The 101,864-nt window shown below is 42.0% G+C and overlaps 2 protein-coding genes across 2 annotated transcripts; both read right to left on the reverse strand.

Annotated features, from left to right (window-relative positions):
* Positions 1 to 1,062: 1,062 nt before the first annotated feature.
* Positions 1,063 to 85,148, reverse strand: rims1b (regulating synaptic membrane exocytosis 1b). Its single transcript, XM_085767306.1, has 35 exons — positions 84,815 to 85,148; positions 59,838 to 60,051; positions 53,209 to 53,229; positions 42,881 to 43,179; positions 40,627 to 41,549; positions 33,771 to 33,811; positions 33,460 to 33,573; positions 32,936 to 33,035; positions 30,780 to 30,903; positions 30,617 to 30,673; positions 30,237 to 30,283; positions 30,010 to 30,125; positions 29,793 to 29,923; positions 28,366 to 28,537; positions 27,522 to 27,675; positions 27,220 to 27,276; positions 25,116 to 25,269; positions 23,214 to 23,330; positions 22,688 to 22,750; positions 22,129 to 22,206; positions 19,969 to 20,088; positions 18,242 to 18,328; positions 16,744 to 16,821; positions 16,124 to 16,189; positions 15,076 to 15,189; positions 14,105 to 14,211; positions 13,447 to 13,550; positions 13,179 to 13,336; positions 12,715 to 12,867; positions 6,984 to 7,201; positions 4,606 to 4,750; positions 4,011 to 4,123; positions 2,851 to 2,952; positions 2,480 to 2,619; positions 1,063 to 2,370 (listed from the first exon to the last, which is right to left on the reverse strand). Exons 1-35 carry the CDS (start codon positions 84,979 to 84,981, stop codon positions 2,152 to 2,154), a joined length of 5,073 nt encoding a protein of 1,690 aa, XP_085623432.1. The 5' UTR covers positions 84,982 to 85,148; the 3' UTR covers positions 1,063 to 2,151.
* A 5,748-nt stretch (positions 85,149 to 90,896) lies between these two features.
* krt97 (keratin 97) lies at positions 90,897 to 95,868 on the reverse strand. Its single transcript, XM_085768509.1, has 8 exons — positions 95,436 to 95,868; positions 94,496 to 94,578; positions 94,091 to 94,247; positions 93,200 to 93,364; positions 92,903 to 93,028; positions 91,570 to 91,790; positions 91,128 to 91,162; positions 90,897 to 91,034 (listed from the first exon to the last, which is right to left on the reverse strand). Exons 1-8 carry the CDS (start codon positions 95,847 to 95,849, stop codon positions 90,931 to 90,933), a joined length of 1,305 nt encoding a protein of 434 aa, XP_085624635.1. The 5' UTR covers positions 95,850 to 95,868; the 3' UTR covers positions 90,897 to 90,930.
* Between the last annotated feature and the right edge of the window lie 5,996 nt (positions 95,869 to 101,864).

Consider the following 101,864-nt stretch of genomic DNA (forward strand, 5'->3'; position numbering starts at 1 on the left):
CCCCGATGACGAATGAATCGCTCCTCATTATATGACTTGGCCCCTTTGCATTTATCACTCAACCCAATGAAAACCCTGTGAGTGGCTGTTGAGTATTTACATTATATGACTCTGCGTCTGCATTTATTCTCTATATCATTTAATGTTGTTAGCATATCTGAAATCATCATGTTGAAACATATTTCATATTTCCATATAAGTGGATCTGATTTGTACATATTTATTCATACATCATCTCAGCCCCTTGGAGGTATACTATGATGTGGAATAACACAAACAGGGGCTGCGAGGTCTGCTCAGTACTACTGGACAGTACAGTACATCTTCCAGAGGCTGGAGGAAAGACATCAATGTAATTGTGGGGTTTAGTTTGAAAGACATTCAGCACCGGACTGAGGAACGTGGAACAGACTGCAGTTGAGTTCAAATGTCATCGCGTAATGGGAATGGCTTCGGTTTCTTGGTTTTATCTCTTTAATATTCAAGTACGAGCAAACTGTACAACTGCATGCAACATACAAGTGGCCCTACAGTATGTGGAACTAACACACGTATCTAGTTCAGTATCTTTTTTTCTGTATCTGTTTCGTTTTACAAAAATATGCATGCAGCTTGGAACAGGTTCCAAAGTCATGCTGGCCCCGCCTCTTTTCCTGGTGGGAGGGGTTTGCGGGCCAAACGGAGGATGAGCATTGGTGTTTGGTGTCCTGACTGATCAGTCTGATTGGTTACTTTGACATTCACAGAGATGCACAAGAGAAAACTGTGAGCGATTCTTCTCTTCTGTTTGTGCGTTTCCTAATATCTAGACAAAGAAATGAACCGAACCAGTGACGGGAACATTAACTTTTTTTCCTTTTTTTTAACTATATGTTTTTTTTCTCAAAAAGTTAGACTTTTTGTTGTAAAAAAATCAAGCTCTTGTGCTTGTGTTTAAATTTTAAAAGAATGTAAACTAAGGGTTGGTAAAAACCTTAAACGTGCTGGGGTGAGGGACTGCACTCCCCAAAAAATGTGAAAAATTAGACGGTCCTATCTTTCTCTTGCGTAGGTGAACAAAGATTTCTCTTTTCCTTTTTTTTTTTTTACAGTGATGTTTTACCCTTGTGATATTTCAAAGTGACATAAATTTTATTTATTGGTCAACCTCTTGAGAGGCCTAATATACATCTATACAAAGACGACTGGCCTGGACGTTTGCCAGAGGTGGAACAAGGAAAACAACTCTGCACGCTAATCGCACTGTCAAGTGTAAAAATCTAAGCTGTGTTATCACCACCAGCGACACCCCCTGCATAACACTTGCAGACATTTAATAGTTTTTATATCCTTTTTTTTTTTTAAATCTCTTTTATCTCGTGTTTTGTTTTTTCTCTCCATGCACACACCGGACTGACAACATTATCATGAGCATTTTACGCACTGTAAAAACATTTTGTGCCAGTTAGTAACAAAGGGAAATAAATGAACGACAAAGCAAACACGGTAAAACAGTGTGGCTTTCGGAGCAGCCATGGTAAACATATTGAAAAGAGGATCTTTCGACAGAGAGAGGGACCAGTAATGTGGCTCCAAGGTCGAGGCACCAGAAGAAGGCCCTGTGCTTCCAGACTCAAATAACCAACGTGCGAGCGCCCAGGGGTGCAGGCAGTCTGTTGGGGTCCTGGAGGAGGCCTCTGCACCCCCCCCCCCTTCCCCTTCCCCTTCAGGTGTGGAGGGTGATTACCTCTGTCTCGAGTCCATACATTCTGATGCTTACATACATTTCTTTGCTATTGTTGATTCGGTTAAAAACCACCCTGCTTCATCTTGATTCTCTGACACTTCTCCACCTCCCGTCTCAAGAGCTACTGCTTTGTTGTCTGTCGACGGCCCCGCTTCTTCAGCATACACAGAGAAAAACTAGAAGATTCTTCATTGAATGGATATGAAACACTGAAATGTGGCACTTTCTACAACAGACAAAATTAACCGCAACAGGAGTGATTGTCAGATCTCAACAAAGCTTTCTCGTTTTGACTGTTTCTGATTGTTGTTGTTCTACATTTCCGCTATATATATATATTTGTTTTTTGTTTTTTTTCTCTTTCTCTACTGTATGTTTGGTGAGTTAGTTTGTTACTCTCAGAGCGGTGTAGAGCTGTTGGTCCACTAAGTCCGGACCCCCGCCGGTCCAGAGGAGCTGTCGAGTGACGACTGGGAAGCTCGCCGCGTTAGGGAGGCAAGTGTCGGGTCCACCAAGGAGGACGGTGGGAACAACTTGTACCAACCAATGACTGTGCTTGATAAGTCCAGTTCCTCCAATAGGATTTGTGCAACTCCCATGAAGCTTTTGTGATCCATGCGGCCGTAGTCTCCCCATACAATCACCTGAAAGAAAACCAGTTGTCTGAAATTACACGGCTCCACTTCCACCTGCTCAAACTTATTTTTATCGACTTTGGAAATACTGTAATGAAGAAACTGTGTGGATGCTCACCTGTAAGACTTTACCCTGTGGGCTTTCCTCAAATAGCAGTGCTTGCTGGTACAGTGGGTCAAGTGTTTTCCGTGCAATCTTGGTTTTCTTTTTGGCTACGTACGCTCCATTATTCAGCAGATAGACCTTGACATATGGAGCTGAAGGCAAAGACAGAATACAGAAGCCATTAGTGGAGAACACAGGGCCTCCATGGTAGAACTTTACAGCTGGACATTGGAAGGAAAAACACAGAACAAGCTCGGGCTGAGCAGATACACTGAAATCCAGTGCCTATAAGGTGTATATCATATCCAATGTAAAAAAAAACAGGGGGTGGGGGTGGGGGGGTTAGCTCCTCTTCAGTATCTGAACAGAGGTCAGGTGATTACCAGGGAGAGATTTGGATCCAGGCTTTTGTACGAGCCCCCGAGCTCTGATGACTTCCACCTCCAGCTGACCCTTTTTCTCCATCATACCAATCTGGATGTCACCTAGGAGACAGAGGAAGAGGACGGTCAGTTTACAGAGATCAATGGCAGCATGTGCTGCAGGGCTAAAGGTGTCAGGAATGATGAACCTCATGGTGGCCTCAAAAAAACAACTGATCAAAGGTCGCTTCACATTTCAGTCAGCAGAGACAACAAAAATAACACACTGATTAGTGAATATGTATTGCAGTATTTTTATCATACAGTAATGGACTGTGTTATATTATTTCAGCATATAATACTGTATGATTACTATTTCAATGATAGATGTTATATATATTTCAGCCTTTATTGGCAGTGACGGTGTAGAGACAGGAGAAGCAAAAGAGAGAGGGGATGACATGTTGCAAATGGCTCTGACCAGATTTACACAGGAAGAACTCAGCTTCGATTGCACACTTAACCACTTAACCAGGTGAGTCACCAGTCAGTGTAGACTTATCTTATCATTTATCATATTAGATTCTATTACAGTACTATGCTGGTGTAGTATTTTGTATCATTATATTGCTGTTATGAATACAAATAGATACAGGAGAGAGGACCATGTCTGTTCTTGCAGAGCAGGGTTTGGTGTGGTTATGTGGTACCTAAGTTGTACACTGTAAGTGAATATGTTTATCTATTGGCCATAGAAAAAGGATATAGGAGAGATGAGAGGAGAGGAAGAAGAGGAAAGGGAAGAGGAGGACAGGAGAGGAGAGGAGGAAGAGAAAGAAAAGGAAGAGGATAAGGAAGAAAGGAGAGGAGAGGAGAGGAGGAGGAAGAAGAGGAGTACAGGAGAGGAGGAAGAGAAGGAAAAGGAAGAGGATGAGGAAGACAGGAGAGGAGGAAGAAGAGGAGTACAGGGGAGGAGGAAGAAGAGGAAAAGGAAGAGGAGGACAGGAGAGGAGGGGAGAGGAGAGGAGGAAGAGAAGGAAAGGGAAGAGGAGGACAGGAGAGGAGGGGAGAGGAGAGGAGGAAGAGAAGGAAAAGGAAGAGGATGAGGAAGAGAGGAGAGGAGAAAGAAGAGGAAGAAGAGGAAAAGGAGGAGAGGAGAGGAGAGATCACCAATATCTTACCAATAGCAGGAGTAGCCAGTGTTTGCCTGCCCACTAACTGAGCAGGTCCCAGACCATCCAGGAAATCACTGAACTGACTGCTGGCACCCAGGTTCACTCCAGAGAAGATCAAACTGACACACAAAACAAAGAAATATTAAGAACATTTAAATATGATCAAAAAACAATACTATTTAGATTCTTTTATCTGTGCTTCTGTCTTCTATCATCACATGTGTTGGTTTCTGTACAGACGTGGTGCCTGGTAGGTGTTATTTACAGCAGAACCGCCCAAGTGAGATGATTCATCACAGAGAACAACTTCATTCAGACTGACTTTGTGTTTTATCACCTCACTGTCCTCAGTTGAGCTTGTTTTTAACGGCATGTTCATTAAATTACTCAGTCACTTGCACATGGAAGTCTCTCTGTTAAACATGTTGGTTTATAACGTTCACTTCCAAATTATGTTCTAGGTTTCATAGTTGGCTGGGGCGGCAGTTCATTTCAAGCTGCAGTAGCTTTAAGTGTAGAACATGAAACCAAAGCAGATGCAGAAAGTCTGTAGATGGTGATGGCTGATTATGATCAAACAAGGAGAGCAGGGTTTACTGACTTCCCCTCGGAGTTGTAGCTGTTCATGCTGCCGTTGTTGGACTCTCTGCTGGGCTGGCGGCTCATGTTCCTGGTCAGCTCCACTGCCATGCCGGTCTCTGTGCTCCTCTGGATGGGTGCACCCTTCTCCTTTTTACTCTTCCCCTCTGGGTGAAACAGGAAACACAGGGGGGGGAATTACAGTGATGTTGCAGAGATGAGATTCTAGTGATTTTTCATCTTTATTTACCCAGAAATAAAAATAAAAAGTGTAGAACTCTTCTTTTTTCTCCCTGTTGCATGCTGACTCAGTTTCAAGGAGGAACGTGTGAGTACAAAGGTCGTAAAAAAGAGGAATGGCGCAAGAATTTCTCTCTGAATTTATACAGTTCTTATCTTTCATGCTGGAAACACATCATGACCTGACGAAAAAAATTCTGGAATTTAAAGGGAATACTTTATACACACAAAGGAGTGGTATTAATCTCCAGATTAAATTATTGGCAGGAGAGTCAGCATATTTCCCAAATGTCAAATTTTTGTTTTCTTTGAATCATTTGACTGTTGGTGTTGCTCTAAATGTTCCAATTGGAAAAGAAAAAAATGAGGAAGGATTAAAAGGGCAATTTCATTTTAACTCTCCATGATAGTGAACTCACAACTGGGTCAAAATGAACATCTTACATTTCCTGTAATGCATCTAAACAGCATCTTTTCCCAGCATCAGACCCATTGAACCTGCAAATTAAACTTCAAATGCCTCCAGTCTGTCACACAAACACTCTCCAGATCCCAGAGTTATGTTTTCAAAGAACTGCAGAGGATATCATCCAAGATTGAAGCTTCACATGAACGGTCATTATGCAACACACTGTGTAAACAAACTTTATATAACTGAATGAATGAATAACCAGTTTTTTCACGGAAGAGTGTGGAAGGTGAATACAGAGTGTTAGGGTGCAGCAGATACCAGTGGTCACACAGCAACAGGGCACATCTCAGTCTGTGGTGTTTTCTGGTTGTTCCTCATAAAAGGTAAAGGGGTAGTACAACATTTTGGCAAATTGGCCCATTGGCATAATCGCTATAGTCATAGCAGTAGGTTCGTTACCTTTAATTGTCGGTGCAAGCTATTTTTAGGACGGCGGAGCAGAGTCGCGAGCTGCTCAGAGCTACACTACGGAGGCTAATGGGATTTCTTGGTTTCCCTGATCAAACTCATCAAATACACAATCCAAAAACTCCAAATCGCTCTGGTGGACAAGTTGTGACCTGCACATTCACCACGCTATGAGATAATAACTGAACTTTATTACGACAGAGTTGTTTTAGAGGTAAATTTATGCAAAACCGCTGTTGCAGGGTTTTCAGCAAGCAGTCTCTGTATTTACCTTGAAAACAACTCTGTCTCGTAACGTGACGTACTTGTGCAATTGGCAATAAAATCTATTCTATTCTGATTGGCAATCAACTGAAGTCCACTGCAGAGTGTGGTAGTCAAGCCCAGAGTGCTGACATTGATGGTGGCAGTCTTGAAGCAGGTGGAAACACTCCCCTGTCACACTGATAAATTGGAGATGTCAGTCGGTCTGATATAATCAGCCGCCTGATTGGCACATCTTTGGTACAGGTCTTCAGTGTCAGGTTCAGCAGCTTCACACATATCCAGTCTACTGTGCTAATGTCTCCATGCTGGCTCTCTATGTTCGTCTTGCGCTGGTGCTCTTGTATGTTTCCTTTTGCTGATGTGTGATGTCACTGATGATGTATATTGCTCAATGCTGATGTGGTTTGTCTGGATGGTAGCATTTCTGATAATCTACTTGTCTGTACACTTAAAGGAGACATATTATGGAAATATCACTTTTTGAAGGCTCTTTAAAGGGACCCTGAGGAGTTTGCTTTTGGTTATAAAAGAGTCTCATATTAATGTGGATGAATCTACGTTACCAACACTTGTTAATGGGTTCATTTTCGATAAATATATCGTTTTGTCTTTATAGTTATTTTGATATTATTATTTAGTGTTCTGCTCGCCCAGCATTTCCTAGTTTCGGTTTCCCGCACGCTGCCGGTCACGAGTTGGCATCGTTTATGGTCGGAACTACAACGGTATGATCGTCTTTGAACCTCCGACTTTCATTCTTGATTTCTTGGCAAATGTGGCTCATGGGAAATGTAGTGTGAAAACAATTTGCTTTCCAAAACCCCTCGTAGTCCCTTTAAAGTGGTTGATTTATCATCATCATCATCAGCCGCCATCAACAACCAGCGACAGGCAAGACAATCAAAAATATATCCCCATATTTTTAGTAGAAAATTAGCCACATTTTTTAATACACACAACCGTTGGGTTGTACAAACACTGGTGAACGCTTAAGGGTTGCCATGGCAACTCACCTGGGCCACTGATCTGCGAAGTGCTGCGGCTGCGGCGGTTGCCAACGATGGCCACCACCCGCGCACTGAGGCTGGAGCGTCTCTTCTTGCTGCCGCCGCCCACCATGCCCAACGCCGTGTCTGATTGGCTGCCGTCGGTGCGCTCCTGGGTGTAGATCTCTCCGCTCACGCTGGAGCTCTTCAGCATGCTGCGGCCCATCGACGATCGCATCTGCCGACTGGAGGCAGAAAACAGTCAGTGATGATGTGTCTGGTGTGATGAAGAGGGGACGTAACCAAGGTGACTCTAACTTACATGTTTACATGTTTCTGGCTGATAAAAAGTGGTGGGAGATGATGACATCAGTGTGGTTAAATGATGTTTAACCTTCCTCTTGTGTTAGGATCGCCACTGACCCGTTTTTAAGTTTTTAATGCATAAATTTGTTTATTTCATCAAGGCTTTTTTACTTTGTCAGGAAACTTTATTTAAACAAAATAAAACCTTTTTTAATGAGAGTTAAAACTGAAATCATAAGTGCAAAACCAACCTTTTCATGGATAAGGAAGACTAATAATGTAACCAAGAGTTGAGAAACAATGGGATGATAAATAATTGTTTTTACTGTGTAATTTAAAGTGATAGTTCAACATTTTTGGCCCATTGCCATAACCCCTATAGTCTTAGGAGTTTGTTAAATTTAATTGTTGGTGCAGGCTATTTTTAGAATGGCAAAGCTGCTCAGAGCTACACAACTGAGGCTTGTGGAATTTCTCAGTTTCCCTCATCAAACTTGATAAATCACTTCAAGTTGTGACCTGCACATTCACCACGCTATGAAATAATATACATATACTGCTACGAGACAGAGTTGTTTTTGAGGTAAATTCATGCTAAACTATGATGCGTGTTCCCTGGGGCAGTTTTTCAGCAAGCAGTCTCTGTATTTGCCTCGAAAACAACTCTGCCTCATAATGTTCCGTTATTATCTCATAGTGTGGTGAATGTGCAGGTCACAACTTGTCCACCAGAGCGTTTTGGAGTAGTTGGATTGCGTATTTGATGAGTTTGATGAGGGAAACCAAGAAATTCCATTAGCCTCCGTAACGTAGCTCTGAGCAGCTCACGGCTCTGCTCTGCCGTTCTAAAAAAAGCTTGCACTGACACTTACAGGTAACGAACCTACTCCCAAAACAATAGGTATTATGGCAATGGGTCAATTTGCCAAAATGTTGAACTACCCCTTTAATACTCGGTTCAAAACCGACCCCAACACAAGAGATGGTAGCAGAAAGCTAACAAGAGGATGGTTAAATTGAAGTCAAGGGGTATCCTGACAAAAAAAAGGCCCAGGGACCCATACCAAAAATATGAAAACTAACATTTTGGATAAGGAAGCCAAACAAGAGAAGAAAAACAAATTGGATGAAAAAAAAAAGTTTGAGTATTGTATGAGTGAATTTTACAGCTGAGCCTAAGACATGAGTCAAAACTGCCCCTAACACAAGAGATGGTAGCAGAAAGTTAATACAAGACGAAGGTTAATAAAACAGCAAGGCAATCGGACAAAAGATCATGATGGGTCTAACATAGCTGTGTTATGTCTTTTGAACCAAACCTCAGTAGAAAACAGAATGAGAACTAAAGAAACCATCCTGGTTAAAATCAACAACTCTACGAGGCATTACAGTTCAGTCTTCTAAAACGAGCCACGACACGCGAGCACAGGCCGCCCAGCGCTCCGTTCTGCCCCCTAGGGCCTCGCAGGAGCCACCGCCTGTCCGTTCCCTCAGAGGTGGTCAAGGTGCTGCAGGAGAGCCCGGCCACGCTGCCCCCATCACCCACGCTGTCCACCCCCTGGGGGCTCCTGACAGCTACGGACCAGTGGCCCAGGGAAGTCAGGGAAGCAGTGGGGAGGGGGAGGGTGGTCTGAGGCCTCTCCACCGGCCTCTGCGGGGCTGACGGGGAGGCAGCGGAGGGGGAGGTGGGGAGGGGAGGATCCGGGTCTGGAGGACGGAGGGGGTCCGGGCAGTCACAGCACAGGATGCATGCAAGGAGGGATCTGAGACATGCAGTGGAGGGATGCACAAACACAACACACACACACAGAGGAAACAAGGGCCAAATAAAACAGACATGACAAACACTGTTTCTGCTTCTTTTTTTTCTTTTTGGGGACGATGTTTTAACTTGGACAGCAACTACTAGTGAAAATACTGTTTCACTAAAATTATATGATATCAGAAATATTTGGACATCAGCAGGTTTATCCCTTTGTGTGCTTCTACTCTGAAAAGTCAACATACTTCCATCCAATATGTGACACTAAATCACTGCAGACAATCAGTAAGGCACTAAATATGATTTCTCCCAATAATGCAAAAAAAAGAAAAAAGAAAAAAAAAGATTGACATGTGTGGCATCTGATAAATTATTTGAAATTGATTAGAAAAATCAAGCAGGGTGAAAGGTTAGAGTGTGAAGGATTTGATGTGTGTGTGTGACCTCACACCGCCTCTGTATGTTCTCCGTCACTTCCCCAACCAATCAACTGGCCTGAAGCAGATGAGGGAGTATCCAATGAATACAGATATTAATACCCAGCTCTAAGTGAGAGCTGACCTGATACCCAGGGGGCAAAATCCCAGTTTTTTGAAAAACGGACACGGAGCGTTGTAAAAGGTTTGACACCAGAAATGATATCTAGGAACTTCAAGGATTAAAACCTGGGTGGACAACCCGGTCAACTAGCTGCTGGAAAGCTACAGGGGGCCAAAACCCCTTTCTGGGGTCATTTTGCTGGCGAAATGATGTAAATGCAAATATTTAGGTACTACAATGGCATAAATAGTCATACAACTATAAAATTTGGCAGAGAGTATCTTGACACATAGGGGGAGGCATGAAAAAAACATTCTGGGGTTTGTTGCAACTCAATTTTAAGATATCACCCTCAACATCCCAAAAAAGACCAAAAAAAGTACTGTTCGCCTGACAAATTCTCATGAAAATTATTATTTTTCAGCACTTTATGGAGAATATCTATGCTTAGCATGTATATAGAAAAATTCCTTAATTCATAAGCTTCCATTTGAGTCCAAGATAGCCTTTCTACTAGCTACTGGAAAGCTACAGGCTGTCTCCAAACAATGCAACACCTATTGTGAAAAACTCCATGTTAACTGGCCTGATCAGAAACCATTCTATTTCTGGTCTCCCCAAAGTGAACAGATAGATAGAGAAGACGGTTGGCCACAGCAAGTGGAGCTTTTGAGATAGAAAGGCTATCTTGGACTCAAATGGAAGCTTATGAATTAAGGAATTTTTCTATATACATGTTAAGCATAGATATTCTCCATAAAGTGCTGAAAAATAATAATTTTCATGAGAATTTGTCAGGCGAACAGTACTTTTTTTGGTCTTTTTTGGGATGTTGAGGGTGATATCTTAAAATTGAGTTGCAACAAACCCCAGAATGTTTTTTTCATGCCTCCCCCTATGTGTCAAGATACTCTCTGCCAAATTTTATAGTTGTATGACTATTTATGCCATTGTAGTACCTAAATATTTGCATTTACATCATTTCGCCAGCAAAATGACCCCAGAAAGGGGTTTTGGCCCCCTGTAGCTTTCCAGCAGCTAGTTGACCGGGTTGTCCACCCAGGTTTTAATCCTTGAAGTTCCTAGATATCATTTCTGGTGTCAAAGCTTTTACAACGCTCCGTGTCCGTTTTTTTGCTTTGCCCAGTCATCCATCAGTGGATTACTAATTCATACCCCACTGTCTCTCTAAAAACTGACCATCCGTCTGAATTATAGATAAGTTATATTACAGGTCTTCTAAAACCAGTTTCAAATCAGAGAAAACACACACACACACACACACCTCACCTAACAGCTGAACTATATAGTATATCTTAAAAATGTGTTAGATTACCATGTTATTCCAAACAAATGGGGGAGTCTCAGTCATTTATGTCTAAGAGATGTGTGCCTTTAATATTTGTTTTATATACCGGTAGGCTACAAATAGCCATCCAAAGTATGAAGGTATCCTGGTGTATCTGACTGTGTTTTCCCTGTTTGGTATCTTCTGGCTCTCACCTCAACACCAACAAACACCTTTAGGAGGAAAGTGTGTCAGAGGCCTTAGGGCTGTGCTTTTAATATGCTCTATTTGGATTGATCTATGGCAAGGCCATAAAGAACAGAGCGGCCCTCTTCCCCGCTCTCAGACCTCAGCACATTAGCTGGCTAATAAGCTGCACTACATCACCACCTGGCCCACTGGGATAGGCTCATTTGTCCCTGTCAGCACACGGCTACTGGTCAGCCAGGGAGGTGTGTGAGCTGTGTGTGTGTGTGTGTCGTTTGTGTGCATGAAAAAAACATGGATATTCTATTTTTATCATTGTTGTAATTACAGTAATTCTAGATTTTAGCAATTTGCTTTTTGTATGTTAGGTCAACATACATTTACATTCATGGAAAGTCAGAACCATACTTTAGATATGTTTGTTGAAAACAGTTAGAGCTGATTTTCTTTCCTTTTGAGTAATTTCTTCTTTTTTTTGTTTTGAAAATGTAATTATAGATTAACTTTATTTTTGTCTTGCTGACAACAATCCTCTTTAACACCTATCTTCCGTAGGAGGCTCTACAGGGATTTACAGTGGCAGGAATAGTGTGATAAAGATTTTAAAAGGATGGTCAAAAAATCAATACAGCAGAGAGCTGTATTCATTTCCATCCTTTTATTGTTCAAGCTTCAAAAACTCTCCCGCTCTCTTATCTTTTTTAAAAATTATTTATATTCCCCATAATGTAACATACAGCTTTCAAATTCCATGAACTCCATTTTGAGATGTTTTATGCTAAAATGTGTAGTAAGCACAACATCTTATTCTTTGTATTGGGACATAATCAGATTAGTCTTATCAGACATAAGAAAAGCTCCTTAAAAGCCACAGAAATTACTGTTCATGACAAATAAACACAACTCCATGTGTAACTTCAGTGCATGGAGCGTCAAACAAATGAATCAAATGATTAATCACAGCCAGATGTTTCCTCATGACTCAAGTGCTCAACAAAAAGCAGAGATGAGCAGGAACACCAATCTTCAGCCAGAAGAGTTTAACCTATCCCCCCTTGTGTCAGTGGGCATTCATCCCTTTTAGTCTAGTGAGACCCTGAAACAGTGTTTTTCAACCTTGGGGTTGGGACCCCATGTGGGGTCGCCTGGAATTCAAACGGGGTCGCCTGAAATGTCTAGTAATTGATAAAAAATAAAAAAAAACTTTTAAAACTGATTATTATTCTTTTTAAAATTATGATTAAAAACACCACACACAATCCTAAACAACTGTATTATATACTTTAACTTTCTCGAATTTAAATTGAGTCCAAATAAAATGCAGCATATAAAAATATCTGAGCTGGTGCATCTTGATTGACGGGGTCGCCAGAAATTTGTGATGTCATAATGAGGTCATGAGCCAGAAAAGGTTGGGAACCACTACCCTGAACCCTCCTACAACTTCAAGCACAATGCTTTATATGAGTGTGAACATAAAGAAAGAGCAAAACAGAGGGAACTGACTATTATGGCTACCATTAAACATTTCTGCTGTTGTTTAGGAGGTTTAATGATTCTAACCTGGAGATCCAGACGTAGTCGTACAGAGAGAAGATGGAATAAATAACTGCCATCGTCAGTGAATTCAACATGGGAGATCTAATGATCTTTACCTGGACTCCCTTGTGTCCCCTGCTACAGTGTGCCTCCTGCGCTTTAACTCCTCAGAGAATCGTCTTTTTCCTGCTGCCTTCCTCCTCTCCTCCTCCCCGTTCACCCCCCAAGAGATCCTCCTGTCCTTCTTCTCCTCCTCTAATGATTTGGACCTGAGTTTGTCAGTTTGTTTTGGATTTCCACCGTTTTTTTTGTTTTGTTTTGTTTTTTTTAAAGGTGTCCGTGTGTTGTGGTGTGGACAGAGGAGACGGGGGCGTGCACAAGGACAGAAACATGCAAGCATGCATAAAGAAAATCAGAAAGAGACACAGTGGTTAGCGTGCATGAAATAAACATTCTCTCAATCAACCCAAAGATTTAGTCTCATTTAAAAAAAAAAAAATAGAATAATAAACTGACGACATCCACTTCACCCATAACCTCTAACATGAATACACAGTCGGACTAGCCAATGAGGACTGACCTGAGCCGCCCCCCAGGTCGTTCTGATTGGATAGACATGTAGCTGGTGCTACTGAGGCGGGAGGCACTGCTGGCACGGGAGAGGGCTGACACATCGCTCATGTCGCTGTCTGATGATCTGGCTGACATGTCGCTGCTACGCCTCTGTTCTGCGTACATCTATAGACGGACAAGAGGAGAGAGGAGGATGGTAAAGAACTGACGCAATAAGCATTTATAAAAACAAACGTGTCATTTATCAAATGCAGGAGGAGGAGGAGGACGCTGACCTCCCGTTTGGTCTTGAGGTCCGTCTCAGGTTCGTGGGAGGCTGAAGGCCGATAGGGATGTACTTTCAGCGGCAGCTGTCGGGCTCGCTCCTCTACTGCGAGGGCTGTGGCAGAACGGACACAAAGAGAGAAAGAGAAAGGCAGAAAAATAAAATTAAAAAAAGAACAAGAAATCAGAAACACTGGTGTGCTCATGAGACTATAGGAAGCGGATGCAGGATCAGGTTTTGGACACTAGATGGAGCATGTTGTGTACTGATACATCAGCTGATCACATGATGGAGGCCTGAAGGGTCTGGGACAAGAATTCTCACAGCCAACCTTGGAAAAAAAATCTTATTTGCTTCTGGGTTGGACTCAATGAATCTTTAAACAGTGCCTTCTTTGCAGCTTTAATGATCCAGAGGAGCACAGTTTAAAAAAAATGTTGATGCACTACATAAGGTGGCCTGATGATGATTTTAGAGGAAGTAGAATCAATTCTGTTTCTTATACTTTAGTAAAAAAAAGAAACAACGCTCTGGAAAGAACTGATTTGCCTGCTGTATCCTGATCTCAGTCTAAACTCTGTCACTCTGGATCATAATATGTTTTTAGGGAAGTAATGTAGATATAAAGACATTGTAAGACTTCACTGGTCGCACACAACACACTGTACCTTTCTCTATGCTGCTGCTCTTTGCAGGGAGCTGTGGCAGCTGCCTGCCCCTGCGACCTGATGAGGGAGTCCCCGTTGGAGGAGAGGGGCTGCCATGAGGGTGTGCTCTGACATTCAGCAATATAAAGACACAAGAAGACAGGAAAGACCACAGAACAGTGCACTGTTATAAATGTATAACAACCATATTATTATTATCACTGCATTCATCAACTGAAGTGAAACTAAAATCACAGACGCAACAAACTGAGGGTGTTAAAGGTCAAATTGGGAGAGAAGTGAATTGAAGTCATTGGTATGTGGAGAAGTACAGAAGTTGCCCCAGAATGTGTTGTATACTGTATAGTAGTATGCACAGTTTGTGTACATTTTGCAGTAACTCTATCATAATGTCCTCAGTATCAACAAAACTTTGTGCCACAAATTTACAAAAATTATTTCTCAGAGTTCATTCCCTTTGAGATACAATATGCAGAAGCTTCACTCAGAACGTGTCCAGACCTGAAGATTTTTCAAATCATTACTTTGCAAACTTATGCTAAAATCATTTCCCTGGGTCACAATGACAAAGCAAAACAAGGTTGTTGATTTTTTTCTTCAGATGTACTGAAAAGGAAAAACTTGTGTGCATTTCCAAATAACACACCACTTGTGCGCTCACATCAAGGTGTAGAATGAAGTGTCTGAATATTTATGTCAATGTGATATTTCACTTTCCTCTTTAACAAATGCAATATGTTTCTAAAATTCAGTTTTCACTGTGATGGAGTACTGTGTTGGATGTGTAGGTTATTGTTGAGGGGAAAAAAATAATATAAATGGTTTTAGCATAAGGCTGCAACATAACAAAATGTAAAAAAAAAAAAAAAAAAAGAAAGTAAGGGGGTCTCAGGACCTTGTACTGTGGTCTGTACATACAGTGAAAAGAGAAGGGGAGCAGGGGTGGAGCTGTAACTGACAGTAGCATGCACCTGTCTAGCCAAGGTGAGTTTGGGCAGGACCCAGCCAGGGCCGTCTGGCCAAAGGGCCTCAGCGGGCCCCCTCTCCCCCTACTGCCCCTCAGGATAGAGGTGGGCTGGATACGACTGCCATCAGTCGGGAGGCATCAGGAAATAAAAAGAAATGAAAACATAAAACCAACATAAAATACAGTGAAATGAAATCAAATGAAACAAATACTGAAATAGACTTGTTCCTGGGCTCTGTGCATGAAAACAGTTTCAGGTATGCAGAGGTCCATGATGAAAAACACAGTTTTCCTTTAACATAGAAAAAATGTAATCATGGATACCTCATCGTGAGCTGTTTATAGCTGACGTGTGTGTGTGTGTTTTTTCCCCATAACGTTCTGTGGAAAATGTTTAATTTTCAGAGGGTGTTCAGACCTACAGCCTGCATAGGTCCAAGTCAATATTCCAGATTAGACAACCACATGGGCGGACATCACCCCATGTCAGAGCAAGGCCGTAATTACCATATACACTGGGGGGGGGCACATCCCCCCCAATATTCACATATGCTAATCCCCCATATATAGCTAGCTGATTGAAAAATTTAAATTAAAAAATTAAAAAGTATCCCATGTGTTAGCGAATTTACCGTACTTTCCGGACTATAGAGCGCACCTGAGTGTAAGCCGCAACAGCTAAATTTTAAAAGAAAATACATATAAAGGCCGCACTTGAATATAAGCCTCAGGCAAGTCCGCTCGCTTTTCCGCTGTTCTGGTTACGCTCCTCTCGCCCATGTGCATTTGTTTACAACGAAGCCGGCGAAAAATCACTAAATGGAGCGACCGGATAACGTTACATGACATATACAATGTTACGGTGTGTGTGTTTGTGTAGTCTTAAGTATATATAGAAAGAGAGAGATTTGGTCCCCCCCAATGTTGACTCCATGGTTACGGCCTTGCCCCAGAGAGAGAGAGAGAGAGAGGGAGAGAGGGAGAGAGAGGGCTGACAATAATGAGAGGAGATGAGAGAGTGAGTGGATGAATAAATGAATGAATGATCTTACCTGTCCCCCTCCAGGCTTTTTTTGCTGCCCCTGTGACAGTTGGGACTTGATGAATTGCTACACTGCCTGTTTCGGCACACGGCAACCACAGAGAGAGAGAGGAAGAAAGACAAACACCACATGGAGAATGATGCACCACACAATGGTAAAACTGAATATTGGTTTACAATGTATGTTGGCCCAGAAGGTGAAAACCTCACTTAATGGTTCGGTTTTTGTTTTTGTTTTTTTGGTTTATAAGAGCAAGCTGTGGACTGCACATTCAGTACTATTTTTTTTAACTGCAAAAAAAATAATGTTACAGCAAAAGGGAAGTGCTTTCAAGCCAGAGAAGTGGGAGTGGGGGTCGGGGGGCGGGGATTCAGAACAGGTGCTCAGCAGAAAAGAGCAGGTGCAGCAGAATAAAAGAGGGATTACACAGTCTTAGACCACAAATATTTACAGGAAAAGGGAAAAAAGAAACAGAGCTGATTGCGAGGTCTGCGCAACGCTGTCATCTACAGGATGAGTCCTCAGCTACTACAGGATAAGCTTCGAGATCAGGGGCCGGGGGGTGGGGGGGGCAGACAAGCAGGGCTGCAGCAGTGTTTGCACAGCAGAGGGGAGCAGGCTTGGTATACCTGTCTTCCTCAGGGGCCACATGTTCTACTAAGATCCTGGGACTCGGGGGAGTCTTGCGGGGCAAAGAGTTGGAGCACCTAGAAGGGGGGGAGGGGGGAGGAGGAGCATTTTTGAGGTGGGAACATCAGAAGCTGTATTTTGATTTTCCAACCCAGTTTAGATGAAACCACAGCGAAGCCATTTGTGAGGCTAACTGATATAGAGGTGGATGTGTTTTAACCTAAACTGGCTTGGAAAAGATACAACCCAGCGGGTTAAAGAGATATTTCAAAATTTTGGCAAATTCGCCTATTGCCATAATCCCTACAGTTTTAGCAATACGTTCATTAGCTTTAATTGTCAGTGCAAGCTGTTTTTAGATTGGCGGGGCAGAGACGCAAGCTGCATGGCATTTCCACGTTTCCCTCATCAAACTCATCAAATACACAATCCAACAACTCCAAAACACTCTTATACGACACATGAAGTAAATACTCAGAGCTACTTGTTTTTGAAGTCACTCCCCCCAGCAGCCGTGTCTGAAATGTAGTTTCGGTTACATGTTTACCTCGAAAACAACTCCGGCTTGTAACGTTCCGTTATTATCTCATAGCGTGGTGAATGTGCAGGTCACAACGGAAATACCATGTGCCTAGTGTTAGCTGAGAAGCCTGTATCTCGGCTCCGCCTATCAAGAGACAGCTTGCACCGACAATTAAAGGTAACAAACCCGCTGCTATGACAATAGGGAATTTGCCAAAATGTTGAAATATCCCTTTAACTTGTTAATGAGCTAAATAAATCTGACCAATACTTGGCCCAGTTTTACAGCAGGAATCTGACTCAGATGCAGATGTTGAAGTATATGAGCCAGACTTGGGCAGAGGACACAAGCAATATGTTGGGCCTGAAGTTTTAACTTGCTTTCTGCAGAAACTGTGAGCTCTCTTCAAGATTTCATGGCATAATATCGAGTCAAAAGATTTACCTTGATTTGACTTATCAAACATTTAATGTCATGTCAGAGATCTGAGCATTAAGCACTTCTGAATGAGTTAGCTCAAAAGGTGTTTTAGATTATATTGGGACTTTCCCACTCATTCCAGTCTCTGCTGAGCTGAGCTGACCGGTAGCTGTAGCTTCATGCTTCATTCATATAAACATGAGTTAGCTCTTTGATAAAAAATCAATAAAACCTTATCCAAAGAAATTAAATCCTGGGGTCAATGTACAGTACATCTCTTAAGTCTTAAGGTTCTATGGCCTTTTCTGTAAATATTCTTCTCTGGCTAGTGAAATCTACAGAACCATTTTTTTTAACCAAAATATGCAATGGCAAATTCAATAATGTATGAATGGGACAAATGACATGAACTGGAGTGAAGACATGCAGCATCTTAAACCCAAAATGTTCACTGATTCAACCACGTAGTCGAGAAGTCTTCGGTTATTGAATGTGTGTTCATTTTTAGAACAAAATCTCGAGTGCAGACTGTGTGTTCACTTTCTTTCTTATACCTGTCTCTGTCAGGGGAGTGAAAATTGTCTGGTCTCAGACAAGTTGTGCTGGCACTCCTCACTCTGTCCAACGACGGCTGCAGGTCACTGCACCAGCACAACCCAGCAGAGAGAGAGACAGAGAGACAGAGAGACAGAGAGACAGAGAGACAGAGAGAGGAAATATATAGATGGAGACAGAATGTAAAAGGACAGAGGATGTGAGGAGGGACACAAAGAAGGCGAGAATTAGAATAACATAAGAGAACAAAAGGGTGATAAATAGAGGTAGAAAAAAAGAAAACACAGTCAGAAAAATGAGGATAATGAATGAAAGATAATGTAAAAAAAAAGGAGGAGGGAGGAGACAAAGAGAGAAAAGACCATCAGACAGTGCAGTAACATGTAATGGCTCTGATACTGTATCTCCATTTATCACAGCCAGTCATTCCTCACGGCCATACACTGCGAGACCACTCAGATGGAAGGTTGGTGAGTTGTCATGGGAACCAGGTGTAAGTGGGAGAGAGGACTGCTTGTAAATGTGTGTGTGTGTGTGAGGGACTGAATGAGTGAAGAGGAGAGGAGTGAAGCCAGCGTCGACGTCTACTCTCTGTTTGTCACGTCATGCAGCTCTGTGACAACAGGTGCTCTCAACAGATGGCTGGCTCCGCGCCATCGCATGACACTGCACATGATGTGTTCAGGACTAAAGCATTACAAGGGCGGCTTAGGAGGCGACTGTGTCTTTAATGCTCTGCATAAAAAAAAATGCTTAAAGGGATACGCCAACATTTTTTTTTGTGTGTGTCTTGCCTCACTCCCGAGTCCATGACAAGCAGATAGACACCATCCTTTCGACTGTGCATGCAGTAACAAGGGAGAGCCCGTAATTAGCTTAGCTCAAACACTGGAAGTGCATAGGTAGTGTTAGCCTGCCTCCACCTAAAGTCATCAGAGACACTCTTCAGCAACTCTAAACGGAAACCGGCGGGCCGATCTTCTTCTCAGAGCTGGCAAAACTCTCCGGTAAGGCATCTTGAGTGGTCAAATGCCGGTAACGGGACGAGATCGGTCTAAACGGAGGGTTCAAGCAAAGACGGTTTATTTTGGTTCAAGCTAGCTACATCGAGGGTAGGTTAGCTTCCTATTTCAAAGTAAAAGCACAAATTCTATCGTCATGGTTTTCTGTATGTAAATGGTAACAGGTGTTTTACAGTATTTTGTGAAAGTAACCGGAAGTGCGTTGGTCACAACGGCTAGCTTGAGTAGCGCCGAATTCATCCGAACAAAATTGTAAACAGCTGGTATTTAGACAAATTAACGACACACTGCTGATCTAAACGGCTACTTTCTCGCCTAAAAATGTTTGAAATGTCGATAAAGTGGTATATTTACAGAGTTTAGTGTTAAAATAAAATCAGCTTCTGACTGCTGATTTCGGCTCGGGTAGCAGGCAGGCTAACACTACCGATACACTTCCAGCGTTTGAGCTAAGCTAATTACGGGCGATACCGGCTCTATCTCCCTTGTTACTGCACACACAGTTGAAAGGATGGTGTCTATCTGCTTGTCATGGACTCGGGAGTGAGGCAAGACACAAAAATGTTTTTCTGGCGTAACCCTTTAAGCCCATACTAGGTCTCGACAAACGAAAAAGAAAAAAGTAAGAGAAGCTTCTGGGAGGTGAGAGGACAAATGGGAGGATGGTGTGTGTGCGTATGTGTGTGAGGTGGGTGTGTGCTTACCTAACCGTGACCTCATCAGTGAACCTGAGCACGCGGTGTGTGAGGATGCTACGAGGCATGGTGCTAACCCCCTCTTGTCTGTGGAGCGGCTTGCTCTTTAGGCATGCAGGGAGGGTGGAGCTGTGTGCCAAAGAGCCACGTGCAAAGTGGGGGCAAAGGAAAAAAAAAAATGACACATGCAACTGACAGAAATAAGCAGAATAAATAAAGTACATGAAGAGGGGGGGAGACATGCAGGAAACTGAGAGGCAATTATGCTATTGTTATTCTCATCAAATCTAAGGTATCACTTGACAGTTGAAATGTACCTGCTGAATGATGCTGGTGATGAGCGGAAACAGAAAATCACTAAATGAGCACATACTCCACACTCTTACGTAATTCATTATGCAAGAGTATAGAGATAGTTCCTTTTACCCTCCCTGTGGATTGACCCCAAACACATATATTGGGAGATTACATGTAGGCCTAATGCTGATTACATAACACAATCTACAGATCTAATGCTGTTGAGGCGGCACGTGGGGAGGAAAGAACCAGCTAGAGTAGATCTATAAAATGTATAGGGGGGCCATACAAAGGATTAGAGAAGAACAGAGGGAAATGCAGGAAAGGGAGGTAAGTCTGTGCGGTGGTTAGCCGGGGATGAAGCGTCACAGTAAATCTGATACATGGTCATGTGTTTTGGTATAGTTGGTCCAGAGGTAGAAAAGAGTCTACAATGTTCTGATGTGATCTGGTGCAAATGATGACAGAATCAACATCTGATTCATATGTTGAATGACAATATTGTTGGCTTTGCTTTAACCCATTAACTATTGCATTACTGTTGCTGAGCCCTTGGTTGCACTATAAGATGATTTTCCAGTTGTAGTTGCTACAGGAACTTAGTATAGCAAGCTCTAAAGTAGTCCCAAGCTTTCCATAAAGCACTAATTTTGGACTGGTAGTATAGTAATTTGATGTATTTGTGAGTTTAGGATGATGTAGAGTTGCACTACAAAGCACAGCCAAAGCAGACAGGATTATATCTACTGAGATCTTTGAGAATAATAAAGAATTAGATGACACGAAAGCTCAGGGAATCACCAAAAGCTAGAACACTATAACAGTTTGCACTTTGTGGAAAATCATTGCATTGTTGCTCAGATATCTCAGTCTGGATCAAAGTGGTGAACCAGCTTCACATGACTAGAAACTGCAGTTTGTCTTTTAAATGTTTTCCTGTTGTATACTTAAAGGTCCAGTGTGTAATAATTGTCAAGGTTTATTGGCAAAATCTGAACATTAATATATTTGTAAAAGTGTATAATCGCTATAAAATAAAATTTGTTTGGTTTTCGTAGCCTTATAATTATTATTTTATATATACATATAGCAAGGGTCTTGCTTTAGAGCAGTGTTTTTCAACCTTGGGGTCGGGACCCCACATGGGGTCACCTGGAATTCAAATGGGGTCGCCTGAAATGTCTAGTATTTGATAAAAAATAAAATTACTGATAAAAATATTTTTTTAACTAATTATTATTCTTTTAAAAGTATGATTAAAAACACCACACACAATCTTAAACAACAGTATTCTATACTTTCACTTTCTCAAATACAAACTGATTTCAAATAAAATGCAGCATATAGAAATATCTAAGCTGGCGCATCTTGATTGAGGGCGTGGGGTCGCCAGAAATTTGTGATGTCAAAATGGGGTCACGAGCCAAAAAAGGTTGGTAACCACTGCTTTAGAGAGTGTCGCCATCTTGCGCTGCCATGTTTGTACGGCAGCCCGAACGGAAAATCCAGCCAACCAGAGAGCACGCTTCGCGAGTGTCGCGTTCATAAATAAACCAACGAAAAAGAATGCGGAAGGAATAGGAAACAGCAGACATGGGGCTTGGGGCTCTTCAGAGGATGCTCAATACAGAGGAAAAAGCAGCACATAACCTTTAGCCAGATACAATAGCACCACGACAAAGCACCTTGGTACACACAATGACCAAAAGGAAGCACAAGCAGCACAGCAGTCTGGGAGACTTATGGGCATTTGTTGCGTTAAGAGAAACACCGCCGCAACTAAATGGCCCACCAACTCCACAAATGTGTCTGGGAAAGTTGGAGAGGCACAGAGACGAATACGCAAGAAGAACTTTCACACTAAACACTTACCTGTAAATGTCTTTATGGATACCATTTACTAACAGGGGCATTTTGGGGGGGAGTGTGTTGCTGTATCTACCTACACCCCTGGTTGTATGAGTGAAGATCATGCACATAAAGCAAGACAAGAAAAAATACAACACACTGTCGTGAGTGAGCACATCCAATGCAAAACAAAACTAAAAAAAAAAAGATAGAAATTAATCAAGAGAGCTTTGCCTTCTTTAAGGTCAACCACTGAGCAGGTCTCTAATCCCCTCACACACTGATCAGTTTGTTGTGTGTGTTTATATGAGAGCACTGTAGTGATAAACAGTAGCTGGACATGAATGTATGAGTGTGCTACAGTACAACGTCTTGATGCTAATGTGATGTACTGAGTTTGGGCTCATGCAGTTTCACAAAAGCAGACATACACTCAAGATCCATTCAAGATAATCAACACACAGAACATATCAACATTGTGTATTAAGATGAAGTTGTTAAAGTATAGTGAGGATGGAAATGATGGTAAAATTGTGCATTATATGAAAATAAACCTGAATGGCGACTGTCCTGTTTGTTTTACCTGTTTGTGTGCAGGCACTCAGCACTCCCGCCCCGGATAGACCTGTGCATCTCCAGGACCTCACTGTCATTGCGATGACGATGGGTGAACAAATGAAAAACAACCCGAGAAAACACAAAAGAAGAGGATGGCAACTCAGACAGGCAAAGTGAACTTATGAATGACAGAAACCAGGAAATCATAATTCTGAGTTTTCACTCAAAGTCTGGATTCAACAATACAGAATGATACAACAAACACGTTGCAATGGCTAGTTTCAAACTGTTAGTAGTATTAGTAGAAATCAGTCTGGTAAATATCACATTACACACAGTGATTATCCAAAACAATACACAACTTTTATAATACGTATAGAGCCTGTGCATAGCTTACTACAACTACTGAATGGCCTACTGGTAGGACTGACCCAATGAGTGTGTGCATCCTGTTCTTCAATATTACTACAATTAAAATTCAACTGAACCACACAGTCATAAGACTAACTCTCAGCCCCTGTGGTTCCCCACAGACCCTTCAAACAGGTTACCTGTCCTCAGAGTACTCATAGTCCGAATCGCCGGAGCGTTGGCGCTCCAAGTGGGAGTCGTGGTAGCAGGATGGGGAGTGGGAGTGGTGGCGGTTCTGGTGGATCTCATCCAGACTCCTGATGGAATTAAAAAATGTCTGGTTTTTAGTTTGTCCATAGTAAAACAATTTAGTCCATCCTTACTGTAAATCTAATCTGGGGGTGTCAAACTCATTTTAGTTCAGGGGCCACATACAGCGCAATTGGAGGTCAAGTGGGCCAGAACAGTAAAATAATAACATAAAAAAACCTATAAATAATGAGAACACGAATTTTCACTTTATACATTATAAGTAGAACGACATTTCAACAACATTATGTCGCTTCTGTCTTGCACTTGGCAAATTCTTCCTATGGGCCAGATTGAACCCTCTGGCTGGCTGGTTTTGGACCACGGGCCGTACATTTGACACCCCTTGTCTAATCTGACACAATATAAATGAAGAACAATAGAAATGTACATTAGTAAAGGAAGCATTTTGCTCTCAACACCTCCAGCCTGTTAAAGACAACACAAGATGAAACGTCTGATGTGAGGAAGTGCAGTAAATCATCAATTCACCAATGGATAAAACGATTTAGCACAAGTTATGCTTTTAAATACTAGTTAATGATTTTACAGTGTGACAACAAACAGAACAATTGGTAGCACTTTATGTGAATGGGTGTTCATAAGACTGACATAACATTGTTCAGTTATGTCACTTTTGATGCAAAGTTGACATTGTTTGTTGTTACAGTATGACTTGACATAAACCAAGACAACATAACCTATTATAAACATGTCATAGTGTGGTGAATGTGCAGGTCACAACTTGTCCACCAGAGCGTTTTGGAGTTGTTAGATTGTGTATTTGATGAGTTTGATGAGGGAAACCAAGACATCAGCTTGCGGCTCTGCTCCGCCGTTCTAAAAACAGCTTGCACCCACAATTAAAGGTAACAAACCTACTCCTAAAACTATAGGAATTATGGCAATGGGCCAATTTGCCAAAATGTTGAACTATCCCTTTAACATGACATCAAACTACATGTTTTGACACTGACTGTCACAAGATCATTACAATTGTGTCATAAATATTTTCATTAAGATGTCATTAACTGTAACTAGGCCTACACCGCCAAATTAGTTTATAACTGTCACATTTCCCTCCTACAGTGACTTAATAATGATTTAAAATTTTCATTAATATGTCATTAAGTGTAATTACATAGTCAAATCAGTTTATAACAGTGTCAAAACCATCCATATATGACAGTTTGATGTCACGTTAAAGGGACGTTGTGTAACTTCTCCTGTTATCTATTCAGGAAAATTGATTATTTTGTTCAAAAGTATAGGAATGGAGCGTTACACTGATGCTGCATTCACGTGTAGTCGGGCAGACGGCCGTCGGTAACAAACCAGATGTCATTTTAGTCACAGAAGTCGAGAGAAAGCCGGTAAAACGTGGGTCAGGTAAACAATACGACATCGCCATGACAACATATTGTCACGTGTATTGTTTTGTCTCGTGCTGACAGACCACCACTTGTTTACATAGAGGCTTGTTTATGCCATTACGTGCAGCGGCTGTCGTCCGTCTGCCGTCTGCCCAATTTCATGTGAATGCAGCATGAAAAATACGATTGAGTTGCTTGCGATATACAACCGCAAAGCTAGATGGGAGTAATTCCTCCACAATGTACCTTTAAGATATCAAGCTAAATGTTTTTTTGTTTTTTTTTAAGTTTGACAATTAGGTCCAGTATGACATGTTTATGACAGGTTATGTTGTCTTGTCAGGTGTCATGTCATGGTTATGTCAGTCTTATGAACACCTATTCAAATAAAGTGTTACCGAGCCGGTGTGTATTCCTAACCTTTGCATGGGAACGTGTGCTGGCCGTGAGCGGGCCCTGCACGAGTCCTCTCTGTGAGGAGACACCGAGCGGGAGCGGTGCTGGACGGGCCGCTCCTGGTCGGGCACAGCCAGCGTACTGCCACGCTCTCTCTCCCTGGAGTTACGCTCTGCATCTACACACACACACAACACACACCACACACATACATACATACATACAGCGGTCCAGCATGGATGCATACACACGAGCACAAAACAGCCAAATCCACACACATTCATCCCGACACATTTGTTGATTCATGGATTTGTATGGATACAACACACACAAACATGAATACACACACAGAACACATCCAGGAATTAGTTGTGTGTCCTTTGATTAGAGTGCAGAAGTTGTGAGCATACAGGTGCCATTCTCTGACGGACTGTAGAACATCACAGCAGGATGTTTTACAGGCAGATGACCAGCTAGCGACAGGTGAGCTAGCCCGGGTGGCTCACTGTTTCTGCAGTGTCTCCATCAGACCTGACAGTGGTTACAGTTCTATGTGTAAATCTTATGAAGGGATGGAAGCAAAGTCTAGGACCATAGGCAATATATTTTAAATATGTCTATAAATACATACTATGTTATGTTATGATGTATAGATCAAGTTTAACTTTGACTTTTTGTTATTAGTATGGCTTTTATTTGTATTTTACCTTTAGGAATGGTGTTTTATTTGCTGATTTATTTTTTTGTAATTTATGTTGTTTATCGTACTGTAATTTATATTGCTGGCACTTGATTCGAGTCATGTTGGAGGACTTGTGCAGCACTTTGGCTGTTTTCAATATGCTATACAAATAAAACATGAGTTTGAGTTGTAACCCTAACCCTAACACAAGAAAACCGGTAGAATTGAGACCAACATCTACTACTTCTTTTGCTATTGGTAAGAACAAAAATAGTTTAATGATATAGATATTAAAAACACAGTTAAGCCTTCAGATTACAAGCTGTAACAAATAGATGTGACATTAAATTGGGAAAAGAGAAAATGTATTTTTGGAAGTCTAAGATAATTTCTGTTTTATGCATAGATAAAGTTATGCGACCTTCAAGTGTTGGATGGACAAGAAACTTTTCTATTTGAATCAGTGTAAAGTACGAGTTTTTATAGCTTCTAAAAAAAGAGTACAACCCTGAGTATATAAAAATCCTATTAGACAAGTTAGCTATGAAACATCAGATACACAGGGTTTTAGTTCAGGTTGACACAGCACTTGAATATTCCACTTGTCTGACAGCTAACAGTTACCTCTCATACAGTAACACATGTGAGAGGAAAAGCTTCTTCTGAAGAGTGACAGTCAGAAGATAAACCTACTGTCTCTGTGTTGAGGAGCATTTACTGTAAGGTATCATTAAATAGAACAAAGGAAACAATGTGGAGAACACAAAAATGTGTCCAGTGAATTTTACAGACATGCCCACAGTCACAATTTGAGCTCAATGTTCAGAATAGTAGCAGATTAATCATTAAACTTTTCATATGAAGTGTAAATGTTGTAAAGCGCAGCAGTGAGTCACAGCAGAAACAGTCCAACAACAAAGCAGTTCTAGTGAATCGACTGTGCAAAATAAGACAAACTAAGCTTCTACGTGTCCTCTGATGAAGGAAGCAACTTCTAGGCAGAAGCATGCAGGAGAATGACAGGAGACTCGGTGGAATGGCAGAGAACTAACTGTAGCTCTACAGTCCAACATGCACTCGGTGCTTCAGTGTTTCTACAGCCCAGCAGAAGAGGAGAAGCTGTTCACTGCAGCCTCACTGAAGTACAGTGCACTGCTACGCCTCAGCAGTGTCAAGGCTGTACGCCACAATACTGGGATTCGGAAGCTGCAGTCAAGTAGCACTACTGTATGATTAATTGCAAAAGTCTTTTGAATGTTGCCTTTTGCTGATACGGCAGAAAGTTATTTAATTTGGGGAACAATTTGTTCAGAAACATCCGGTGGAGCCGGGAGGAAGCTTGAAGGGAGATGGAGCGAGGATGCAAGAAGATGCTCTCTCACCCAGTGCTGGACGCCTACAGGCTACTACTAGGAAAAATACTCAGTAACCATGCCCCCCACCCACCTTTAGTCACTACCATCAAACCATCATCAAACTCTGTATCAATGATACGGTGAGATCCTGCACACGCGCACATACATACACAAAGGACACATACGAGACAGGGTAAGGTTGAGAAGGTTTTGTCTCTCGTCTCCCACACGAACAGACAGAAAATAGAGAGCTGAGTAAAGGAGAGGTTAGCAGCCACACGCTCACATACTGTAGGTTCACTTAGCACATGTTAAATCGTATGCACACACACACACACATATATATATATATATATATACACATGTACATGTACTGTGTATAACCAAACATACTCTGTAGTTTCTTGCTGGGGCTGTCTCCGTGGACGTGTCTGCGTGGGAGGTATGGAGAGGGCTGGGGCAGAGGGATGGAAGACACGTCATGTGTCTGAAGTTTATACCAGTGAGGAATGTCGTCCAGCAGAGCTGTTTCCAACTCAATCAGGATCTGAGATAGGAGAAAGAGAAAGAGAGAGAGAGAGGTGGAAGATGAGTGAGAAGAAGAGAAAATGTCAGATGTGTTGAGACTGAACCATTTCAGCCCTGAGGATCTTAATTACTGCTATTTGTTTCCAACCTTTTTGACATGTTGCCTATTAACATTAACCCTGTCCTTACAGATGTCCTTTAGTTACAACAAGTTCAACCTGGTATTCATTTCCCTTTTCCGAGATTTCAATTTGAATCATCTTGGAATCCTGAGGAGTTAATATTTCAATATTTCAAAAGTTCAAATCACCTATCATAGGACAAACTGAATGTTTGTACAATATGTTATGATTTTGTTTAGCAGAAAGATGTTTTTTCTCCTTCATATATTAATCAAATCATTGCACCTTTGATTTATTCTTATGTTGTTGAAATGCACCATGCAATTAATTTCTAGTCAAGGTATCCATCTACTTTAACTGCAACTGGAAAGGTATGTGGGAAGTTATGTGATAAGATGATTTGTATTTGATGTAAAGCTGTATTCTTGTAATTATCTAATTATAATCAAATAATTGAATCAATTAAATTGTTACACATTTTGCAGGAACCCATGCTACAACAAAAACAAAGGTAGAAAGCAAGCAAACACTTGAACAGCAAAGTAACCGTGCATAAAAAAAAGTGTATAGAGACGTGTCTGACCCACCTCGCCCAGGAACTCACTCTCCTCCTCCTGCGCTCTGGGCTGATCCCACACCGTGATCTCTAACATGCGTTCTCTGAAGTCCCGCCGGTGAACATGGGAATATAAGAAGGTCTGGTTCCACTTAGGCTCAGCACTCTTCTTCACCGTTTTAGTCCGCCGTTTACTCTTATCACTGAAACAAATGTGTGAACACACAGAGAAGGACCGTCTTGAACATCACTTTAAAGACAGTAATACTTAATCCTTCATAACAGAATAAAAGGCCCAGGCGAGGGTTCATTTATAGTAGGGATCGACCGATATGTTTTTTTCAGGGCCGATACCGATACTGCTGATTATTAAGGAAACTGATAACCGATATTTAGAACCGATATTCGTTTGCAATAAAAATTTTAATTTTGATGTCAAAATTTAAAAGAACACACCTGGGATTAAACTTAAAGGGATAGCAGCATATTTTTTAAGTGGGGTTGTATGATCTACAAATAGCCCCTAAGTACTTATATTGCAGTAGCAGACTCTCTGCACTCCTCCCGTTAGCAACACCAGGCCATAGCCCTGCCCAGAAATTTACAACATACATTGTTGTGAATGGACCCAAAGAAACGGCCTATTTTCGCAGCCTAAAAGAGGTTTTACCTGAAAAAAAAATACACAGTTCCATTGTTCGCTATAATATAATTTTTTCCAGCCACTCAAAGTGCAGGAAAAACACAGTTTTTATTAGGACCTAACCACCTGCTGATTGGCGGGTGCTAACCCTGGCCGGAGGGATACGTGAGTTGGTTAAGTCCAAATAAAAACAGCGTTTTTCCTGCACTTTGAAGGGCTGGAAAAAATTATATTATAGCGAACAATGGAACTGTGTATTTTTTTTCACGTAAAACCTCTTTTAGGCCGCGAAAATAGGCCGTTTCTTTGGGTCCATTCACAACACTGTATGTTGTAAATCTCTGGGCAGGGCTATGGGCTGGCGTTGCTAACGGGAGGAGTGCAGAGAGTCTTCTACTGCAGTTGAAGTACGTAGGGGCTATTTGTAGATCATACAACCACACTTTAAAAAAATGCTACTATCCCTTTAAATACAGTGTACTGTTTGTTTGTTTTTTGTATACTGTGAATATCTGTGATTAAAAGACCTTCAATTTTTATAGAATAACAAAGTCCAACACAAATCTTGGTTCAGTGGGGGCTGTGGGCAGGACATTGTCAGGCAGAAGGAGGGGGAGCACAAAGGAGCGCGTTTTGAAATACATTTATTTCATTGATTATCGGTGAAAAAAACGGCAGATACCGATCATCATTAAACTGCTGAAGATCGGCCGATATTATGAGTCATGCCGATAACTGGTCTATCCCTAATTTATAGTAAGAAATACTTGTGAGAAGGAGCTGCACTGTAACACAGGATGGATGCTTGTCTTTACCTTCTATCAGGCAGAAAGTACATTTTGACATAGGGGTTCCGAGGTCGTCCGTCTGGTCGGGTTGGCAGGTCTATGGCTTGAAGAACATTGACGATCAACTGATGGCCCACTTTGTCGTACCACAGCTTCACCTGAAATGATGTGTGGAGGCAGTTAACCTCTATCCATAATCCATCTATCAACATGAGCTGCTGTCCAGCCACCTCCATATACTCACAGAGAGCTGTCCAGGCAGCACCAGGGGAAGATCTCGGAGGGTGCCGGGACTGGTAGGGGACATCACTGATATAGATGGACGGTCCATCTTCTGTGACTCAAAGGAGCTGGAGCCTGCTGAAGGATGAGGACAACAACAGCCCCCTGTCACAAATCCTTGGGAAAACTTCAAACATAAGATGTAAACAACTGGATTAACACATAAGCTGCCCATAAAAAAACACTTACTAGATTCTAGAGGAGGGTGGGAGGACTCTGGGATCCTTGGGGTGTCTCTGTACAAACGATCAATAAACAGTCAGTTTACAACAGTAAGCAAACCAAATGTAGAGATTATGCATCAAGACACAATGCAAAGGTAAAGACACATTCAAGACATTCGTGTCGATTCATCTTTTAAAAAATGAATGAGTAACAGACTCATGTCAACCAACAGTTGCACAGGAGAAGAGCAAGCACTCAGTCCAATACACACTTAACATATTAAACATGGTGCATAGTAGAAAACAGAGGAAGAGCTGGTAAAAGGGGTTTTTCTTTTGGATCTGAGGGATGTCAGGGGAGGCATGAGGGTAAGGAGCGTGGCCCATTCAATCAACTCTACTTACTGATAGGCTCTATACACTTTTCGCAAGAAGTTTTTGGACATAATTCGATGGATAGAGCTTTTAGATAAAGGGAGGAGAAATATCAAAAGTGTCTGTCAGAATAAAATCAATGGCATCACTCAGGTAATAGATAATCATTACTCATTACTGACACTGATCTTACCCAATAGGTCTAGAAACGACTATTTCCACTTGGGGTTCAGCTTTCGATTCAAGGATGATGTTGTACACTTCTTTCTTCGTCGCTCCTGGCAACGATTTGCCATTCCACTGCAGCACCTCGTCACCTAGAACAAGGCCGACCAACACACGTGATGGTGATACATCCTGTATGTCTGTTTATGAAGAGCCAGCTGATAAAAAGGAATTAGATTCACTAAAGTCAAACTAAATTTCTAAAACGGGCCTCTCCTTGGCGTTTCACAAGCAACTGAGAATGGGAGTCAGGGTTGCAGGGAGGTCTGGTGACTATAGGACTAGACCACATAATATTCCTTGTAGGGTTTACAACGGCCCGGGCCTGTCCGACATGCTGGTTCAGGCCGAAAATATATACAAATGATTCAGCAGAAGAATACAGAAGTTAGTTCATTTATAATATAGGATGGCTTCTACACAGTTCTCATGCCTGCCTGTATGTCCAGTCCCATTTGGTATTTAATTTAAAGCAGAAGTAAGTGGTCCGGTCGTTTTCGCTAATGCTGCGTTCCAGGCAGGCTTTTGAAATCGTAAATTACAGCTTCAAGTCACAACTTACGACTTTGTAGCGTTTCAGGCAACCCACTCGTGTTTTTCCGACCTGTTTTACCGGTGAAAGTCACTATAACGGCCACTCGTAACTTCCGACCGGTGAACTCGTACCAGATCGACCTGGTACCACTTCACGGTCGGAAAAATACGAGTTTCCTTGAACGCACCATAACAGTCCTCGTCCCTCCGTCACCACATTCACGGCGTCCCTTGGCTGCACACACAGCCCTGCATGCCGTTCTCTCTCCTCATTGGATAAAAACTGTAGGATACGATAAATGTTTTCTCTTCGGCTCAGAGCAGAGCAGAGGGACTGACAGACCCGTGTTTCAGTCCAAACACTCTATGTAAGTGATTGCTGTCGGAAGATATAACTATTTAAGACTTACATTAACACAAATATATCACTTACTTCTGCTTTAAGTTATAAGGTCATTAGAGTAGAAGATTCATTTTACAATCATGTCATCATCAATATTAGCATCAAGTGTGGCTGTAGCACTTTTTTTGTTTTCTTCTTGCGGCTGGTTCGGGCCGAGACTTAAAGGGATATTTCAACATTTTGGCAAACTGACCCATTGCCATAATCCCTTTAGTCATAGCAGTAGGTTCATTACCTTTAATTGTCGGCGCAAGCTTCTCAGCTAACGCTACAGGGGCATATGGTATCCAACTCATCAGATACACAATCCAACAACTCTAACGCTCTCATGGACAAGTTGTGACCTGCACATTCACCACGTTATGAAATAGTAATGTATACTTTTGTAACATTACAACACATGAAGCAAATAGTCAGAACTACTTTTACTTTTGAAATCACTCCGACCAGCAGCCGTGTCTGGAATGTAGTTCTGGCTACACATTTGCCTCGAAAACAACTCTGTCTCGTAATGTTCCGTTATTATCTCATAGCGTGGTGAATGTGCAGGATGAGTTTGATGAGGGAAAGTCATATGTCTCCGTAGCGTTAGCTTAGCAGCTTGTATCTCTGCCCCGCCGATTGAAAAATAGCTTGCACCCACAATTAAAGGTAACAAACCTACTGCTATGACTATAGGGATTATGGCAATGGGCTAATTTGCCAAAATGTTGAAATATCCCTTTAATGCTAGTGAGTCGGGCCAGGTCAGCTTTTAATTTTCTGGCCAGTTGAGAACTCTAATTCCTTGTGTGGTGGGCACTACACTAGATAACATCATATTGTATTGTATATCCTATGGCTGTTGATAAAAGCCATTTTTACTGGTAATCTAGGTTAAATAACCAGTTTCCACTCTGAAAGCAGACACTCTACTCACACTGTGGCTGCTAATTCACCTAGCTTCTTCACGTTAGCACAGATTCCCACTTTAGAGTTTAACTTGCTGGATACTGTGATATTGGAATTTTGTCAGTATTTTCTATCACCACATCTAGGAAGCAAACTAAATTTCACTTCAGTTTGACCTTTTCAAAAGCTCCTGGATGCTTTTACAACCATTACTGATGATGACACAATGTACAACAGGCTCCAACAAAGGTGCAAATGCACTGAACATGTTGCTTATAGGTTCAATGGATTCACACCTGCTCTTAAGTGTCCCACAATGTCTGCCAGGCTGCCTTTCTTGACTTTGGTGATGAAGGCCCCAAGTCTTCCTGTCTCTGTCATCTTCCCTCCTACCACCTGCACACAAAGAAGAAAAACAGGAACACTGGTGCGTGATGGCAGCAGAACTGCTCGACAGGCACTATTATACTGACTTCTGCAGCTGTCAAATACTTTCAGCATTTTCTACTCACTACACCCCAGCTCCCACAGACATCACAAAACATTATTATTTCTGGACTTTAAAAAAACAGTCCTTTCTTTACTCACTTTTTGTTCTCTCTCCTCATCTGTACTCAAAAACTAATCTGCCAGGGTTTCCCAGGCTATAATGAGTTATTATCAGTAATGTAGCAGCTTGTCAAACAGACAAGATAGAGACAATAGTTGAAGAAGTTTGATGCTAAAATCACAACATTTTTTTCACTCTGTCGTAATAGTAAGACTTACAAAAAGCTCCTTCAAACAAAGACCACAAATCAATGAGGAATGATTTCCTTACTTTTAGGCCGAGGAGGGAACCAGCCTCGCGCGGCATGGCCGATCGCTTGCTCAGAGTGATGCGTCCAATCATGTGGTCCCCTTCTTTAGATGGCTGCCATGATGTTACTGGATGCTACATGGACAAGAGGGCGGTGAGGAAAGAAGAAAAAGGATATATATTTTTGAGGTATTGACAGGAGGAAGCACAGGGGTGATAAAAAAAGATCAGTGCAGAACCTGTATGGACTAAACCATGGATGTGTACAAACATGTTCCTGTCCCTAATTTGCACTGATGCACCTGCATGTGTCGGTCTGACTGTTAACTCACATGCCATACTGCAGGATCAAGAGGATGACAGTCCCAGTCACCTGCAGGCAGAGAGAGAAAGAGGAGGGTGGTCAGTCACTCAGACACAGGAGAGTTTCTATCCTACAATCCCAAGACAGAAGAGACTCAGATGTCTCAGACTAAATGACTGACTGAATGGCCTCACACACATAACACCAATTATCCATTTAATCATCTTATGTCCTATCACTTGACCCCTGTAAAGGTTGTAGTGTAGCGGATTTATCGTCCCATCCTTATACACTACACTAGGCTTTCATAAACACACTGTGAGATTGTCCCAAAGAACACACATGTTGGTGGAGACCGTGTGTGACCAACCCACAGTGACAAACAGTCCCCACTGAAGTCTAATGACTCCTCAGCTAGGCCTGTCAATTATGACATAATCGCCTGATTGCGATGATTTGAGCAACATTTGCATAATGGTTATTCATTCATCTGTATAAAAACAGCTGGATGAAACAAACAGAAATGTGCTCTTCTTCTTCATATGGTGTATGAGTATTATTAAACTGTGTTTAAAGGATAATTCCGATCATTTTTTTACCCCTAAATCGTTGTCCTGATGGTCACCCAGTGTTGGGGGGAGCAAAAAACGCGACTAAAATTGATGCAGGAAAACCGGAGTTACACCATGGCTAGACGGCGCTAGGGATAGCGACAACGCTAACCTATGGGGGCAATTCTTTCAACCACAACAAACACTCAGAAAACAATCAAATATCTATGGTATATGACTGGAATCCTTATGACACACCACTGAACTCATATAGTGTACAGTATAAACAGTATAAACTTTGTGTTTTTGCATGTAAAAACGTCCTGGAAAGACATTACTATCCGATCGCAGAGCGCCTGCTCTCCCCACCACAGAAACAAACACTTTTTCCTTGTTGTGATGATTTATTTACAAAAATAAATGGTCGGAGATATTATGGACATTACCATTGCACTGCTCAACCGTTTATTTTTGTAAAGGTGACCATCAGGAAAACAATTTAGGGGTCAAAAATGGAATTCTCCTTTAACTATGTTCTTATATGATGAAAAGGACAATGAAATCATCAATCGCAAATTAAATTTCATGATTGTGAGAGGCCTATCCTCAGCTCTGTTATTTGAAAACACTGGCTTTAGTGTCTACTAAATGTTATGTTTATGAATTTCCTTTACCACATTTGGCTCATGGGAAGATAATATAGTGGCTGTGACCTCTTAGTATTCTTTCCTTTTATCCGTCAGTGTCAATGACAGAATTCTTCTTACTGTAATTTGACTGTTTATGGCCCAAACAGGGGAGGGGATCAAAATCATTAATATGATGGCTAGTTATTTTGTTTCACAGGAAAAGGAAAGACGTTTGCTCACAGTGGCTCACTTTGCACTCCTGGGAGAGTACGCTGCCTGAGGGACCTGACTGACCAGTTAACAACAGTTAGAGGAGAAAACAACGAGTGAGGTCGAATGTTGTAGCTCCTGCCAAGACGACCTGTCCAAAACTGATGCCAGGACAGCAGCGACAGTCAGAGCATTCCAGCCCTGACTTAAACTGACACTAACAGATGGTCAGTGAGAGCAGAGGGGCTAAACTGCTACACCACCGCAGGAACAAAAACAATAGCAAGATGACATCGGATAGGGATTTACAAGAGATTCAGAATAAGAGAAATGTCTGCGCCTGGGAGAGAGAGAGAGACAAAGACTCACTCACTCAACCCAGAGTTTCTGGCAAAAGGGACAAGGAAAGGGGGTGAATAGAGGTGAACGTTGATGAAAAGCTAAGGAAAACATGAACTGGTGTTTGTCTGAGACATTTGTCGTGATATCCAGAGGGAATCAAGTGGATATAGTGACTGCTCTTACAGGTTAGCCAATGAGAGTGTGCGTGTTGGAGGTAGTGAAAGGTAAACACGAATGCAGGCTGATAATCTGAAATGTGAAAGTCCACTCAGAATGCCTGAGAGGATAAATGTTGACTCCACAATTTAAACTGCTGAGTGGACCTTTTAGGTTTTGGAGGATGAACACACTGGGCAGATTACAAAACCTGAGCTGCTTCTCTAACTGATGCCACATCAAAGCATCAGCTCTTTGCAGGTATTAACATATTATTGTTCTTAATAAACGCAATGGGCTTGAGTGTGTGTGTAGTTAGAGATCAGCACAAATGTACCTATTATGGAGCACACTGGGCTAAACAGACACCATAACAAAAGAGGCGTATGCTAAACTGTGGACAGGCCACCTCCAAATGCACACCAGGTTAGTTTTATGAAATCCATGGAGGTTATAAAGCTTAAAGGTACAGTACATTGTGTAGGAATGACTCCCATCTAGCGTTGCGGTTGTATATCGCAAGTAACTCAATCGTATTTTTCATGCTGCATTCACGTGAAATTGGGCAGACAGCAGACGGACGACAGCCGCTGCACGTAACGGCATAAACAAGCCTCTGTGTAAACGTTTTACTGGCTTTCTCTCGACTTCTGTGACTAGAATGACATCTGGTTTGTTACCGACGGCCGTCTGCCCGACTACATGTGAATGCAGCATCAGTGTAACCCTCCAATCCGGTGTCTCTTTCCGTGGTTTCGTACCGTCACGCTGCCACTGAACGTAAAAACATGGCGACACGACATGGCAGCCAGCACCGAGCTTACCCGCTCCATGTAGATATGAATGATATGAACGGCTCATTCAGAGCTGAAAGGAACACTTCAGTTTGTTGATGGGGGTGGTAACTGATTAATGAAAAACATACTTTTGAACGAAATGATTGATTTTCATGAATAGATAACAGGAGAAGTTACACAATGTCCCTTTTAAAAAAGAAAAGTTAAACTTTCTTGAAGTTGGGTGTTATTTGCATGACAGAATTCCAATGGAAAGTCTATGGACATGTACAGAAGGCCACACATTGTAGTAGCAAACCGGGATGCAAGGAAACATTTTTGGCTCATTTGCAGGTGGTAGGTTTTACACTCCGACATGAAAACCTCAGTGTGGGATAAACTATATAGTTAGATATGACTTCTTGCCACACTGTCAACAATGATCCTACTAAGAGCATTCTACCAACATACAGTATAATCAACTCTTCATGCAGGAATATTACATAACAATATCCTCTTATGTTGTCATGTCCATTGTGCGTGAGGAAGAGTCAAAGCTTGTAATCCGAGCAATGAGCACACACTGCCTTTATGTCTGTGTTCTGCATTAAATGCATCTATTGCAACTCCTAACAACAGCTGACAGCCGCTTTATACTACACACACACACACACACACACACACACACACACACACACACACACACACACGCACACACACACACACACACACACACACTCCTCTGCATCAGTTCAGCTGGACCATTCTTCATTACTCCAGATAAGGTCACACTTTACCATTACTACTGTAGCTCATCCTAACTTGTATGGGCTGTTTCCTCTTATTTTAATTACCCTGTGGTGATTACTGGTGGAGCCATGGAGATTTTTTATGTTAACCACTAGATCAGTGATTATAATCCAATCCATGATACTGTGAAATGTGAAATCCCATCGACTTGATTTACAGCTTAAAACTAATAAAGCTCTTTGGTCACAGGCACTAGCAGTAGAAATACAAGTAATGAATTATAGCTGCTGTGCAGCGATGGGTCGGGTCCGGGCTATTTTTTGGCAAATTCTGAACAACAAACAGGAGAATAGGAAGACAAGACCGTTGACTGTATAATGTCCACTTTGCATCAGTTGAGGATTGAACCCGCAACCTCTGGAACCAAAGACCATTGTCTATCGCACTGAGCTAATTGACAAGTGGCGATGTTACAGTGGCTTCACAAAATGAGGTAAAATTCTGATGTGTATTTGTTAAACATCTACTGTGACTCTAAGATTTTGTACATTTGTTTCACAAAGACCATCTGGTATTTTAATCAGCTGCCTTGTTGGGTCTTGAACCCAAATCCTCCAACACCAAGAACCAGCTCCTAACTCACTGTGCTAATTATCTGGAACTGAGACCTGCTTTGTGTCTTTTCAAATAGACTCAGGGAGTCACAAGCCAGGCAGCAGTTGTCAAGGCAGATTTCAAAAATGGTCAAAATGTCATAAATTATAATGTCCTTGGAATTGAGTGAATCTGGCATGGGACTGGACCTTTGCAAAGTTTGGTGATTTTTCAGCCCAGACCCTAATTAATCCAATATGGATCGTTTACTGAAGCAGCTTTTTTAAACTATCTACACATCATAAGGAAGACAATCAACCATTGAAAGAGTTATTGCACAGATCAGTGTCAGAGTTTCACCATCTTACGTCTTGTTTTGTTTCTGTAGATTCTTTGTTTTTCACCTCAGAGCTGCAACAGTTTCTCAGTGGACTCTAACATAGTCCAACAGGGAAATCACACAGGTCAACCTTATATCAACAAACTAAGTCTGCAATGTATTTCTCATGTTTTTTTGAATGGTAATATTTAATGCCAGAATCACAGCAATTATTTGATTCTTGCCTTTTCCTTTTTATGTGGAATTTGCTTTGGTGTTTTGGTGCATAACAATGAAGTTGTTGTGTTTTTTGTTATGTTTTTATGTTAAGAATATAATTTAATATGCCCCATGACGACAACATGATGGAAAGTTATCAACCAAATCTTAATAGAGCTTCATGGCAAATCTGAGCTGACTGTTTAGCTGCCAAGCTCACAGCTTTCCTATTTTCTCTTATTTTCACACCAGATTCAGCCATATAGCAGGCAGCTCTATAAACCTACAACTAATGTAAAACTACCTGCCAGCTTCAAACACTATCAGTTTTCACTGTTTCCCTTCATTATTTTTTGTTGTATTGTATTAGAAAAAAAGGCACCTATCTTTAGAGAGACCACTGCATCAGACCCAAAGGAGTGCGTTTTCAAATACATTTATTTTAGGAGACCAGTAACTAATATTTAGAACCGATATTCATTTGGAATCAACCGATTATTGGCATGGCCGATAATTGGCATGGCCGATAATCGGTTGTCCCCTGGTAAGGCTGTTACATTTAATGGGATATTTCAACATTTTGGCAAATTTGCCTATCCCTATATTTTTAGGAGTAGGTTTGTAACCTTTAATTGTCAGTGCAAGCCGTTTTGAGATTGGCGGGGCAGAGTTGGCAGGCTTTCCCTCATCAAATTCATCAAATACACAATCCGAAAGTAGTTCTGTGTATTCATGTGTCGTAATGTTACATACTTATACATTATTATTTCATAGCGTGGTGAATGTGCAGGTCACAACTTGTCCACAAGAGTGTTTTGGAGTTGTTGGATTGTGTATTTAGTTTGACGAGTGAAACGTAGAAATACCATGAGCCCTAGCTGCGTTAGCTACAGTAAGGAGCTCACGTCTCTGCCCCGCTGATCTCAAAACAACATACACCGACAATATGGCAATAGGCGAATTTGCCAAAATGTTGAAATATCCCTTTAAATTATGAGGCTCTCACTGCAGACACATAACATGTTGTTCATCACATCTCATAACCTTGTAACGCAGACGATCACATGAAAGCCCTGCAGTGCAACAACAACCCATGAAATGCAATGCGAAAGAGACACTTGACCCATCTCACTTAACCCAGTGTTTCTATGTAGAGAAACATGCTACAGTACACACTGCTCCTCATGTCACAGATGAGAGTAAAAGCAAACATCCTGTTTTGAGTCCCATCGAGCTAAAGAGTGTTTAAAACAGCTAATAATCCCAATCCACACCATCTACCCATTACCAGTCCCTGAGTTATAGTAATCTGGATTAAAACATCTGGAACAGGCCCCTTCTGTGGCCGGTGAGAGAGATAAGCTGATGGAGCAGAGCTAGCTCTACCTACTGCCTCTTGAACTTAGACACTCTCACATGGCTTATTCTAGCACAGCCCAGCATTACCTCTGCAAAAGTGGTTGAACTGCAAAACGCACGGACACCAAGAAAACGCCAGTGACCGATGCAACGCGCGACCAAAGACCGAGCTCGACTTTAAGCGGGTGGTCCACGGCTGGCTCGGGTGCAGCTGGATGGGTTTGTGAAGCATTACGTAGCAAGCGAGCCACTGACCTAATTCCACAAATCTGCTGGCCTAAATCACAGGAACTCTCCAAATAAATGAGTGCTGTCCTGAGAGCAGCAGGGTTTAGCCACAGTACAGAGGTGTAGATGACACACAGGGAGAGTGATGCACCGTGTGCTGGGTGGGTGCTTCATCCTATCACTTATCGTATAGTTTTACAGTCTGAAATTAGAATGTGTTGGTATTAGAATAATCTGACCAGCCAAAATATCTCTCACTTTTTTTTTTCCTTTTTTTTTGTTGTTGCACATTATCATAATTCTACTACCAAGCTGACTTTAGAAACTCAGGCCATGAATATGTTTGTAAAGCGTGGGAAGGTGGCAGCCATTAAATGGAAAGGAGCTTTATTAGGACATTCTCTCTTTACCTCAAGGAATCTTTCATCTGGATAACAATTCTCTTCCAACTGAAAACTTATTACCTTGTTCTCTTGTCAATGACCAGAAGAAAACAAATGCAGAATAAATAATGAAGATCCTTATTGATTCATGTAGACAGAATGAGGATCATGTGTATGTTTGTTGAGGATGAGTGTGTAAGGCGAGAGAGAGGGTTTTGTCACTACCAGGTTTTGGTGAAAGACAAAAACACTGGCAGAGACATTAATAACTATAACTTTAAGAAGCAGTGTGTAATAGTAGTTAATGGATGAGAGCAGGCGATGTTAGCTCAGTAACCCAGTGGAGCGAGTACAGCTGTCTGACTGACCTTTCTCGCTGACGCTTTCCATGTCCACGTCCTCACAGCTGGTGTACTCGGGCGTGGAGCCGCCCTCCTCCTCTGAGCTGCTGATGGACATCTGCCTCTTGTTGACTCCGCGCTTGCTCTTGTACGACCGTGGAGGGGGCGGCCGCAAAGACTCCGACTGGTCTGAGCTCTGGGAGTCCTTCCTCAGCAGGTTATCCCCACCTTTGTCCCTCGGTGTCCGTGTCGGACCGGGTTCTAGGCGGCCCTTGTTGGGACCCCACTCCGGAGGCGCCGGCCCCCCAACCTGGGGCCCTGATCTCATTCCACCACCACCAGCGGGTGGAGGGCCCCCTCCTCCAACCCCCACGGTCCTATCCACGGAGTAGGCTCGGTGGTTGTCCAGGGTGGCCTTGCGGTCTCCCTCCCCACCTCCGCCCCTCCTGGCCAGACGGTTTTCAGGTACCTCACCTGCGCTGCCTCCTCCTCCTCCTCCTCCTCCTCCTCCTCCTTCACCAGGTCCCAGTCCCACCTCGTTGATTGCCAGATCACTGTGTCGCCGTTCATGACGTACCTTGGACACCTTAGCGTGCATGCGCATCTCCTGCTCCTCCTTTTGCGGTTTGACCGGGTATCGGGCCAGGTTGGGGTCACTGCGGTAGCGGTTCTGGAACTCCTCCTCACGGCGCTGCCGTTCCCTCTGCTCCTCGTCCTCCGGCCGCCTCCGGTGCGTTTCTGAACGCCCCAGGTCCTCCCCATCCTGGTAGTCCTGAGAGTGGATCTTCTCCAGCCTCCTGCCGTCTCCCAGCCGCCTTTCTCCCCTGTCGCCGGGGGCGACGCGCTCATCCAGGGACGACTGGGACGGCAGCTTCCCCGCAGGTCTCCGGCCGCTGCCACGCCCCATGCCGCCCTTACCGTTTTGTTCATGGAGGGAAACTGGCCTTTTCCTGGATGAAAAGATGATTGTTATACAAGTGTATCATAACATTACAGATCAGTAACATACACACATGAGCACACGTGCATCATTTGATGGATAAAATTCTGGGAGGAGAAACACCCTCTCATGGGAACATTTCTGGGGACCTTGGTTTCGTCAGGAGAATTCTGTTGCTGTGGAAATCATCCCTACCCTCATCTTTTAAATCATGGATAGGTGATGTTATGTCCTTGCTAAAATTGGAAAAAAAATATTTTATTTGAGAGGGTTATCCAATAGATTTTACTCTCATTGGAAACCATTAATTAGTTATTTGGATCGGTTTGGAGGTGGGTGCTATAAAGGTGGTGTATCAGTAGTTCTGGCTGTTATACTGTAGTAATTTATATATTTGCCCATTTGCTCATTTATTTATTCTAAGAGTATTCTATTATTCTAAGAGTATTTATTCTAAGACTATTTTTATGCTGTACACTTATTTTGTATGTTACTCTCGTTACTCTCTTTTATTTCTTTCTATTCGTTTAAATGTATCTTTATTTATGCATTTATTTTTCCCTTTTTTTTCTCTGCTATACCAACAACTAGGTTGTCCCTTGTTGAAGGGGAGTCTGCTGCATATTCTTTCATATTCTAAAATATGGCAAAAAAAAAAAGAAAAGAAACATGAATTCTTACCTAACTCACCCACCAAATTAAAACAAAGGAACTGAATCAAAGACCTCTCAAGACTAAAACCTGTGACCTGTGATGTTTAAGCTACAGCAGGCACAGGAATTAACAGAGCAACAGCAGCTAGCCTACAGCTATTATATAGCTACTGTACCACAAAAATAGATCATCAGCCCTGAACCAGAGCTATAGCTTTCTAGCTTAGACCTAGCCTGTTTTGTTTGTTTTAGCCTCCTGCACAGCAATGTTAGGCACATTACTTTAAAAAAAGTAATTTGTTATAGTTACCAGTTACTTTCTCTAAAAAGGTAACTGAGTTAGTAACTGAATTACTACATTATAAAATTAACTAATAACCAGGAAAAGTAACCATTTCGTTACATTTTAATAAAATCCTCAAATATGTCAAATTATTTGGACTCGCCCCCCTAACCTCCCATTTATTATTTATTATGGCTTTTTCCGACTAGTTGATGGACTGAAAAAAAAAAAAATACAACCTAGACTTTAACGGGTGTATTATTTTGTGACAGGAGTAATGGTGAGTAACGGTCAATTTTATTGTCAGTAACGGAAATGGTGTTACAGCAGGGGAAACGCTGTTAGTAACACTTGTATTTTATAATGAACAGAGATGACAGATATCACAGAATTCTGATGCCTTACTTTTCTCTAGGTGGTTCACTTTGGGAGCGGGAGCCCGGCATGGTGTCAGCGCCCTTGGGAGCAGTGATCCCAGTGGGGGGCTGCGTCCCGTCAGGCCCCGCGCTGGTCTTGGTGCTGGAAGGCGGGGCTTGAGACCTGGAGCGCAGCAGCTTCCTGTCCCGCTGAGCCTCACCTCCCGTGGCCGGGTCGTTCAAGGAGGTGCCCAGGCTCCCCGGCCGCACCCCTGACCCCGAAAACCATTCTCCTGATTTGGTGAGAATCTCCTGCTGCTTACGGCACAGGTTGCATACCCACATTACCTACAGGGGGGTTAAAGAGGACAAAAGTGTTGGCAAGCATATAGCTCAGCAGAACTAAAGAACAGTGTGTATAGTATTTTAAGTGTTCAGGCATGCCTGTGATATAAAGGTCTGTCAACATTTACACAACACAAACTGTTTTCATTGAACACTGAACCAAACGAATGCAGAGCAGTCTTCGCTAAAATCCTTGGCTATGAGCCTCACATACATTTGTCTCTCTGCTCACATACATTACTGTAACTGGCAGCAGCTCAACTTTACAAAATGGAAAAAAAATAAAATAAAATCTTGGTACCCCCCCCCCTCATGCCTTTCTCCCTTCCTTTGCTGAAGCTAATCTTTATCAAAGAGCGCTCAGATATGACAGATGTGCTGTTTTAACATTTCAACATCACCACATCTGTAAAAGCGTTGGTATAATCCGTCCTGAAAAACACTATAGAATCTTCCGTAGAGCTTGTGTTTCACCTGCCTTGTGGTTGTTGTCAGTTCATGACTCCTAGTACTGCTTTCAGATTTATCCACTACTCATACTGCAGTGATGAATGGTAATCTCGAGGGCTACAAACAACATTGCAATATAGTAGTTCAATGAGAAAATGACCAGTGAATTGCACTGCACAGATAACATATGCAGTGTTTTTTTTTTCTCAGAGGAGGAATAATATTAATACTGCTGTGGCCAGTGCACCGTCTCTGCACAGTGTAACCAGCGGTTTCCTGAGTCCCGATTTAGCTTCTAAAATGGACCATTACAAATGGAAAACTGATGACAAACAATATTGACATTGTTATAAAATTTGATTTTTCAGCCTCAAAAAATGAATTACTTACATGTAGCCATGGCTACTGAATATATCCTCCCTTCACCAGCACAAAAACAGGATTTATCTCCCTCTGTATTTATAATCCCAGCAGTTTATTCTCCAGAGAGTATGTCCAAAACAAGTGGATACACGGCGGCCGTTGTATTCCACTTTAGAGTCTTGGCAGGGCTTGAAAACAGATCACCTCTGGGACCTCAGGAAACCCCCCAAAAATACTGCTCCTTGATGGCCGGCAGGATACACCGTTAGCTGTCCGTTTAGCAGTTAGCGGTTAGCCTTCGGTGAGCCAAAGCACATTCATCTTGGCCTGATTGAATCCTAGTTGGCGCATGTCCAGACTAATCTAAAGTAAATCCACCGGCTGCACGGCCCACAGCTGTCAAGCAGCCACCCAGCTACACACAACAGTCTCTTTCTCTCTCTGTCTTTCCCCACCTCTTTACCTCAGCCGAGGGGCCGCAGATTACCACTGGCCAGTAATCCTTTCAGCTCCTCACCATTATTCAACTCATCATCAGCTGCACACACCAGCTCACAATTCATAACTTCTAATCTACAGTATAGTGCCCCGGCCGGCCCCCATCCTCCATCAGCCCCTTCAGGCAGAACTACTACGCGTTCACTGTTATTCGTCAGAGCCCAGTGGGACATCCAAGTACAGAAATATTTACCAAAACAACCATGTCAGCTGTAGCTTTCACAATACTGGGAAATGGAAATAGTAACTGTTACATTCTATTTAACTCTGAATGCTAAAGTAGGCTACCTGCCAGCTCTTCAACATGAGGCCCTATAAATTGTGCTGTTGAAAATCATTTTCACAATTTCAGTATGTTTCATTCCAAATCACATTTTTTTTCCTTTTTTTTTTTTTTTTTTTACATTTTATTCAAAACTGTCATATTTCAATAACCGGTGCTGTGGATACATGCTCTACTCAAAATGTATTTCAGTCATAGATGCCAAGGAAATAGTTTAGCAAATGTTTATTACACTAATAGGCTACACAGAAACAATTGCTGAGAGCTAAACCTCAGACAGGAAGTTTAACCGTAATCAACCTACTAAAGGCTATGTGAGGACAGGTTAAGAGTAATGGGACTCAGACAGTCATATCATACAGACCATGTCTAGAAGGCTCTGGTGTTGTTCATCAAACCTGTTTTTCATTGTCTAAAACAGAATAATGGCAAGATGGCACCGATGTCATTAAGGTAGAGTCTCAAGGTTTGTTTGTTGTAGTTTGTAAACAAAACATTCAAACTGGGCCTCTCCTCTCGGGCTCAACTATAGCCTCCTTCCCCTGACAGCATCAGTTGAAAAGAAAAAGAAAATACAGTCTGAGTGAAGCGTTGGACCTGCGGACCGATAGCTGGCCGCCACCGACAATGGGAGTCTCCGTTGTTGTGTTGTAACGAGTAGGAGGGCCGTTGTGGAATGCTGGGAAGCGGAGCGGTGCTAGCGGAGAATGCTAACTTCCATCGCTAGCGGAAATTAGTGTCGCTAGCATTCGCTAGCACACGGGACAGCTAGTGGGCCTACCAGCCCTCCTACTTGTGCCGCACAGAGCTTCACCTGAGCTCTGTCACTGGCTGAACTCTCCACTCTCCACCCAGAAATGTCCCTGTGCACAACAAAAACAAAGCAAAAGACCAAAATACAGGCCAGGGGGAGGGGGCTCTGAAGCGCAGCCACCACCACACAGGACTAGAATCCCATAGGTGATGAGTAAGACAGATTTCATTTGTCTAGCGTTTATTTTTGAGCAAAAACCTCCAGACCCTACCTTTAGAAACTTATTGTGGCGATATCAACACACATCATTGGCAAAGTTTAGGACTAAAGGCCCTTACACACTGGGGACATGACACAATATTTTTTTCGGAGGTCAATCTTTCTAAGCTTTCACCAGGCGACTAAAGGCATCAACCGATTATGTTACATGGAAAGGAGGTACTCTTACCACCCTGTCTTGTTTGACACAAACATTACAAAGACAACAAAATGAAGGACAATGTGTGGTGAAGAATCGCCGATCAGCTCAGCTGTCAGGATAGTGAGTGTGAGCGGGCAGAACGTGAAGACCTACGCCCTATGCAAAGCAAAATTTGGTTTGTAATGTCGCGTCTGTAGCGCATTGGTATGAATGGTTTTGATGCATTTGATTGCATTTTCTTTCTTTTATTCTTCACATTCGGTGTGTAAAGGCCTTAAGGCCCCCACATCCGCGGATGTCCGCGTGTAGGCTACAAGAGGCGGACTATGCTGCCCCAAAGTGGACGTCTGCCGGACGCTCCCGCACAAAGCTCAAAATAAACCTCAAACGTCCGCAGACAGTGCACACAGTACGTGCACAGTACGCCTGACTCTGTAGGGGCCTTTAAGATGTTATTTAAAAAATCTAAATTTTTATCAAAATCTCATGAGCTGCATTCATCATATCTGAACTATAGGGTCACAGCACACAGTGAGCACAGTAGCTATAGCTATTTTACATCTTCATGATAACTGTTTGAATTTACTGTAAGTAATCAAATGGCTTTTTGAGGGTAGTGTCAAGCACCAAAGTTTCAGCTCTAGACATGCCCCTCTCTTTGTCCAGTTTAGCTGTTGAATCAGGCACAGAGAGTTCATACTCATAGTTTTAACAAAAGAGCAGTGACTAAATTGTTCATATAATCTGATGACAACAACAATTAAGAAGTCAATAGTTCTCATTGACAAAAACAACACTAAAATAGTTGTAGCTTTTGACACAGGATTAATATTAAGACTGAATTTGAAAAAAATAATAATAACAGTAGCTCTGACATCAGTTAGTTTGCTTTGCGAGTCACTGCCAACGCAGAGAAGGAACTGCTCTAATCCACGAGCCTAATCCCTGAATGAGTGCTTCATATAGACCAACACACATCACAGGACAACTGTTCATGTCCCCGAGTGCTGGGACTCGTTCTTTAATGGAACGCCTTCACATGGTTGTTATGTGCTTCAAGGCCTATACTGAACAATAAAGTTACAGAACATACAGCCCCACATGCACACACACACAATATAACACATATAATCCTTTACTGGTGTGACTGTGCTCAGTGTTCCTGAATAGCTTGAAAGATATTTAAGGGGGAAATAATTACATTTGTTTGTGTGTGTGTGTATAAGATGCAGAAACCCCACCCTATTAGTGTGTGTGATACACATCTGTGACGGTGCTTGCTGCTGGACCAGCCACACCATAATGTTAGATCCTCAACTGAGCCGACCAATCAGCTGCATCTGTCCAGAGGCAGCCCACTCTGGTGTCACCCCGAGTTCCTCTCACTGCTTCACTGCTGTGGAGTGGAGTGTGATGTGCCATAGGAATGTGTTGTGTTGTGTGTTTGTGTGTGTGTGTGTGTGTACGCGTGCATATATGTGTACAGTATGTATGTAGGACGTTTCTGGAGCCTTCTTGCCTGGAAGATCGTGGCGTGGGCGACTGCCTGGAGGCAAGATGTGTGTGTCTGTCTGTGTGTGGAGAATAAGCAGTGCCATCGCTGTCATGTAATAATGTCAACCTCCCTCTTGCCTAAAAATTGTGCTTCTCCATGGTAACCAAATCATAGAGAAGAGCTGGTGAGAGAAACAGGGAGAAAGCAGTGCTGAAGGACAATGACAGCAGAGAAACTGCACAGAGCCCATATAGACAGCCTGCAGCTCACTGCATTGAACAGGAATGTCTCATATGATCCTGATCATGTCTTTCCTCCCTTTTCTTTGCCTCTAGATCATTTTGCTTTCCTTTTCCTTTCTGTCATCTTTATTTCCTTTCTTTGTTTTGCTTGATTTCTTCTACTTCATTATGCCCCCCTGTTTCCTTTCCTCCCAATTTATTTTGTTTCCTTTGCTCTTCTTTCATCTTGTCTCTCTCTCCTTTCTTTCCCCTCATTTCCTAGCTTTGTCCCTCTCATTTTCTTTCTCTTTATTTCCTTTTCTATCCTTTCTTCTCCCCCATCCCCCTCTCCTTTCTATTTTCTTCACCCCATCCTTTTCATTTCCACTCTGATTTCCTTTTCCACTTCCTCGCCTTCCAGCTCAGCTGACACACCTGGCTGACTTTACAAATGAAGACACCACACACTTGTCACTCACACTTCTGTCTCCCCCCAACCCCCTCCCTCTTGATCTCCCACCCCCCCCCCCCCCCCCAGCATCACTCCAACCATCTGCTGATAAAACAGGAGAGGTGTGTGTTGCTGCCACAGCCCTGCTAACGGCAGCAGTCCACTGAACAGCTTTCATTTAGGCTTTTCGTTAAATGGGAGGAATGGATGGGAGCCTCGGGAGGCTGGCGGAGCAGAGGGGAGGGAGTGGTTGGCTTTCAGTCAGTGTGTTTGACCCCGCCCTCAACACACACACACCTCCACAGAATGACATATAGCACTGGGTATAAACTGCCATTGTTCAGGGAATGGTAAATCCTGAATGGTGGGAAGAAAGATGGCTGCAAAAGGCCTAATGCTCCATTTCCTCTAATAAGGAGATAGATCAACTCTGAAAGCAGGCGCGCATTCAGGGGAGAGGACGGCTCAGAGAAAAGCAGGGTTGTTGTGGCTGTAAATCCACGCTGCTTTTACATTTCTGATCACAGGATCACAGTGAGAGTTCTGTCTAACTTCTATACAGACATAGCTTATAATCAATGTTAGCTATCAGATATTTAGCCCATAAACACGCTTAAAATGCCCCAAAACAAAACAGTCTGGAGCAGAGCTACTTATACCCAGTGGCTAGCCTTATATTATATTACATGCCTGTATGACTGTTTCTTCCCTGATGTTTGTCATGTGATTTTTTTGTAATGTGGTTTTGTGAGCATATTCATTTTTTTGTAAAATATGTGTATGTACATAAGTGTATTTATTGATATGTGGAAATATTCATAGGACTGTTTTCGTACTCTATATCTTTCTGAACACTGTATGTACTTGTAAGAAGCATTGTTTTCATAAAGATTGTATCACATGACTTGTCAGGTGACCTCTTACTCAGGTATAATTAGAGGTGTGTCACCTGCTTCATGTCTGAAGAAGGGTTTTCACCCGAAACATCACTCACCAGGTGATAATAAATTATAACATTTGAGTCGCTGCTGGTGTGCAGACGTTGTGTTTTTCCTATTTCATGAATGTGCGTGCATTCTCTATTGTTAATAAGGTAACTGTCTGACACACAATTATGATGGAGTATGATGATTTTAACAATACGGCTACTTTTATTTTTACTGTCATTGTTAACCCATGTTGGTACAATGTACAGGTGCAGCTCACACATTTAGAATAGGGTGGAAAAGTAGACCTAAATTGATATTGTAATATCGTTCATATAGTGTACCGTAACTTTGATATTTCTATAATAATTGCATATAGAGAAATACAATATGTCTTTTGTTGTTTTGAATTTAACGATTATGGCTTACAGCCCACAGTAAACATTTTGTTCTCTCTGCCACTGTCACCAGAAGTTCTCTCTTTCTGTGTGTCTGTATCTCTCTCTCTACTCCAGAGCTGTCCCTCCCCCTCACACACACAGGCTCCAAGAAACAGAGAGGGACGGAGAGTAGAGACATTTAACACTGATTTGGCCCATGGGTCACCTGTTACAGTAAATAGGCCTGGTCTAGACTGTGGCTGTCTTTCACGATTCCAACCTGGGGATATGTAAATATTTGGGATGAACCATATTCAGCCCTAAGCAAAGTAGGAGCCAGAAGACGTTAGCTGGAGTCAGGGATGACAACCAAAGCCTTTCCTTAGGTTAGAAAATGCACCCTTGTTTGCAAATCCTGCATTGATGAAATCATTAATAATAATAATAATAATAATAATAATAATAAAAAATCTGTCTTTGCATGTGGTTGACCAAAGTTTTGTGTGTTTTTTCCTAGTGACACTGTTTAGCCTATAGAAATATACACAGAGCTCAGGAAATCAGTCAGAAATGGCGACAGCCTTAAGCACTACGACCATCGGTAAACACAGGATGTAAAACCGGGCCATTCATCTGGAGCAGTCATACGACCTGACTTATTAACAAGCAAATCATTCTAAACCAATGATATCAAAGATCAAAGTGAACATAAGTCAACCTGATACAGTATGTAAGGAATTCATTCCAGGAATACAGTACACATACTGTAACTACGGCATGTAGGGAAGGTCAAACTTGACCATCTCTGTAATAACTTTGCCTTCAATTTTCTTTCTCTAACTGTTTGTGTTGCCCTATCCCCATTTGAACCATTTTTTAATAATGATGTCTAATTTTAGCAATGACATTTTGCAACAACAATGTCGTTTGCCCATGTGGAAATATAAACCAACGCTGTTCTTTAGGCCCACAAACAGTATGTCCAGGAAAGCTTTGAGCTCACACTCTCTTCTCACTGAGGCTGATTTTAATAGGAGCTGTACCAGCAGCACAAAGCACTTCACAAACACTAAAAGTTCATTTCGAGACGGTTGCTCTTGGCTTTTGCCAGATTCAGTCAAAGGGGGCCTATTATTAGACACACAAGCCTTACATGTGAGGGCCAAAGTTGTCAGTCTTGTGAGCTCATGATGTGGTTAGTAGGTGCACAGAGAGAGGGAGAGAGGAGACAGGAATAGGGACAGATAGTGTGTGAAAAACAATTACAGTAAATGGATATCTTTTAGGATGGACAGAAGAGACAGCACAAACAGAAAGAGAGAGTGTGTTATAGAAGCTCCTGAAGAGATGGTGGTGTGAGGAGGAGGAGGAGGAGGAGGAGGAGGAGGAGGAGGAGGAGGAGGAGGAGGAGGAAGCAGTGGGTTAGTCTTCTATACTGAGAGACATAATTGAGATTATGCAGTGCATCCTCCCTCCCTGTGAAAAGTGCAGTGTCAGCTTGATGCAGTAAGCCAGCTACACTTTGTATGAATGTATCAGTGTGGATCTGACCAAGTGTGTCTATAGGTGTGTTCAGACTACGCGGGGTACGAAATACTTCAAAGCAAATGAAACAGCTGCAGTCATGTACTGATTCAATACAACTCTAATAACCTGTGTTTGACAAAACTAGCAACCCATTTAGCCCAGAGCAGAATGCTAAATCCCTTATTTGGTATTAATGACCATGAATATTGATACAGGAAGTTGTGATGGCTTTACACCATTTTAGTCTGGATTGTGTCAGTATTGTGCATTTCTGCGCATAATTTTGTACAGTGAGAGTATATAAGGGCGTGTGTATGTATGTGTGTGTGTGTGTGTGTTGTAGGGCCCAGTGTCTGCCTGCCCTCCACTGGGAGGCAGTGCTCCTCTACAAAGGAGGCCGACCGTCAGCAGTTTGTGGAGTTTCCAGAAACCATCTGGAGCTGACGTTAAACAGACACAAACAAACACCCTGCCTGCCGTCAACAAGCCAGGGCAGCTGGACGCAGGATACAGATGTCCACATCACATCAGAGCTGAGCTCAGCCTCTCCTCCACACACTGACGTTCAAATATAACGTAAAACTGTTGACGTGTAATGGTCAGTTTACTGCAAAGATTGTTCACTTCCCGGCACTAAAAATACAACCAGCATTATTCTTGCCTTTACTTTCAAGTTGAAAGCATATACTGTCCAGCATCAAGGTGGTTGAACACATAATATTTTTCTTCAGAGCAAACATCTTATTAACTCCAAATAATCTGGTTTCTCCATTGAAGAGGATAACAAAAGTAGACTTGCATTCCTTGTTGGCAATTTAACCTGGTAGATTTTATCAGCAAGGTATTTAAAGGTCCAGTGTGTAATTTCTTTTAGTTAAAGGAGACATATTATGCCCCTTATGCCACAAATTAAAATATTTCCCAGGTGTCTTAAAGACATGTCTGTGACATGCTTTGGTCAAAATCCCCCAAGGATCAAACATCACAGCTCTTTTCATCCTCTCTAAACAGCCCTGTTCAGAACGGCTGGTTTCAGTGTCTGTCCCTTTAAATGCAAATGAACCACTGCTTGCCCCGCCCCATCTACTGGTACCAGGTAGGGGTGGGGTTATGCAAATTCAAAAACTAATGACATCATCAAAAGACAACTGAGGGAACAGCTCGTAAAAACCACATGGATTTCAACCTAGGGAGCCTGTAAATTACAGATTTTTTTTTCAATTCTCATATTTTGGGGGCTGGAAGACAAGACAAACACCCAAATATATGTGCCTTCAGAAAGTGATATTTCCATAATATGTCCTCTTTAAAGTATGAAAAAAAGACCTTTATGACTCTTACAAAAGCCTAGCTTGTTGTGCTTACAGTATGATTGCTTGACTATGACAACACAATCACTTCGGTGGAAGAAGGGTTTAGCAAGCAGCAAATTCTACCTGAGGAGAAATGTCAAATGTCAATCTAAAGTCTGTGCTCTGTATGAAGTACAGCTGTTTGAATCTCTGCTACCTTACCTGAGTGCAGTTACAACGCTGAGCAACATCGCAAACTAAAACCGGCTGCCATTCCCTTCCCCATGTCAGACTTTGACAGGATGCAGCAGTGACAACATTTTGACAAAACTTTGCAGTGACCAAGCATTAAGGAGGGTGGTGAGGGGTGGGGGGTGGGGGGGTGGGGGGGGGGTGGACAAAGTAGAACATAAGACCTGGGCCCCTCCCGTCTCTCTATGACAAGGCTGGTCTGGTCTCAAACACACAGGCAGGGAAAGCATGCACAGGCATGAGTGTGCATTTATTATGCATTCAGATAAAAGGTCTGTAGGTTAGAGTGCCTTCTTCTTATGAGCATGCCAACTGAAATGCCAATCCATCGTCCCCATCTTTTGGTATATCACAGTAACTATGGCCGCCCCCCCTCCCAGCACAGCCATGCCCATAGCCATAGAAAGAGGGGTCAGGATGGGTCAGAAAATTCAGACACCCCTGCAGATACAGTATAGCCTACATCACGGCTCATGCTTGCTCTGACCGCCGGTTAAAATTTTTCAGGGTCTGCATTCATTCTCAGAATTAGTGTAGTGATGCAGGATCACCAGCCGGCTGCCCTGGGACCGCTTATCCACATTGATCTGGGAGACAAAAAAAAGCTGATTGTGGGTCTGAATTCCTGTTCTCATACTGTGAATGAGCACAGACCCGGGTGTGGAGGTTATAGACAACAGTAGTGACCCATGCAGCAGCAAAACCCAGCAAAACCTTACCCTGTCCTTCACTATGAGACACTTTGGAAGGGGAGGAGACAGACAATGGACACAGAATTAGTCAGGGTTTATGCTAGAGAACAGATCTGCTGTGGACACAATGGTTCCAGGTGGCTGTACCCCACACAGTACAGTCAATTGTCGTAGAAATCAAAGTGAACACAAACTATGAACTATCAGGGACTCCCTCTGTTTGGTTAAGTCAGTAATCCATAAGTGGATTTGTACACACACTGGCTCAATTCCAATCCAATAGCTCACTCTCTTGCATCTGATGTTGTTGGTTTTTTCAACCCTCCCTGCTTTCAGCTGGGAAATTGGCCAACATGAAAGAAACTAAATTTAGAAATAGTTTTCTTTTTTACATCACTTTTCCAGGGTGGAAGTCAGCTTGTTATAGCAGACAAGCTGAGACAAGAGAGATCTCAGCTCCAGATTTGAACAAAGCCAGCATTTTTTGTTTTACCTTCAGGTAGCACAGACATCATATTCACACAGCACAGAGAGAACACAAACAAAAAAAAGATGCTAACCACTTTGTCCTCCTTTGATGCATGCAGTCCAGGTAGCAGTGAGAATTGAGAAAAGTGAGGGAGGAAGTGGAGCGAGGAAGGAAAGGAGGGAAAGAAATAAGAGAACATAAAAGAAACAGAGATGCAGAGTTTGTGAAAAAGATTGGACAGATTGTGTAAAAAAAAAAAAAAAGAAAGAAAGAGGGGTGAAAAAGAAAGGAGAAAGAGGGGGGGAAGAGGATGTGGTGCAAACATTTGTTAATCACATTCTGCAGAACTGATACACATACTTCATATTCAGTGACAGTCTGAGGCAGTCAGGACAACAGTATGTTAATGTTAGTGACCGCTGACATGTTAGGCTGCAGCAACATGCATGACCCAGCTTGGCATGGCCGAGGTGTGACTCATGGCCTGTGACAACATCAGGATGTGTCACAGCTCCTCACAACACAGAGGAAACTGGAACACCAAAAGCAACATATGGAGCACATTCTCCTACAGCCCTTACCTCCACTACCCCTCCTCTCTGGACATATGCCTTTACTATATCAAATATCAGATATTCCCATGTTTCTGCTCCGTTGCTTCAGCTGCTACAGTGAAAGCAGCTAAATGTTGCTGATCTTTGTTTGAGCACAGGATACCAAGAGGTTGTTGTTTTTACTGTCCCTCGCACACATCATGTCCTTTACAGTGTAAAAGCAGGGGGAAGCTTTGTGGCCTCCTCGGTGTTTGGATACCGTCTGTATCGGCCTGCTGCTCTGATGCCTTCTGCAGGGAACAGGGCAGCACTGCACCGCTCTGATGAATTATTATAATATAAGGCCTAATATCTTTAACTTATCATGTGAATTCCACTGATCCCCTTATAGTAATATGAACGTGTCCAACATATCTAATATCTAAGGGGTTTGCAAAAGAGATTTGAGGTCATTTGAGTTAATGGGGTCAAATTCATAAAAACAACCCTGACTATTTAGTGCATGGAAACCGTGTGGTAGGCTATACCAGTGGTTCTCAAAGTGGCATCCAGGGGCCCCCTGGGGTCCTTGAAAGGGTTCAAGCGGGTCGCCAACTTTTTCTTGAAGTTTTACAACTTTTTTCTAGAGTTTTTTTTTTTATGATTGAGAATTTTTTTTACCATTTTTAAAATTATTAATAATAATAAATAAAACATTTGAGAAATTTTACCAGTTTCTTCTAGAATTTCTTTTTTAAAAGATTTGAGGAATTTTACCATATTTTTCTCTCTCTCTGTCATATATATATACAGTATATATATACACAGTATAGAAATTTTACCACTTTTTTTTTAAAGACTTTTTTTCTGAGAATTCTTACCACTTTTTTCTAGAGATTTTTCTTCTTTTTTTTGAGAAATGGTATTCCAGAAATCTCTATAATCTTTCCAAAAATTCATGCCTAATTTGAATGTACATTGACCAAGTAAATATTTGTGTATTTCCCTGGGGTCCATAGTCTAATTTGTGTCAATTTAGGGGTCTTTGATATAAAAAAAAGTTTGAGAACCACTGGGCTATACTACATATGGAATTATATACTTTTTTGGTATTTTGTTGCTGCTTTAAATGGCATATGGCAGCGTCTGCGAAACCGGCATGTGGCAGCGTCTGCGAAACCGAAAGTAAGGAAACGCTGGTGGGCTCGCCCAGCATTTCCGCCACCACTAATAATAACAAAATAACAATAGAGACAAAACTATATATTTATCGAAAATGGGCCCATTAACAAGTGTGGGTAATGTAGATTCATCCCCATTAATATGAGACTTTTTTATTGTCTCTGAATTTTTCGTTCTGCCGATGGAGAAACTCCTCGTTGTCCCTTTAAAAGCTAATGTAACTGGAGGAAAACACAGTGTGCTGCTGATGTGGGGCAAATGAGCGCACTGTAGGCAGGACAGAGGGGCTTTTTGAGACAAAGCTCACACTTCCCTAATCCTGTTATTCTGCTTGGCCTACTGGACGAGACAGAGGCATGCACCGCTGATACTGAAGGAGCTTCAATTTAGGCATGTCCCTCAAACACAAACTATACACACAACCATTTACAATGACACTCTGTTCTCTTATTCCGTCTAAAAATGTTTTAAATTGCTAAAATTGTTTTGGTTAAATGATGCAACAAATCTTAAACTGGGTTTTGGTAAATGAAGAAGCTGTGTGTGTTTGAAATCCTCTACAAAGCTTTTAATATATACTTAACCATTTGTGTGAAAAACCTCTACTGCAATTTAAAGTGGGACAAAATATATGTCACTAACATCATGGAATAATTCACTGGAAGAGAACATATTACATATCCTGTGTTTTTCTATTTGGTGCCTTCTAATCCTAATTCATTTACCAGGCCATATACAGTAATCATGGATTCACTGATTCTTAACAACAAAATTAAATATATAAATAAATAATCATAAATACATACATAGGATACTCAATTAAGAGGGTAAATCATGTAGATGCTACAACGCATCCGCATTAACACATCCTTTTTTATGTGACTGAGTTTAATCATTAAGGACCATGATATTTCACCTCTGAAGCTACATATGGTTAAATTCTATAATAAAACTGTCCTCATTAAAAATAAAAAAGGCATCATAGTTTTGATGTTATTTTGGGCACAATTCCCCTTTGTATCAATCGTTATTTGAATTAGTGTTTATTTGTTATATTTATGGGTTGCATTAACATCCTGCTAGTCTCATGATTTCCATGTAACAGCCTGCCTGCTGTGAAAGTAATATTAATGGCTTTACCAACAGGGATACTATCTTTATCTCATAGTCTCACTGGCCGTCAAGGTCTGCATACATGTGGTGCCAGTTTGAGTCCCAGCTGGGATGGGCGGATTCTGAACAGATTGGGGACCAGCAGGCCAAGGGTGGAGAGCCCATCGTCAGGTAAGGTACCCAGGAGGAGGTCCTGTGTCTCGGGTTGGACGGGAGCCCAGCGAATGGTTGCGTGGACGAGGGCTGGGATTTAAAATAGCACAAACATGTTTGGTTTGTGGATGGATCCAATCTGGTAGTAGTGAGTCAGATAGCCTACCTCTTGATGGTTATAATGTGGTTTTAGTGTCTGCAGCAGCTGTGTGGCACTGCTCTGGTTTAAAGGATCCATCACCTGGTATTTATATTGGTTTTAGGTGTTGAAAGGGTCTTAAATGCACATTTTTGAGAAAAAATATGCAACATTCACCTTTATTTATCCCTATTTGTGTACCCAATTTTGCTCTCGCGAGAAAAACACGCGATCTTGTTTTACAGATTGTCATTGAAAACAGATCTTTTGGTTGTTTGTTTGTTTTTAAAGTATATATTTTTTGGCTTTTTGCCTTTATTTGATAGACAGTCAGAGATAGACAGGAAAGGGGGAGGCAGAGAGAGGGGGAATGACATGCAGGAACTGTCTGCCCGACGCGGGACTCGAACCGGGGACGCCTGCGTTGAGGACTATAGCCTCCACATGGGGCGGCCGCTTTAACCACTGTGCCACGCACCGCCCCTGGTTGTTTGTTTGTTGGTTGGACAAGTTGGATGCACTTTGGACAGTAATGTTCCCCATTGAATTGACAAGTATTTAGGTTTCTTTTTAGTGCAGTTTGGGACAGAAGCCTCAGCTGACCTCTTTGTGTTCAGCGCTAACTAGCAAATGTGCATGCTAGCGTTTTCAATGCAGGTACGCTGATGTTAGCATTTATCTCACATCACTGTTATGTGCTGCTAAGTAGTACAAGTCTAACCACACTGCTTTTCCAACTTCAGCCTCTCTGATAATCAGAATAAAATTAATGTTTGATGATAAAGGAATACACCACTCAGAACCAATCAAATACTGTCTGTAGTAGACTTACAGACTCTATTTAGTCAGCCTCCTCTTAAGATCTTTGTGCTTAAAAGTTATCACAGCCTTGAGTTTCAGCCATGACGGTGGTGGTGCCAATTTTGATCATTCACCATAAAAATTCAACACACTGTTCAACCTGCCAATGTAAACCTAAACTATCTACCCTGAATACATCCATATTCAGTCTTAATCATAACATCCTCATGTGGAAAAAGGAAACGTCCAGGGTTAGGGTTTGTTTTATACTCTTAGGTGCTAATCCTATATGGGTGACCACACCCACCTCAATCTGGGTCACAAGAGGTTGATGATACTGTAATATGAAAACTGTGAGGCCTGCCAATGGTGGCAAAGCAAGTCCTTTGCCATGAAAAATCAACTCACTGCAATTACAGCATACATTGCCCAAACCAGCTACAACTTCATAAGAGTCCTCCCCTGAACACATCTGCATGTCCATGTCTGGTTATAGCCATAGCACTACCTCACGGCAACACAATTTACAATTTGATTTACTCTTTGACATCTTGGTGTTAACTCTTGAGTCATGAGTTGCCATAACATGCAGGTGTTGGGACCGGCTGGGGGCTGGTCACAGGTCACAGGAGAGTGAAGGCCGGTTCATTTCTGCTTTATACTTAATTTTACAAGTTCAGTTGCTGCAAACCAAACCAGAATTAATGAATGAACAGCATGTTTGTTAACTCTGCACCCTTTGCAAGCTTGGTGTTACGTCCTTCACCTGACTATCACCAGCTGCAGTCCAACACAGTGGAGCTGTAGTCCTGCCACAGGACGAGAAGGACGGGAATAGAAGGTGGGACAGGCTGGAAGCTCGGTGGTTAGCAGCTACTTAACTTACAAATTAAAGTATGCTACCTATACTACCTTAAACAGAAAGCCAGATTATTGTTAAAGGGATATTGAAACATTTTGGCAAATTCGCCATAATCCCTATACTGTAGTTTCAAGAGTAGGTTCCTTACCTTTAATTATCAATGCAAGCTGTTTTTAGATCGGAGGGGCAGAGACGTGAGCTCCTCACGGTGTGCAGTATTTCTGCCTGTCCCTCATAAAACTTATCAAATACACAATCCAACAGCTCCAAAACGCTCTTGTGGACAAGTTGTGACCTGCACTTTCACCACGCTATGAAATAATCATGTAACATTACGAAACAGAGTTGTTTTCGAGGCAAATGCATAGCCGGAACTACATTCCAGACACGGCTGCAGGACGGAGTGATTTCTGGGTATTTGCTTCATGTGTCATTAATGTCACATAATCATACATGATTATTTCATAGTGTGGTAAATGTGCAGGTCACAACTTATCTAAAAAGAGCGTTTTGGAGTTGTTGGATTGTGTATTTAGTTTGATGAGGGAAACGTGGAAATACCATGTGCCTCTGTAGCGTCTCCGCCCCACCGATCTAAAAACAATTTGCACCGATAATCAAAGGTAATGAACCTACTCCTATGACTAGGGATTATGGCAATAGGTGACTTTGCCAAAATGGGGTGAACTATCCCTTTAACTGAAACAGAAGACAGCATCCCCCCACCCCCCCGGAAAAAAAAAAAAGCATTATAGCGGAATGATACAAATGACAACCTCTGGTCAGGACGTAATCCGCCTAGCAACAGGATGCAGAGATCTGGTAGGACCTTTGAAGTTGGAGTGACAGGCTGTGTGTCCAGGCAACTAAATGCACAACTAGTCATGTGATCACAAGTTGAGCAAAGTCTGTGGGGAAACTGTGATCATGATTCTACCTAAAAACAGACTCTTGGCCTCATCCCCCCACCCTTAATTGCAAATGTGAGCTGACTGCATCTGTAACTCTCTCTGGTCCTGGTCTTTGTTTAGACATGTTGCTTTAGAGAAGCAGCACTGTCACTGCCTGACATGCGTGCTTAATGGCTGCAGTGCAATCACAGGTGACAAGAGACAACACAGATGCTGTAACGTGTAGTTTCATGTTCTCGGTAGCTTAAGGTCAATTTATATCCATACCACAACAGCTTCAGACCTAAAATGGGTCTTGAGGACCAATGACTGGTGCCAAGCCATTCTTCCAATACACTTTGTCCTCAACAAAGTGTGATTAGGAAGCAAAAGAAGCAGACAATAACAAACACGCAAAAGCGGAGGGAACGGATGTACAGCAACTACGGCAGGAATGAGGTGAGTGTGAGAGGAAGGGAGGGAAAATGAGAAGGTCAAAGGTCAGGTTTCTCACATTGTTGGAGCGCAGAGAGACCCGCCCTCCGCAGCGAGCGCAGAATTTGGTCTGGCAGTAGGAGCAGAGGTGACCACAGCCGTCTGCGAACTTGGTCTTGCGGCAGATACCGCAGGTGGGCGCGTCGTCCTTCTGCTGCGTCTGCTGACGTCGCGTCTCCGCCCCGATGCGACGCACCTCCTGTTTGTAACTCTCGAACTGCTGGTGCAGTGTTCTGCAAGGAGGAGAGGGGGAAACAAGTTGAAGATTAGCAGTCCATCATGCACGCACAGACCTTTTGTACTGTACTTGATTAATTTTCATCTTGTGTTAGCTTTCTGTTACTATCTTTTGTGTCCTAAAATAGATAGATAGATAGATAGATAGATAGATAGATAGATAGATAGATAGATAGATAGATAGATAGATAGATAGATAGATAGATAGATAGATAGATAGATAGATAGATGTACATTATTAATCCCGAGAGAAATTCAAATGTGGTAGAACCAGTCACACACAACACGACAATAAAAACAGATTATAAATAGCTAAAAAAAAAAGACACAAAACAGCTGTAAAATACACTAAAAACATTGTTTTTCATCTCTTGGTTACATTGTTAGTCTTCCTTATCCATGAAAAGGTTGGTTTTAATATTTCTGGTGTGGGCCCCTGGGCCTTTTTTTGTCAGTATACCCCTTGACTTCAATTTAACCCGAGTCTTAAATCGCCTCTAAAACACACTAAAAACAATTATTTATCATCCCATTTGTTTCTCATCTCTTGGTTACGTTGTTGGGCTTCCTTATCCATGAAAAGATTGGTTTTGCACTTATGATTTGAGTTTTAACTCTAATTATTGTTCTTATCGTTATAACCGGGTAGAAACCGACCCTAACAACACAAATGTCATAATTTTAATAGAGGTTCCTGATGCAATAGACAAATGTATGCATTAAAAACCTAAAAACGGGCCAGTGGCGACCCTATAGGTTAAACATAACCCTCCAGCATCAACCAAAATAGGAAAGGTTGTGAGGGAATTTTTGAATCAGTGATTAATGTTATAAATAACTGAACCTACAAGAAACAGAAAGTGAAGTAATGCACGCACATGTTTGAGAACAACATTTCAGTTCAGGCAAAAGAACTGGCAATTAGAGCACAGCTTTGAGAGGTGCCTTTCAAAAAATCGTACACGCAGTTAAACAAAACTTCAGCTGAGTTTTGCTCTCCGTGGCTCAGAGCCTTTCCCCTCCCCGCTTCCTGGGACGCCTATGGTGGAAAATAAGAAGTGTGAATTGCAAATCAGGCCATGTGAAAACACCCACAATGTTGTCTCAACAAAGCTGTCAAAGGAACACTGCATTAGCATAGCACGGCTCATATAGGGGACCCAGACAGGCGCTTTAATTGCCTCACTGAGTGAGAGAGAGGAAGGAGATGGCTTCATTCACAGCTTTGCAAGTTCATTTGCGGTATTGAAGAAGTAGACAAACTCCAGTTAAGTCTCTGGCAGCACACCAACTTTAAAGCTGTTTGTTGAACTTATTTGTCAATGGAAATCATCAAGACAATGCAGTACGCTGTGATTCACCCATTTGCTGAAATAAAAATGAGTCATTCATATTAAATCCGTCAACACTAATAAGAACACTGAATACATGCAAAGCCTTCAACACCCCCAGCTCTCTGATTAGTCCTTTCAGTCTATAATCTGGACTCACATGTCTCCACATCGCAAGGTAACTTTTAAATTGCTGGTTTCATCCTCTCAACAAGCAAAAATCTCAGTGACATGTATCACCTGGGTCTGTCGAAAGCCGACATGTCCTCCCGTCTACAGAGCTCAGCTGCTGGGTAGGAATGAGGTAGAAGATAAAAAACACCTGATCTGGTGTCAGCAGCTATTTGTGGCAGAAATAAAACCAGTAACAGTCTTCCCTACCATGAATACCCCAAAAGTCCAGAAACAACACTGTGCCTCTAAAGAACTCTTCACTGAAAAAACAAAGTTGTCCAACAAAAAATGTAATTCAATGCCAAATAAAAAGCTTTTGTAAGTCCAGGAAATGAGTAGAAGCTGGTGGTTGATTCCTCTAATCACTGTGTGTGAGCGGGGCTAGAGCGCACGCCGCACACGGCACACTGCCACCATGCACCGAGGAAACAGGGAGGTGACTAGCAGACGGGGACACATCTCAGCCAATCAGCTGACAAGGGAAATTGTTGGAGACGGGACAGTGATGTCACAGGGAAGGTTGAAAAAACAACAAGAACAACAAAAACAAAACAAGGACTACTTGCACTACCATATCGACCACACAAAACATATTCACATGCCCAACCTGAGGGGGAATTCATTAGGTGCTCACAGTACATATCACATCCTCTTCTCAAATATTTTTGTATGTTTCAAGTAGCCAAGTTAAAGCAGAAGTAAGCGATATTTTTGTGTTAATATAAGTCTTAAATAGTTATATCTTCCGACAGCAATCACTTACATAGAGTGTTTGGACCGAAACACGGGTCTCTCTGTCCCTCTGCTCTGCTCTGAGCCGAGGAGAAAACTTTTCTCGTATCCTACAAGTTTTATCCAATGAGGAGAGAGAACGGCATGCAGGGCTGTGTGTGCAGCCAAGGGATGCCGTGAATGTGGTGACGTAGGGACGAGGACCAATAGATCCATGACGAGGGCGGGGGCTGCTAACTCCATCGGCTAACAAGACGTTATGGTTAGCCGAGTCGTACCAGTTCGATCTGGTACGAGTTCACGGGTCGGAAGTTACGAGTGGCCGTTATAGTGACTTTCACAGGTAAAACAGGTCGGAAAAACACGAGTGGGTTGCCTGGAACGCTACAAAGTCGTAAGTTGTGACTTGAAGCTGTAATTTACGGTTTCAAAAGCCTGCCTGGAACGCAGCATTAGCCGAAACGACCGGATCGCTTACTTCTGCTTTAAATGCTGACGTCAAAGGAATGTCTGGAGTTTGTCTATCACTGTCACTGTCTTGTCTTGTTATCAGCATGTAAATAAAGAAAAAAAGAAAAAACAAAAGGAATGTCTGGAGGTGACTTTACAACTAGCCACAATAACCTCAGGGCTGAACATCTGAGCACCAGTACGTTTATCTTTATGTTTATGTATGAAAAAGAAAAGAGACAGACAAGGAATAATAGTTGAAAAAAAATCAACAAGAAATGAAAGAAGAATGAAAAGCTTGGTTGTCAGACATAATAAATATGACAATTTTATAATAATAATAATAATAATAATAATAAGCAGAAAGCAAAGAAACCATCAAACATATGAAACAGATAACAGGAGGGGGAAGAATATGTATAAAAAATAAAATAAAATAAGTAAAATGTTTTTAATTCCATCCCCTTTCAATAATATTGTTTGCACCAACATACCCAACTTAACAAAAAACAAGACAATAAGCTAAAAAAGGATTGATTTCAAATAAATACCAAATTAATAAATAAACAAGCAATAACCCCATCCCAACATCCTTTTCTATTCCTAAATAACTTTCCCTGGTAGTAAGCTATTTTTGAACTTATTTGCTTATTTGACATGACTTGACTATGATATTCTATGAGATCTGTAAATCATAATACTTTTGACAGTAAGAAGAATAATGATTAGTGTGATCATGTCATTATAGATCATCCATATTGCTCGTCTGTTGTTGCCCCAATCCTTTGCTCTGTGATTTAAAAATGGTAAAACTAATGAACAGTAGGCTATAGAATGTGATCCAGAGCCTGCTTTGCATTATTTTTTACTTGAATGCATCATGACACTTTTGTACATTTTTTATGTGTGATTTAGTTGAATTTATCATGTATAATTATTACCCCAAATACTGTGATACCGTGACAAAGTGCCCAGATACTGCCATAGCATCCAGAAAAAACAAACAAATCATTTAAAAACAAAATGTTTGGATTTCACCTAAATGATGATAAATGCAGCACGGAGTTGACACGAATACGTCATTCAAATGGAAAAAGAACACGACACCGCCGCAGCAGCGACGTCATATACTGCACCTTTGACCCCGAGAAGCTATCGATCCTGCCAATGGCAGTCCGGGGGGCTGAGCCGAGCACAGGCGCCATGGGAACAGCTGTCAGAAACAGAGGGTGCGCAGCCGGTTGCCATGGTAACGTGGTGGCATCAAGTGCCGGGTGACAATGGGTGTCAGTGCACCAGCTGTTCCTGCTCTTAGAGCCACGGTTTGCATCCGTCTTTTCTGCCGCTTCCACACGTTCAGCAGACAGACACTGTTAAAGCAGCATGAGGCGACTTTTTATATAAAAATACATCTCTGTTCTTCTCACCTTAAATCACAGAGGAGCTCTACAGCAGCGGGGAAAGTCGCATCCTGTCTGTCTGACTCTAGATTTAGCCTAGTAAAAGTCTAATGTAGGCGAGGTCTGGACTATTTCCTGCTCACAGGAAATGACTGAGTTTAAATGTCTCCTCGATGCTAGGAAGTCAGTAATATTCATTCATATAATATATTATATAATATTTTCTCATATATCTTTGAGTGTCTATCATTGTTTTGTCAGAAAGGTTACCTAATAGCTGCCAATATGCAAAGACATTATGGCTAAACACAACACTACTCACCAGTGAACTTATTAACATTCATTTTAATTCATGTTTCTGTCTCTTTGAACTACTGTGGAAAATAATTACTACCAGGGGTACACTCTGTTTCATTGTGTCGTAGCTGCCTGGTGGTGCTAAAACCAAACTAAAACAGTAAAGCCTGGCCAAACCAATCAAAACAAGTGGCTGACCAATACTACAACAACATGGGAAACTATGCGAGTCCGGTTTTGCTAACCCTCCTCCCGGCCATGTGCATTTGTTTTCAATGGAGGCAGCAAGTAAGCAATCAATAGAGCAGTACGTAACATTATTTATGTGTTAAGTGTATATTTGTAGTCAAGTGTGTTATAAAAGAGATTACGGTTTACGAGGCGCGTTTGTGTCGCGGTGCTGCAGAGACGAGAGCTGGGACACCGGACAAGGTTGGTTTTCAGCCAAAAGCCGGTGGAAGGCAGAGAGCCTCCATTCTCCCTGGAGCTAGTTACACGTCATTGATTTAACCAGCACTATTACTCTACAGCTGTTTCATTAAGGTAAAAATGTAGCATAGTTAAGCTAAAAAATCCTGCATAGTTCCTTTTTTAATGCAGCTTTAGATCATTAGGGTTTTATCAGTACTTATGTTTCATAGTTCATCCCTAAAAAGAAAAATGCCACATCTCATGCATTTTTCCCCAGCACATGGTCATCTAAGTATATGACACATGGCAGCCTGCCATCACAAAGAGAAAGTGTCAGACGGACATATTATGAATGGTGGAATTCATACAGACTGTGAAGTTTGCAGTCACAGTGACATTTCTTCTCAGCTGAAAGAACTATCTCTGAAGAATTACACATGCATCAACAAGCACATTAAGTACATACAGAGCACGGCCGCCATCTGTAGTCTCAACAAACCTCAAAAATGGAAAAATTACACCCTGTTAATTAACAATGTGCTTCATGTTCTCTGAGTCAGCACATAGCTCCACTAACCCAATTCATCCCTATTTTCAACCAAATGAATGGAATCATGAAATCATCTTTATTTTAATCCTTGAATCAGCACAGGATACATGAGTGAGCCCCACCATACACATGAGTACATGATCACACACAGACGTGTCCTCTCCATGTAGGGACATGCTCTCTGTGTTCACTCTACTGTGTGTTCATCAATTACATGCCTGAGCCTCCTGCCTCCCTGGGGGTCAGCCACCATGCCTGGGATCACAGGTGGTGAAGGAGTGCTCAAATATTTTATTGGAGCTGACAGGCTCTTTCCTCAATTGATGGGATTCACCCAGTACAAACTGAGAATATAAGCCTTAAAACCATAAAACCAAAATGGTAAATGTCTACTTGAGGAAATATCTGCAGGTGTTCCTATAATGATCTCAATTACACCTGTACGTTCCTTGCTAGAACAGGCCATAAACTCTGAGAAGGGCCCGATGTGGACTCTATTCAGTCATTGGCAATACCATTGAAAGGGCATATATTATTATTTATATTACTGTAAACAGATATTTCAACATTTTGGCAAATTCTCCCATTGCCATAATCCCTAGGAGTAGGTTCATTACATGTAATTGCTGGTGCAAGCTGTTTTTAGATCGGCGGGGCAGAGACGCGAGCTCTGCACTGTTTCTTCTGTGCTCCAGAAATCAGACATGCTTTATATGAGTCAGATTCCTGCTGTGAAACCGGCCCAGGTATTGGTCAGATTTATTCTGCGCATTAACAACTTAAAGGGATATTTCAACATTTTGCAAGTTCGCCCATTGCCATAATCCCTATAGTCTTAGTGGTAGGTTTGTTACCTTTAATTGTCAGTGCAAGCTGTTTCTCGATAGGCGGGGCAGATATACGAGCTGCTCAGCTAACACTACAGAGGCATATGGTACTACTTTTGCCTTTCCCTCATCAAACTCATCAAAATATACAACCCAACAACTCCAGAATTTTCTAACCATTTCCACTGCCATTCACTGTTCCAATTCTAGGCCTATATTTATATTTGTGTATTGTGCATTTCTCTAAATGTGCCCCAGTGTCACATAGGAACTGGTATACAGTACCAACAATAGCCCGAAAGCCGAGACCAGGGAAAGGAAAAGGCTGGAGCCCTACTGATGGATTTACAGCTTTTAGGTGCAAACAACTAACATTTCGATACTGTGTCTTCATCACTCATATATCCTGAAATCTTTCCTGTCCAAACGCTTGAAGATGTTTACAATTTGTTTTGACAGTTTTGATGAAATTGATATGTAAACACGTAAAACAGGTAATATGCTCTGTCATCTCAAGACCATAAAATTTGACATCTTAACATAAAAACGTGTAGACGTTTTGGACATCTGTTGATATCTCATAGCAACAACTCTATGTAAAACTGATACAGTCCACAGTTGCCTATGTCTACTGTAAGCTATGTTTACTGTTATCTAATAAATACATTTTAAATGTATCTGTAATTCTTAAAAGTACACTGAAAAAGTGTGATCTAATGTACTCTAATGTGTTACTATCCAGCACTGTGAGCATGTGGCTGTGGCAGACTGTGACCAGAGGGGTTCAAGTGGTGTGAACCAGCTGAACTGTGGCTGTCTCCTCTCTCTAAGTCAACACCATGGGCCAGCAGGGACAGCCAGAGAGCCAGATGTGGGTTAGCCCAGTTTTGGTCCTGTCAAAACAACTGTGCAAAGGAAAACACATACAGTACATGGTACATGTACATGCATGCACATGTACTCAAATATAAAGGAAATGTGACTGGCATAAAAACAAAATACATGTTCATCATCGTCCAAAGACTGTCTCCTCCTCTTACTCCATTTCTGTCTCTTGATCTCCCTCCTCTCTCTCCAATCCTGTCTAATTGTTGGTGTGGAGTTGTTAATTAGCACCGCTATGAATACATTGCCCAAGAACGAAGATGGGAAAGCTACGTGTGTGTGTGTTCCTGTGTGTTTGTGTGTGCAGAGCAGTACTATTTCTGTCTCATCAGCCTTGCAGAAGACTTTCTCAGTCGGTGAAGACACAAGAACTTAGAAAAGTAGTCCGTATGTTTCAGTAGAAGGTGCTAATGGACCGTCTGCTAAGACTCAAAATTCATCTATCAAACTCAGTTCGTTTTGAAACAATGCATCTTCAGTTTCACACAGAAATAAACAAACACAGGCTTCTCATGAATTCCATAGGTGGAGATGGTAACATAATGCCAATGTTAATTGCGCAATATGAAGTGCAATCTAGAAAAAAAACACATTTTGCACATGGGAATCAAGTTATTTGCACATGGGAAACATGTGGTTTTGGCCCAATTTACACATGTGCTCCACATGGTAACACATGTGATCCATGTAGAGCACATGTGTAAAACATGTTGGAAAATGGGTTCATATGGGAAATTACATGTGATTCACATAAAATTGGGCCAAAACCACATGTTTCCCATGTACAAATAACACAATTCCCATGTGCAAAATTTTTTCATGTGAATAACATGCAAAGTTCATGTGGTTTTTCTGTAAGGTACATCTATGAATAAGAAATTAGAATTTTTTATTTGATCAAATATAGATAATGATCTACAATCTAAAGATCTACTAAAGGAGGTAGCTAAGTAGCCAGGTATGCTGCTGTAATCCATCCCTTACTCTGTTCTTGGTTCTGAAAAGACAAAAAGACATCACCCTCCAATCCTCTCGTGTACACTGTGACGGCATGTGAAGAAATACTAGCCCTGTGATTGGACAGTCACTATTCTACCACCTGGACTGCTGTAACAATACAAAGTAGCAGTTCTCAGGGGTTTGGAGCTTTTAGATAAAAGAACAAACAGGTATGAATGATGGATCCGTTGGCCCAACACCCCATGACAGTGCAGTGAAAGAGTGCTGAAGGAAAAAACATCTCTGCCTCTGATGGAGCCAGAGACCAGTGATGACGACAGACACGTTGACACATGCTGTGAGGAAGCAAGGAAAGGAGGAGGATGAGTGATCTGAGGTAGTGAATGAAAGAGAGCAGACACAGACAGGGAGATGAGACGGTGGGGTAAAAAAAAAAAAAGCAACAGGACGACAGGAAGAAGAGGTGAAGAGTATATACGCACTCCCAGAAGTCCTTCCATCTCTAAAAGAGATGGAAAGACAAACAGCTGTCTACAGGAAGGAGGAGGAGGAGGTGGAAGGAGAACAAGTGAAAAAGCAAAGGATGAACAAAGAGAGCCAAGACGGAAACAAGCGTGGGCCAGGGACCAGTGGAGGAGTGAAGCCAATGCATCCGGAGCCACTCTATAAATACCACTTGAGGAGAGGAGTGAGTAGATGATGGAAAGAGGATGGAGACAGGATGATGGAAAGAGGACGGGCAGGATGAGAACAAGGAGAGGTAGTATAGGAAAAGAGTAGATGTTGGGAACACTGGAAATGTGTTTATAAAAGAAAGAACACTGGTGTTTTATTGAAATGTGTCAAAAATAAATAAATCCTGGAGTCAGTGTGGTGTGTGAAAAGTGAAGTCAGGACAAGAAGAGCAACAGATGAGTGCTCAACCAGACGCAAACATCTTTGTTGTCTCGTTCGCCGCCTGCCATGTCCTCCGTCACGATTCACACATATTTGGCTTCCTCCGCTGTCAGAAGGCTATTATATGATACTACTGTCATAACGCTAGCAGGAATAAAGCACCCAGATGGTCAGTGTGTGTGTCTATGTATAGGCGCAGCATTTCCTCTAACAATCTGGTCAATCCTTCCCCGGCTTGGTGCTGTTTGATTCCCAGCTGTCATTCTTTCCAGGATCCGGTGTCACAGCCACATGTCTTCATACTGTATTCACATTAAGCCTGCTGCTTTAATACACAGCTTCAGGGGGAATGATCATCACTGAAATGGAAACTGAATCTAAATCATCAACAGGCCCTTTTACACCTTTTTAACCTTTTTTCTGAACCAATCCTACCAATTGCTCTTCACTTCACACCTCACCTGAAGTCAGAGCCAACATTATACAGTATATATATATAAAAAACTATAATCATATGCTCTGATATGAAGAATCAGTAGGGTACTGATTCTTCAGTAGGGAAGAATCAGTAGGGTTAATGCAGCAATGGGCTGCATTAACATTAGAATAGCATGTAAAGGTTTATTTATGTCAGTAATTCAATTCAAGAAGTGAAACTAATACATTATATAGATCCATTGCACACACAGAGAAGACAGAAATGTTGGCCTTCTGAAAAGTATGTCCATATACAGTATACTGTATATGCACCATAACTTGGTTTGGGCTGTTTGAACACATGGAAATTTAATTTAATTGATTGAGATGCGCCTGTATTTTCTATCACACACTGGTAGCACATCAGGGGCAGTTTTGGAGTTCAATATCTTCCCCACAGCTTCCCTGATTTGAGAGGAAGCTGTAGAACTATGCTTCAGTGTGGTTTGGCTCTAAGTGTCCCAGGTAATGAATGAATGAATGAATGAAATAGTTGTGAAAACAATACAAAAAGGTAAATTATTTCAACAAATAAGCCAAACACAGTGAAAAAAACATGTTACCAAACAGGAGTAGGAAGAAGTATTCACTTATCTATCCCTTCCCCTTTGCCACAGCTCAGTATCTAATCATTATCAGAATAAAAACTTTCATTCCTATTTGGTAACACTTTATAATAAGTACACATTATTAAGTATTAGTTAAGCATTAATAATAAATACTTATTATAACGTGTTACCCTATATTCTATATGTACATAAGCATACATACACGCCTACGCACCCACTTACATACATACACAACCCATATACAAATAAACATACAAGTGTTATATTATACTGAATATATTGTATCATAAACCTTTGATGCTGTAGCTGGTTTTACACATAAAAATGTATTGAAATACAAGCATTCCGGTTTAAGGAAGTTAGCAACATAAATGAACATTCTTTGAATTCAGTATGACATAGTATGACATACTTCGTCTTCATGGCAAGTGAGTCTTGAAAAATATTTAAAATGTCACTTTCAAAAACTGATCAAACAGCATGCATTTGTATTGATGGAGTCAGTGAGGGGGCTGTGGGGTTGCAGAGGTTGGATTAACAGATTTGATGTTATTTATTGTACATCTGTTACAGATGCATTGCCACTGTTGCTGCTCCATCACCATACAGGCAGAGTAATTCCTGTACCTATGACATCACACCCCAGCAGCCCCTCCCATAGCGGCTGCTTAGATGTTGATAACTCTTTTTTTATTGATGCTGTGAGTGTTTTACCTGCATTTATGGAGCAGAGTGTTTTTTTGGCATGGACTGCTCAGTGAGTATGTGCACATATTTGTGTGTGTGTCCATCATTAAATTGCTCTCTTCCTCTCCCATTTGTTTTTTCCTTTCTTTTCTTTTCCTTTTTTCCCCTTTCTTTCATTTCCATCATTCCAACTCTCCCTTCATTCCCTTTATGTCTTCTTCTCATGCCACACTCTCTATCTTCAGTGCTGCAAATTGTATTCCACTCTTCCAAAAGCCTAGTAATTAATAAAAAAAAAACTGTCTTTGCCACATCACAGTATATATATACAGTTCACTTCACATTGTCCTTCTTTCTGTTCCTATTCTTTCTCTCTTAAGTACAGACACACACTCATACACAAATCACATGTAGAGTACAAAGCCTCTGACCTCACACAGCCTGCTGGGTGATGATGTGTAAGCCATGACTCTAGCTGGTGGAGTAGTCATGGAGTAATTATGGGTGATCTCTAATCCCCCTCAGTCTATCCCAGCAGCCTCAGCTAGCTATAGCTAGCTGCCGGTGTGTTTAAACAACCAGCTCTACTGTTACTACTGTAGTCAGTTTGACTGGTTTGACTAGAATATACGTTGACTTATTGACATTGACTGATACATGTCATCCAAAAGATGAAAGATTATGTCATTTTATGTCTTGTTATGTTATGTTATGTTATGTTATGTTATGTTATGTTATGTTATGTTATGTTATGTTATGTTATGTTATGATGTTGTGTTATGTTATGTTATTATGTTGTTTTGTTATGTTACTGTATGTTTTTATGTTATGTTGTGTTATGTTATGTTTTTATGTTATGTTATGTTGTTGTGTAATGTTGTGTTATTATGTTGTTATGTTATGTTATGTTATGTTATGTTATGTTATGTTATGTTATGTTATGTTATGTTATGTCATTTGTCTTGCTTCACCAAAGTAAAAAAGAAAAGAAAAGGGGAAAAAAAGATCTGATTTCTAAAAAACAATAAAACAGATAACTCAAATCAATTTTAAAGCAACAATATGCAAGTTCTGGAAATCAAACTAGAGCTGCTAACCACTCTGCTCCTCCCACCCTCCCTCTCTCCTGCCCAGCCCTTCACCTACATCCTCATCTATCTCTGCTAATGCAGCTGTGTCTCAATCCCTCTCTCTCACACACACACACACACACACACACACACACACACACACACACACACACACACGTAAAAACACATTGACACATATTCTAAACACAAATCATCTCTCTGTGACATAACATGAGCTCAACGCATGTTTGCTTGTTTGCAGTGGCAGCTCTGATGTTATTTAAATGACTATAAAGAGAGATTTTGAGCGGTGACTGGTGTTACCAGAGTATATTATAAACTGGAGTCCCACACAAAATTGTGTGTGGCCACTCATGATATAATCCCATCACTTCCTCTGACCACAAACACAGACAGAGATGGAGGGAGAGGGATGTAGAGAGCCTGGTCAGGCCAAGTAGAATGGATTCTCATTAAAGTTTAATGCTATGGAGGCCTGGGAGCACTAAAGAGTCGACTCACCAAGGCTCACTCAGGTCTCTCACTCCCAACACACTCACTCACTCACTCACTCACAGTCCCACCCAGCTACATTGAGAACCAACAGTTCTTCCCATCGCCTGACTGCGAGACGCCGTACCCGTCCTGCCGCTGTGGCCAATGATTAACCAGATCTCAAATCAGCACAGCTGTACCAACACACAAGGATGAGGTCGTTCCCCAGTTCACGCAGAACAGAGATAGCTCAGTGTACGTTTTTAGAGAAGAACAGATTTAGAAGATGTAGGTGTGACTGTATGTGCTTTGTAGCCAAGAGCGGATTCAGGCATTTCAAACATACTGTATGTGATTGTTAAACACATTGTTGCAAGTGAAGTCCCTCACACACATAAATAGCCTCAGTGCAGTCATCCGTTCTTTATTGAGGTATTTCTAATAAAGAAACAGGTTCCATCTGTAATGAACATCATCTTTTGATTCAGGCACTCCTTAAATTCAGCGATGGATTGGAATTGAACAAATTGATGCTTTTACATTTGGTCTTTTGAAGATTTTTCTGCAGCATTTCTATTTTTTTCAGTTCTCCTTCATCCATGTCAGCCGTATCGCCAGCTGCGATTTGAGTGAACAAAACTAATGTGACAGCCACATGTCTGAACACACATGACTGTGATATTAATTTGGCTAATTGCCCAGTCCTAATCAGGTTGGAAGTTTGGATTACGCTACAGTATGTCAGTATATTTCCTTTATGCTTCTACTATATAGCAGCCATCACACTTCTGGTTTTATGCTTTGGACAATCAAACCTGGCTGCAGGGATTTTCTTCAAGGGTTGCCATGGTCTGTTGTCCAAATATTTGCGAGCCACTTGTCCAAACAGCCCAGTATCATAGGATTTATAATCGCACTGGACAAATCGGGCTCTTCTACTGTGCGTCCAATACATTCAGTATCAGTATCGTATAGGAAGTGTGTTTCAATCTGACCTGCCATATACACAGTTGCCCATGAAGTTGGAATAATTTTGTTTTCAGACACATTCCTCTTTTTATATCAGTAATCACCTTAGAACAGGTGCTATGATTACACACTGAGTCCCAGTTTCCAGTTTTGAGAAGATATACTGTAGGATATACTTTATCTATCAAGAAGAAATCACACTGTCACAATCATTTCATCAGAAGAGGTAAAAAAAAAAAAGTTTATTCCACCTTTATGGGCAACAGTGTAGCCCGTATGTATCTATGCTGTCCTACGAACATAGAAGCATCTCCTGAAATAGACATCCTACAGTACAGTGTCTGGCATACTAGGCCTTTGTCGCCATGGTTACAGATGATTTGTGCACACAAGATCTATGGGCTTGTTGTTTACGGAACAGTCTCTGTCTCTGCTCTTTACGTAACAAAGCAGAAAATTGAAAGGGTGAGGAGGTCAAGGTCATGGACAGCTGTGCAGCTGACATCTCCAGTTCACATCCCACAATAATCTGCCATTAATGTTGCCTTCATCAGCCATTTTAACCTTTAACAGTGTTTCCCCAAGCTGTGTGCAGATATTGTGGAAAGAAAAAAATGGACGGTAAACACAACTGGATGGTAAATCAAACATTAATTTGTCCCTACTGTAAATGTTATCTGTGTTTCACAGATCACATTCTATCTGCTAATAGGCTTCTAAAATATCACTGTGGCGCATCAGGACCCTCCTTAATAGAAACTGAGAGGCTGGACCCAAACCATAAAAATCAAAAATTCACGAAATTAAGGTCCAAATTAAGTGTCCTCATACAGTACGACTGACTTTTTAATTCTAATGAAGGATTTTGTCTCAGAGAAACAAGGTGTCCCCAAACTCTGTCTTTGCGTTTATCAAAAGCAGAACATTTTATATTGTGTTTTTAAAGTTGCATTTAAATAGGCTACCGTTAAAAGGTGCATGTATGAAAAAAACAGAAGACCCACACACAACATGCAGCTTCATAAGACATGCAGCAGGGATGACAAACTGCACAATGTCTAGTCTACATACAAAAAAGATGTCACACAAGCACAAAACACGTACACACATGCACAGACACACACAGGCTCTGTTACCCCCCACACTCGCCACCCAGGTGTTGCAGACACACCCGAACGCCTTTGAGTTCTTTTACTGTAATTAAGAGCCAAAAGTGAAGATCCTATCCAGCACACTTTGAATACACACACATAGCCTACACATACACATACACATACACATACACATACACATACACATAAGGAGCACATAGACTCTCCGGCTGTCTGGAAAAGGAATGGAGAGGCTATAGCTAGACAAACTGTAGCCTACAGTAACAAAGGCATTCTGTCTTTGCAAGAGCAAACGTTCAGCAAGCTTTCATCCGTAGGCCAACGACACAGCAACACCATCTGGGTTTGTGGTGCAGTTGGTGTGTCGCTTCTCATAAGTACTGCAGCAAATGTTCTCAGACATACAGTATAGATGCTGTGTGTGAGAGAGAGAGCATGTGGGGTGTGAGAACAGCTATATGAGCTTATATGAGCGCCGGTGTAAAATAGGAATGCACACACCTCCTCTTGCACATATACATACGCACATGAATATAATGCAAACATTACACATTGTAATTAGTGGAATTCAGCAGCCGGTCAAAACTGAAACAGGTAAACAAGGGGTGGGGGGGATCCTCAGAACATCAACGGCAGCCAGTGAACTGAATATTTAAATATTTCAGGAACCGCTTCCAAGTGTGTGCTATTTTCAGACCTGATCCATAATTCAACATTAGCATTTTTTCTCCCAGAAACCTTGAAATCCTTAAGTCTGCTCTGTAAAATGTTTCTCTTTATCTCTGCTGAAAGATAGTACCAAGTTAAAGGGAATCCTTCTTTTTTTGTGGGAAAATTTGATAAGTTTAGCAAACAAGCTCAAACTGTCCCGGAAAGACAACACAAGTGTCCTACACTTGAGATGCTAGCTGAATGGTTAAAACAGGAATGAGCATTTAAATAAAGATTCTGACTGAACATTAGTTCCATGACCTGTTAGGTCTAGTTGAATAAACATGCTAGTTGAACTTTTTGGCTGGGACATGTCAATGCTGCTACGAGCTAAAACTCAGAACACAAATTATTATTGTATGTAGCAGCTACATTGTAGCTATCAGGTGTGGGCCTCAAAACTGGCTACATACTAAGCTACTGGCAGCTACTGTACTATAGCTAAAACTCTTACTAAAACTCTGGACTTATGAAATTCAACTTTGATGACCAAGTGGGAATGGTACACACCATTTAATATGTTACTACATCACTAGACAGCAGGAAAGGTGTAAAGAGACATCTAGGCTATTATAGTAGCCCTACAAAGAGTGTCAGAAATGTTCAAATACTTCGTTATTTTCACAAAGTCAAGTAAATTGTCTAAGAACATCAAGCTCAATGCTGCAGTTCTGCTTGGAAACTTTCCAGCATTTCCATACGTTTCTGTCCCTGTGATGAGGCCATGGCCATCAGTGAGCCCTGAAAACCTTTCATTTGATTGAAACTGTAAGAATCCAAAAACCAAGTACATTAGCAACATCGAATCTTCAACTTAGTGTGTCTATTTTAAAACTCAGTGACTTTATACATATTATCATTGTACTGGTGGGTGTTCAGGCCTATGTAACAATCCTTCCTTGCTGTTCTTTGAATGCTTGTTCTCCACATTACAGCATATCCCACATTAACATCCTGTTCAAGCAAAAAATATATATATATTACACTTCCATAGTGAACCATCTAAGAAGATGTGAGTCCCTGCAGCAGGTCAGACAAAGAGGAAAGACCAGTGACCAGGTTCAGCAAGTTGCTCTGATCCAGCCTTAACTAGACTAATGCAGTAGTGCAATCTCCGTATCAACGCTTTACCTGAGTGCATACATTTTCAGTTGACTGCACACAGAGACAACAAAAGGTATGTCTGTTTTTTTATGTGGAACTTTGTAACTTGAGGACGACTTCAAATTAATATCTTATCATATATTATCATCCTATAAGGCCAATAAGGTTAACATGTGACCTGATGCAAGGGGTGAGAGTGAATCAGTTAAGGTGACAAGTTGGGCACTATTAAACCTGCCTACTTTAAACAGAGATGAATCTATTTCCCCTAAAATCACAACACAGTCTGATTTTGACCTTGTCACCAACCAACAGTTGACTTCTTGGTGGACAGTTAGCAGCCATATCACAAAGCAGATAGGGAGGGGGACTTCACTGCCCTCTAGATGCACCCTGTAGCCTGCAGCCTTGGGGAGCCCTGGAGAAGAGAGATTAGCAGTGTGTGTGTGTGTGTGTGTGTGTGTACTGTATGTGTGTTTGAGGGGTGGGGTGGTGGGGTGGGGAGTTACAGAAGCTCTTTCCTGTCTTTCTGTCTCCCCCTTTTCTCTCTTTCCACTGCTCTAATCCTTAAAACCACTAAATCCTCCCTCCTCTCCCTCCTCCTGTGCCCCAGGTCCTGATTTCTTCGTCTGCCCATCTGGTGTCAAGGAGCAAACTCTGCCCAATCTGCACCTTGTATTGTGCATTTGAGAGAAAAAAAGGTAAATAATACTTAGAATACTATTGCTGTTTACTTGTACTTTTGCCTTGCAGAGCCTCATTTAACTCCCCCCCACCAGCTCCCCCGGCCTGAAGGCTCTGTGTGTACGTCCACCCCCGTCTGAAACGTCTACAACGTCTCTGCTGAGTGCATCAATATTTTACACATTGCTTCTATATTTACATTTTGGAGACCACAAAAGCTCCCAGCGGTGACGGTAACTTGGAGCATTGGGCTGCAGAGACAAGATTTCCTGTTGTACTCAGACAATCTTTTCTTTTCTTTTCTTTTCTTTTCTTTTCTTTTCTTTTCTTTTCTTTTCTTTTCTTTTCTTTTCTTTTCTTTTCCTTTCTTTTCTTTTCTTTTCTTTTCCTTTCTTTTCTTTTCTTTTCACCTCATGTAGTAACAGTGGTTAGTCTCTCCTGCGCTCACTCTGACAACTCTCCTCTACAACATCCTGTGGATTAGGAAGTCAATGGAGCTTTAGCAAGTCAATGGAGGCACTCTCTGAAGTCTACAGTGTATTAGATGTGACCAGTGTTTGAAGGCAAAGCCCAGGTGCTTGGCTTCTCATGACCCTGCCACAGCAAACTGTTGGCCCAGAACCGGGTGTTCTGGCTCAGCAGCACATCAGGACACTTCAGTGTCTCTCAAGCTGGAGGTTAAACTCATGACAGATAAAGTCCCATATCAGTATAACCTTATCACTGCCAGCTGCTCAGGTCTCAGGCAACGCTGCAACCACATTGGACAGTGCTGACCAGGTGCAAAAGTATTGATGTGAGTACAAAATGTTCTTTTTGGATTGTGAATTCTCACTGCTGGGGGGAAAGCAGGGTTGGCTGATTGTGGCTGCCTCTGTCAATGAGGATGAATTTCATGGATAAGGAACTAACATATCGTCACCCTATTAAAATAATGGCCTAAGTCATTTTTTCAAGTTTTCGGGAAAACACAAAAAACTTTGCCAAATTCAGAGCATATGATATTTATTAATCATTTCAATCAAAAAGGCCTTGACAGTGGATGACTATTGACATACATAGAACGTTGTGTGTTAATTATGTAACATTAAAGAATAAAGTGACTTAGGCCATTTTCCGAACATTTTCGGGTGACTTAGGCAAAGTTAAACCTGGCTTAAACTGCCCTAACATTCCATAGTACAAACTCAAAACTGAAATTACCCTGAGTTAAATTAACTCCTGTGTGGTATTAGGGTCAAAAACGACCTGGTTGGCACGTTTAAGAGCAGAAAACACCTAGTAAACAAAATCTTTTGGACTTGAAATTCGATGGCCCAGACTTCCCTCTCCCCAGACACTTCCTCTAGCTCTTCCGGGAGGATACCAATGTGTTCCCAGGCCAGCCGAGTGACATAGTCACTACAGTGTGTCCTGGGTCTTCCTCAGGGTCTCCTTCTGGGGGGGGCATGGCCATAACACCTCTTTAGGGAGGCGTCCAGGGGGCATCCTATACAGGTGCGTGACAGAACTCCTCACCCTATCTCTAAGGGAGAGCCCCGCCACCCTGCGGAGGAAACTCATTTCGGCCGCTTGTATCCTGGATCTTGTTCTTTCGATCATGACCCAAAGTTCATGACCATAGGTGAGTGTGGGAACGTAGATGGACTGGTAAATCAAGACCTTCTTTACCACAACAGACCAATACCACGACCGCATTACTGCAGCTGCTGCACCGACCTGCCTGTCAATCTCGCAGTCCATCCTTACTCATGAACAAGACCCCAAGATACTTAGGCCCAATCCCATTTCTCTTCCCTTAACACTAGCACTTGGTTCTGAGTGGCCTTCAAAGGGAGATTCCCCTTGACGATGAAGATAGAAGTGTTAGAAGTAAAGATCGTACCCTACGCAATGGGACACCACTCCTACGACGTAGGAGCACTTTCCCTCGCTCTTGAAATAATTAGGACACACTACCCCTACATGAGAATGTGCAAAACTGAGTGCTTGGGTCAAAATCAAGTGGAAGTGGGTAAAGTGGGGCAGGGCCTTAAACTCCTCCATTTGAGGCAGAAACTCTCCCCCGACCTGGAGGTTGAGAACCACGGCCTTGGATTTACTGTACGTTCACACCAAAAGCTTCCAAAGCGTCAAAAACGCTCGAGGGTGGGCGTCAGACAAGACAGCTTCCAAAACTGCAAATATTTTCAGCCGCTTTGGCCGCTCGTCAGGTGACTGACGTCAAAGTTCGATCGCGCTGGCCATTGGGGAGCCGAAATACAAAAAAAAGAAAAAAAAGGCAGCTGACGGACATCTCTATTCTGACAGGCTGCCGCCGGTTGCCGCTTAACCGCGTCATAGCTAATTACCCTAAAGTTAAACCTGGCTCAACTTCTCGTCTGGTGACGCTTTGGACGCTTTGGAAGCTTTGGACGCTCTGGAAGCGCGGCAACGCCTGTTGACGCTTTGAACGCTCAGTGTCGCCAGGCGCTCATTGAAAATGAATTGACTTCCGGCGTTTTTGACGCTTTGGAAGCTTTTGGTGTGAACGTACAGTTAGAGGTGCTGATTCTCATCCCAGGTACTGAATCGTAATATGTATGTGATAATCCATCGATCCACTGATTGATTATCAAAGGCTTCGTTGAAAACAAATGCACACGACCAGGAGGGATGTTAAAGCAGAAGTAAGCGGAATATTTGTGTTAATATAAGTCTTAAATAGTTATATCTTCCAACAGCAATCACTTACATAGAGTGTTTGGTCTGAAACACGGGTCTGTCAGTCACTCTGCTCTGCTCTGAGCCGAGAAGAAAACTTTCCTTGTATCCTACAACCTTTATCCAATGAGGAGAGAGAACGGCATAAAGGGGCGGTCCTCTCTGTGTGTGCAGCCAAGGGATGTGCGTGAATGTAGTGACGTAGGGACGAGGACCAATAGATCCATGACGAGGGCGGGGGCTGCTAACTCCATCCCCTGACAGAAAGTTAGCCAAAACGACCGGATCGCTTACTTCTGCTTTAACAAAACAGCGGAGAAGTGATCAGACTTGCAGATTCACTAAATGATGCAATTTATGAATCGATGAAAGTCGTAAGCCATGTAATAGGGGATAATAAGTATAAGTTAGATGTTACATGTTTATTTTACTTGAAATTTTTGAGTTTAAAATGTTCAATTTCAACTCAGTAAAGTACCAGTGTATGCAGGAAGCTAAAACCACACAAGCGTTAAATTGCCCAAGTCAGACATTTTATCCCAAAGAATCAAAAAGTTTTGACTTAGGCCAAGAATAAAATGGCCTAAGTCACCCTCTTGACATAGGCCATTGTCTTATAGGACATAAAAAGCATGATCCTCTCAACTAAGGATTAAGATTTTTTTACCAGAGGTGGCCAGCATTATCAGGAGATGATTTAGGCCAAAAACTCATTTTCGTCAAAAAATGACTTAGGCCATTATTTTAATAGGGCGACGATATGGTATAAAGGACACATAAAGCAATATTATAGTGCAATAAATCAGACCAAAAAAAGAAAAAAAGATTTGGGGGCGCTGTATAGCTTAATAGGTTGAGCAGACACAGAGGCTGTAGTCGTGGCTGCAGCCGGCCTTTTGATGCATGTCATTCGCCCAATCAATAAATGTCAATAAAGGTGTAAAAGCCAAAAGAACACTAAAAAAGATTAGCAAAACTGGATACTTATAGCCTAACAATGAGACTGAACATGATGAATCTAATCGAATGTGATCTCATCTCCTACCCTATCCTGTCATTTCAGTTGTTGCCATTTTCCTGTCTTGACTGTTTCTTACATTCATGTTACAGTACATAAGTACCCAGGAAACTGCAGGAAGGAAACCTTTATTCTTCAGCCCCATCTCCAAAGGTCTAGAACCACACAACAGTGTCTAGAAGAAACTCCAAAAAGCTGTAACCACATGGCCACCTGCCACTGTATTCAATGGCTCTGTGGCCAAATAAAGCCTTCTAGCATTTACTTATACTGTGTACGTTTTTAATGAGGACAATCTGTCTGTGTCTCATGTTTTCTGAAGAATTCTGAACTGGTAATTGCATATAATTTACACAGTAAAAAGTTGAAAATATTTCAAATAATAGCCCCCTTTCAGAAAGTAAATGATTCAGATTAGATGATACAGCACTACACATCTTATAAAACTCAGTGATGGTTCTGTATCTGACTTACTGTTTTTAAGTTTGGGGAGGTGCTTGCAAAACATACTGTATGTTCAATCATGTGCAAGAACAAGAAGTCAACATACAGTAGAGATCCATCCAACACAAATTTTGCTTAGTTAGAATTATTGAAATTCCCACAGCTAGTAGATTAGCTTACAGTATTCTGCAAATTTTGTAAAGGGCTCTTTACCTCACAGCCTCCAGGAAAGTCATTAACTTACATTAAATGAGAGTCAGAACCAAATTGACAGAATATTGTATGATGGTGAAAGCGATCGCACCTAAGAATTACTCATCAATCAATCCAAGAATCTAAAACAAAAATATTAAAAAATCAGTTAAGCCAGTTTGTTGAGTAAATACAATGAAATGGTTGATAAGGTTTTGTTCTGTTTCATGGATTGTAACCTGGAACTCACAGAGTAGAGTGGGTGACTGTATTGACCTGCAGCTGTTTTATTTGTTCAGTATTGAATTATTTGATGTGTTAATGAATAGTTAATAAAAGAGGGGCTGATAAAAAAAATAAAATGCTCCTTTTCATTCCAGACTTGAGATTTCATTTTGGCATTTTAAATGTTTTGTTGTTTGATTAAATAATTAGCATCAAAGTTGCTCTAATAGCAAACATGTAGCAGCACACTCCAACAAATAACTCAACAAACTGATCATGCCCAATGACTGTATATTACAGTGCCATGCATAATCAAACTAACCTGGGAATTTGGATGAATGGCAGATTTGCTTTTGTATTCTTTCTGCTGTAATTGCTAAGAACAATACAAACATTGCATCTTGTTTGCACTCTATTATTGAGATGTCCTGCATTCTCACCCCTATTTTATTTTATTTTATTCATATGTACAATGATAAAAACAAGAATCCTATTTAATAATACAAAGGCAAATAATTGTGCAGGAGAGGAAAAGGGCTTATATACAATCCTTCCCCTCAATACAAAATCACTAAAACAGATCAACCAATAGAAAAAGAAAAGAGAGGAAAAAAACCCTAACCCCTTAACCACAGAACTACCAGTAGCCTACAAATGATCAGTCCACATATAACATCATGTACATGTGGAAGGCTCAACAACTTGCCCTCAGTTGCAAAGCCATGTTGTCTACAAGATCCAATTTAACACTGACAGCTAGTGAAATGTAAAGGGAAATATTATCCAATGAACACAACACCATTGAAGTTAAAGATACTAATTTCCTGTAATGACTGTCTGAGATTTAAAATAGCATTTCTGGGTTTTTTCCATTCATGTGTCTATGTATGTGATATTTGTTTGTTTGTTTTTTACAACTAAAGTATATCATTGTGAGGCCATTTTTGAGAGAGAAACATTTAGTTCCCTTACAGTCTAACCTTATAGTGAGGTTCACACAGAGTGACTGGCCCTTAAAGGGATACTTCACCCAAAATCGATAATTCACCAATTTTCTACTCATGCCAAGGAAGGGTTTGCAGAACTTTTGGAGTCATCAAAACACTTTTGGAGTTCCAGGGGGGGTCCGGCTGGCAGCGGATTTTCATATAATGGCGGTGGATAGAGTTCACTTTAAATCGTCCAAAACACACACTAGGAAACATCCAGATACCTCCATACTGCTCGTCTTTACTGACCCAAGTGTCCTGAAGCTGCGACATGAAAAAGTTGTTCGGAAAAAAATAATGTGATCTCTGTTTTTAGCCTTGTTGTAGCAGTAGCTCCCAGTGGCTCTGTTGATGTTTGTGCACATGCACAAGATTTGCTGCGAGATGTTCTTCCGTGTTTACATCATACATCCAATGGTTTACAACGACGAACGAACATCTCGCAACATCTTGGCTTCAGGACACTTGGGTCAGTACAGACGGGCAGTATGTAGGTATTTGGACGTTTCATAGTGTGTGTTATGGACGATTCAAAAGTGAACTCTATCCGCCGCCATCATCCATTGCCCCTGGAACTCCAGAAAGTTTTCCAAACCCTTCCTTGGCCTGATGGTGAGTAGAAAATTGGTGAATTATCAATTTTGGGTGAAGTATCTCTTTAACATTTCTCCTTGATACCAAAAGCACATCACAGGTCTCCTCAGGACCACTCAGTTCAAAATAAACTGATATTAAAAACCAGCAACTGTTTGCATTCTGATATTGCATGTCTCCTTTGTCCACATTGCCCTGGTCCCCATCAATGATTAGCCAGATGATGAAGCCATTATTGACCGAACCTAAGCCTGTGTCTCATGGAACATTAAATACATCATTTCCTCTCAAGGGGCTTGAAGCAGCTATCACCCAGCATCCCTTTAGGTTGCAGTCAGGAAATGAAAAACAGCCATTAGAATCAGACCAAGCCAGAGTGCTTGTGCTGTAGGAGGCTACGCACGCTTGCAAAGACAAGATCCTTTATTTATATATTTATAAAAAAACAAACACAGCTAGGGCCCTCACATGTTCCAGTGCAGGTGTGGATGGAACAGATTAGCACTCAGGCCCCAGATCAGCAAATTGCCATTTGCTTGTGGTGGAGAACCCAGAGGCTTCCAAATGCAATGTAATAAAGCCTTTGTACGAGGAAGCTGAAGCACACTGTGTCTCTAACATCATGCGTTTGAGCAGATAGTGAGTTTAAAGTGACCCACAGCCATCTCCTGCAATGTAACCATGATGCTCCTCGGGTGGCTGGCAGCTCCTGTATCCCCTCCCCTCCCCTCCCCTCGGATACGTTATCACTGATTTATTCCGATTCTAACACGGTTCTGTCTCTTACTATTGGCGATTGTTTGACATCTAGTCAATATTCAGAGGGCTGTCAAAGGTGCTGGGATACAGACGGTGTGCTTTTAGCCTACATCGCGTCCGGTTCAGGCCTGCTAAGATTGCCAACCACACCCCATCTTCATGCTCTCCGCCGAAGGGGGAGCGCGAATGATCGTACACACACACATACATACAAACACACACCTTCCGCTTAGGAAAACGGCGTGTCGCTTCAGGTCTATACGAGCTATAATGGTATAGTTTTTCCGTTATTACCCCCTTTCTGTCTCTCTGTCTCTCTCTCTCTCACACACACTTTCAAACACAGGAGCTGAGAGAGAGACGCGCACACAAGCCAAAAAAAAAAAGAAAACCTCCACAGATGAAGCCACTGTGCGTGCGTGCGTAAAAGGAGAAGCAGAGGCTGCATGTGTAAACTGAGAGATGGGGTGCAGTCCCCATTGATGAAAACGAGTGGCTGAAGGATGGATGATGCTATGATTCATCCTGAACCGCCCCCCCCTTCTCCCAACACCACCACCCCCCTCCATCCCTCCGCCGGCACCACCAGCTCTGTCACACCCCACAACATCCTCACGCCCCCCCCCCCCCCCATCTCTACACCTGTAACACGTTTGACCCTGTTTCGGGTCATCTCCATTGACTTGACTGTATATATTGTTGTAATGTATCGATCGCTCCTCCTGCCTGCCTGCCGCGTGCATGTGTTTGAGGAGATGCAGCCTGTCACTGCTCCACTCAGCTTTACACTGTAGAGATCGGTGGGTTCATTTTGGGGAACGCACCACCACCTCCACCACCACCACCACCACACACCATTAACACCATTAACACCACCAGCAGCAGCAGCTCTTTAACACCAGCCTACAAGTGCAGGATGACGGCAGAGCTTCCTGGATGTGATGGGTGTGTGATGTTGGTAACAGCGGCTCCTCATGATGCGCGGTTTAAGTTCCATAAAGAAAAAGGAGGAGAGAGAAAGAAAGAAAAGATATTGTCCTTACTTTAACATGGCTTGTTCTTTCTCCTCTTCCTCCTTCTGCCGTTCCATCACCCCCATGATGATCTTCCTCTCCTCCTCGGTCAGGTGGCTGAGGTCCGGCAGATCCGGCATGGATGGCGGCGCGGTGGGTGGGCGAGGGCCGCCCTGGGGCCCCACCGAGGCGGACATCTTTTCCACCACCACCACCACCCCCCCACCACCACAACCTCCACCACCTCCTCCTCCTCCTCCTCCTGCTGCTCCTCCTCGGCGTGTCGTTTCGGCTGACAGGTTCCCCGGAGCGTTTCCGAGCCACACCTCACGACGCGGAGCGCGAGCTGAGCGGCAGCGGCAGCGGCAGCGGCAGCCCCGGCGAACAGCGCGAGCCGCTCATGGTCGCACGCGCCCTCCTCCTCGGTTGTTTTTTGTCTTGTATTGTTCTCTCTTCTCTCCGGGTGCTTCTTCTCCCACCACAGTCTCGTCGCCGGCGTTCCCCCCCGCCGCCCCCCGCCTGCTGCCCTCCTCTCCCCTCCACTGCCCGGATTCACGGGGAGCCCATCTCCGGTTTTTTTTGTTTTTTTTTTGTTTTTTTTTCCTTCACGCTGGGGGTCGTGTAAAGCTGAGGGGCCCCTGCTTCTCTCCGCTGGTCTGTGGCCCTCCGCCGCCGTCGGACTGGAGCAGGATGTTGGGCGGTATAGGCGGAGTCCGTGTTGCTTCTTCTCTCTCTCTCTCTCTCTCTGTTACTCTCTCTCTCTCTCTCTCAGCTCTTTCTCTCTCCCCCTCTCTCTCCGTCTTGCTCTCTCCCTCTCTCCCCTCTCTCTCTCTCTCTCTCTCTCATTCAGCCCTCCTTCCCTCCTTCCTCTTCCTCTACAGCGGAGGCGCGTTTACTCATGTGAGAATGGGATCCACATCCACACCATCATCATATGCAAGCGTCGCTCCGTACACACATTAGCGTTTAAACCAATAACCGAACACACACACACACACACACACACACACTGAGTGAACTAAGTTGAAAGCTCGCGGAGGGGGGGGGCTGTGTGGGCTAATAACCAACCCGACTGTTTGTCCACATCACGTTAGAGTGAAGCAGCTGTAGGAACAGTGTTGCAGCTGCAGTCACTCTGTTTCAGCACCGTGGACAGTTCGCCTGAACATCCACACTGTTTCTGCAGCTTTCCTCGCTACAAACTGAACACTGACGCTGCTTCATCCACGTCGCGAGGACTTGGTTCTCACCTAAAGTGGGAAAAGATAGATGCAAGATGCAAATTAAAACAAACTTCTATATGCATTACTCATGTAGCCTAATGCAATTTTTTTTTTTTTTTTTTTTACATTTCTACAGGGATAGTGTGTAAAAGTGTCAGTCTTTGCCAATTCCTTGGTCATATGTTAGATAAGGACCTTTTACTTCTCTTATTTTAATCTTAGTTGATATTTCCTCTTATTTGAATCAGACAGTGATGTCTACTGTAAGAGAAAGTCTGCTTTTTGCTCCCTGAAACTTTAGTCCATAGTGACAGAGACTGTCGCTATAAACCAGCTCGGCCACGGTCACACTAACTACAGCCCCCCCCCCCGCGCGCTTCGAAGCTGGTTCCGGCTCCAGATCCAGACTCGACCCATCCGGACCGGGCACCGGTTTCTCCTCGATGACGTAATGCCGGGTGAATGGCTGAGTCCGTCCAGCAGATGGCATTATTAACCCCCGGCCGCCGCTTCTCGCTCCTCGCTGCCTCTGCTGTCACCCAGCCTCCTTCAAGTGACGTCACCGGAGAGGTGACTGTAGCGCGGTGACGTCAACTTCCCATGGTGCAGAATTTTGTCATCATTTAAGTCGTGACTAGGGACCACCGGCTCCCAGTGATAGAGTCGTGCCGCCAGAGCGGATCTTTGGTGCAGACACCGGACTATAAATAAACCCTGATGGAGTGTGGAGGAGGACAGGGAGGCCCTGCTGTATCATCTGTCCTTTACATCCAACATGTGGGCCCAGCTGCCAACAGGAAGATGCTTCAGTGTTGGTGAACTCAACACAGAGGCTGGGAACTGAATAATAAACAATCAACACAATTGGGAGTGAATTAATTAAGTAGGGAGACCAGGGATGGTTGTAACACTTTTTGTCTCAGCTCCCATAATTTGCAGAGTGTTCAAGGTAGGGCTCTCATATTTGGACACAGAGTCCCCTCATTTGTCCTCTACAAATAGCAATGCCCTAAACTTCTCAAAGTATATCACATAATTCACTATTTGATGTCAAATGCAAGGACTGCCACTGTTACAACCTACCCCACTACCAGGGTAGGTTAACTTGTAACACAACCTGGGGTAAATTGTAACAGTGAGGTTAAAAACTAAAAACTGAGACCAAACCAAAAAAACATGCATCTATGTAAGTTTATTGTGCATGTTCCAACACTAAAGCATCTTTCTATGGTTCAGTATGAACAAAAATAATTCATCACTGATGGTTAAATGAAGAAGAGTGACAGCGGTGTGGATTCTAACATTAGAAAGCTTCTAAGAGAACATCTTCTGATAATACAGATGAAAGGTGAACATGTATGAACCTTCAACAGGAGGTCAGAAGCAGATCATACAATTCTAGGAAAGATGGTGACACTTAATGACACTTAGAATAATAAAACAACAAAGATAAAAGGTGTAACAACCATCCCCACCCCTGTCAGTCATTGTTTGACTAGCTGTACCAGCATGGTGGTTTAAAATAAATATTGATGAAATGACTTATATTTTACCTAAGAACCTGTTCTTTCATCTTATACAAGTTACCTAATTCAAACTTCAACGGTATCGATACTAGTCAAAATTTAGGCTTGGTCCAAAATATTAGTTTTTGACCTAAAAAAGTGTTTTTTTGGCTGTAAAACCTACACATTTATTGACACAGCCATGCAAATGCACATGCAATGTCAGGGAGTGAGTGGGTACACTGATCACATAATGGTATTCCTTATTGGTGAAAGTGATGCTGTTACAACCATCCCTTTGTTACAACCATCCTATTAGTGAGGTCAAGTTTAGAATGAGTTTATTTCTTTCAAACACAGAGATAACTTCTTTATGAATGTCTAAAAGAAATATTTAAAAAGTACAGAATGTTGGAAAATTATATAAAGACTTAGAATAGTCTAAATTGACAAAATATGTCTTTTAAATGAAAAATCTTGTGATACACTAACTTGTATAAACATGTCCCAAAGGTCAGTAATGGTGAAACAGAGAGATGGAAAATGAGTAACAGGCCTACAGCCTACTGAACTCAACACTGGTGTGAAGAAGACACGGAACCGGTTGGTGTTTCAGGTGAAAGAGCCCCCTGCTGGATTTCAGTGGCCATGAAAAACGTCATGGAGCATTTTGTTTGGTTTTTTTTAAAGATTTTTTTTAATTAACAGAAACTCATACAGGATGTTTGTGGTGCACAGCAAGCATTTACAGTGAGATAAATCATATTTCACAAATGTATACATCACAGACACACCATACAAGGATGATATTTGAACATCAGATGAATTTTTTTTTGAAAAAAATAGAATAGAAAAATAGAAACAAAACAAAAATATTACATTAACCTTTCCCATCCCACCCCCGACTCTCTATGACTCTCATAGTTTTATCAAGGAGCATTTTGATCAATAACTCGTTGACTAAATAAAATTATTTTATCAACAACAACGAAGGAATGAAGTCTGGTCATTCACATTACAGGCTGTTGACCTCAAGCCTAACCTCCTGTAGTGATAATAGTCAATACATTGGCACAGTAATCTATGACATCTTGAATATTGTCACAGATATAGCCTACTGTATGGAATTGATGCTGTATTGTCAGTGACCGATTTCCAGATATTCAGAAATGAACTAAAGTCTAATGTTTGGTTTGACACTTTGTGTTCTTGGAGAGCAGGAAACACACTGCTGCTGTGTGAGGAGGGGTTCTCCCCACATCAACATGTCCAACTCAGGTTCCACAGTCAGGATGTGACACCACCCTCATCACTGTCAATGTACCGACATCTAGTGGACAGATGACAACACTGCATGTACAGAGAGAGAGAGCGAGAGAGAGAGAGAGAGAGAGAGAGAGAGAGAGAGAGAGAGCGAGAGAGAGAGAGACTGTTGTTGAACAGTTGTGATTGTAAATTTTAAGCCAAAGGTTTCAGTCAATGGGGCTGTACAAGGTGTGGGGTTAACAATCCAACAGCCTCCCTCCTAATTTAAAATACAATACATTAGGAATTATGTTTTAAAAGGATAGTAGCAATTTTTTAAAGTGGGGTTGTATGATCTACAAATAGCCCCTAAGTACTTTAATTGCAGTAGAAGACTCTCTGCACTCCTCTCGTTAGCAACGCCAGCCCATAGCCCTGCCCAGAGATTTACAACATACAGTGTTGTGAACAGACCCAAAGAAACTGCCTATTTTCGTGGCCTAAAAGAGGTTTTACCTGAAAAAAAAAAACACAGTTCCATTGTTTGCTATAATATAATTTTTTCCAGCCCCTCAAAGTGCAGGAAAAACACAGTTTTTATTTGGACCTAACCAACTCACATACCCCTCCGCGCAGGGTTAGCGTCCACCGATCAGCAGTTGGTTAGGTCCAAATAAAAACTGGGTCTGTTCACAACAATGTATGTTGTAAATCTCTAGGGCCGTTGCTAACGGGTGCAGAGAGTCTTCTACTGCAATTAAAGTACTTAGGGGCTATTTGTAGATCATACAACCCCACTTTAAAAAAATGCTACTATCCCTTTAAATAGCCATGATCACACATTAAAAGTGGCACTGCTGGCACTGCAACGTCCCATATTCTGAAGCCTGGACATGTCCAGGTATGTTGATGGACTGTTCTACAGGTGTGGTCTTGGTCTCATGATGTCAGAGGACTGTTTCAATACAAACTGTTGTTGAAGCAGAACATTTAGTGGTGGATTCATGGATCAGACCTTGTTGTGATGTTTGTGGTTAATCACCTTAACAACATGTTATGTTATAATACTGAAACACTGAGCAGTTGGACATGTGCATTCAAAAGTTTAAAGAAGGTCAAATTAAGGTCACCCGTAAAGGTTAGAGGGCATTTTAGGTGCATTCTGACATTTCATCCTAAAGCCAAATATCCCTACTTTTTTTTTTTAGTGTATGTTATGTTCACTTACTGAGGTGTTATTGAATCTTCTTCAACAGCAGTTTCTCAAGAAAAGGATGACTAATATACACTGACAAATACAGAATACCTTCATAAAATAAAAACTGTTACAAAGAAAGATTTTAGTTACATGTGCAAACTTGTTTAAGATTATGAGAGAAGGTAAAGCCAACATCCTCTAAATGTCACAATAACTCCACAGCTGCATCTTCTTCCATTTGTGTCCTCTATAAAAGACCAGTGTAACATTCACATGAAACGACTTAAATGAGATTGAACTCAATAGTCCAATGTTTTTCATATTCATGCAGCTGCTGAATCAAGAGGAAGCCAGATGTTTTTTTCTCTTCACAACATTGAAAAGACAAAGATGCAAAGAGCACATTCACAACCAGACACAAGAAGATTTGTAGGAAACGTGGTTTTAATTTTGAGTCACATAGTCACATAGAGACTTTCATTTTTACAATAGTCCACTTTTCTTAGGTAAAATAATTCATCTTCCATATTTTCTATGGCCATGCTTCAACCATGCAATCCAAGTGCAAATCTGATGTGTGAATCTAGTATTTGAGGAGGTAGGCTGCATTTATACACACATACAATATACTGTATGTATATAAAGTTATAGCCGTCTCTCGAAAGAATAATTACACCAATTAACCAAATAAGTTAACTTAACTTAATTTGTAGTTTGAATTATTTCAGATTTGACTCAGTCAGGCACATAGATCTGGTTCTGTCTCCAAGACATAGTTTAGTCTTATTTTTCTTATAATCAGAATAAATATTCTTTGACAAAAAAAAAATCACACAGTAGAAGTAAAGACACATTTCAGATCTGGGTGAAATAATACACTCTCTCCCTGGTTCATCAGAGTAGACTTCAGAATACAGGAAGGACATTTCATTTCAGATGTTTTATTTGACTCAGATCAGTTGGGATCCAGCCCGTCTACTTGCTGATGATCTCTGTGTCCACATCCTCTGTGCGGGAAACCACTTTCCCATCCACGATCTCCTCAATCACCACCTTCCTCCTCTGGGTAATGACTGGTTCTGATGAGAAAATCAAAAACAGAATTTCATTTAATTTGTGACATAACTTGTTTTAGGCAGAGAAGTGAAAATGCAGCAGTGCTGTCAACTTACCTCTTTTGACCTCTTGGACTTGGATGACAGTTTTCCTAGAAGTAAAGATGAGACATTTGTGTCAATTTTACTTTTCAGGACAGAGATGATACAAATGTTTAAAAAGGAGCAGTTTGGTGTTTTGGGATGTACTTGATGAGATGTGAGAGGGATATGGAAGAAAAGGCTAGTTTGGCTGTGTCCAAAGAGAAAGCGATGTCCACCAGCACTTTCAATATATATTATTTTAGATTTTTATGTATTGTTTTGTGAATAATGTGTGAATTTGTGAGTTTTAGGTAGGTTAATTTAGTTGCTTCTGGACAAAGATAGTCCAGCTTACTCATTGGCTTCACACAGTCTTGTTGATTACAAACTTCTTCTTCAAATGCAGAAAAACAAGCACGTGCAACAACTTATTAAATATCCTGTTTTGTTTCAAAAAGAGTTTACAAATCCTTACTTCACATCCTCTCCATCCAGCAGCCTTCTGTACTCAGCGATCTCCATCTCCAGCCTCGTCTTGATGTCCAGGAGGATCTGGTAATCGGCGCCCTGTCTCTCGATGTCGGCCCTCACCTGGCTGAGCTCGGCCTCCAGGCTGTTGACCATGGCCTGGAGCTGGCTCAGCTGCAGGCTGTAGCGGGACTCTGTCTCTGCCAGGGTGCCCTCCAGGGCCACTTTCTGCACAGGACAAAACAAATATATAAGATATTTACTGAGCACTAATTGACTTGTTTGTCACTTCTTAATTCTTCTTCTGCTGGAAGGAAATGTATATTCAATGTTAGTGCTTAATTCTTCTCCAAATTTACTGCTCTGCCTGTCGGTGCGTCCTGATGCCATCTGTCAGTTTATTACAGTAACTGTCTAGTATTACTGTTGCTTTTTGTGCGTGGCTTTTACAGTAATGTGTTTAGTGCAGTGTTTTTCAACCTTGGGGTCGGGACCCCACGTGGGGTCGCCTGAAATTCAAATGGGGTCGCCTGAAATGTCTAGTATTTTATAAAAAATAAAATTACTGATAAAAATATTTTTTAACTAATTATTATTCTTTTTAAAATTATGATTAAAAGCACCACATCTTTCTCAAATATAAATCGAGTTCAAATAAAATTCAGCATATAGAAATATTTAAGCTGGCGCATCTTGATTGACGGTGTGGGGTCGCCAAAAATTTGTGGTGTCAAAATGGGGTCACGAGCCAAAAAAGGTTGGTAACCACTGGTTTAGTGTCTATGTTCTGCTTGTTTGTGACCTTCTAGTTTGTTATTGTGTCTTGTGTAATCAATCTTTGTTTGATGTTGGTGTTGCTGCTTAATGTTGCTTCTGTTTTGTCTGTTGTTTGAGCTGAGTTTATGTCAGCTTGTGTGTGTGTGTGCAGTATGGACCTTTGCCTAGTTTTCTGCCTTTTAATCTTTATTCAGATTTAACCTTCTAATCCTTTACAGTAATGTATTATCTGTATGTTTATAACTAAATAACTGACTACTTAACATCAGTCCAGGGACAGCAGATGTAAATTATTTTTAATTCTGGCATGTTTACATTTGTTAAAATGTTTTATTAATGTGCATTGTCCCTGATTATGAAACCTTTAAATAAATAAAATAAATATTTATAACACGAGTCAAACAAGCTGTATTATATGCTACTATGTTATGTGGTGTATCACAGGATCATGAGAGCTGACGGAGCAGTGCGCTGGTGAAAAAGATAAAAGTTGTAGCAAAATAATCTGCAGTTGCTCTTATGTGCACATGTGTGTGTGTGTGTATGTGTGTGTGGAATCATACCAGGCTGTGCTGGGACTGCAGCTCGATCTGCAGGCTTTGCAGCGTCCGCTTAAGATCAGTGATCTCGCTGCGGGAGGTCTGGAGCGTATCTGAGCTGGAAGCCACCTCCTTGTTCAGCTCGTCAAACTGAAAAAGACATTGTATCAGACATGAATATGGTCACAAAGCTATTCAGGCTCATCGTCAGACAATAGGTTAATCCCTTGATGTTAACTTAACCGTGGGCAGGACACAGTGATGTGAACGAATGAATATTTTAAGGGGGTTTACAGTAATGGATTATCTCGTCCCACTCACCTTGACCTTGTACCAGGCCTCCATCTCACGCCGGTTCTTCTCAGCGATGCCCTCGTACTGCGACCTGATCTCGTCCATGACCCTGCTCAGATCCTCCTGGGGCCGGGCGTCCACCTCTACCTTCACTGAGCTGGCGGAGACTTGGCCGCGCAGGGCTGCAAGCTCCTACAGGCAGGATGACAAGTCAAAGGTTGGGAACATTCAAAGATAAAGAGCAAGTGGAAAAGCAATGCGATGGAGACAAAGACACAGACTGGATCTCAGTTTAAATGGGATTATAGAAATTGTGAGAGAAGAAATGGCACATTCTTGCTTTTAAAAAGGAAGAGTTGAATACATGAGAAAAAAAAAGCCACACCTAATTCAATTCAGGTTTTGTTGCTGCAGCCGGTCTAGATCTGGTATAGTAATGTGAATGCCAATTTTGAAATGAATAAATCTTGTATTACTGGCATTACACAGGCTGTATATGACTCTTGACTTCTCAGAATGAAACCTCATCCGACGTATTTATGCAGCTTTCATGTTGACGGACATTTACTGTGCTGCATCTCCATGAGCACACAGACTGTAAATCAGCTGATGTCTCATGAGTCATTACATTCTGGCAACGAGCAGCACTCCCTTCCAGAAACACAACTTGAAGGCATAGGACACAATCCAAACAAGATTCGCATTAACTATTGTTTGTATAAGAGAATGATGAGGTCTCTTGTGAGGTATTTGGCAAACAGGTGACTTCACCGTCTCACGGAAAACTATTCTAATGTTTTTGTTCTCAGGAATCATAGCTATTATTACAACTCTTATGATCACCATTCACGTTTTTTTTTTTTTTAATTTCCAGAAATTGATGTAGAAGGCACCACGAAGGACGACTTTAGCTCTCACCTCTTCGTGGTTCCTCTTCAGGTACACCAGCTCCTCCTTCAGGCCCTCCACCTGCATCTCCAGGTCAGACCGGGCCATGGTCAGGTCATCCAGAACCCTGCGCAGTCCGGCAATGTCGGCGTCCACAGACATGCGTATCGCCATTTCATTCTCAAACCTGAGAACGAAACAAAAGCAGTTCATGTTAGTGCAGCTGTCAATCATTGTGGAAACCAACCACATCAAAAACCGGTCACACCCGTTTTATCACTTTGTTGACCGTTACACTCCGGGAACAGCATGTCCACATTCCCTGACATGCCTGAATGAGCAGGTACTGTTAGAATATAATCATTACATCTGGCAAGGTTAGCTCTTTGCCATTACAAGATATAGTAACGCTAATTACAGCCACTTTCCACTCACTTGATTTTGAAGTCCTCCGCTGCCAGCTTGGCATTGTCGATCTGCAGCATCAGCCTGGCGTTGTCCTGCGCGGCAACATTGATCTAGAAATAATAAACAAGCATCGTCAGTGGTTTGTTATCTGCATGTAATACCAACACAAAGGTGTGCTCATGAGTCATTATCTAGAACGTGATCTGACAGGGTTATCATGATCGATGGCTTAGTTTTCTGTAGACCTGACTTGTTGTGGATGACATGAGACAATGAATCAAGTGATTAACATTACTCCTGACAGGGTTTGTTATAGGGAATGAAAGAATAAGGGGCGTTAGTTTGATAGACCAGCGCTCCAACTACCGGGTTCATTTCTGATACCTTGCACATCCACATACCACATCATCCACTCTCACCCGGGCATTGTAGCCTACTGTAAGATAAGGGAGAATTTCTCATGGGCCCACATTATGAGGGCTGAGTCCTACTGTTGACTAAACTTTAATGAGGAACAGTGGACTGCATCCTGACCTGTAGACAGTTCACTCATCATAGTATATCAGGAAACTTCTTCTTTTTTTTTTAGTTTAGTTTATTTCAAACCAGACCACAGACCACAGACCATAGACACAATTCAACAAGACCATTAATAACCAGACAAAACAAACAATATACACTAACATATCAATACAGTAACAGTACAGTTAGAAAATAATAATAGGTATCTGGCTTGAACTGATGAAAGGATGAAGATCTTTCTTTATTACCACTAGAAAATGTATTCTATATGATTGTCATCTGGTCGTAAGCACTAAATGACATGAGATGTTGATCTACTATCTATCTACAGTATCTATGAAAAAGATTTTATATGAATATGAATAATAAAAACACTATAGAATATAAATAATTTTACATTAGGAAATACAGGCTATTTAACTCCAGACGTGTGAGGATGGCTCACCTTTGTGCGCAGGTCCTCGATGATGGCATAGTACTTGCTGTAGTCCCGGACGGTGGGGGTCTGTTTCTCGTACCACTCGCGGATCTGACGTTCCAGCTGCGCATTGGTGGACTCCAGAGAGCGCACCTTGTCCAGGTAGGAGGCCAGGCGGTCGTTGAGGTTCTGCATGGTAAATTTCTCATTACCCGACACGGAGTAGGAGTTGTTGCTATTCGCGGCCCCTCCGCCTCCGCCTCCGAGCGCCGACGCCAGGTCAAAGCCGGAGCCGAGGCCGGCGGAGGAGGCGTAGGAGGACACCCGGACGTTGGAGCCGCCCGCACCGCCATAGACGCTCGTACCCCGCCTGGAGGACGACAGGGAGGGGACCGAGGACAGAGACAGGGAAGACAGGCCGGATCGGACTCTGATACTCATCGTGGCTTTGTTGTGGTACCGGAGCAGCAGCGTTGACTGGAGGTTGTAGCGGGTGTGGAGGAGCTGGTGCTGAGGCCGCCCGGAGGATAGGGTTTTATAGGCTGCTGCCTGCAGGTGGGTGCGGCTCGACAGGTAGAGAGATGATGATGCTGCTGCTGCTGCTGCTGCTGCATGCCGCTACTATCACAGGTGTGACCGCACAGGGCGTGGCGCCTTGACATTCAGGTTACTTGCTCTAATTCAACGGCTGTCGAGGCGCATTTCTGGAAGGCGTGTGTGAGGCATTGTTCATTCATGTAGACAGCTTTCTTTAATTCCCCGTCTGTCTGACACACTTAGTGTCAGGAGGAAATAGAGAAATAACTTTTCTTTTCATTTGCATACTGTGCTCGATTTACCTTTTGGCTTACACACTGATTTGAACTATGACTCACAAAATCTGACCCAATACATGTGAGTCAATTTAGTACAAACATTGACTTGAAACTGAAAACATGGCTCTGAACTTTGAACATTTTTCCAAAATCATCCAAATATTTTGTCAGAGTGAGGTTCAGTTTATTCTATCAAAGCTTAGTGACCCATACACACTATTGAATATGCTGACATTATGTAAAAGCATTTATAAGACATGAGTGACTCTTATCACTGCTTTATAGATAGATAGATAGACCCTAACCCAGGGCCGTTGTATAGGGGAGAAAGCTGATGCTAATTCTAGGGGCCCAGCGCCCAGTAGGGCCCCCAGAAAACCCCAGTAGTCTAATCTTTGTATGACTGATTTATTCTGCGTAAGACCCTGACTGATACTCATAGTAATGCTGCATTAGCATCAAAACAAAGTAGGCTAAATAAGAAATGATATATGTAGTCTATGAAAAAAAGTGGAAAAGTCAGGGGCCCACTTTAGTAGTCTATCAGGGGGCCCAGAATTCCTAGCAACGGCCCTGCTGCTACCAAAGGGATAAAAACACAAAAAAGCCATCGGCTTATTTCCATTGTGGTCCCTGAGTGTGTGTGTCTGTGCGTGTCAGTGGGTGTAAGTGCATGTCCTTTTGCACATAAAGATGTTAAATTATTACCTTAGTACGTTTTTATTATTTATTATTTATTGGCTGTCCTTGTCTGACCCCTGACTGTCTGTAGTAATTGCACTGACACAGTGCTGTATGTGTGTTTGTATGTTGGAGCCTATATGAACTATGTGATATGGGGTAAGCTGCTATAATGAATCGCACTTATTGGGCTCAATATGGTTTTCTGAATCTGAATCTTGATGTTTATTGGTTTTAATGTTCAGGACTGACACTTACAACATACTATGCTGCTGTGCTCCTATACAGTCTGCCATCATCAGTACACAGGATCAAAATCAGCGGGTTTCAGGGAGTCCTGGGGTCTAAACGTCAAACATACCAGAGATAAGGCAGAACATCACATGCTTATTACCTTTTAGTTTTAAACTGCTGAGAAAATCAGAGTATCATTCTAACCTCTGATTGGATGAGGCTGATCAGCTAACAGCAGAAACCTAAAGCAGACCTGTCCCTGAGCAGCACCACAGTGAAATGCTGTGAGGAGGTAAATGCTATTTGATGTGGAATAAACACTTTTATGGTCAGTATAGCAATGCTGACCTCTTAATTTAGGCTAGATTTGATTTGACAATGACCACAGTGACAATCTCAAGACACGAACATGAGATTGTCAATTGTGAGAAAAATGTTTTCTGATAAAATCTTTACTGCAAATTTTATTTGAACCCTGAACCATTTGCAGGAGTTAAAACGCAGTGTCTGTTTTTGACTGAATGAGTTGAAAGTCTGAATCTGAATCTGCTACTCTCACCTTGAGTTACTTCTGATGTGAACATGGCCCTTAAAAATACAGGATGTGTATGTTTGACTTTAAAACAACATAACACAACTCAACATTAATACCACAAATATTATAGTATTTTCAAACTATAACTGTAGCTCCTACATGTACTTGTCCACCTATCAGTAGGCCAAAACCAGGCCTGCCAAATAACTGCAATGTCCATGGTTTGACTTCAGGCTGACGTATACTGCAAACTCACATGCCATGTCTCTGTCCAAGATGGACAAAAAGCCACAAAAAAAAAAAAAAAAACATCTGTACATGCATTAATGGCCATACAATCAACTTTTGTGATATAACCATGGGCCTGGACCTGGAAACCAACATACAGACAGAAAAAACAAAAAAGCAGACATGTTACAGCTGTTATGCAAAAGTTGTTTTTACATTGTTTGGAAAAGTAATTCATACATCATTCATTGCACACACATCATGTGCAACACAACATAACCCAGGTAGTGCTAAGGTGCTCCAAAACCGTTTTATTCTGTTGACATTTATCATTGACATTTCATTGTTGGGTCGAGGCACATAGCTCAGAGATCATACAATTAGTTGTTCAGAAGAACTATTTGGTCATGTTCCACCTCAGGCTGTTGCTGCATTTGCATAAGCTTGAGCAGGTTACATCCCCACTAGTTTGACCTTTTCGGGGGTTCATAAACCTCAGCTTCAATTTAACTAACATCATTTCATGCCACGTTGCATGTTTGATCAGATCCAGGCAGGTGTGTGTTGGCCAGTCTGTCAGCATGTTTTAATTCAGATTGCTTCATAGCATGTGACACAAGCTGGTCACAATAAAAGAGAGAAAAAACACAAGTTCAGCAGGTGGCTGGTTTTATTGGGATCTCAGATGACTGACCAAGACAGTTCTGACCCCCCTCTGTTTCCTGCCTAGCTTCTAACGCCTATATCTCCCAGTTTTACTGTGCAAGTAAACGTCGATCTTGCCAACCACAGAGCTAAACTCCAGGATAAACATGTTATGAAAGCTCTTACTTTGTTTTTCATTACACCTGCCAAGCCATCTTGTTTTCAAGACTTGGAGTCACTCTCAAACTGAATAGGTTCCAAGTTCCAACAAAATGTTTGTTCTCATAAATCACATAAATTGTTCATAATTACCAGCCTAGGCAACATAAAATAGATCATTTAGAGTTGATAAGTAGGTGTCAGTCTGTATTTAATGGGTGGACGACTGGGTGCTGCCCTTTAATCGAGTGTTCTTAATCTGTTGTTCCTGATCTTTTTGTCCCTACCTTTCAAATTGCAGCTGGTTAAAGTAGGAAACCTCCAGTACATCAGGTTTCTCTGGCAGTGTTCACTGAAGCAGTTACTGACATGTATGATCAGATGCCCTTCCTTTAAATACCAATGCATTAAGGAACAAGTGCCTGAAAAGATGCTGAAACTGGAGTTAAACTGAGAGCGGAGATGCCAATTAAATCCATTTTAAAAGTGTTTAAAAAAAACAAGGTTCAACTGACGAAAGAGCTTAACTCTTTTGTGACCATTGACGAATAAACTCGTCACAGTGTGCTAAACACTCAGGACCGTTGACAAGTTAACTCGTCAAAACCGTTTTATTTTTTTTATTTTTTTTACAGATTAAGACACTCTCAGGTGTGAATATGGTAGTCCTCTGATATGTAAAAACTGTTTTAAACTACAATCAAAACATAATGGTTTTTATAAAGTGTGTGAGCTTGGTTTTGTCTGAGTAATCGGTCTCCTTGAATGCTGCTCTGGGGACAAAGTGTAGCGTGCTGTACGGCTGTCGGCTACACAGTGTTGCCAACTTGGCGACTTTCTCGCTAAATCTGGCGACTTTCCAAACCCTCTTGGCGACTTTTTTTGTCAAAAGCCACTAGTGACAAATCTAGCCACTTTTTCCATTGCTGTTACAAATGTTTCTGGTTTGGAGATTCGGACCTGAAAGCACGTTATCACTGCTGTTTTCAACGTGCAGCGGAGCGGGCGCTGTGAGCCGCCGCCCCCGCCCCAAAGCACTCACCGGCGGTCAGTCACACAGTGGTGTCACGCTGTCTCCGCTGCGGCCAGAGACCCGCACCATTTCTCTGAAACTAGAGTCGAAGCTCCATTTTTGGAGAAACCAAGCTCTTTTCTTCTCCTTCATTCTCACGAACAAAACGGCGGAAAAACACTCTTCAACTCTTCCAGTAGCTGTCATCATTGCCGGCAGGTCCTTGTCAAGCAAAGCTCCAGAGCTTGAGGGACGCTGGTCGGCCATGCAGCCCAGCACAGGGCGTTTGTGTGTGGGTGAGAGGAGCAGGGAGACGGGGCTACAACTCGGTCTCTGGAACTCACCACAGTGTTCCTACCCGCGCAGGGAAGTTACATAGGCCTAGTTTCAGCTGACGCGACCCCGCTGTGGCACCATTCATCCTTTTAATCGTTTTTCTACCACTTCAATGAATTTAGAGAACATTATTTTAAGGTCAAAAAACTACATAGTGTTGCTTTAAAGCCAGGCTGTACACTGGAGTTTAAACCAGGACCATGTAATAACCCAGAAATGTGGGGTCCACATGGCAGCCTGTGGGGTGTACTCTGTCCTTCACAAAAAAGTCGCAGCTTGAGCTAGTTATTGTTAAAAGATTTCTTACAAAGTCACTTCACTGGGGCGTCGTGTAGCAGCTCACTCAGTTGAGCAGGCGCCCCATTAACAGAGGCAATAACCCTCACTGCAGTGACCGGGGGTTAGATTCCCTATTCCCTGTCTCTCTCTAGCTGTCAAAATCAAGGTTAAAAGATTAAAAAAAACAAAAAAAATCCCAGTAAAAGGAAAAATACATGTTATCTGTCAAAAACAAAGCCAAACTCACACGCATAACCACCACAGCTTCCAAAATAATTGGGCTCCCCACACCAAACCTATCAGATTTACACAACAGGTCCATCACACGCATTTCTATCTCAATAGAACGGGACATCACACACCCACTCAACACCTACCTCACCCCCCTCCCCTCAGGACGAAGATACAGGGCACTGAGGTGCAGAAGGGCTCGCTTCGGCAGAAGCCTAATACCGGCCGTCATAGCGACCCTTAACAAAAGGCCAAGATAACCTGGCCAGAGTGTAATAATGTGTGGCAATGTGTTGTAATCTGTGTGTGTTTGTATGTGTCTGGTGAAACGAAATGTAAATGATCATGTGAAAAAGAATTTCCCTTTGAGGGACAATAAATGTCTAAAGTCTAAAGTCTACTTAATTAAAAAAAAAAAGAACAATATTCTCTGTTGACAAAAATGACAATAATTGACAGGTGCAGCCCTAGAAACAATATTTCACCATGGTAATTCATTTTTCATGCATGAGATAATATCTCATGTGTCAGTGAAAAAACAAAATTTTTATTAAAAAACAGTCTTGATAATTAAAGTAATATTGTCATTTAACCACATGATGGAAAGTTGGATCAATTGTTAAACTCTCAACAACACCCTACACCCCAGCCAGACCTGACCCTGGCCTCATCCGGTACAAGGCCCTGACTTGTTCTTCTGAAGTATTTGCCTATCCTTGTTCTACGCAGCGCTGAATGACACCTTGGAGAGGCACTCCTAGTGAAATTGTTTAACGAGAAGTAAGTATTGTGTAACCCTGGGGTGCTTTGCAATATGTCAAACAAATCATCAAGAGGATAATAGTTTTTCAGGCCCTGTTTTACCTGTACCTGTACTTCTTTTTAGATGTAACACAAGAGTATAATGATACCATTGAATGATGGGACTGAAAGTAATTATTTTGTTTTGTCTGTAAGCTTTAAGAAGTATTACATCAGACATACTGCATTTAAAACTGTTCTAATTCATCCCTTAATCCTTGACTACCCTTAGAAAATTGTTTGAACTTTGAGGTGATTTTTATTATGTAGGTTTTGTTTTACTGTTGTTTTTTTATTGTTGTGGTCTCTCATTATGGGATTGTTCACAGTGGATGCTAATGACGCATTTATTAGCTAATGAATTCCGTCTTGTTGTGTAAAATCTGACCAACTCTCCCAGGCAGCCTGCGTGGTTCATGCATGTCTGTCAGCTAACTAGATAACTTGAGCCGTTCTCTTCAGCGCCATTAAACTTGTTGTTTTAATCGGTGTGTCATGTT

Source organism: Trachurus japonicus, chromosome 1 (assembly GCF_045865225.1).
Source record: "Trachurus japonicus isolate A0001 chromosome 1, Traja_1.0".
Taxonomy (NCBI): domain Eukaryota; kingdom Metazoa; phylum Chordata; class Actinopteri; order Carangiformes; family Carangidae; genus Trachurus; species Trachurus japonicus.

Bases quoted from the DNA above. Each gene is read 5' to 3' on its own strand.
- krt97 (XM_085768509.1), bottom strand. From the start codon at position 95,849: ATGAGTATCAGAGTCCGATCCGGCCTGTCTTCCCTGTCTCTGTCCTCG. The intron at 94,579-95,435 runs GTGAGCCATCCT...TATTATTTCTAG, and splicing joins TCGAGGACCTGCGCACAAAG to ATCAATGTTGCCGCGCAGGA. The intron at 94,248-94,495 runs GTGAGTGGAAAG...TTTCGTTCTCAG, and splicing joins GCGGAGGACTTCAAAATCAA to GTTTGAGAATGAAATGGCGA.
- rims1b (XM_085767306.1), bottom strand. From the start codon at position 84,981: ATGTCCGCCTCGGTGGGGCCCCAGGGCGGCCCTCGCCCACCCACCGCG. The intron at 30,674-30,779 runs GTAAGATCAGTG...TTTATCTAAAAG, and splicing joins GTCGTTTCTAGACCTATTGG to CTCTATCCATCGAATTATGT. The intron at 22,751-23,213 runs GTAACCTGTTTG...TCGCAATGACAG, and splicing joins TATGAGTACTCTGAGGACAG to TGAGGTCCTGGAGATGCACA.